Source organism: Eublepharis macularius, chromosome 7 (assembly GCF_028583425.1).
Source record: "Eublepharis macularius isolate TG4126 chromosome 7, MPM_Emac_v1.0, whole genome shotgun sequence".
NCBI classification, from domain to species: Eukaryota; Metazoa; Chordata; class Lepidosauria; order Squamata; family Eublepharidae; genus Eublepharis; species Eublepharis macularius.
Genome location: NC_072796.1, coordinates 45,046,051 through 45,152,178, shown reverse-complemented (window position 1 = coordinate 45,152,178; position 106,128 = coordinate 45,046,051). Strand labels below are relative to the sequence as shown.

At 44.1% G+C, this 106,128-nt stretch overlaps 4 protein-coding genes across 5 annotated transcripts; 2 read left to right on the top strand and 2 right to left on the bottom strand.

The window, feature by feature from the left end:
- Nucleotides 1–19,846: 19,846 nt before the first annotated feature.
- On the bottom strand, nucleotides 19,847–46,068 carry MCUR1 (mitochondrial calcium uniporter regulator 1). The gene is made up of 9 exons (XM_054986004.1): nucleotides 45,641–46,068; nucleotides 37,962–38,081; nucleotides 36,497–36,600; nucleotides 34,609–34,710; nucleotides 32,814–32,855; nucleotides 31,595–31,666; nucleotides 23,727–23,780; nucleotides 22,033–22,147; nucleotides 19,847–21,351 (listed from the first exon to the last, which is right to left on the bottom strand). Exons 1-9 carry the CDS (start codon nucleotides 45,978–45,980, stop codon nucleotides 21,296–21,298), a joined length of 1,005 nt encoding a protein of 334 aa, XP_054841979.1. The 5' UTR covers nucleotides 45,981–46,068; the 3' UTR covers nucleotides 19,847–21,295.
- A 2,207-nt stretch (nucleotides 46,069–48,275) lies between these two features.
- RIPK1 (receptor interacting serine/threonine kinase 1) lies at nucleotides 48,276–64,619 on the top strand. 2 transcript variants are annotated; one of them, XM_054986042.1, is made up of 12 exons: nucleotides 48,276–48,458; nucleotides 50,455–50,657; nucleotides 52,655–52,808; nucleotides 55,061–55,198; nucleotides 57,056–57,284; nucleotides 57,374–57,523; nucleotides 57,959–58,035; nucleotides 58,426–58,516; nucleotides 59,384–60,007; nucleotides 60,738–60,809; nucleotides 62,176–62,316; nucleotides 64,024–64,619. In XM_054986042.1, the coding sequence occupies exons 2-12, from the start codon at nucleotides 50,473–50,475 to the stop codon at nucleotides 64,311–64,313; spliced, it is 2,151 nt and encodes a 716-aa protein (XP_054842017.1). In that variant the 5' UTR covers nucleotides 48,276–48,458; nucleotides 50,455–50,472; the 3' UTR covers nucleotides 64,314–64,619. The 2 variants fall into 2 exon arrangements, with proteins under 2 accessions (XP_054842017.1, XP_054842018.1); XM_054986043.1 differs by lacking the exon at nucleotides 55,061–55,198.
- An 8,628-nt stretch (nucleotides 64,620–73,247) lies between these two features.
- On the top strand, nucleotides 73,248–91,841 carry BPHL (biphenyl hydrolase like). The gene is made up of 7 exons (XM_054985736.1): nucleotides 73,248–73,383; nucleotides 77,732–77,835; nucleotides 81,282–81,448; nucleotides 82,372–82,525; nucleotides 82,884–83,015; nucleotides 89,913–90,036; nucleotides 91,545–91,841. Exons 1-7 carry the CDS (start codon nucleotides 73,271–73,273, stop codon nucleotides 91,630–91,632), a joined length of 882 nt encoding a protein of 293 aa, XP_054841711.1. The 5' UTR covers nucleotides 73,248–73,270; the 3' UTR covers nucleotides 91,633–91,841.
- A 96-nt stretch (nucleotides 91,842–91,937) lies between these two features.
- LOC129333408 (tubulin beta-1 chain) lies at nucleotides 91,938–98,887 on the bottom strand. The gene is made up of 4 exons (XM_054985038.1): nucleotides 98,766–98,887; nucleotides 97,899–98,007; nucleotides 95,194–95,304; nucleotides 91,938–94,112 (listed from the first exon to the last, which is right to left on the bottom strand). Exons 1-4 carry the CDS (start codon nucleotides 98,820–98,822, stop codon nucleotides 93,052–93,054), a joined length of 1,338 nt encoding a protein of 445 aa, XP_054841013.1. The 5' UTR covers nucleotides 98,823–98,887; the 3' UTR covers nucleotides 91,938–93,051.
- Nucleotides 98,888–106,128: the final 7,241 nt, after the last annotated feature.

Sequence of the window (106,128 nt, the reverse complement as noted above, 5' to 3'; positions counted from 1 at the left end):
ACAAGAGTGTGCCAGCTTTGGGCCTACACAGGCCAGAAGCCTTTCTTCTGGCTGGCTCTCACAGTTGTGCTTCACACTCTGGAATGGTGTGGCTTGTTTTTCTGTGTCTGGTCCCCTGCTTGCAAGGATTCCCAACAGGCTCCGTCCTGATCAACTGTGCCAGCCTGTGGGCCACACACAGGTATGGCCTGGGGGACAGGTTGGGCAGACAATGTTTGATGGTGGGGGGGGGGGGGGTTCAGCATTGGTTGTTGTGCTTGCCTTCTTTAAGCTTGATCCACTGTTTTAAGATTAAAACAAGAGTGTGCCAGCTTCGGGCCTACACAGGCCAGAAGCCTTTCTTCTGGCTGGCTCTCACAGTTGTGCTTCACGATCTGGAATGGTGTGGCTTGCTTTTCTGTGTCTGGTCCCCTGCTTGCAAGGATTCCCAACAGGCTCCGTCCTGATCAACTGTGCCAGCCTGTGGGCCACACACAGGTATGCTGCTTTGGCCAAGGTAACCCTTTTTGGTTGCTGGCCTGGCACTCACAGTTGTGCTCCACAATCTGGAATGGTGTGGCTTGCCTTTCTGTGTCTGGTCCCCTGCTTGCAAGGATTCCCAACAGGCTCCGTCCTGATCAACTGTGCCAGCCTGTGGGCCACACACAGGTATGGCCTGGGGGACAGGTTGGGCAGACAATGTTTGATGGTGGGGGGGGGGTTCAGCATTGGTTGTTGTGCTTGCCGTCTTTAAGCTTGATCCACTGTTTTAAGATTAAAACCAGAGTGTGCCAGCTTTGGGCCTACACAGGCCAGAAGCCTTTCTTCTGGCTGGCTCTCACAGTTGTGCTTCACAATCTGGAATGGTGTGGCTTGCTTTTCTGTGTCTGGTCCCCTGCTTGCAAGGATTCCCAACAGGCTCCGTCCTGATCAACTGTGCCAGCCTGTGGGCCACACACAGGTATGGCCTGGGGGACAGGTTGGGCAGACAATGTTTGATGGTGGGGGGGGGGGGTTCAGCATTGGTTGTTGTGCTTGCCTTCTTTAAGCTTGATCCACTGTTTTAAGATTAAAACAAGAGTGTGCCAGCTTTGGGCCTACACAGGCCAGAAGCCTTTCTTCTGGCTGGCTCTCACAGTTGTGCTTCACGATCTGGAATGGTGTGGCTTGCTTTTCTGTGTCTGGTCCCCTGCTTGCAAGGATTCCCAACAGGCTCCGTCCTGATCAACTGTGCCAGCCTGTGGGCCACACACAGGTATGCTGCTTTGGCCAAGGTAACCCTTTTTGGTTGCTGGCCTGGCACTCACAGTTGTGCTCCACAATCTGGAATGGTGTGGCTTGCCTTTCTGTGTCTGGTCCCCTGCTTGCAAGGATTCCCAACAGGCTCCGTCCTGATCAACTGTGCCAGCCTTCGGCCCACACACAGGCCTGCTGCTCCGGCTTTGGTAACCCTTCCCGTTTGCTGGCCTGGCACTCACTGTTTTGCTTCACATTCAGGTTGTTTATCGTTGGTGGACCTCTTCTGGACTGGACTGCACTTGGTGGACATCGGCCTGCAGATCTCTGCGTGGAGGGTCAACATTGCTGGACATCTGCACTGGTGGACTGGTAGGGTTGTTGTTAAATTTGGTTTTTGAGCTTATGTCTGCTGCTGTGCCTACCTGCGAGCATATGCTTTGGCTCTGTCTTTATGGCTTGGGCCGGGGGGGGGGCATTTTCTGGTTGGGCAAGAGGATATTGTTTGGGGGTTAGGGGGGCCAGCATTGATCGCAGTGCCTGCTTTCTTTCATGTTTCATTTTTCAAGTTTGAGTGTGGGGTGGGCATGAACTGCTGTTTCACAGGACTAAAAAATGAGTGTGCCAGCTTCTGGCCTGCACAGGCCAGAAGCTCTGCTGGGTGGATGTGTTTTGTTTTGCTGCTGGTTGGCCCTAGCCTTTAAGGGGGGGGGGCTGACTTGGCTTGTGCAACGGGGCCTTGAATTTTGGGGTTGCGTGTGCGGCGTGTGGTGTTGACTCTGCTAACATTTCCAATTTTCTTGACAGCATCGTGGAGGAGAGGAGGACCAGCTGCAAGACCGCCTGAACATCGCTGGACTGCAGGACTGGTGTTACTGTGAGCGAGTCCGGGTTCACATTTGGGTGGCCTTGGGGGTGGGTTCTTGCTAGCTTGGGAGGGGGGAGGCTCATCTTCAAAACACCACATCCACACCCCACACCGACATACCACAGATACATCGGTCCCGCTAAATAGTGTCTCTTAGGTAGGTAGGCCAGTTGGTAGGTGATCAGTGGATAATTGCCCTCAACATAATTATTAGGGAAACCGAGCCTAGTTTTTTTTAAAAAACTAAATAGGGACTCAGCAGGGAAAGCATTAGTGAGTGAGTGTTAGGTTTGAATTCTATATATATATATATATATATATAAAAATTTGTAATAGCTGTCAATAGGCTTCCCATTAGTGCCCCCATAACTAGGGTTCCACTGCCCATCTCTGGCACCCGTGGTGGTGCCAGGCCGGCCCGGGCATACTAGTGTGTGAGTGTTTAAGGCTTTGTCACCTGTTATAGGGGTTTAGGGCCAGCTCAATTCCAGAGGAATTCAGCTGATTGGCAGGCTCAGGTTCCCTGACATAAATAGGGTTGCTTAAAAAGGCACTTGATTGTTCATCTCCAAGTCACAGAGCCACTAGAAACACAGATTTATAGCAGGTTAGTTAGGTCTTGAAAACAAAGTTGACCTTTGTTTTCTAAATCTTTTCTGATTAGTTAGGGTTGAATTTGGGAGGGGAAAGTATGTCAGAGAGGAAAGCAGAGAGGGGCCCCGGGGGAAAGGCTAGGGAGAAATCTAGAGGGGAGGAGGGGAGGGGGAGGGGGACTGCTGCGGCAGCCCCTCCATCTGAGCGGAGGAGGCCCTCCCCTGCGCTGCTGCCGTTCACCAGCCTGGCTTCTGGTGACAGGAAGAGGGTTCGCAAGACTCTCTTTCCTGAGGCAGCTGCTGGAGGGCCACCCCCAACCCGGGTGCGTGAGGCAGGGGCTGGCACTGGGCAGGGGCCTGCTGCTGAGGCTCCTCCTCCTCCAGTGGTTGCGAGCCAGCTGCTGGAGGAGGGGCAGCATGTGGTGTCTCCTGGGATGGGCGCGGAGCACATGACTTTCCCTGCGCTCCCGCTCACCCCAGGAACCCGGAGGATGTTGGAGGAACTGCCCGTGAGACCCCCCCTGGGGCGGTCCACCCCAGTTTCCTCTGAGGCCAGCAGCAGGCCTCTCGCGGCTGTGCAGGAGGAGAGGACGCGGGAGGAAGAGGCAGAGACTGTGGTGGAAGAGCCCACATCTCTGCCCCTTCAGCCTCGTCCATCCCCACCTGCCCGGCCGAGAGTGGGACACGGTGTGTCCGGCCAGAGCACCTCACAGGAGGTGCCGCAGGGTGGTCCCGAACGCGCTTCTCCTGGGAAGCGTGGGATGCCCTTTTCCTCCGAAATCTGGAAGCACTTCCAGACAACGGAGGATCCCCGAGCAGCCCTGTGCCTGCATTGTAGGCAGCGCGTCAGCCGTGGCAAAGATGTGTGGCATCTCTCCACGTCTGGGATGAGGTACCATATGAAGAGGCACCACCAGGCGGTGCTTCTTCGGGAGGAGGGTTCGAGTGGCGCCGCACGGCCGCCAGCTAGCCAGAAGGAGGCAGGCTCCTCTGGTGCTCTCCCCCCAAGGGTACCTGCAGGAAAGGGACGCCAAGCCTCTCTCCCGGAGATGCTTGGTATGCAGGGCGCTAGTGTGCCCAGAGAGGGGATCCGGAGGGCGAGCAGGCGCATCACGCGCCACATCGTCAACATGATAGCAGTGGATGGGCAACCGTATTCCGTAGTTGAAGACTTCGGCTTCTCAGGGCTGCTCCAAGATTGCTTTCCCTGGTACGCCGTCCCTGCTCGCACGTCGTTGAGCAGATCGGTGGTGCCCTCGTTTTACAGGGCTGCCAGGGATCATGTGAAGGCACAGCTGTCCCGGGTTGCCGGGAGAACTGTGCACTTCACATCGGACATCTGGACCTGCCCAAGTGTGCAGCAAGCGTACCTCTCGCTTACTGCTCACTGGTGGGAACCCGAGTCGGTTCTGGGTGGGGGCCGGGGGGAGGTGCCTAGCACAGCTAGACAGGGAAGGATGCGAGACCGCCAGGCCGGCTACTGCAAGGCCTTGCTTCACGCCGAGGTGCTCGACGTGTCCCACACGGCGGAGAACATCGCTGCCACCTTAAGGAGACAGTTGGACGAGTGGATAGGCCAGGGACCCGCCACCGTGGGATGCATGGTGACGGACGGTGGCAAGAACATGAGGGCAGCGGCGCATCTAGTGAGCCGAGAGAGCGTCTACTGTGCCGCTCACAAGCTTCACCTAGTGGTGAGAGATGCGCTGGGGTTGGGCTCCTCGAAGGAACCCGTGGATACCCGGACCCGTGAACTCCAGTTACTTGTCCAGAAATGTCGGAGGCTCACGGGTCACTTCTCGCGCAGCGTGAAGGCCACGCACGAACTGCGCCAGACACAGGTCAGGACAGGTGTGCCAGAGCACGCTCTGATCACTGACGTCAGCACTCGCTGGAACTCCACCTGCGCCATGCTTGAGCGCTTGGTGGAGCAGCAGGCCGCACTCCACGCGTGGCTCTCCGAGCACCGCGGTGCGAGTCAGGTGGGTGAGTTCAACCGGGAGGATTGGCTCACCATCACCCAGACAGTGGAGGTCCTGAAGCCCTTCAAGGACTTCACTGTGGCGGTCTCGTCAGACACGGCGACCCTCGGTCTGGTCATTCCCCTGGTGCACACGCTCCAGAGGAATCTGGCCACCCTTGCAGACCGGGTCGCGCCCCGTGCTGACCTTGTTCCAGCGGTGCGCGCATTAGTGAGAAGGCTGCAGCAGGGCATAGCTGCCAGGCTAACTCCTCTCACTAAGGAAGAGTCATACATGTTGGCGACCATGTGTGACCCGCGCATAAAGGGCACTTTCGCCGAGCGGGACGGGAACCTCACCCAAGCCAGAGACGGGCTCTGCTCTTGGGTGAGGCGCAGGCAGGCCAAGAGGGGACGCCTGTCGACAGGGGGGACGCAAGAGGGGCCCTGCCGTGCGGGTCCCTCTGACGCCCCCTCTGCGCAGGCCCCCCCCGAGGCCACCACCAGAGTGCTGATGGAGATGGAGATGCTCCGGTGGGCCCTCGTCCCCTCTGGGGTCGTGAGGACCGTGAGAGAGGATCCGGCGGAGGCGATGGTCAGGGACTACCTCGCGGAGCCCTGCGAGTCGCTCTCCACCGATCCGCTCAGCTACTGGGCCAGGAAGGAGTCGGTCTGGCCGGACCTCTCCCTCGAGGCGCAGCGGCTGCTCTCATGCCCTCCGACGAGCGTGGAGAGCGAGCGCGTCTTTTCACATGCGGGCGACATTGTCGGCCCACATCGCACTCGCCTTCTCCCATGGAGAGTCGAGCAGTTGACCTTCCTGAAGGTCAACTCTCGCCTCTTCGATTTCTCAGGACTGGACTTCCAGAGTGACTGAGGTGAGCCCAACTTGTGGCCTGCATCCTCTATGAGTCCAATCCTTTGGAATCGCGCTCTCCCCTGTATAAAACCCTGTATATACAGTTAAAACCGGCCAGTAGAGGGAGGGTGGTTAGGAACCAGTGGCAAAGGGAAAACACCCAGCAATTTGAAAGCCCCCCCCCCAGGGTATTCAAAACATCTCCCATCACTGAGACATACCCTGTGGGACCAAATTTATTATGAGAAATAATGCCCCAGAAACATGGATTGCTACTGGAGGGAGAAACAGGTTAGATAGGGATTGCTTAGGTGTTTTTATCAGATGAACTCCTTGTAAAAAAAAATTGTAGAAGAATTGTTGTACTGTTTTTTGAAAGTTGATGTTCCGTTCATGTAAAAAAAAGGAAAAAAAACCAAAAAAAAATGTTGTGATTATGTTTTTTAAAAGTTGATGTTCTGTTCATGTAAAAAAAAGGAAAAAAAACCAAAAAAAAATGTTGTGATTATGTTTTTTAAAAGTTGATTGAATGTTCATGAAAAAAAAAAAACCCAAAAAAATGTTGTGATTATGTTTTTTAAAAGTTGATGTTCTGTTCATGTAAAAAAAAGGAAAAAAAACCAAAAAAAAATGTTGTGATTATGTTTTTTAAAAGTTGATTGAATGTTCATGTTTAAAAAAAAAAAATTTGATGTTAATGTTGGGTTTGCATGGTTGGGGGATGCGGGTAGAGTGGTGGATGGGCACCGGCCAATGATGATCTCTCACAGATGTTCCCAGGTAAATTCTGAGGCTGGTGTGGGGGTGGGGGGAGACCTCTGCAGAACTGCTCCAGAAATACCATTGTCCAGTGCCTTGGAAGTGCCCAGTTCAGCTTTGTGTGTCTGAACTGAAAGCACAGCCACAGGAAATGACATAGGTTCTGCTGGACCCTGTTGCAGTGGTTCCCCCACCCATTTAGTCATGTTATGGAGGGAGAGTTGTATTAGGCTGGTAGTTATGATCATCTTCTGTTTCCATGCCCTGTTGTGCCCGCTCACTATGTAACCTGCTGTAATGTTCAAAACTTTACTGTTTGTCCATTTCAAAAGAAAAATTGTGTTTAAGATTCTCTGATGTGTAGTTAATTGTGTTGTGTTGTGCTATGAGGGACAATAAGTGTAATATGTTGTGATTTGTTGACCACTTGTAATTTGAAAATGAGAAAATAAAGGTTTTTTAAACTTAATGATTGTGTGTCTGTGTTCCCTTCTTTGATGGGAGGTTGGTTCCCAGCATAGGGAACAATGGGGCAGGCTGGCCAGCCTGTTCCTGGGGTACTGGGTGTGGGGCAGCTGAGGGTGGTTTTGGTTCTGAGAGGGGCTGAGTGGAGGATTTGGGTCTGTGTGTGGCAGCTGGGGTGGGGGAACTGGGTTTGTGTGGGGCTGTAAGGAGTGGACTATGGGGGATGAGAGCACTGGTTGTCCCTTGTGCCCAAGTAGGCCCCTGCTACTGTCCTGGTGTGGGCTTCCATGCCTCTATCAGTTGCTGGCCCTCCTTTGCCATCTTTTTCTGAAATTTTCCTAGGGCTGCCAAACTCCTGGTTGGGCTTGAGTTCAGGTTAGAGAGAGTAGTTCCCTACAGAGAAACTGGCTGCTTCCAAGGGCAATCTCTTTAGAGGGCAAATGCGGACCATGGATTCTGGGGGAGATCCCTACTCAGATTTTCCTTTCCACAAGTCCCACCCCCAAATTGCCAGTAACTTCCAAGGCCAGAGTTTGCCACCCCAGAGAGATCCCGTTCCCACCCTCTTAGCCTTGGCATGAAAGTTGTAGCCCCCATGGAACGCTTCCAGGTTCCTGATTCCAAGCCCAATGACACCAATGTAAGACAATCCAGACCTCCATCAAAAATGGATTTTAAGTAGCAGTGGGATTGGGCTGCATTTCAGTCATTCACATATCTGGTTGTGTTCCCAAACATTTAGCTTATGTTTTTTTAAATCAGCGTATGGCACTTAAGGACACTTTTAAATGGTTCTAAAAACATTTTTTTATTATGAAGTATTTAATGTGGCATTGATCAAGGGCAGGCCTTTTGGCCAAATGAGCAGTATCAGTACAGTAAAATTTAGACAAAGCTCATAGGAGGAAAAAGCATTCACACTGTGAAGTGGGAAGAAAGTTTCAATTTACATGTACCATGGACTCCGAAAAAGACATGTAAGTGGCATCCAGACCAAATCAGGCCTGCTTTCTCCCTTGAAGATATCAATTGATGATAGTGCTTATGAGAAGACAAGGTTCACTAGAAAAGACAATAATGCTAAGAAAAATTGAAGGCAGTAGGGAAAAGAAGAATACCCTAGATGTGGTAGATTGACTTCGGTTTGCAATACATGGACAAGGTTTTTGGGATACTGTGGAGCTCAATATAATTCTAAAGTACACCACAAGTGATTTGAATGCATAAAACATACAGACACATACACATAAAATGTATATACCCCCTCCCCACCAAATTAAAGGTTTATCTTATGCCCCGGTTTTCTCCCCCATGGGAACCTAGAGTGGTTTACACATTGCTGTTCTCCCTTGATTTGTTTCACCCTCATCACAACCAGGCTAACAATAGACAGCTGCTCCATGCCTCACATTGGAGTGACTCCACCGATGGCCTTCTTAGTTGTTGGAGGGGGTGGAGGGGGGGGAGGAAGGAAACAACGCACTCCTGCCCACTCTATCTGGGGCCTAGGTGACCAAATTGCTTGGCCTTGGCAAGGAGCCAGTGGTGGGGCGGCACTGGTTCTGGGGCCCCGTCCAGAACATTTGTCCAGGGCCCCAAAATCACGTAGACTGCCTCTGGAAAACACAACACAATTGTTTACTTAGGCTGAGCCAAGAACATCCATCAAGCCTACAAGGCACAGAATCAGAGTCTGCCAGATTCTAGACCAACTCTCTAGCCATTGCACTACAGTGGATATCTAAAAATTGTTCATACCCCCACCAGCAACTTGAACATTTTTCTCCAAAAGGCACAACTTGGCTGGGTCTCAAAAAGGACTATGATGCATGGGCCTGTCAATGCATACTGGTACTAAGGCTCTGGCCGGGGGGAGGGGGGCATTGTGCCAATGCCACCCTGGCTTTGGAAGGGGACAGTAAAATAGAAGAAATAATCTAGCTTCAGTGCCTCCCCCCCTTCTCTGTCTCTCTCTCTCTCTATAATGTGAGTGAAAACATTACTATACCATCACTGAAGCCTACAGGATACTTAGGGTCTGTTCACACACGCATGATCATTTAATGGCAATGCTCTGGCATGATGATGTCTGTTCTAGGAGGTGATGTGATCATCACACAAGGCTGGGGAGCACGCACAATTCACAGCAGGCAGATTTGGGCCACAAGGGATCCTGCTTTGGCCTGTAGGGCCCAAATCAGCCCACTGCAAAGCACAGGCATACTCTCAGGGCAGCCAGATGACATCAGTGACATCACGGCAGCAGCCCCTGGAGCGTACCTTGAAGGCTCATTCACTGACTTTCCCCCTTCGGGGTGATAGGTGAGAGTGGGGGATCCCCCACCAAGGGGAAACGGATCCCTAATTGTGTCTGAGGTTGTGGAAATCAAATGGGTCATTACCTCCATATTGCTTCTGTCTTTGAGGGACTTACATGCACATTATATTTAACTCCAGATTTCTTGATTGTCAAGGAATGCATGTGGTGGGGGGTGGGGGGAAGGGTGGGAGAAGGGCACCTGAGGGTGAGGGTGGCATTTGGCATGCAAAATGCCACCCCTGGCAAGACAAGCCTCTCCCAGCTGTCAGTGGTAGAGATGAGAGCAGAGCACCCACTTGGGGAGGCCATGAAATGGCCCCCCCAAGTGGGAGCAGGCTGAGCCTTGGTGGGGGGATGGGAGGAAGGGTGGGAGAAGGGCCCCAGAGGGTTGGGGGGGGGATTTTGTTGCTGTGGTTCCCCCCCATTAAGTCATGTTATGGAGGGAGAGTTGTATTAGGCTGGTAGTTATTATGATCATCTTCTGTTTCCATGCCCTGTTGTGCCCGCTCACTATGTGACCTGTTGTAATGTTCAAAACTTTACTGTTTGTCCATTTCAAAAAAAAAATTGTGTTTAAGATTCTCTGATGTGTAGTTAATTGTGTTGTGTTGTGCTATGAGGGACAATAAGTGTAATATGTTGTGATTTGTTGACCACTTGTAATTTGAAAATGAGAAAATAAAGGTTTTTTAAACTTAATGATTGTGTGTCTGTGTTCCCTTCTTTGATGGGAGGTTGGTTCCCAGCATAGGGAACAATGGGGCAGGCTGGCCAGCCTTCTCTGCGGGTGGTGGGGGGGTCAGGGGGGTGGTTGTCTGTGTGCCAGGGCAGGTGCTCTTTCCCAGGGACGATTTGGCACTGCCACCATTGTGGCACCCCTTGTCTGTGCAGAACTGCCCTGGGAAAGAGAGTTTAGGGGTTCCCAAAAGGGGAGGGCAGGCCAGCCTGTTCCTGGGGTTATGGTGGGTGTGGGGCAGGTGGGGGTGGATTTGGGTCTGTGAGGGGCTACTGGGGGGATTTGGGTCTGTGTGTGGCAGCTGGGGTGGGGGAACTGGGTTTGTGTGGGGCTGTGAGGGGTGGACTTTAGGGGCTGAGAGCACCTACTTGGGGAGGCCATGAAATGGCCCCCCCAAGTGGGAGCAGGCTGAGCCTTGGTGGGGGGTGGGAGGAGGGGTGGGAGAAGGGCCCCAGAGGGTTGGGGGGCATTTTGCATGCAAAATGCCACCCCTGGCAACACAAGCCTCCCCCAGCTGTCAGTGGTAGAGATTAGAGCACCTACTTGGGGAGGCCATGAAATGGCCCCCCCAAGTGGGAGCAGGCTGAGCCTTGGTGGGGGGTGGGAGGAGGGGTGGTAGAAGGGCCCCTGAGGGCTGGGGGGCATTTTGCATGCAAAATGCCACCCCTGGCAAAGGAAGCCTGCCTCTTCATTTTTTCCCCATAGGAAATAATGAAGAGAGATCAGCAGCAGCATGCTAACAATATGCTGCTCCTTTGCTTTCTTATGGGGAGGATGGGGGGACCTGCTTTGGGGGGCCATAACATGGCCCCCCAAAGTCCAATCTGTCTGAAACTTGGGTAGTTGTTAGAGAAGGGTTAGAAGAAGGTCCCCACCAATTTTGGGCTTATTTGGTGGGAAAATGCCTCCTCCAGGCGTCCTGAAAGACGGAGGCATTTTCCCAGCAAAAAAACCCGAAAGAATCCCGAAAGAATGCCGAAATAATGCCGAATCCCGAATCCCGAAAGAGATTCTTGTTTCGGCTTTCGGCTAATGACGGTAGAGAATCTTGTTTCGGGTAATCCCGAAACAAGAAAGCCGAAAGTTTTTTCCTTGCACACCCCTAGTCATGAGCCCTTAAAAGAAGCATGTGCTCCTTTGTTCGGTGGTACATTCTAAGCTCATTTTGTAAGCTGGTACCCTATATTTGCAAATATACTCTGTTACAACAGCCCTTGTCTGTCTCATCTCTTTTGCTCAGAAGATTGGAAGGGCAAAGGGAAAGAGCACTTTTTTGTGCAACATTGTTGTTGTTGTTATATGGCATCAGGACCTGTGCAGGGGTATATTCAAGACCTGAAATAGGAGTGTTTCTCAAATTGAAAATAATATAATAATAGAAACAGAGTATTTAGAAGCTGCACCTGTAGTTTTAAGAAACAAATGTCCTCAGTGACTGTTGCTGTGCAACCACAACAGTATTGCCAGCCTTCAAGCTTTAGTTTCTATCAGGAAAAGGAAGGGGGAAGGGCCAGGGCCCTTTCCATGTCTGTCTGGGCCTTTGAGAGAACTGCTTTGGAATATGTAAATTAGTTGCTTGTGTATTTCCAGTTTCAGTTCATGGTGTTTTTATCTTTAAAGGTCTTCACAACCTCAGATCTGCATACTTAAGAGACTTCGTCTAGTTGTACAGGTCTGTAGGACAAATTTGTCCTTTCCAACAATTTTTCCTTCCAGAAGGCCATTTAGATGACAATTTCTGTGAAACAGTCTTTTGGAGAACATCAGAAAAGCACTCACTTCACTGTTCTTTTGCAAACCATACAATACACTTTTTATTTATCAGAATGTTTACTAGAGGCTTCTTTTTCCTTTAAGCAGTTTAAAGTTTTCTAGGAGCTGGGCCTGAGTTCATTCTTTGCATCATATATTATTCTTACCGTTTTTCCATTGTATTTGTCTGTTTGTCATTATTGAACATACCCATTTGTAAGATATTTTGGGCTTTCTTAGGAAAGGTAGAATTAAAATAGTGAAGTCAACAAACACATATGCTGTCAATTAAGGAGTAGGGTTTCCTTCTAGATCCAGCAAATGGCTTCCCATGCAAATGTCAGCACATTTCTTTTGCGGAAAAAAATTAAGCACAGCTCCTGTCTAATTTGGATAGCATGATGAGAACAGAGTGCAAACGTATTTGGGAAGCTTTTAGAGTTCATCGTGATATATTCCCTTACTGCTAAGGGGGAAAAAACTTATGCTGGTCTTTTATACCTGACTAACAGTGCAATCCTAACTTTGCTTTTTGACTACTTTAGGCAGTACGACTATATTGCAACTCAAGATTGGACTGCAAACCTGCTCATTTTTACCAGTCAGGAGCATCAAGGTTCAATTGAAACAGCAGAAAAATTTGTACAGGTGTGAAAGTTAAGCTTTCCCAGACACAAACCATGCAATCAGGATCTTTTCCCTTTCATTTCTCTAATTGACTTAATATAGGCTGTTGCATTAGGCTACCAGCAGTTATAGCTTGGGGGTGGGGGGAGAGAGAGAGAGAGAGAGAAGGAACATACAATTTTATGTTCAATAGTGGTACTCTTTGGTTCAGGTTTTTACATTTATGCAGGGCTTTTTTTCTGGGAAAAGAGGTGGTGGAACTCAGTGGGTTGCCCTTGGAGAAAATGGTCACATGGCTGGTGGCCCCGCCCCCTGATCTCCAGACAGAGAGGAGTTTAGATTGCCCTCCGAGGGAGGGCGATCTAAACTCCCCTCTGTCTGGAGATCAGGGGGCGGAGCCACCGGCCATGTGACCATTTTCAAGAGGTGCCAGAACTCCATTCCACCGCGTTCCGGCTGAAAAAAAGCCCTGCATTTATGGCTCTTGTTCTGGAAGCACAGATGAAACTGCAGTTTCATTGATCACTGCCTACCTATGCTCACATGCAAAATTATTGTAATGGCCCACATCCACATGACTGCTGATAGGTATATAGCAAAAGCCATCAAAAATTACACTTACGCACCTCCAGGCAAAATCACAGTTTCCCTAGATTTATCATGTTACTTTGAAAAGGTTCTGTGTTGTTCTAAAAATCTATATAGCTAATGATATGTGGGGGCCTGCATGTTTCAATACATTTATTGTCAGATGATATTAAGGACAATATTGCTTTCATCCAGAATAAAATGCCACCTGTTTTAGAAATATTACTCTCTCTTTTAACCAGGCTGCAGAGAGATTTTTTATTAAGAGGCTCAAATGAATAGAAGGGAGGTATTTTCCTCTTGAAAATTTGGTGGAGAGAGATGAAACACAGTGTTCTTTTAGGGTTTTTTATGTTCTCAAGAGCATGGTGACAGAAGAAAGCAGAGAGTCAGAGTCCACAGTATTATATTTAACAAAAAAGACAATTTTCTTGAAAACTTTTAGAAATATGTTGCTTGACAAGTTAAAATTTGGCTAAAGGTAATGTGCCATGTGCCAAAATCCTCAAAATATCTACTCCTAGAGAGCGATCCTATGCAGGTCTATTCAAAATTCCACTTAGCTGTATGCAATGGAACTCCCTGAAAAGTGTTCTTAGATTCGCTCTGCTGATTATACATGTCTACATAGAAGTTAGTTAAATGGTAATTAGTTCCTAAGGGATTGCATTTTATCCCACACATCCTCCCAGGAGCTCATGGTGGTTTACATGCTCCTCGTCTGATCCATGTTTCCCTCAGAACAAACCTGTGAGGTAGACTAGGTTGAGAGAGAGCTATCCAAGATCACCTAATGAACTGTACAGCTGAGGGAGGCTTTTGTCCCAACTCTCTCTAATTTAGTCTGACACTCTATTATGCTCACCATTATAACTATCTCCTACTTAAGAATACTTAGGGGTAGGGCTGCCAACTCCAGGTTGGGAAATTCCTGGAGATTTGGGGGCAAAGCCGGTGGAGTTTGGGGAGGGGAGGAAACTCAGAAGGAATGTCATGCCACAGTCTGGAAATTACTTGTAATTCTGGAGAACTTCTGCCCCCACCTGATAACCCTACTTAAGGATCACACAGTTTAAAAAGCTAAAGAATATCTATGTCTGAATAATAACTTCTTTCTTTTCATAATATATCAGGAGATATCTGCTAAAATTGGAAACCTCCTGTTTCCTGCCCAAGAACAACAGCCAGAAACATCCCCACTCCATACCCTGGGAGTTTGAAAACTGAGGTGTGCGTGTGTATTTTTAACATTTTGTTCTGTTTAAATTGGTAAAGATTCAGAACTTACCAGCTTTAACACATTAGGGCCAATATACTGCTTTAAAAAGAATTAAAAGTGTGGGATTTGGCCTCCCTTTACATCAATGTCTTGCCTTTTCAAACTTTAAAAAAAAATTTCCTTTGAATAATGTAGTTTCTCCCATTCCCTACTTTTCCCTCACTATTCCCACTGAAGCAAAGCTGGGAAGAGAGTCTGCTGCAGAGTTCCTGGGTATCATGCAGTTGTTAAAGCATAGGAGACAGTGGCGTGGGGGATTGCTGGCAAGCCTACTTTTGACTCTGGTAAAACAGTGTGTTTGCTGGCAAGAATCTTCTAGTTTGCAGATTGCACAGCCCAGCAATGGAAGTAGGGTGTAATTTTGAATGGGTTGGCCACAGACAAACTGTACAAAACAGGAAACAAGTGTTTTGCAGTTGATCTCTTCAAGACTGATCACTTCTCTATAGGGCAGGCTGTGACTGGAAAGCTGAGCTGTATTGGTGTCAACATAAATTTAATGTTCACGCCTCTCTTGGACCTGGCTTGGAAATCTGTTTTTGCTTTCCTTGCTTGTCCCAGCCAGCCAATAAGATGGCAAGACACGCTTTTAAAAGTCAACCAGCAGCCTGGCCTAGAACAATACTCCCACATCTCAGCCAAGTGCCCCAATTCTTCCATCTCATCACAAAGATTTCAGTGCTAGGGAGAGGATGCAGTGATACCATGAAAAGTGAAAAAAGATGCTAATTTAATTAAAAACACTTTATTTTATCTCCATTTCCAGACTCATTCACTGTTTCTTCCATTAACTTTTTAAAAAAAAACATCCTTGACTGTTCAGTAGACAACACATGTGATCATTGAAGTATAGTGTGTCCTATTAGGATTAAGATGCTTTTGCTGAATAAAATCAGATGCCCATTTAATAGCACATAGCACAGTACATGTATTGATACGAAAAAGAGACTCTGATCAGAAGCCTGCTCTATGCATTCCCATCCCTTTCTGAAGATGGGTGACAGCCAGAGACAAGGCCTTTTCTGGGTGGCACATCGGTTATGGAGTGTCCACACTGGTCCACCTGCTGCCTAATCAGTTAACCTTCAGGTGCCATATTACGTTTACCCAAGAGTATGTTTAAGGGTTCCTGGATGAAGTAGACTATTTGGATCCTGTCCAATTTGGTTTTGTGCCTGGTTAGAGGACTGAACTGAATAGTCCAGGCAAGCCCGCTCTTTTCAGATCTTAAGAAGCAAAGCAAGGTGACCTTCATTAGTAATTGGATGGGAGACCTCCAAAGAAGACCAGGGTGGCTAAGCAAAGACAGGCAATGGCTAACCACATCTTTTTGTCTCTTGCCTTAAAAACCATAGCGGGGTCACCATAAGCCAACTAGCACTTGATGACAATTTCCACCACCACCACCACCCTGGTGGGTGACCAGAATGCATTTATTTTTGACAATGAATTTATGTATTAACATCCCTCTTTTCTCCCCAGCTGGGACTCAAAGCAGCTTAGAACATTATTCTTCCCACCCTCCATTCCACCATAACAACCCCTGTGAGATAGGTCAGACTGAGAGTCTGTGATTGGCCCATGGTCACTCAGTGGCTTCCTTGATAGTAATGAGGATGCGAAGCCAGGTCTCCTAGTCCAACACTGTATCCACTATGCTATGCTGGCTTTCACCCGCGCCAGGAGATGGATGGAGGAGTTCAACCCTGTTGATTCTTCCAGACTTCTCAGCGGCTTTTGATTCCATCAGTTGTGGTATCCTTCTAGACCGCATTCCAGGGTTTGTTTATATTTCTATGCTGTCAAATCTTGCCAAAATTATTCTACAATGGAGTTCAGTTGTGCAATGGCAAGTTTGCAACAGATTATGTCCATAGAGCAGTAAAATAGAAGTATCATGGAAAATGAGCCATACGTGTAAAGTTATAGGAGATATACTCAATTTTTACAGAGAAAAGTTGTATGTATGCTCTGAATATGCATTGATTACGACAAGCACAGATTTGTCCTATTTATACCCAATGGAACCATTGCTAAACCAAATTATGCCTTCTGTCAATTTTGCAGCCAATCTTTTGCTGACAGACTTCAGCCTAGAGTCAGCAGAAGCTATGCCCCCTGGATTCCACACTGTATCTTCTATGAAGAAGAAAGAGATGGGTTTTTGATTAAAATAACTGCATATGCTGTTTAATTTTTACAGGCACCTAAAAACCTACTTGTTTATTGGCTTAGCTAGAACAAACTAGATTATTTTCAAAAATGCAATTTTATGTTGTGGGTATTAATAAAACTAATGGCTTGGCTAAGTAAACCTGTCTGTACCCTGATCAGAGAAAATTTTAACCCATCTAAGAAAGTGTAACTTTATGGGCAAGTTGGGTTGTAAAGAGACTGAAAAGTGGTTAGATAAACGGGAGCCCTACTGTTCTTTTATCCAGTAAGTGGTGACAGCTACTGATTTTTAGAGTGGATTTAGTTCCAGTGGTAAAGCTGGAACAATTATACATTCTAATTCAGTTTACCAACTGACCCTCCTGGAATACAAGGGCAAAAACTCTTCAAATGAAATTAAGGATGTTACACACTGAAGATTATGCCACTAACTACAGTACCCAGAAGATAAAAGTAAACCTATATTCCACACCCATGAAGAGAAAATTCCTGGTATTTATCAGCTGCAAAAACAGAAACGTTAGTGTTGTGTATTCCTGTAGAACATAAATATTTTAAGAAGAGCGACCATGTTATTTCGAAGTCTTTTATTCATGAGCCTGCTGGAAATGTGGGGAGGGCGGAATAAAAAAATAAAAAAAATAAAATGAGTTTATTTCATGCAGAAATGTTTTGATATTTAAAAGCACTTGACCCGTGTACGTCCAGAAACATTTTGACTGAACTATTCAAAATTTGCAACTTATGACTTTTACACGTAAGAAGAAAACAAAGAAACTTGCTTGCAATAATAAAACTAGTTTAATAAGTAAGCTGAGAAAACAATATTTGAGAACATAGGGTAATTTTTGTAAGGGAAAATAATTCTTTAGATCAACAGAGGTAGTCAAATATTGAAAGGAAAAAAGCACATGAATGTGCTTAAATGCCAGTGAGATTTAGGCAGATTTTTCTTTTATTGATACCACACTTGAACTCCAGAACCTTACAGCTTACCTAGGGACTACAGTTCTTTTATCTAGATGCATTTCAATCTGGATTCAGGCCTGGGTTTGGGAAACAACCGCCATCATCCTGCCTGATGACCTTTGCAAGGAAAATGCCAAGGGGATTGCGCTCCTGTTGTTCCATTGCCATTTAACATCTACATGAAGGTGCTGAGCAAGGTCACTGGGACTTTGGAGCCAGTTGCCTCCAATATGAAGGTGATACCAAGTTCTATTTTTCCTTAACAGCTAAGCCAGATGGTTCTGCAAAAACCCTGATCAGGTCCCTAGAGAAGGTCATGGGATGGATGAGAACCAATAAACTGAAGTTCAATCCAGACAAGACTGAGGTACTGTTGGTCAACAGAGAACCTGCTTAGGAACTTGTGCTTACTTTGTGGGCACTGCTGGATTCTGGCCTACAGTTGGATGCTCAAGTTTCCTCCGTGACATACGGAACCTCTAATCAGCTTTACCTGTTATGCCAGCTATGGCTGTTTTTAGAAAAGCATGATATGGTGTTCCATGCTCTGATCACATCCAAGTTAGATTTCTGTAATGCACTGTATGTGACGCTGTCTTTGACAACAGTCCAGAAACTCCAGTTGGTCCAAAACATGGTAACCAGGCTATAACCTGGCATTCATTACAGGAACTATGTAACATTTCCATGCTGAAAAGATCTGTATTGGCTACCCATCTGCTTCCAGGCACAATTCAAAGTGATGGTTCTTACCCTTTAAGGCCCTACATAGGTCAGGGCCAGGTCACCTGAAGGACTGTCACCTCCCATACTGCCCAGTATTCCAGTTAAGATCTGCTGCTCAAGCACTTCTGTGTCCCTGCCTTCAGAGGAAAGACAGGTGACAACTAGGGACAGCATTTTTTAATAATGGCACATCTCCTTTGGAATGCCCCTCCTCTTGAGGCCCATCTGGTGATCACTTTACCAGCTTTTAGGTGCCAGGCCAAACCCTGGATTTTTACCCATGCTTAGGAGTTTGACATTTACACTTTTTCTATGGATAGTTTAATGCTGTTTTTATGTCCCTCATATCTGTGCAGCTGCTTATACTGTTCAATTGTTTATACTGCCCCTCGTATCTGTGCAACTGCTTCTCTCCCTATGTTCTGCCATGGCAGCTTTGCTCATCTGAGCAGGGCCTTCTGCATATACCATGCTGCAGCTAGGAAAAATCAACAGCTGCCTGCACACACACTTCCTCTGTGGTGGCCCCCACTTTCTGGAATGGCCTGCCTAAGGTCAAGAAAGCTCCCCCCTCGTAGCTTTCTGCAAACTACGCAAAACTGAATTATTCAGGAGGGCATTTTACTCAGATTATAGCTCAGAGAGATGCCTTAGTAGGGACAGGAACTACAGACTATGCCACTGGGTATTATCTGCTTATGTAGATATGCTCCTTCTGGGGAGCTTCTACTTTGCTAAACAGGACATGTAAATTAATTACGCTTTGTTTCAGAAAGATTTCATTTCTGTGCTCACCTTAACACGTTTTCAAATTTTTGGCTACCATACTCTATTGTACATGTTCACCGAATGTCCTATTAATTACTATGGTATTTTGCTCAGTGAATGTCCTAGCAGTTGATTATACAGTGTTTCACCTGCATTGTCTAATCCACCTTCAGTTTCAGTGAGAAAGGCAGACTATAAATAAATTATTTAATTGCCAGCCATACAAGTTATAGCATAAGTACAGGACAGCAGTCTATGACACTCAAGAGATTGATGTATACTTAATGATTATTATGTTCATTCTGTATTAAAGTTATAACAAAAGCCTCAGTAAAGTCTTCACAGTCCCAAACATATGTCCCAAATATATTTAATCATAAGTAAAGCCAAGGAGAGGGAATCCAAACAAATCAGTGTTGAGAATTATAATTCAAATTTTAAAAGAACCTTTATGTTTCTGGCTTCCTTGGTATTTTAAACCATTTCCTGTCTTCACTTTTATCCAGCCAAATAATGTCAAGGTAGACTCAGCTTTCCATCCTTCTGAGGTTGATAAAATGAGTACCCAGTTTCCTGGGAGTAAAGTGTAGATGACTGGGGAAGGCAATCGCAAACCACCCCATAACAAGTCTGCCAAGAAAATGTTGTGATGCGACATCCCCCATGGGTCAGTAATGACTTGGTGCTTGCACCTTTTAGTTTACCTCTTATTACTACATTAAAATGACACAAGCAACACCAAGCAATTCAATCTAGAATGGTAAATTTTGTGGCAGTAAAGCAAACCCAAATGAACCTAAGCTAGTGTAGTTCTTTGGCTGCAGGGTCAGCTCTGTTTCCCCTGGCTCTGAGTCTAGTGATGATTTTGCTCCCCTCCCCCCGCCTTTTGACTTAAAAACATTTTTTTTCAGGCAAGTTTATCCAGTTAAGCTTTATTTGATGCTTTTAAAGTCAATCCAGTCATCCTCTTGCTACTTAAACAAGGGAAACACTGCCGGACAAAGCAAGTGGTGTTATGGTTGTTGTGGGTTTTCCAGGCTGTATTGCCGTGGTCTTGGCATTGTAGTTCCTGACGTTTCGCCAGCAGCTGTGGCTGGCATCTTCAGAGGTGTAGCACCAAAAGACAGAGATCTCTCAGTGTCAGACACTGAGAGATCTCTGTCTTTTGGTGCTACACCTCTGAAGATGCCAGCCACAGCTGCTGACGAAACGTCAGGAACTACAATGCCAAGACCACGGCAATACAGCCTGGAAAACCCACAACAACCATCGTTCTCCGGCCGTGAAAGCCTTCGACAATACAAAGTGGTGTTATGATTATACAGTTCCAAAATGGGAGGAGGAGGAATTGGGCATAGGAAAATATTCAACCATGTATACTGCAAAGTCCCATAACAGCATGGCTGAAAAAGGGTACCAAACATTTGTCAGAAGCCCCTAAACCAGCAAAATTATTTTACAGGCCACAGTGGAAGAAGCACATTAGCATGCACATTCTTTACACATATTCACTTCCTAGATGTCCCTACTTGAGTGTTTAGTCCATTCATGAAGAGGTCGCACACTCACACATGCATCTCTGAATCTAGGAAATTATGTGGAATTGAGTTCAATTGAACTAATATTAGGCCTTTTGCTCTAGAAAGATATTCTAACAGCAGTCTCTAATCCTACTACCCAAGTTACTATTTACAAAAATTAGCTTAGATAAGAGTTCGATCTATCAGCTTTATTCTTCAATATTGGCCACTGCTAAAAAATATTATTTAGTATTTGTTTCAACACTTCTGAAGAAAGACTGACATTCTGCTCTTGGGTTCAACTGGAGGCTGACTTACTGGCTTATTTGTTGGACTAGAGGTGGCAAAAAAGTCTTATTTCGGCAAAGTAGTATAAAAAGGTTTCTGTATCTATGCAAAAGGCTAATGCTTCTCACTAAGCATTATTTTTCCATTTTTAGAATTAATGTGTCAGCTGAGATGCAGTTTCAAATTTACTGTTCATTTGGCATTTGCTTATCTACATCTGTAAGCATGATTAAGTGGACGGAAATGTACAACATCAGACACAATGAAAGCAACCAGTATGTCAATATAGAAAGAAAACAAATCTTTACAGTATATTTTGTGAAGAAGGAAGAAATATGTAAGCTGAGATTTAACTTGGAATTTTCTAGTTCTGAAGAAATGGGGTTAAATAAGGGTGACTGTATTTTTTGCTTCACTCTCCCTTCACTTAGTGCTTAATTCTCTCCTTGAATGAATAGTAAGTACTGCAAATATTACAACAGAACTTGGCACATTAACACCCTGGTATATTTTCCTGTAAAATATAATTATACTTGAAATGTCTAAGAAATACTCCTTACCTGACATTTTTGTACTGCAATAGTCAAGAAAGGCCCAAAAACTAAGGGGTGCAAAATATGGCTGATTAACTAGGGCCAAGTTTCTATAAATATTTTGACATTCATATTAGTCTTCAGGCACCTTCTTGGGTTACATTCCACAGTTAACAAATAAAATGGCAGTAACTCTGTTCAAAGTCAGGACTAAATTTCAGCTAAGCAACAATGCATCCTTGTTTTTTCTAAGGCAAGGTAATACGAGTCCTTTAAAAAAAAAACAGATGGTTTGTTATATCCATAAACGGTAAAATCCCAGTGCTACTGTAAGACATGTAAATACAGAGCCTGAAAGACAATAAGGGTAGGGAAGAAAGTACATGCATTGTTAGTCCTTAATCCCTATGAAAATACAAGTCTGACAACCTAGAAATGTTTCAAGATATGGCTTCAATCCTGACTGTAGCTGCTTAGGTGGCCAAGATCATAGTCTAAAAAACTGCAATCTATATTTCCAGCATATAGTTTCAAGGAATTTTGGCCACAAACATTATTATAGGATGATGTGGAAAGATAAGAGTATAAATCTACCACAGACCATCACACTCTACCATTCTATTACAGTTAATCAGAGATGAGAAAATATAGCTAATATTGAGTAACTTTATACAGTGTGTACTTATTCAATTTTTTCCTTGAAAACATGCTAGTTTGTAATGGTGAATATATGTAATGAAACTTATCACAATTTATATCATATAAATAAGCAGTAACATAGGAGATTTATTACATGATGCTATATACACACAGACACAGGCTAGAGACACTGTGTCAGCAAAAGGTGTGAATATCCAAATAATAACGAGTCCTTCTGTTTCAAACCAATGGATAAGCCTCCATCACATAATTAGTAAACCTTGGCAGGCAACCAGAAGTCATATTTGATGCAAAGAATATTACAGTCCACTTATGTCTAGCAGACATTTAAGACAGCTGACTAAGGACATGGCCCATAAAAGACCTCCTTACCTGCTAAATATTTAATGTTGTCAAGTTTGTGTGACTCCAGCATTGTTTTCAGTCCCGCAACTTCTGTATCTATTTTCCTGTCTGTCTGTGTTAAAGCTCGATCTTGCTGTGCATGCTTAAAAAGGAAAAGTAATGTTTCAATACAGTTTAAACATTTCCATTTAAAGGTTAGGGTCATTTTTTAAAAAGAAACACTTGCCAGTCCCTTTACATAGTAGACTTTCCTTGCTGCTACTAACATAAAATTATTATTTGCTCCAATTGCTTTCCTGCAATAATTACTGTTAGGCATTTGCACATTCCAACAGTCTCTCTTCCCCCAGCGATTTCCAAATTGTATTAATTAAATATTCACTCTTGCTGAGAATTATGCTGTAACATGTATGTCTTCCCTAATAATATCTACAGGTAGCTTCCAAAGGAAAAGACAGTTTATTACAATTGCCCAGTGTAGTGGTAAATCATATGAATAAATTGGGCTTTTACCTTTTTGGAACATAATTTAAAGTTTTTCTACACTAAAGGCACTTTTTGCCATTATTGGTTGCCGTTATATGCATGAAGTTTACATTACAGCATATATCTAAGGCTGGGATTCTAAGTATATTTCCAATCAATGTGACATTTGTGACAATGTTACAATCAATGTAACATTTCAGAATAAAAGTGATTAAACACATTTCTAACATATTAAAGCACAATCTTACTACACACAAGTAACGAATCACCAGAAAACGTTTCATTTTGGCATCTTGTCATATACACAAACATTCTTTTCACACAGTTAAAGCACTCATACTACAAACTGGAAATGCCAAAAGTTGCACTGAAATACTAGAGAGCATCTGTAAGTTTGCTACTTCCTGTTCCAAAAGAACTCAGTCTGTAAGAAAGTACCCTCTACAGGTTGAACTGTGGAGTTACAAAGATGGTGTTTTCTAGGCTAGATGTCACTCACAAAAGAAGGAAGATAAAAACTGTGAACACCAACACTGCAGTTAAACCATAGATTAAAATTATGAACACTACTGTGGTTAAATCATAGATCCTAAACCTGCCAAGATGGCTTATACTTTTCTTCATATGGTCCATAGAACACTCCTACTCTAATTAATTATGCACTCTTAAGATATTTTATAGATTTTTAGAATATGCCCTAAGAGACCAATTGGATTAACTTTATCAAATGGACCGAGTACTCAAGAATAGGGTAGTCTCCATCCATATTGCCAACAGAGGTGAGCATCAAGAAAAATATACTTTGGCATCAACAGTACTGCAAGTATAGCATTTGATTTAACAGATGATGCTGTAATAACAACCCGTGAGCTTATATACTGCTCTTCTGGACAGATCAGTGCCACACTCAGAGCAGTTAACAAATTCAGTGTTATTATCACCAGATTTTGTATGTTCATGATTTTTAACTAAAGTAAGTTTTATTCAGAAAAATTGTGATAAGTTTTATTCAGAAAAATCTCATTGTACTTTCAATATTTCCAGAGTTATTCAACGTAAAATCTAAAAGCCTGTTAAGTACTATTTTTTGCATATTTCTGTGTGTGGGTTTTTTAAAAGTTCTATGTGTGGAGATACAAATGCCATTTCAATTAGAAGCAGCTATGCAGATAAACCTGCACAAACAACACAGAGGAGGCTATTATCCTAATCAACCATTAAGTTCTAGTTCTTACCAATTCCACAATTTCTGTTCTCATTTTCAACAGTTTTCTATCATTAAGTGAATACTGAAAAATAAAAATAATGGATTACTTTTTTCCCCCCAAAAAACACTTTCATCCAAGCATTTACCCTTTCCATTAACTAGGAGATTTTGGATTTTGTTTAACTTTCTAATAGAGCTGCAATAGGTTCCAGTTTTAAATGCACTACACCTCAGTGTTCTATGTCAATCATATCAATTCTTCAAATATTACGCTTCATATTTTGGATAATAATCAGCTATGATTTAAAAATTATTTATAAGCCTACAGGGAACTAACCGGCTTGCTTTTTGGACTATGCATGCCAAGAGATTTTGTAGGATGCTGGATGTGTGGACAGTATTTACTATGAATATATCATACAGATTAAGGTACTGTTTTCTATCAAACTTTCAAAGAGTACAACGAGGAGAGGACAGACCATAGCTTTATAAAAATTATGCAATAAAAACAAATGTTAAGTCATTATACTCACTAATAGACAGTTTCATTCAATTAGTTAGTTTTGACTTACTACTAGTTTAAATTGCAATTTTAAATTGTGGCTTTATGTATTTAATATTTATTGTTTTACTTACAATGATGGAATGGGCTTTTAAATGAAAAGTTTACTAAATGCAATACCCAGAGAGTGGAAGAGAAAGGGATAAAAACTGCATAAAGAAAGAATGATTGACAGGCTGCTCCCCCGCCCCTCTGGGATTGGCCAGTGAGAAGGTAACAATTGGTGCTGACAGAATTGTTGACCGATTTGAAGTCTAGAGTCTGACAAGGAGGAACAGACTAATAATCCTCTGTGTGAGGGTGGAGGGAGGAACTAACTGTTTTATAGAAAACTTTTATTTAAGGAACTAAACTGTGAAAGCCAGCACTGATTTATAGAGACAAGATAAAACTGGGAGTGTACTGTAGGCAGAGGAAGTGGGTAGTGAAAGGAGACTCCCCTTCAGTGAAGTGAATACAGTTATGTCTTTTGGAGAAGAATAAATCCTGTCCAGTGTCTAAAAGGAGATTTTGGCTCTCAAGAGAACCTGGGTCTAGTGTAAAGGGGAAAGAGTCCTGTACTGAGGTCAGAACACAAGCTGTAAGGTGAAATCTTTGAAGTAACCGTGAGAATGTAACCTAAGTCTGAAACTACCAACCTCTCACTTTTTAAGATCCATAACTACTGAAACTAAGATTTAAGAAGATTATTGTGCCTAATATTTTTGATGTATTCTGTTCTACAATCAAAGTTTACCTCAGCTTTACTTTCCCTGCCTACCTATATACCAAACCTGCTTGTTTAATAACCTTGTTTCCTTTTGAACTTTACTCAGCCGCTAGTGCCATTTCATTTAACAGGGTTAACATACCTGTAACTTATGTTCATCGAGTTCTTCTGTGCTGACACACATGGGGACTGCGCAGGCGCAGGCCAGCCGCCGGAGAATTTTCTAGAGCTTCCATGGCTCCGAAGGGGCCGTTTGTCGCGCGCCTCAGCGACCGTTTTCCCGCCCAAACGGTCACGTGATCCTCCAGCGACCAACGGCCCCTTCCCTCAGTTCTCCCTTGCCGCCGCTTGACCAACACACTTCAGCCATAACACCTTAAAAACACCAATTTCCGTTACAGCCACCACATCTTTGTGCATTGGAATTCACAGCGGGGTAGGAGGGAGGGTTGTGTGTCAGCACAGAAGAACTCGATGAACATAAGTTACAGGTATGTTAACCCTGTTTTCATCTTCGTTCTTCTGTGCCTCCACACATGGGAGTGTACCAAGCTTCACACAATAAGGAAGGCGGGGGTGAAGTCCAACACAATTTTATTAAGCAAACAAGATCAACAATAAATAGATATGCATATATACATCTATGTAAAAAAAAATACTGTGTAAGGACACATAAATACTCAATATTTACATATATACACACCCCCAGGTACATATATACACACTTTCACTCAAGGGTACCCAACAGGTACGCCAAGAAAGTCATTCCAAAACTCCCTCAGGAAAAAAGGGAGTGTAAGACAGCCTTGGCCACAGATACATCCTGCTCCGCATTGACATCAACGGCGTAATGCCTGACAAAGGTGTCTGCAGAGGACCATGTGGCTGCTTTACAAATGTTAACCAGGGGCACCCCCCTGAGGAGTGCCGAAGAGGATGCTTGGGACCGCGTGGAGTGGGCTCTGACATGAAGCGGGCAAGCCACCCCTGCCAGGGAATAGGCCTTGCTAATGGCCGTCACAATCCACCTAGACAGGGTCTGTGAGGAAGCCCTGTTACCCTTGTCCTTGGCCCCAAAACATACAAACAGGTGAGGACTGGAGCGGAACCCCTTCGTCCTATCCAGGTAATAGGCTAGGGCCCTCTTCAAGTCTAGGGAATGAAGGGCCTTTTCCCCCTTAGAGGAGGGTTGAGGAAAGAATGCAGGCAGTGAGATATCCTGCGAGAGGTGGAAGGCGGACACCACCTTGGGCAGGAACCCAAGGCAGGGACGCAGGACCACCTTGTTGGAATGAAACACAAGAAAGGGAGGGTCAGACCGCAGTGCAGACAGCTCACTGACCCTTCTGGCCGATGTGACGGCCACCAAGAATGCTACCTTGTAGGATAGCATATCCAAGGGGCATGTAGCCATAGGTTCAAATGGAGGCAACATGAGACGTGAGAGCACCAAGGACAGCGACCACTGAGGCACTGGCGCCGACACAGGTGGGTAAAGATTGTACATGCCCTTAAGGAACTGGCGGGATTGTGGGTGAGAAAACACCGTAGCACCCTCAACTCGGGCGTGAGCAGCTGATATCGCTGCCAAGTGTACCTTGAGGGAGGACACCTTCAAGCCCAGGCCACGCAAGTGGCACAAATACTCAAATACAACCCCCAAGGGACTGCTGTCAGGCACCACTCCTCTGGCAAGTGCCCAGAGCTCAAACCTACGCCACTTGGCCGCATAAGCGCGCCTAGTGGATGGCCGACGGGCATTCAGGAGGACCCTCTGTACCTCGTCAGTAAAGCCTACAGGGGAGGAACGATCCGCCAAGCCGTCAGGTGCAGCTTCCTGGGATCGTGGTGGACTAGGCTCCCGTTTAGGAGAAGGTCTTGCCGAGGGGGCAGACTCACATATGTCCGTTGGGACATCCGCAGGAGCTTCGGGAACCAAACCTGCCGTGGCCAGAAGGGGGCCACCAGGATGCAGTCCGTCCCGTCCTCCTCTATCTTGCACAGGACCCTGGGAATCAAGGGGAATGGAGGAAACATGTAGTGCAAGCCCTGCGTCCACGTAAACTGGAAGGCATCCCCAATAGAGAGGGGGTCGCTCCCTGCCCTGGAACAGAACGTGTGGGCCTTGGTGGTCGCCGCAGTGGCGAACACGTCTATCACTGGATGACCCCACATCTGGAAGATCGGCCCAACGCACTCTACGTTCAGTTCCCACTCGTGGTCCAGTAAAGGGACCCTGCTGAGGGCATCTGCCCGGGCATTGTCTGACCCAGCCACGTGTATAGCACGGAGCGACACGCCGTTCTTGATAGCCCACTGCCAAGTGAGTGTGGCTTCCCGGCACAGGGTCATGGACACTGTGCCCCCCTGCTGATTCACGTAGTACATGGCAGTCGTGTTGTCCGTCTGCACCAAGACCTGACGATTTCTCAGCAGTGCTGTAAGAGACACAAGTGCGAAACGAATGGCCCTTAGTTCAAGCACATTGATATGGAGGGTCTTTTCCCTGTCAGACCAGACATCTTGCACAGACACATCACCACAGTAAGCCCCCCATCCCAACAGAGAGGCATCAGTGGTAACCGTGATGTCATGGTGTTGATACCCAAAAGGGGTCCCTTTAAACAAGTTGTCATCAGACAGCCACCAGTCCAAGGAGGAGAGGATGACCCTCGGGATAGAGAATTTGAGGGACGGAGGGTGCAGCAGAGCATCGTACCTCCGCACAAACCAGTTCTGGAGAGGGCGCATACGCAGCCTAGCGAAAGGCACCACAGAGGTGGCCGCTGCCATATGCCCTAGTAAGCACTGGATAGTGCGCACAGACTGGAACCGGTTCCTTTTAAACATGGACACTAGACCCCTTAGGGACCGAGCCCTCTCCAAGGGGAGCAGGGCCTTACCCTCCACAGAGTCTAACAGTGCACCAATGTAGGACACCTTGCAGTTGGGCACCAGTTTGGATTTCTCCAAGTTCACCAGGAGCCCCAGGCGTTGGCAAGTGCTAAGTACCAAGCCAATGTCCTGCACCAGCCTAGACTCTGATTCAGCCACGATGAGCCAGTCATCGAGGTACGGAAAGATGGTACAGCCTTCTTCCCGTAGGAAGGAAACCACAGGGGCCACACATTTAGTGAACACTCGTGGGGCAGTGGACAGGCCAAAGGGGAGCACCTTATACCGGAAAACCCTTTGCCGGTAAACAAAGCTCAGGTATTTCCTGTGCTCCTTCCGTATGCCCACGTGAAAGTATGCGTCTTTTAAGTCAAGAACCGCAAACCAATCTCCCTGTTTCAGCAAGGCGATCACAGCCGCCAACGTAACCATTTTGAATTTGGTCACCTTGAGGTAGGCATTAAGGCCCCTCAGATCTAAAATGGGACGTAAGCCCCCATCCTTCTTGGGGACCAGGAAGAACCTAGAGAAGAACCCCCTTACAGAGTCCTCATAGGGCAATTCTTCCACAGCACCCTTGGCCAAGAGCGACACGATCTCCGCATCCAGCTCGGCCATAGTGTTATTGACAGCTGTCAGGGGTGAACTGCACCTAGGCAGCTCAACAAACTCCAGCCCGTATCCCATTTCAACAATTGTTAAGACCCATGAGTCAGATGTTATTGACTCCCACTCAGAGAGGAGTGGACTCAGTCTGTCCGAAAAGTTCGGGGATACGGCTGGCGTGACCCGTCAGTACTGCCTCCCGGCGCCCTGCTGATCTTTCTGCTGGGCTGGTTGTTGTGCCGGACGAGGCTTGAAGGGCCGACGCCTCCTCTGCTGTTGTGCGGGAGGGTAAGGCCGCTGCTGGTATGCAGGATACTGCTGGTAGCCCGGTCGCTGATGTTGGTATCTGCCCTGGTAGTGGTAAGGGCCGGACCGGGGAGCGTACCGTGGCCTGGAGGAGGGCTTGTCCGCTGGAGCCAGACCCAAAGACCGCGCCGTCTGCCTGTCCTCCTTCTTTTTCTTCAGGGTCTCGTCGGTGGACTTGGAGAACAGCGAGTCCCCTTCAAAGGGCATGCTCTCCACCCTGGAACGCACCTCTTGGGACAGGGCCGTCGACCGCAACCAAGAGTGGCGCCTGAGGACCACCGCCGACGCCATCCCCCTAGCAGCAGTGTCAGCAGCGTGGCTCCCAGCGTTCATTTGCTGTTTAGACAGCCGGACAGCCTCTGTTTGCAGCAGGGACACCACAGCCTTCTGCTCAGGAGGGAGGTCCCGGGTATAGGATGCCAACTTCTCCCAGAGGTACAGCTGGTACCCTGCCATGATGGTCTGGTAGTTGGCAATCCTCAGACCCAGCGAAGCGACGATGTACTGGCGCCTGCCCATGGCATCCAGCTTTTTGCCCTCTTTATCGGCAGGTACCGAGGAGTGACCCGATCGTCGGGGGTTGAACTCCTCTGTGACCAAGGAGGAAGGTGGAGGGTGTTTCACCAACGCCGGCCAGGTGCCCTGCTTGATCTTGTAAAGCTGCTCGATGCGCTTGGATGTTGGAGGCTGATCACAGGGCACCTGCCACACCTTCTCCACAATCTCCTCAATACCCTCGAGCATGGGGAAGCCAACGTAGGCCGGATTATCCCCATAGATACGCTTGAGGAGCTTGTCCTTGGTCTGGGGGACTGCCGAAGAGATGTCCATCTCGAGAGCCTTGGCCATCCTTGCCATCTGGTCGGCGTAGATGCGGAGGTCCTCGAATGGGGAGTCCGCAGATGGCACTAGCTCCTCAGCTGGCGACGGTTCGGACCAGGACTCCGACTGCGCCAAAGCTCCCCACTTCCTCCTCATCGGAACCGAGCTCGGATTCCTGAGCCCGGAGTGGAGGGGGAGCCCACGCAGACCTCGATGTCGAAGGCCTCGGTTCCGACACGGAGAAGCCCGCAGGTGCCCCCTCCCATTGGCAACGGTATGGCGAGGGGAGGTAGGAAGCCTGTCGATGCCGGGACGCAGTGGACCGGACTGATCGGACACTGTCCCCGGAACCATGCCGCTCACGACCGACCGGAGGTGGAGACGGACGGGCAGGCGACGGACGGCTCCGACGAGGAGACGGGCTCGGTTCCAGCCTCGGCGACCGAAGGGGAAGCGATGGTCGGCCCCGACGGCGCGGGCTCGGCTCCGGCCCCGACGAGAACTCTGCGGGCACCGTCTCGAAGGCCATCGGATCCGGCACCGGCACGGAGATGTCTTCTGGCTCCGGGGAGCCCAGATGAGGGGAAGGCGTGTGAGGAAGCACGATGACCTCCTCCTGAGGAGCGGGACGCGGCGACCGATGATGCTTGGTCTTCTTCTTCTTCTTCGCTGGTTCCGAAGAAGACCTCGGAACCGACGCGCTCCTCGCCTTCGAAGGGGACCTCGGCTTCGACCTCTTAGGCTTCATCGGAACCGATCCGGACGTCGGTTCCGACCGGGGACTCGGTACCAGGATCCTCGGTTCCGACGTAGGTCTCGGATCCGACCTGGTAGATGACGCGCTACGGGGCGGCCGCACCGGTCCCTGCGCTGGAGAGGCCGCTCTCGACGCCGAGGTACTCGGGGGACGCGGTTTCGACCCCGACCTCGCGGAGGCCACTGAGCCAGCTCTTGAATGCCGTTCGGCAGAGGGGCTTGGGCCGGCCTTGGAGGAGGGCAACGGAGCGCCTCCGGACATGACCTTCTGCCACAGGGAGGAGTTAAGTCGGGCCTTGCGCTCCTGTCGGGCCTTGCTGGTGAAGCCCTGGCAAATCTTACAGGCCGTCACATTATGGGTCTCCCCCAAACAGAACAGGCACAGTTCATGGCCATCGGTCTTGGCCATTTTAGTGTGGCATTGCAGGCAATGCTTGAAGAGAGCCTTAGAGGCCATCTTCAGGGGCACGCGAAAGGAAGGTCAAAACAGTCCGAGTCAAATTACCGAGTCCACAACAAAGTCCAAAACGAGATCCGAAGAATAGTCGAGGTCACGAAGTCCGAAGTCAAAAGCCAAGCAATCAGTCAGAATAAAGCACGAAGCACAAAAGCACAGAGCAACGAAGCTCACGTTCTCTCCAAGCGGCGGCAAGAAGAGAACTGAGGGAAGGGGCCGTTGGTCGCTGGAGGATCACGTGACCGTTTGGGCGGGAAAACGGTCGCTGAGGCGCGCGACAAACGGCCCCTTCGGAGCCATGGAAGCTCTAGAAAATTCTCCGGCGGCTGGCCTGCGCCTGCGCAGTCCCCATGTGTGGAGGCACAGAAGAACGAAGATGAAAAAGAAGATGAGGTCTCTTGCTTCTTCCCTACCAAAAATTTAGGCTGAGATATAAGCCAAAAACGTATATGTTTTAAAACATGGGACAAAAGGAATTTAAAATTATACCCAGAGACATGCTACCAGAGACTGCCCTGCCCCAGCAAGCAATCTTTACCATTTTGGAGGGGAAATTTGCCTCACTGTGGAAGAGTGAATAGGGCTCATGTCATAGCCACCTTCAGTAAGAAATGTTTTAAATAAATAATCATTGTTTTATACAACTGCTAAATTCAATTGAATGTCCGTATTTATTATAATGGCCACAGATTGTTTCTGATATAAACAAGAAGCTTCACAGGCCACAAATAACACTTTTTGTTTCAGAACAATCTTCATATAGATATAAAGAAATAAACATACCAATTCTTTTACTCTGCTCTTTTCTAGGTTAAAATCTAATTTGCTGTCAGTACGAACTTTGGAAGTTTCATCCTAGAGAAAAATTGCACAGAAATACCAGTATAGAATTTCTATACTCTGTCTTTACATTCAAACTGATAATTTCACATGTAATACTTCTTTTATTATTTGCATTGGGCTACTTTGGAAATTTGAATAGGACAACCCGGGCCCTGCTGCTTTGTGGAGCACTGGAGCAAAATGGAGGGGGGAAATCAGCAGTGCACTAATGTTGTGATGCCATTTCTGGCACCAAACTCTAAAGTAAAACTATAGACTTTGTGACAAATCCCAGAGTGGTGCCATGGCACAATGCCATCAATTCTGGGTCTGCGTTGGAAGTTGCAGTTTTGGCACTCTGACAATAATCAAGTCTCTCTGCCCTTCCCTCACATCTCCCAGTGCTGGCAATCTCATCTGATGCATCTTTCCCCCAACGCTGAAAAGTGCTTTTTTCAATTTTACTCCCCCCACTCCAATCTAGACATCCAAAAATGCTATGTTACTGTCACAGATAGTTTTGAGTACAACATATCTGGGTTATACCCCAAGTTCATCTACAGTGGCATGTATTCTATAACTCCTCTCAGCTGGAACTGAAGCCTTCCTCCAACTGAAGTGGCTCTTTCACAGGAGGAAGAACCACTTCAGTTGGAGGAAGGTGTCAAACTTTAGAAAGCAGAGTGATAGGATACATGCCAGTATGCACATTTCTGGGTTGAATCCTACAAATCATGCATGGAAATCACTGGCAGATGTTTCACACTTCCTCTAGCAACCTCCTGAGGTCTCTGAAAAGTTGATGCTCAGAGCCATAGTGCCACAGGGGTCTGCTGTGAACAGAGGAATCAGATGACACTACCTGCACTTTCTTCCACTGATGTAGCCTCTTGTGTCATTGGAAACTTTGCCAGCAAAGGAACAGATGAGGAAATGTCACCTGACTCCTCCTCTGCACAGCTGATGTTCCAAGGGGGTGGGGGGGGGAGAGGAAAAGACCTAATTCTTCCGTTGTGCGCATGCTATACAGTATCTAAGATATGCCTTTAACACAACTGATGAAATCACCCCAACATTAAAAACCAGCTGCTGTGATTTAGAGAAGCCTAAAATAGCCATAATGCAACTCTTACACAGCACCCATCCCTTCTAAACAGTTCTCATACTCAGAGTAACTTACCATCACTTGCTTTTTTAGCTGCAGAAGTTCAAGTTTTATTTTCTTTGAATTAAAAGAAATATACATGTTAAAGTTTCATAAATTTGGGGTACAAAATTAAACCCACAATACATATACTGAATACAGGATCAAAAATTATCCTTAAATGTGAATGTACACATAGTAAAACCATGTGTGCAATCAAGATTCTCTGCAGGTTTTGCTGCTGCAGCTTGCAATTTTTTTTTATTAAACATTTTTTATTAAAATAAAACAAATATAACAAACAAACAGCTTATAGCTGAACAAGTGATAAAACTATTTTGATACAGGAAGAGAATTAAGAAGAAAGAAGCAAAGTTATGTAGTTCGACCAATCTTTAAGACTACAAAATGAAGCCTCCAGAATGGGTTATTGCTTGAAGTATTTTTGATTTGGGTTACCTATCAACGTATTCAAAGAAAGGTAGCCATTTTCCCACAAAATTAGAGCTTACAGGAAACTATTCTGCTATATAAAGATCATTATGAGTTTTTTCCAGTATAAAATGATTCCAAACTTTTTCAAACCAAGAGTCTACAGAGGGTGCCTTTTCTTTTTTCCATTCTAACGCTATCTCATTCTTTGCCACAACAAAAAATATCGCAATCAGCTCTTTCCTGATCTTTGGGATAGCTAAGTCTTCCCATTGACTTAAACAGCTTGCAAAATTGAGAAATCTGAGATTTTGTAAAAGCAAATACTGCTACATAACTGTAAGAAGAGCCTAAATTATGCAAGAGAACATCATGTACATATGTAACAGCTTTTAAAGGACAATATTCATGGTGTTTATTCATATATTTACTCCATGAGATAATCCCATTACTTTTATTTTCTTCCCCAATTAGCTGTTTTGCTCCAGAAAAGAGTTAATAGGAATGCTTCAGTTATTTTTTTTCAGAAAGTTAACCTCCAACATGGCTAAACTCTCAGTAATACTATTTCACAAAAACACTGGCATGTTCCATACACATGTTCACAGCCTATGTATCTATCAACAAGCAGCTGATTTGCTCAAATATCAACATGCAGCAGGGCAAGAAGAATCAGTCCTATTGACTGCCACTGAAATTTTGCTGCCCTGCTGTCACAGAAAAGCTGGAGAGGTGAGTTCAAGGATTGTGGACACCTTGGTGCTGAAATTCAAATATCAATGAACAACTTTTGTTAAGCTACATTGCATACATGCCAAAGGTTTTTGCATTGCACCTTGCTGACTGATGATCTGAATTAGCTTTGGCATTTTTCAGTGGAGAGCCAATACTTACACTTTCTGTAAACAGTGATGATTTGGAAAGAACAAGCTGTCCACAAGAAATTCAAAACATTGTTTTGTTTCTCCTAAGCTAGACGACAGATGCACTTAACACACTCTACTTGTGCCTGCTGTCTTTAAGTGAAGAGCATGGAGTAATAAATGAACTAGAGGCACCATCCAACTGAAATAGGCCACATCCACACCCACTGAAATCAATAGGACTAAAGCATACACTTCCTTTGTATCATAACTCAAACAGTTGTGAGATTCACAAGGGATCTACATGAACTGGTTTCTATGGCTGTTTTATGTTTGATACAAAAGTCGCAAGCCAAATTTTTGATAATGGCCTACAGGAACTGTGTATGCTAAAACAAAAGCTAATAAACCCTAGCAATAACCTCCATAGTCCTGCCATTTACTTCCCACAATAATTGTGATGGTAGAGAATGAGCCACATTTGGAATAAACGCATGATCCAATGTGTACATAAGTAGTTGTGCAATAAATATTACCTCATTTTCTGACCGGAGTGCAGAAAATTCACTCTTCTCCAAAATGATCATATCTTTTTTCAAAACACCAATGTGAGACATTATCTGCTGAAGAGCTATTTCCTTTCAAAGAAAAAATACTTTAGACCAAGAGCATCAAATCTATTACATATTTTTCTTCATTCTTATATACTCAAGACTTTAATTGTAACGACTATTAAGAAATTTTAAACTGGCTGAGCATTCAGTCTAGCCCAACACAGTATAGTGCCTGTATACAGAGGAATCCCACTGGGCTCAACAGATTCCTGTTTTCCTTCTATGTCACCAACATGTAGTGCACACTTACCAGCAATATGCACAGCACACAGAGAAGGCTAGACAGAGATAAAGGATGTGCTCATGCATCGCGCATTGCCTGAAGTGGCTAGACTAAACTCACTAAGACACCTTCTGTAGAACGTGCACTTTATGAAAATGATAAGAGTAAAGCACAAGATTTCATCTGAAATGTGTTAGTTTCTGTTCACATATGAGCTAGTACTGTTAATATGATTAAACCAATGATTTAAAAAAGTCCTCATGGGAGGTATTAACATACACACTATCCAAACAATATAGATTATTTACTTACTGCTAGTAGTAAGCAGAAAGCATGGTGGATCAGAGAGTGAGTGAGGGTCAAGCCTGTATTAAGAGTACTGCTTTCTTGCAGGATTTTGATTCAACTAGCTGAACTCTGCTTTTTGTACACTAACAGGACAAGGCAGGAAGTTCTTTGAAGAACAATGACAGCTATTAACTAGTGCACCTTCACTATTAGTAGAGCCATGTTTTCCGTGAAACTAAGATCAACATACAGCAGACTATGTAAACCTTTCCAATGCAATGGAATGTCTAGATTAGCAATCCTGAATAAGCATTATTCATACCCAGTATCCGATGAAAAAATTCTCGTAGCAAAGAGTTTTTTTTGTTTGAAAGAGCACACCAACTGTGTTTTACCTATCATACTAGACCCCAAATCATCCAGAATCAATTATGACAAAATCAGCCATTTATGGACCACAACTCAGGCTTTTATTGGTGTAGGCCTGGTCTTTAACTATCTGATTATACCAGGGTCTTCATGGGCATGATGCCCACCAACATCTTTCTTGGCATCCACTACGTGTTAGCAGGTGGAGTCAGATAAGGCTTTTGCCCAGCAGGGCTTCTGATTGACTGAGCAGATGGGGGAAAAAATATTGCATCGACAGAAGCTGCCACCACAGCACAAGGATCTTCACTGCATGAATGAAGGTAAGCTGTGTGTATGCAAGAAAATATTTTTAAATGATATATTATTTTAAAAGGCATTGTGTTAAGCAGAGTTTGTGCCTGAAATGTTGAAGTGTTACTATTAAGAGTTATGCATAACCTTACTTCCTGACATTTTGTGTTTGGCTCTGCCTCCTGTGGCAGCCCTTTTGTGGTTGAGCTCACCATCCTGTCTCAGATTTCCAAAAGTGCCAACAGGCTTTAAAAGGTTGGAGACGCCTGGATTATGGCAGCCAGGAATATACAGTACTTTACCAACCCCTGTCACTAGTCCATATAAATACATTCATCATTCCTCCTAGAAATCTTTCCCTCCACTGACAAGCAGAGCCAATTCTGTTTGTTATCGACAGAAGCTGCCCATCAGACATAAACAATAACAACTTTAACTTGGTAAATAAATGCAAGAATCAAACCAAACAGAACCAATATCAGAAAACTTTTAGAGATCAGGAGACAGTATTTAAATAAAAATGGCTATAAGCTATGTTGCCATTAGCAAAGCAGTTTTTGGCATCTGTTTTGCAAAATATTAATTATATACTAGACTAAAAAACATTAAAGAAAATTCCACTTTTGTATATATAACCTGTTGTACTTTGGTGACCATGTCCTTGTACATCACAGCCAAGTTGCTGTTCATGGTGTTTATTAAAGCAGACACAATCATCTCAGATTGCTGAGTGGTGAATCCTAGAATGATATAAAAGATTGCAAAATTCAGAACCTCCATGCTTGATCATCTGCAACTAATATTGACCAAGACTGATCATCTGCAACTACTATATAACATGGCCAAAACAAGCTGAAAATGGATGACATGTAATATTCACAAAAAACAAAGACTATCTTAGTAAGACTTAATGTAAGTGCTAGCAGATAAGAAATTTTATCTTCTCTATTTTACTCGTATTACACATACCAAGTAGCCTAAATCCTGAGGCAGGGCTCCAGCTTCCCCAGATCTCATGAGGATCTACTTTCCTGCCAAGGCTACATATCTAAACAAATCTAATCCTTAACACTAAGCCAAATAGTTACTGTTGTAAAGTTGGATCATAATGAACTATAACTAATACTTTAAAAAAAATGAAGATGGACAGAAAATTAAAATCAGATTCTTAGAAAGGAAGCATTTTTGAGAAGTTACCAGATACTTGTCTATTCAGAGCTATGGCACATTTTTAAACAAAACAGAAAAAGAAGAGCAACTGGGGCTACATAAATTCGTAATGAATTTTAATTATTATGCAGAAAAAAGGAGGCTTATCCCTTGCACAGACAATGAATCTGATTAGAACAAAAGCCACTGTTGTTGTTTGTTCTGCCATCAAACAGCATGACACATTAGGGTATAAGCTGATAAAGCGATCTGTCCCTTCTCTGACTGCTGTGCCTCATTCCCAGCCACCTTGAGCGCTGTAGCGTGGCTGGAGCTGGAGCTTTTTTAAAGTAATCTTTGTACTGTTGACAACACTTAAACTGTTGATTGATTTTTTGTAATTTTATGCTGTTTTGAAACCCATAATTTATTGTTGTTCGCTGCCCTGAGCCCATCTGCAGGAAGGGCAGGATATAAATATAATAAAACAGATATGAATATAATAAAACGAATAAATACCACAGGCAAAGGGTCGGGGAAAACGGCTGTCATTTGGCTAGCAAAAGCCAAATTTTCCACAGCAGTCATCCAGGCTTTATTGAGATCATTCAGAGCAAAGCAGGTTTGAGAAAGATCAGAGAAAAGCTGGAGAGACTCTGGAAGGTGCACAAATGCACCACAATGCTGTGTGGAAGCAAGAAAAAAAACTGTTTCCCAACAGCAGGGGCAGGATAACTTGGGCAGAAGTCTGCCTTGACAGAATGCATACCATATACTACTTTGAGCTGTATCTAAGAAAGGTGGCCTATAAATGCTTAAACAAGGAAAGCGAGAAAGGGATGGCATCAAGCAGATGTTCTGGGAGACAGTTTAAGTTATAAGAGGCAACAAGAAAGAAATAGAGGCACACTTGTATCATACATAGTTAAGTTCACACACACAAAGAAGTTACCATTTTCTTCCATAAGGCACACAAGGGCATGTGTGTCAAAATAAAGCTTCTTGCTTCCCGATGGGGAAAAACTTGCCTTACTGTTTCCTACTTGGAGGAGCGATGCAGAGATGTTTATATCTAAAAAGGGAGAAATTAGAAATAAACTTAATGCAAAGCCATACATATCGTCCGTACACGTCATATAACACCCAAATCCATCCAAAATTTACAACCCGTAATAATAGCACAATTCTCAATTCTGTCTGCACTTTTGGCTCTAATCATGGAAGGGCAATTTAAACAGTCAGACCCAGTTTTAAACAGCAAAGTTAAATTCTGTACTAAGACAAACCAGGAGTGATGTTTCTCATTTATTTATTTATAGTCCATACCTTTCTCACTGAGATTCAAGGCAGATTACACAGTGTGAATTAATACAGTCAATTTCAAGGACATTTCAATAAACAATGTAACTGAGTAAAACAGGGTTAACATACCTGTAACTTATGTTCATCGAGTTCTTCTGTGCTGACACACATGGGGACTGCGCAGGCGCAGGCCAGCCGCCGGAGAATTTTCTAGAGCTTCCATGGCTCCGAAGGGGCCGTTTGTCGCGCGCCTCAGCGACCGTTTTCCCGCCCAAACGGTCACGTGATCCTCCAGCGACCAACGGCCCCTTCCCTCAGTTCTCCCTTGCCGCCGCTTGACCAACACACTTCAGCCATAACACCTTAAAAACACCAATTTCCGTTACAGCCATCACATTATTGTGCATTGGAGTTCACAGCGGGGTAGGAGGGAGGGTTGTGTGTCAGCACAGAAGAACTCGATGAACATAAGTTACAGGTATGTTAACCCTGTTTTCATCTTCGTTCTTCTGTGCCTCCACACATGGGAGTGTACCAAACTTCACACAATAAGGAAGGCGGGGGTGAAGTCCAACACAATTTTATTGAACAAACAAGAACAACAATAAATAGACATGCATATATACGTCTATGTAAAAATACTGTGTAAGGACACATAAATACTCAATATTTACATATATACACACCCCCAGGTACATATATACACTTTCACTCAAGGGTACCCAACAGGTACGCCAAGAAAGTCATTCCAAAACTCCCTCAGGAAAAAAGGGAGTGTAAGACAGCCTTGGCCACAGATACATCCTGCTCCGCATTGACATCAACGGCGTAATGCCTGACAAAGGTGTCTGCAGAGGACCATGTAGCTGCTTTACAAATGTTAACCAGGGGCACCCCCCTGAGGAGTGCCGAAGAGGATGCTTGGGACCGCGTGGAGTGGGCTCTGACATGAAGCGGGCAAGCCACCCCTGCCAGGGAATAGGCCTTGCTAATGGCCGTCACAATCCACCTAGACAGGGTCTGTGAGGAAGCCCTGTTACCCTTGTCCTTGGCCCCAAAACATACAAACAGGTGAGGACTGGAGCGGAATCCCTTCGTCCTATCCAGGTAATAGGCTAGGGCCCTCTTCAAGTCTAGGGAATGGAGGGCCTTTTCCCCCTTAGAGGAAGGCTGAGGAAAGAATGCAGGCAGTGAGATATCCTGCGAGAGGTGGAAGGCGGACACCACCTTGGGCAGGAACCCGAGGCAGGGACGCAGGACCACCTTGTTGGGATGAAACACAAGAAAGGGAGGGTCAGACCGCAGTGCAGACAGCTCACTGACCCTTCTGGCCGATGTGACGGCCACCAAGAATGCTACCTTGTAGGATAGCATATCCAAGGGGCATGTAGCCATAGGTTCAAATGGAGGCAACATGAGACGTGAGAGCACCAAGGACAGCGACCACTGAGGCACTGGCGCCGACACAGGTGGGTAAAGATTGTACATGCCCTTAAGGAACTGGCGGGAATGTGGGTGAGAAAACACCGTAGCACCCTCAACTCGGGCGTGAGCAGCTGATATCGCTGCCAAGTGTACCTTGAGGGAGGACACCTTCAAGCCCAGGCCACGCAAGTGGCACAAATACTCGAATACAACCCCCAAGGGACTGGTGTCAGGCACCACTCCTCTGGCAAGTGCCCAGAGCTCAAACCTGCGCCACTTGGCCGCATAAGCGCGCCTAGTGGATGACCGACGGGCATTCAGGAGGACCCTCTGTACCTCGTCAGTAAAGCCTACAGGGGAGGAACGATCCGCCAAGCCGTTAGGTGCAGCTTCCTGGGATCGTGGTGGACTAGGCTCCCGTTTAGGAGAAGGTCTTGCCGAGGGGGCAGACTCACATATGTCCGTTGGGACATCCGCAGGAGCTTCGGGAACCAAACCTGCCGTGGCCAGAAGGGGGCCACCAGGATGCAGTCCGTCCCGTCCTCCTCTATCTTGCACAGGACCCTGGGAATCAAGGGGAACGGAGGAAACATGTAGTGCAAGCCCTGCGTCCACGTAAACTGGAAGGCATCCCCAATAGAGAGGGGGTCGCCCCCTGCCCTGGAACAGAACGTGTGGGCCTTGGTGGTCGCCGCAGTGGCGAACACGTCTATCACTGGATGACCCCACATCTGGAAGATCGGCCCAACGCACTCTACGTTCAGTTCCCACTCGTGGTCCAGCAAAGGGACCCTGCTGAGGGCATCTGCCCGGGCATTGTCTGACCCAGCCACGTGTATAGCACGGAGCGACACGCCGTTCTTGATAGCCCACTGCCAAGTGAGTGTGGCTTCCCGGCACAGGGTCATGGACACTGTGCCCCCCTGCTGATTCACGTAGTACATGGCAGTCGTGTTGTCCGTCTGCACCAAGACCTGACGATTTCTCAGCAGTGCTGTAAGAGACACAAGTGCGAAACGAATGGCCCTTAGTTCAAGCACATTGATATGGAGGGTCTTTTCCCTGTCAGACCAGACATCTTGCACAGACACATCACCACAGTAAGCCCCCCATCCCAACAGAGAGGCATCAGTGGTAACCGTGATGTCATGGTGTTGATACCCAAAAGGGGTCCCTCTAAACAAGTTGTCATCAGACAGCCACCAGTCCAAGGAGGAGAGGATGACCCTCGGGATAGAGAATTTGAGGGACGGAGGGTGCAGCAGAGCATCGTACCTCCGCACAAACCAGTTCTGGAGAGGGCGCATACGCAGCCTAGCGAAAGGCACCACAGAGGTGGCCGCTGCCATATGCCCTAGTAAGCACTGGATAGTGCGCACAGACTGGAATCGGTTCCTTTTAAACATGGACACTAGACCCCTTAGGGACCGAGCCCTCTCCAAGGGGAGCAGGGCCTTACCCTCCACAGAGTCTAACAGTGCACCAATGTAGGACACCTTGCAGTTGGGCACCAGCTTGGATTTCTCCAAGTTCACCAGGAGCCCCAGGCGTTGGCAAGTGCTAAGTACCAAGGCAATGTCCTGCACCAGCCTAGACTCCGATTCAGCCACGATGAGCCAGTCATCGAGGTACGGAAAGATGGTACAGCCTTCTTCTCGTAGGAAGGAAACCACAGGGGCCACACATTTAGTGAACACTCGTGGGGCAGTGGACAGGCCAAAGGGGAGCACCTTATACCGGAAAACCCTTTGCCGGTAAACAAAGCTCAGGTATTTCCTGTGCTCCTTCCGTATGCCCACGTGAAAGTATGCGTCTTTTAAGTCAAGAACCGCAAACCAATCTCCCTGTTTCAGCAAGGCGATCACAGCCGCCAACGTAACCATTTTGAATTTGGTCACCTTGAGGAAGGCATTAAGGCCCCTCAGATCTAAAATGGGACGTAAGCCCCCATCCTTCTTAGGGACCAGGAAGAACCTAGAGAAGAAACCCTTTACAGAGTCCTCATAGGGCAATTCTTCCACAGCACCCTTGGCCAAGAGCGACACGATCTCCGCATCCAGCTCGGCCATAGTGTTATTAACAGCTGTCAGGGGTGAACTGCATCTAGGCAGCTCAACGAATTCCAGCCCGTATCCCAGTTCAACAATAGTTAAGACCCATGAGTCAGATGTTATTGACTCCCACTCAGAGAGGAGTGGACTCAGTCTGTCCGAAAAGTCCGGGGATACGGCTGGCGTGACCCGTCAGTACTGCCTCCCGGCGCCCTGCTGATCTTTCTGCTGGGCCGGTAGCTGCGCCGGACGAGGCTTGAAGGGCCGACGCCTCCTCTGCTGTTGTGCGGGAGGGTAAGGCCGCTGCTGGTAGGCAGGATACTGTTGGCAGCCCGGCCGCTGATGTTGGTATCTGCCCTGGTAGTGGTAAGGGCCGGACCGGGGAGCGTACCGTGGCCTGGAGGAGGGCTTGTCCGCTGGAGCCAGACCCAAGGACCGCGCCGTCTGCCTGTCCTCTTTTTTCTTTTTCAGGGTCTCATCGGTCGATTTGGAGAACAGCGAGTCCCCTTCAAAGGGCATGCTCTCCACCCTGGAACGCACCTCCTGGGACAGGGCCGTCGACCGTAACCAAGAGTGGCGCCTGAGGACCACCGCCGAAGCCATTCCCCAAGCAGCAGTGTCGGCAGCGTGGCTCCCGGCATTCATTTGCTGTTTAGACAGCCGGACAGCCTCTGTCTGCAACAGGGAGACGACAGCCTTCTGCTCAGGTGGAAGGTCTCGAGTGTAGGATGCCAACTTCTCCCAGAGGTACAATTGGTACCCTGCCATGATGGTCTGGTAGTTGGCGATCCTCAGACCCAGCGAAGCGACGATGTACTGGCGCCTGCCCATGGCATCCAGCTTCTTGCCCTCTTTATCGGCAGGCACCAAGGAGTGACCCGACCGTCGGGGGTTGAATTCCTCCGTGACCAAGGAGGAAGGTGGAGGGTGTTTCACCAGTGCCGGCCAGGTACCCTGCTTGATCTTGTAGAGCTGCTCAATCCTCTTGGATGTTGGAGGCTGATCACAGGGCACCTGCCATACCTTCTCCACGATTTCCTCAATACCCTCGAGCATTGGAAACCCAACGTACGCCGGATTATCCCCGTAAATACGTTTGAGGAGCTTGTCCTTGGTCTTTGGGGCTGCTGAAGAGATGTCCATCTCGAGAGCCTTGGCCATCCTTGCCATCTGGTCGGCGTAGATGCGGAGGTCCTCGAATGGGGAGTCCGCAGATGGCACTAGCTCCTCAGCTGGCGATGGCTCGGACCAGGACTCCGACTGGTAGCCGCCAAAGCTCTCCACATCCTCATCGGAACCGAGCTGGGATTCCGGGACCTGGAGCGGAGGGGGAGCCCACGCCGACCTCGATGTCGAAGGCCTCGGTTCCGACACGGAGAAGCCCGCAGGTGCCCCCTCCCATTGGCAACGGTATGGCGAGGGGAGGTAGGAAGCCTGTCGATGCCGGGACGCAGTGGACCGGACTGATCGGACACTGTCCCCGGAACCATGCCGCTCACGACCGACCGGAGGTGGAGACGGACGGACAGGCGACGGACGGTTCCGACGAGGAGACGGGCTCGGTTCCAGCCTCGGCGACCGAAGGGGAAGCGATGGTCGGCTCCGACGGCGCGGGCTCGGCTCCGGCCCCGACGAGAATTCCGCGGGCACCGTCTCGAAGGCCATCGGATCCGGCACTGGCACGGAGACGTCTTCTGGCTCCGGGGAGCCCAGATGAGGGGAAGGCGTGTGAGGAAGCACGATGACCTCCTCCTGAGGAGCGGGACGCGGCGACCGGTGATGCTTGGTCTTCTTCTTCTTCTTCGCTGGTTCCGAAGAAGACCTCGGAACCGACGCGCTCCTCGCCTTCGAAGGGGACCTCGGCTTCGACCTCTTCGCCTTGATCGGGATCGAACCGGTCGTCGGTTCCGACCGGGGACTCGGTACCAGGACCCTCGGTTCCGAAGCTGGTCTCGGATCCGACCTGGTAGAAGACGCGCTACGGGGCGGCCGCACCGGTCCCTGCGCTGGAGAGGCCGCTCTCGACGCCGAGGCACTCGGGGGACGCGGTTTCGACCCCGACCTCGCGGAGGCCACTGAGCCAGCTCTGGAATGCCGTTCGGCAGAGGGGCTAGGGCCGGCCTTGGACGGACGTAACGGGGTTCCCTCCGACATGACCTTCTGCCACAGTGAGGAATTAAGCCGGGCCTTGCGATCCTGCCGGGCCTTGCTGGTAAAACCCTGGCAGATCCTACAGGCCGAGACATTGTGGGTCTCCCCCAAGCAAAAAAGGCACAAATCATGGCCATCGGATTTGGCCATTTTAGTGTGGCATTTTAGGCAATGCTTGAAGAGAGCCGTAGAGGCCATCTTCAGGGGCACGCGAAAGAAGGGTCAAAAACAGTCCGAGTCAAATTACCGAGTCCACGTCAAAGTCCAAAGCGAGATCCAAAGAATAGTCGAGGTCACGAAGTCCGAAGTCAAAAGCCAAGCAATCAGTTAGAGTAAAGTACGAAGCACAAAAGCACAGAGCAACGAAGCTCACGTTCTCTCCAAGCGGCGGCAAGAAGAGAACTGAGGGAAGGGGCCGTTGGTCGCTGGAGGATCACGTGACCGTTTGGGCGGGAAAACGGTCGCTGAGGCGCGCGACAAACGGCCCCTTCGGAGCCATGGAAGCTCTAGAAAATTCTCCGGCGGCTGGCCTGCGCCTGCGCAGTCCCCATGTGTGGAGGCACAGAAGAACGAAGATGAACAATGTAATATGGGAGTTTTACAAAAGACTAAAAGTGGGCTTACAAAAATGCAGAATATACAAAAAATTTTTTTTTGAAAACTCTGAATAGATAGCATTATAATCAGATGACTAAATGTACAATTACTACCTCATTCAATTTTCAATCCAACATTACCTTATAATACAATGAGAATTAACTAGCCAAAGCAAAACATTTTAAAGTCTGTGAAAAAAAACTAAGGTTTCTGTGGAAGAGAGTTAATATACAGGTGTGGCGTAGCTTTCAAGGGGCAGGTACAGGACTAAGATCAGGGAAATACATACATACTCTGACCATCAAGTACATACTCAGCTATGTAACTCACTGGATGACTTTAGGTGTTTCATTCTCTTTCAGTCTAAGCTACCTTACATGGTCGTTGTGAAGATAAAATTGAGGGAGAATTATGTATACAAGACTGAGCTTTTTGGAGAAATGGTGAGATAAACGGTAAGAGCCAGCTTGGTGTAACAGCTAATCAGGAGAGCCAGATTTGATTCCCCACTCCTCTGCTCCAAGCCAGCTGGGTGACCCTGGGTCAGTCACAGCTTCTCAGAGCTCTCTCAGCTCCCTCCACCTCATAGGGTGATTGTTGTGGAGATAACGACAACATACTTTGTAAACCACTCTGAGAGATCAGCTGTCCTGAAGGGCGGTATATAAATCAAATGTTAGTTATTGTTGTTACTGTTATTGTTATGATGTTTAAACAAAATGGAAAGGTGTATACTGTGACCAGATACAGTCTACTGAAAAGTTATTCCAGATGGAATTTATTTTGTGGCTACAGTCTAACAAAATATTTCTAGTATGAATTTATAAACTTTGTTACGCTGTCATGTGCCACTGGACTCATTATATTTGAAAAGCAGATACAGCCTAAACACGAACTTCGAAAAGCTGCTCCTTTTTAAACCAGCAAAAGAACGCCAGAAAAACCCCTTAATATATTCTATTGTTTTGCCTTTAAAAAAAAAGTTCCATGAATTTATTGCGAGGAACGTTAGGAAACAGAAGCGCACAGCACTTCCTAAAAACGGGTCTACTTGTATGAACTAGCATAAGGGGCCGACCAGCCCCTTCCCTCCAACTCCTCTCACCTTGCTTTCCGGCGGCGATGCAACGACCCACATTGAGGCTGAGGAAACGGGTCCGCGCCCCGAATGAACCGACGCTCGCGCTGAAAGAGAAGCCGCGCGTCGCTGAGCCTGCGCGGCAGCTGATCTCGAGGCCGGCAGAGGCCGGGCGCGCGCCGCCAGCTCCCCGTGCGCCTCCAACGGCCCGCGTCCAGTCGCCTAGGCAACGGCGCGAGGCAGGCGAGCATACCGCGACGTTACGTGAGGCACCGGTAAGGAAGCCTGGTCGCTCCCGCTGGATAAGGAAAGCCGTCTTTCTTCTGCTTACGACTACCACGGCGGCTGCGGCCTGGCCTCTGACCATCCCGGCTTTGAGGGCAAAGACTGGGCGTAGCTGCTCTGTTTCATAGTTCAAGGAACCATCCTACATTTCTTTTCGCCGTCCAATCTGAGAGCTTGTGGGTTCCGGCACAAACACACTCACCTCTGCGCATGCGCTGACCTGAGAGGCGGACTAAATGACGTTGCCACAAACAGCACGCACGGCCCATGTTTTCTGCCGCCACCGCCGCCCTTTCCTTTGTGTTGATTTTGTGAGACTCGCCGCTTTTTTCAAGGAAAAAATGAAGGGTTCCGGAAGAATCGCTAAACAAGAAAAACCGTTCTCCTTTTTTGCTTTAACATACAAGTGAATAGAGATCTTGACTTACGTTAACAGGAACAGAGGAGACGTGCACGTGATATTTATTTATTCATCATGCATCTGACAACTGGTTCTCAAAAGCTTAAGCTACAATAAAGTTGGTTAGTCTTAAAGGTGCTACTGGACTCTGTTTTCTGTTTTGCGACTACAGACTAACACGGCTAACTTCTCTGGATCTACTTATTTATTGTGATATTTATTTACTTAGTCTCAAGGCAAATAGACTTATAGACTCAAGGCGGATTGCATAGTGGGAATCAGTACAGTCCATTTCAAAGACATTTCAATAAACATGTAATAGGGTATGGTGGTGGAGAGAGCCCTCAAGTCAGAGTTGACTTATGGCGACCCCTAGTGGAGTTTATAAATACAAATTTGCGAAGATTTTAAACCAGCAGAAATCCAACACAGCACTAAAATGCTGAAACAGAGTTTAAGCAGTTCTAATACTGACATATTAAACAGCACAGGAACGACCTGGTGGGATCATACTTAGTCTATAGTCCCTCCCTATCCCTTCACTGATGGATCTCTTTGTGAGATTAGGCTGCAGAAAGAAAGATAAATGTAAGACCTTTGGTCTATAGCGCCATCCTGTCTGCTCTGACTGGCAGTTCTCAGGCGAAAGGCTTTCCCAGCACCTTCTAACTTGGAGGTGCTGGGGTTCAACCTGGGAACCTCTGCACAGTATTTCATTTTTTTCTTTTTTCAATAGGTGGAGCCAAGAAGATGGGCTGGGGGGGGGGGTACTTTGGTTCCTCCCCCCATCTCCTCAGCTCCACCTATTGAAGAAAAAAGAAAATAATGAAATATTTTTTGAAACATTGATATACTTCCCTGGTAAATTTCCATCTTTGGTTGAGCATTCTTTTTGGCACTATCATCTGTGAAAAAGAAGAGAAAATATGACCATGAACTATTATAATTTGAAGAGTCTTTGGATATCAACTGCCAACAATGAATTGTATTCTGTAAAAAAACATATACTTATTATCTTCTATTTATGAATATTGACTTAAATATTTATAAGCATTTATTGGAAATCACTAGTCACTTTGCACTTTAATATAATTCTTTGAATATTTATTGTGCTATTCTGTTTTTGACTTTACCTCCAGCTGTGGATTTACCACCGAGCGGTTGGGTCTAAATCAGGGGTCAGCAAGCTTTTAAAAAAATTTAAGTCAACAATGTCAAAATTCAAAGCAAGAGATCAATACAGTTGATTTTAAAAGTTTATTTGCATAACTAAAACTATACAACAACATAATGGACATGATGAATATTAATCCAAAAAGTTCTGCAGCCCAAAGACGGGGTGTTGTTAATCTTTTTATTAAATGGCATGTACAAGGTCTCACAATAAGTAATAAATATTTATAGGAGCATCCTGTGCCACTGTTTTAGTGCAATGGCATAAGTTTGCACATGGGTTTGTGCTTGGATGACTGGCAACCTTGGACTCTATCATTTCTTTCTGTCAAAGCATCTCTAAGAAGTCCTTTTATATGTATGTGCACACTGTTCAAGTTGCAACCACCTTATGGGAACCCTAGCAAGGGGCTTTCAGCACAACTCCTGAGCAGAGGTATTTTGCCATGGCCTTCCCTGGCCAGAGCAACCCCAGGCCTTGGGTGTTTTCCCAACCACATATGGGATCTGACGCAATCGGACTCTACCATGCAGTTCCACTACCCAAGGAGGAGTCTTTTCAGTCCCATTAAAAAAATCTTTGCCAGCCATTCCCTTCATATACTCCTGGAATATACTTGAAGGTAAGCATTTGATTTGCTTTTTCCAAAAAGAGCCATATTTACTTCCACGCTGAAGCCACAAGTTGCAGACCCTTGAACTAAAAGAAGACGATCACCCTGGCCGATTTGTTCATTTACCGTGGTGGCTCCGCGCTCCTATAAATTCAGGCAGCCTTCCCCTTTTGACAAGCTGCGCCTGGGCCACAGACTGCCTGACTTTGTCAGCGCGTAACTCCGCCCTGGCTAACTTGAGCGAAGAAGGAAGAGATGATCCGGGCACGCTCCATACCGAGAGCCAGTTCCCGGAGGGGAAACGCTGCTTAGGAGACCCCTCGCCTGGCCCCGGGCGCCTACCGGCGGCATTCCCAGACGGGGAAACAAGAAGGTAAAGGAGATTCGGGCCGTTTGCTTCCTGCATGTTTGGAAGGAGCGCATCCCCCCAAAGGTCCCCCTTGAGCTCCCTCGCCCTGGGAAGGCTTGGCCGGGAGGGTTCCGATTCCCGATCATGGGGGTGGATGGATCCATCGATGGGGGATCCCTCAGGTAGATCGTGTCTGAAGGTTCTTCGGGGGACTTCCTTTGTTAAAATTGGGGGGGGGGGTGAAATGGGAGGCGCCCACGAAAACGAAACTAAAATTCGTGTCCACTTCTTACGCTGGGTTTGCGGATCCTTCCCCTTCTTACATGGTACCTCCAAGCTTTTTCAAACGGCACCCTGCCAAATGAGGGCCATCACCACCATATCTCCCCCTCCTCAGCCTAATCCCATGCACTTACTCCCAGGAAAGAGAATGGACTTACTTCTGAGTAGACCTTCTTGGGAGTACTCCCTACGTGTGCAGCCCAATAAGTGACGGACTGTTGCTTTGATCCGGCTTGTTTCCCCTTCGAAGTCCCTGCAGACGGGAGGGAGGGAGAGAGAGAGTCCCTGGGTTTAAGAAGCCAGCCCCTAGAAACTTGTTGCAGTTACTGGATTGTACCGAGTGGGGAAGGCACTATCCCACTTACCCTATAAGCTAACGTGAAGCTAAAAGTTGCGTAAAGGGCTTTGTGTGACTACCAAAACATGAAATAAAAATTATTAATTGTTTAATGTTAATTAATTGCCCAAGCAACCCAATCTTGCCAGATTTTGGAAGCTAAGCAGGGTTGGCCGTGGTTTGTAATTGGATGGGAGACCGCCAATGAAGACCAAGGTTGCAGAGGCAAGCAAAGGCAAACCACCTCTGTTAGTCTCTTGCCTTGAAAACCCCACCGGGGGTTGCCATAAGTCAGCTATGACTTGATGGCACTTTCCACCACAAAATACAAGCCAGTGTTTCATCCAGCAGATTTTGGTGACTTCTTTCATAAATGTTGTTTTTGCATCCTGACTCTCCAAGGCTTGATGGAATAGATTTTGAAATTAATTTTATTGTTCAGCCAAAATAGGAAATGAAAATCAGATTATTGGCTTGAGTAGGTCCCTTAAAAGGAGGCCTGTGAATGCTCCTGTGTGTGTTAGGCACAGTAACAATGCTTTAAAAATATCAAGGGAATTATATACTTGCTAAGAATTGTCATGGGCCAGTGCTCCAAGGGTAAGCAGCAACATAATTGAGTCCGTTATCTTGCTGAAGGCGTTTGTTGCATGAGGCGCCTGATTTCACCAGTATGAATAAAGGACGAATGTATGAAATGGAATTTAAAAAGCATTGTCTACTCTAATTAGTAGCAGCACTCTTATGACTCAGGCAGAGGTCTTTCTCAGGCCTGGTAGCTGATATCCTTAAACGAAAGCTGTCGAGGCTTTAATGTTGGGTGTGTGCATGCAAAATATGTGTTCAAGCCCTTGAGCTAGACGATGAGCGCGGTTTGGCTGCTTGAAACTCACCACAGCATGCGTGATGCAGGCAGATGGAATGGTCAGTTTGTAGCATCTTCCATACAGTGAAACAACTTTTACCGCTTTCCCACTGTGTTACATTTCTAATCAGTTATATGGCATGTTCACATGATGCACAGTATCCCAGGCCATAAAATGGAGAAGTGAAATTGCTCCCGCCAAAAGCAGTGCAGTAGATGCGGCCTGTACCTGGCAGGTATCACTCCTGAAAAAAGGCAGAGGTCTCTGAAATGACTCTGAAGCCTTCTTTTACTTCTGCAAGGGTTACCTGCCAGGTTCTTTAGCTTATGGTGCTCTTCTCCTGACTAAGCTGCCGGTGGGGCAGAAGGGGAGGCCAGGGAGTAATCCAGGTTGAAAGAAATGTGGCTATTGAATGAGACTCGGGTGAAGCTAAAAGACATCACCTTAGAAGCATCCCCCATCCTTTCACCCAACTATGTACAGTAGCAGCAGAATGATGGACCACCATGCCTTATCTCCTGTGCCCATGTTACAGATTGAAGATTTTATCTTTATGAATTGCTGGACTGCCCCACAAGCTGAAAACATGTCATTGGAGGATATCCAGATGAATTCTGCAGACCTTTTAGAAAAAGCACAACTGGATGCAGGTGGATTCGGAATGGTTTCCTTATGCTATCACAAGAGATATGGGCTTGTGGTATTAAAAACGGTGTACACCGGACCAAAGCGCACAGAGTAAGTTGGAGAATGGGTGGGTTTTTCCAAAGAGGAGAGGGAAAACTAGAGGTCAAAACAAGCAAGACACCGCTGGGAGATCCATGATCAAATCTTCCTAGCAAATCTTTCCTAGCCCAGGTACAAGCGTGTGAGTCCCTGGTTCAAATCAGGACTTCACAGGGAGAGGAGGGAAGTGTTAATGCTTTCACCCCCATCCCACTTTTACAAATGGAAACTGGGATCCTTGTTTTGTTATGGTCTTTTAAAGAGAGACGCAAGAAAAAAGCCACTTGACTGTCATTTGTCTTTATAAAAGATGATTGAAGATCTGTGATCATTTATCACATCTAGTTGAACAGAACTGCTTACCGTCAGACTCTTTGTGTTTTCCAATTAGATTTATTCCTCTCTCAACATTCCCATATTTTAGGAATACAGCCAGAGCTGGAAGCTAAGTAAGTTACATCTTAGGGTCTTAGATTATGAGGATACTCTAAATTAAAAAATAAATTACTAAATTGCCATTTGTTTGGTAGTCCTAGGGGGTCTCTTAAACTTGTCATATGGTGGAAACATGTCAAATATGTCATAGATTTGTTAAAGAAATCATGGCCAGCCAGAGGAGGCATCCTGCTGTTTCTCTGCATACTTGTCTGGCCACATTACTTATCAGGCTCTGCTGCACATAAGTAGTTCTGCCATATCTCTCTGCAGTGAGGACTAACTGGATATTACATCTAAAATCCGTAGGTGCTAAGTGTGAGAGTGCTGTGTCCTGAACTTTAATTCAGAAAAAAGACACCTTTGTCCTGAACTAGACATGATAGCAGAAAATCTTTTGCCTTTCTAAAATAGAAATAGTGATCATGGAAAATCTAGTATGGATTGGGGCCATAGCATAAGGAGAAGGGTGGTCTAATCCTTTCCCTTTTTTCTAATTACTCCTGTCACACCCCGATGTGCTATTTGCCCCCGGAAGGTACCATAGAGTAAATAGCAACTCTGTGTGCGTGCGCATGTGCGCAGTTGAAGCACAGAGCAACTTGACTGGAACTAGGAGATACTCCAGTGGATCTGTGTTCTGGAAGGCTGCCAGAGCATGGTCCTGATTCCTCCATATGAAGATAACTTCTTTTTCTTTTTGGGAGGAGGAGGAGGCAGCTGCTATGCTCATCCCTGGACCGTCATCCTTGTGAGGAGGTGGCGGCGGCGGCGGCAGCAGCTGTCGCCACACTTGGGCTACCATCTGCAACAAGATGAGGCAGCAGTGGCCTCCCTTCTTCCCTGCTGGGAGGGTAGTCCACATGTGAGTGTATTAGCCACCATTACCTCCTTGCCAGCTATCATCTCCTCACAAAGAGGTGCAGAGGAGATGGATGGTGGCTGGTAAGAAGGAAGCGGTACCTGCTGCATTTGCACATAAACTTCCCTGTTTGCAAGGAAGAACTGGTGGCCACAAGGAGAGGTTGCTGCTGATTCCTTGCCTTATTGGCCATTGCCTCAGCATCCTCTACCTTAGCCATCACAATTGATTACAAGACCAGGCCAACAGTGATGCATCATGTGACACAAGAAGGGATGGGTCACATGACATGGGCCTGTTTAGCTTCCCAGTCTGCTCCATATTAAAGTAAGTGACTAACTGTCTCCTCCCCTCTCATGCTGCAGCTGCCCCTGTGGCTTCAATTTACACTTAAAAAACACCAGCATCGGAGATCTATATGTGGACTTCCCTCCCACTGACTGATCTAGTTTGATCCTAGAATTTGGGGAATACTACCTTAAGGTCACCAGCTATTTAAAGATCCTTCAGAGTAATATGTTATTAGTGATAATGCTATGGCTTGAACTATGCCAGGTGCCACCACACAAGGGTCTGGCCTGTTCAAATAGCTCAAGAGAACAAGTGAACCTTTCTTCCTGTTTCCTTGAAGATGCTGATCAAGACTCTTATACTTCTATTTCTCCCTTCTTGTTAACCATTATAGTATCTGGTGTGTATGTGTGTTTTTTAGATGTAACACTTCACTTCTAGAAGAAGGCAAAATTATGCAAAAACTGAATCATAACCGTGTGGTGAAGCTACTAGGTGTCATTCTGGAAGATGGTAACTACTCACTCGTGATGGAATATGTGCACAAAGGAAACCTGATGAGAGTTCTAAAGGCAGTGAGTAGAGAGCATGATCAATACCTTGCAGAGAAACCAACTGGTAGTTTTTGAGATAGCAGTTAAACATTTTGTAGATGTCATATTTGTTTTTGCTCTCTGCACTGATTTGGACTTACAATTCCCGAATAGTGACTCTGGGTGCATTTAGAAGTGTAAAACATGTCAGTAAGGAATGTCAGGGACACTGGGTTGGATCGAGCCAGCTTTTCTGCTGGTAACAAAGGGAGGAGACGGTCCTCTTTGACCACCAAAAAAGGTTCCGCCAGGGATCACAGGACCTACATGGACAAAAGCCATTTGGGACTGGGGCTGTAGTAAAGAGGGGAATTATGTGAAGCTGATTGAAAAAGCTGGCTAGATCCAAACCATCGAGTATATGGGCTCAGAAGGTGGGGATGTTGAACCTCAAGCTAGATGAGTTCAGCTACTCATAAGCAGAGCTGGTTGAATATATCTTTGTTTATTTTTTACATATTTGGAGACCTTTCATAGAAGCTTATGTGTAGATTCACCCATATTTCATTTGTTGTTTTCTTCTTTTTTTGCTTTGCACAAATATATATACATACACACAGTTTTCTCGGAACAGCTCTTTTGGCCACAGCCTTGAGCCTAATCCTGCATTAACAAACAAAAACCAAAATACTACTACTACTAGTAGTAGTAGTCGTAGTCGTAGTAGTAGGGGAATCTCAACACACCTATATACTTACCTACATATACGTGTGTGTGTGCTCTTTTTCCAATATCCAAATTTTCAAAGAATTTGAAAAAGCATGGAGATGGAAGGGGTGAAGAAGATTATGAACTATGCAAATTAAACAATATTAAAATGTGTTAAATTTTGTACTTAAGCTTCTGTTCCATCCTATCCAAAAAGGCTTAAAGACCAGACTACATTTAAGAGTGTGGAAACTTTTGGAAAGCAGCTTGTTGTATCCTAGTGAGGAAAAATTAGCTGGAAGAAGCTCTCAAATGCATCTATAGTGCAGTCCTAAGCAAACTTATTTGAAGATTCCTTTGAAGCACTGACTTCAGTTAAAGTAGAATGGTATCAATCTGCTTAGGACTGTAGTCAGTCCCTCTAAAGAAAATGATTCCTAAGACTATCCTTGGCGACGCTCATTGAATAAAGTCCAGTGGCACTTTAAAGATTAACATTTATTTCAATATGAACTTTCGTGAATAATAGGTCAATTCCTCAGATGTGAGACTTAAGAGCCAAGCTACAAGTGACGCCTGACAGGAGTTGGACACATGTCAGTTTCTCTCAATGGTTGATGGGAAGTGTAGATTTGCCCAGCATCTGCCTCCACCCCCCTCTCCTGGAGCCCTGCGGTGTTAGGCTGCAGCCCCAGCAGCACAAGCTCACCCCTCACTGCCCCTGCAGCCGCAGCCATGTCCGGTCCTCATACCACCGCTGTACTTTGGAGGTGGCTGCCGGTGGCTGCGCATGCCTCCCCCCACCCTCTCCTGGAGCCATGCGGTGTCCTGTGCAGCCTGGCAGCAGTGCGAGCTCACCCCTCACTGCCCTCTGAAGCCATGGCCCCATCCTGCTGCCACACCTTGGAGGCGGCCACTGAGGGAGCGTGGGGAGCCACAGCCCCGGCAGCACTCCTGGCTCCTCTTGGCCCAGCAGAGAGAGGGTGAGAGGGAGACAGACGCTGGGCAAGCTTGCTGCCAGCTTCCTGTGCTCCAGGAGAGGGTGGGGAGAGGCAGATGCTGGGTGAGCTCGCTGCTGGCTTCCCACACTCCAGGAGAGGGTGGGGGGAGGCAGACGCTGGGCAAGCTTGCTGCCAGCTGGGTGCAGGAGCCAGGAGCGCTGCCGGAGCCACGGCTTTCTGTGCTGCCTCGGCAGCACCTCTGAAAAGTGGTGGTGGGACAGGGACCAGAAAGGGGCACGGCTGCAGGGGTGGTGTTGAGGGGCAAGGTTGTGTTGCTGGCCTGGCGGCAGCCCAACACCACATGGCTCCAATTGAGGGGTGGAGGCAGACACCAGGTGAGTTCATGCTGCCGCTGGGGCAGCTACAAGTGATGCCTACACTTCCCATCAACTGTTGAGGGAAACTGACACGTGTCCAACTCCTATCAGGCTTCACTTGTAGCTTGGCTCTAAGTCAGAGTAGGTGCTTCTATCCTTTGAACATGCAAAATAGACTGAAAAAAGGAGAGCAGTTTCTTTCACTTATAGCTCTGTACATCTCAGATCAAGTTTTACTATGTAATTTGCTATTTTGGCTTTGTTGCAGACCAAAATTCCCTTGACTGTGAAAGGACGATTCATCTTGGAGATCATTGAAGGAATGCTTTACTTAAGTGAACAGGGCTTAGTGCACAAAGACTTAAAGCCAGAAAATATTCTTGTAGATGAGGACTTTCACATCAAGGTACCACTAGCACAAAACTTCTGGCTTGCTCTATCGAAGGGCGATGTTTTGGTCTTATATATTATATAAGCTAGACTCACATAAGCAGTGATGTCTGAATAACGTATGGAAATGTGTTGTCCTGATTTTTTTGATTTTTTATTATTATTGCGGTCCTTAGACCAGAGTTGTCCTGATTATCTTCAGAAAGCAAAACCATTGGTTTGAGGTAGCAACAAGACACACACGCACACAGCATCTGAGCTAATGCCACAGATGATGATGAACTGTTATCTTCCAATAGAAAAGATTGAACTATCCGTGGCAAATGAGTGATGGAGGCAAATGTGAAAAGAAAATAGGTATGTTATGATGCAAACTTTGCATATACTTAGGAGAGCAAGGATAGGGATCTTGTGGTAAATCTAGCAATAGTGGCCAAGCTTTGCACCGCCTCATCCGCCAAAAGATTGCAAGGAGCAAGGCCCAGGAAAGACCCTTTTCGGTCTGAGTCCCTAGAAAGCTGTTGCCAGTCAGAGTAGACCACACTGAGCTTGGTGGAGTCTAATACATTTATGTTTACCAAAAATACACAATGTCCAGCCTGAATTCATAGACCTGGAGGAGGGTTTCTTTTCTTTTTACTCTTTGGCAAACAGCAGCAACCATGGTCTTATTTTCTGTTCCTCTCATGTAAACTTTTTACCTTGTTCTGTCTCCTGCCTTTTAACATTTAAAAATGGTTGCAGAACACTACTTTCCCTAAGCACTGGAGGAACTAAACAGAAGGTAGAAGAGCAGCGTGCCCCAGAAAAAGAATTGCCTAATGTAGGAGTTTGGGACTATTTTCACTGTAGTTGATCCACAGTCTTATCTGCCACCTGGATTGATTCTGCTGGCATAATGTGGTCGAGCTTCAATCAGCACAAGCAAAAACAAAAACTTCTTTGCATGAAAACCAAACAATATTACACATAGAAAGCTAACGTCTCAGAAAGACTCCCCAACATGCTAGCTTTTTAGAAGACCGGTGTAAGGAGCATACCCACATGCAGGCATTTTCCCCATCTGCAGTCTAAGAGCCAAGCTATAAGAGACATTACACGAGGAGGAGCACGTGAAGGGAGTTGCAATGTTAGCTGGGAAGCTGAGTTTTAAAAGAGATTAGAAGGCTTTGTTAATTTCTCCTCTCTACAGAGCCAGGGAGATGGCTGCTCAGAGGGTTTGTTCATATCCTCTTTGCCTCCCGAAGGCTCTGTCAGTTTCACCTCCCCTTCTAAGAGGTGGAGAGGAAAGTCTTCTGAGCAGCATCTCCCTGGCTCTGTACAGAGGAGAAATTGACAAAGCCTTCCCATCTCTTTTAAAACTCAGCTTCCTGGTTAACATTGCGACTCCCTTCATGTGCTCCTCCTCGTGTAATTCGTCTCTTTAGTTTAGCTCTAAAGTGATACAATCCAGAAATGGTTATGCCATGTGCTTTTTCTTTTTGTTCAAATGAACACACTGTGCATTTTCTTCAGACAACTTAGGCATGCTGCCTGTTTCTTATTACAAGGAACTGGAACTGTTCCCTATTTAATTTCAGAAACACTCATAGAAAAGAAGAGATGCAGTTAAATCAACTTTAGTTTAATCCAATACAAGGGCAGTATTTTCTAATCATGTACTGGTAATGTTATGACAAGTGTAAGAGGATTGTCAGGTGGCAACCCTATTTAGAACTCCATAGTTAATCAAGTGCTGAAACCGATAAAAATAAATACTTTGAGAAATGTTATCATGCTAAGCACATAAGATGCAGATTGTCCTGTTTGATCTCAATTTAGTCCTGCTTCTTTCTCATCCCTGCCCATAACTGTTCTTCAATCGGCTTTGCAGATAGCAGACCTTGGTGTAGCCTGCTTCAAAAACTGGAGCCGGCTGACTAAAGAGGAGACCAGCCGACAGAGGAAACTGAAGTGCAACTCCAAGAGCAATGCAGGCACCCTTTTCTACATGGCTCCGGAGCACCTGCAATCTATTAATATCACACCTGTGGAAAAATCAGACGTTTACAGCTTTGGCATAGTATTATGGGCTATTTTTGCTAACAAAGAACCATATGAGAGTAAGTGTTTTATATTGGTTTGCTAAAGTAGTTGTGCAGAATGTTTTTTGAAGATAATTTTAGCTGTGTTTGATTCCTCCCCTTTCCAGATGCTGCAAATGATGAGCATGTATACTTCTGTGTCATGCAAGGGAACAGGCCACTTATAGAAGAAATCAATGAAAGTTGCCCAGAGAAGATCATTTCTTTAATGGAACATTCTTGGAGTCAAAACCCAGAGGATCGGCCATCCTTTGCAGGTAGGGAAATACCATTTTCCTTAAATAAGTCCAGTTATATTTTTTAAAAAATAGCACAAGAGGAAACCTGTAATGGGTGATAGAAAGCAGCCTAAAATCATACCAAGCATTCCTAAGTGGTGAGTGCTCAGCTGAATAAACAAATACTGCAAAGTGAATGGGAGTGAGATCTATAAAACAGCGCCACTTCAAACTGCAGATAGGGGGATAACATTTCTAAATGCTCTCCTTTATGAAATTTTACCTGCAAGTAGAAAACTAGAGCATCAGGACAAAAGTTCTTGCCTTGCTCTCTTCATGGCTATGCCTCCAATTCCTGCCTTTTAATCTCATGTCACTTTTAAGATTATGGGGGACAGAACATAAGAACATCGTCACATATTGTTTTCATCAAAGACTGCCTGGATTAATTTACAATGCTTTGATTTACCGCAGAAATCAATATGACATACAAGCCATTTTACCACCAACACTTTCAAAAATATGTGGAAGATGATGTGGAAAATATAAAAGTAAGTTAACAAGCAAGTGGTGTGATATGTGGTTCAAATTTTGGTTATTTGTTAAAACACAATTTCCCTACAACACTACCAGCAACAAAACAGCAACGTAAAGCCAAGAACCTTCAGCATCCCTCAAATGCCCTTTTAAACAGAAAAGTTTCACAGTAAAATCCAGTAACATTTTAAAGACTAACATTATTTCAATATGAAATTTTGTGAATAATGGGTCATTTCCTCAGATATGTGACTAAGTCAGAATAGGTGTTTCTGTCCTTGAGCGTGCAAAATCTTTGCTCACAGTCCTTAAGAGTTGTCTTTGATGAACATTCTGAGCCACATACTTACAACAGCCATAGTGTTGGATATGATTTAATCAAGTATTTTTTGTGTGTGTGATAGAAAGTGTACCCTGAACCAAATGAACTTGTCAAAAGGATGCAGTCTCTCCAAGTCGATGCTGTGGCAGAACCGCCAAGTAGCACACGGATAGGTAATCTATTTCATTTTCTTAATAGGTCATTTTTTTTTGTATTCTTCATGATGCATAATTCTCATTACACAATGATTATGCTATCAAGAATAACTTCACATGCCAACCCAAAGAATTTTGATCTTTAAGTGGAAAGAGTACAGTTTTAGTTTGTAGTTCAAAGGACATCATCTCAGAACGGCTTTGGATTGACATACTACTTTCTGATTAAAATCACGACGACTCTATGATAGTGTCAAACCAGTGAGCAAAGTCATCTTGGGTGCAGAATTTCAGCTCTGGGGAAACAACAATAATTTACCTGCAAAGGTAGACTCAAGAGTTCAGGCAATGCCTTGTGAAAGTTTGGTAGCCAGGAATGGAGAATAGGCAGGTACTGAGCAGGATTTTTACTATTAAGGTGTTTCAAAGACCCATAGAGTTGTGCCACCACTGATGATCCATCTGGCTAACCTTTCCCCTGCTGGCCTCCAATAGCAGAGCCTCTCGTTTTGTTCCAGGGATTGCCAAGTAGATCCTGTGCCTTTTCTGGCTGATAATGGTGCCTGTGAACCAATAAGTTCTGTGTGTGCGGGCAGGAGGTTTATGGTTGTTCTTTACTTTTTTCAATCAACTGAGTATTCTAAGACAAGTGTTTTATCTTTATGCCAGGAAATTGTTTAGTCGCTGAATTTTTGTGAGTCAGGATAAACACACAGGAACATGACCTGTAAAAACAAGAGAGAGTGGCAGCAATTTTATGTTGTGCACATAGTCTTGTACCTTTTAGAGTCAGTAAGAAACTCCCTGGCAAACAAAATAGAAAATTTCAGTTACACCTTTGCAAAACTATCAGTTGTGTTAAGCAGCTTACCTGTTCCCCTGCAGATCTGCCCAGTTCTCTACATAGTTCTCAGGATCTTGAAGCCAACACTGTGGATGAAGCCTTGTTTGCACCTTATCCAGAAAATGAGCCTGTAGAGAGCTGTGAAACATCCTTTGAGCCCCATTCTGTGAACCTGGACAGAAAACTACAGGAGGAACTGAACTATCACCTGTACGGCAGCCGAATGGACAAACCAGAAGGCCCTTCTGTGGTATACAGTGTTGAAATGCAAGAGGCAGAAAGGAGAAGGAGGGTTTCTCATGACCCCTTCGTAAAAGCACATGCTACCCCACAGGTACAAGTGTCATACTTGAAAGCTGCAAACCCCAGAACAAACATCAGTCATCATAATGTGATCAACAGTGTTGAAGCCCATTACAAACACCCAAGGCAACAGTCACCAGGTGGAGCACTATCAGAAAGGGAGAATGTGTCATACAATCCTGATAATTTGTATGGGGTGAGACCTGTGGATCTCACATCTGTGAGTGCAGAGGCTATGTATGGATCACATTCAGCTAATATTCTTAACTTCAGTAAACGGCCTGTGCCTGAATCTGGTATGGATCATCGATCAAAGCCTCCAACGCCACATTACATCCCCAAAAGCCAAAACATGGAAACTGGTAAGTGAGCTGTTTGGGGATATATTTTAGGAGGAAAGAGAACACACTCAGCTATAACTATGTGAAAGATGTAAACTGGCTAGATGGCAGTTATAAATGCTGGGTTTGATTCAACCTGAACTTAAATTTCCATCAATTCCCGATTCCTGCTGCAGACCCCCCCCACCCCACCCCTTATATCGTTGTTCAGGATCTCTGCAGTAGGAGGGGAGGGCAGAAAAGTTCAATTCTATCATCGGAAAATTCAGCCTGGATCCAGCCCATTAGCTCTCCTGTCCATTGTGCATAGGGTAACCACACTCAATTAATCCTCAATAGCTAAAATGTAATATCAGTTCAGATTTATAGGAAGTATACTTTAAAGTTACTTGAAACCTGATAGTCTTAAATATATGTAAGTTAATAGAGGCATATGATTTTAATTACTAGCACTCAAAAAAGTTTTTCTTGCTTGCCTGTCGATACCCATCTACCTTTGTCATTTATGAGCTAATAAACAAAACTGATGTTGGTTAATATTCCCTGCTTGGTCCCCTGTGGGAGATTCTTATCCCAGGTGACTAGGTGGGTGGCTCTTCATAAGCCTGAGGCATTATAGAATAGGAGTGAACTATACCTAATTCGTTTGTAAGAAATTTGAATCCTCTCTGCTTTAACTGGTGTATCAACAATGATCCTGTACTGTTAGAAGTTGTGGTGTGAGTATAATACAATGTGTGTAATTGTTTAGGTCCACTGGAGTCTGATCCTTTTATGAAGGCAAACTTTGCGCAGATTTCTCCTACACACAGAAAAAGCACAGGTAATCAGTTGCATTTGTTTTAGGCATCACAAATTAGTTCTGAGTCTACTAGCATTTGCCCTAAAGCTATTCATACAAGTAACCTAAACAGCTTGTAACCTCCAAGCTCTAAAACGGCTTAAATATAGCTAAACTTTATACACACAAGTAATATTAAACAGGGTCTTGGGGTGCTTGTAAAGTTTGACAATGTTTTATTCCAGCATTAGCTTCCATGGACTGGAACCTACTTCTTTGGATGCAGTCAGCTCTTGATTGTATCTTTAGAAGTAGGTTCATGAAAGCTTATGAAGTCTATGGGGAAAAGAGGCGGTGGCATTATTGGATCACAGAATTGTCAGTCAACCATTTTCCCCACAAGCTCAAGCATAGATACAAACCTTGACTGGGGAGGGATCATTATCCCCCGGTATCACCCTGCACTTTCTTAGAATGTTATGCTTGGGGGGGGGGGGCGGGTTGTGCTAACCCTGCAAACAAAGAATGCTTCAGCAATCAGGTTGCCAACCTCTAAGTAGGGGCTAGAGATCTTCCAGAATTCCAACTGATCTCCAGACTACAGAGATCAGTTCTCCTGGAGAAAATTGCAGATTCAGCGAGTGGACTCTGTAATTTTATATCACACTATGGTTCTTCCTCTCCCCAAAATCCACTCCCAAACTCCAAGAATTTACCAACCCAGAGTTGGCAACCTTATTTGACCATGTTCTAAAAATTAAGTGCAATTGTCTAAATGGTGATCATGTACATAATTGATTGGGTGGGAGTGCTTGGTGCAGGATTGGAATTTGGGGAAGATTAAAGTATGAACCTTAATTAAACAGGAAAGTGAGATCAACCCTTTATTCTCCTTCTGTATGGAGAGAATTGAGATCTGGTTTCATAAAATATTCCCAGGTTTTCTTTACGATAAAGCTAGCATTTTTGAGACCTTCTGGAATTTAATGTGGCTTAATATAAACTTTGTGAAGTTGATCTTGAATATATTAATATCCATTGAGCAAGGCCCAAACTGTAGTAGATCTTTAAGTCAAGCAGATGATTCTCACAACCCTTTTAAAATGGTATTTTTGTAGAGGAGCTTTCCTATATTGCTATCTAGAAACTTGTAAAATGGTCCTGTAAATATACCTGACACATCAGTATTTCAAATGTTCACAGATGCCCATTCTGAGGTTTATGCAGGGTAACACACGCCAAAATTACTCCAGATACAAATGTGGAACAATCTGTTCTTTTTGTTATTTCTTCTTCTTTTTTTGTTTTAATTAGTCAGCACCTGATTGTTAAAAGTGTTTACCCCTACTGTCACCACCCCTCGTTTTATGTGAATTTGACATGTCTTTTTTAACTGTCTCATATACAGAAGAATCTGCACAGTTCAACATAGTTAACAGCAGTGGAATTCAAATAGGGCCCTACAACTATTTGGCAATAAATGATCAAAATTTCTATATAGGCAATTATCCAGCAAATACTCACTACACAGATTACCAGAAGCTGTTTGGTAAGCAGAAAAACAATTATTGTTCTTCCCTAATAGGATTATCTTTGTTGAAAGATAATTTTATTTTGTTCTCATAACTCTGTTCAGGAGTGTAATGTATTGCCCACTTTCTTTGTCCCCTGGTTTGTGACATCCATAATGGCTCCTCCTTATAGTTCTCTGAAATGACTTGTATTATACTGCTTCCCTAACTTCCTTGATATTCCCAAATGATTTGCATTGCCACCAAAGGTTCTTGCCTTAGATCTCTTAGTTTAACCCTAAGCACAGGATGGCTTAATTATATTCGGTAGAAAGACAGAATGGTCAGTGTATGGGGTTGGCTGTGAAGTAAAAGGGGATCATTTATTCTAAATAAAACAGAGTTTATTTGGAAGTATATATGCATAATGGCTTCAAGGTGGTCAAAAGCGTAATGGTTTCATTAAGACTCCTAGCTTCCTAGTTGCACGATAAGTACAGGACTTCTAATTTTCTACACAGACTTAAGTCACTAAGATTTATTTCCCTCTGTTTCCTCTTAGGCTAACACCATCCACAAAAAAGAACACACTTTTTCCTTTCGGCCTCCAGCACCTCCCTCTCTTCTCTCTTTGCCTCAGCACAACAAACCCAGTTCACTCTGCCTCCTAGGATTCAGCTACGATTGAATCTCATAACATACTTCACCCACCTATCCAGCTTTTCTCTTCCTTTAGAAGGCTGCCTTTTAAACCATGGCAACATACATTCAAAATCCCTCATTAATTTGCATAAATTAAACACACAAAGTATTTACGCAACAAAAATTAAACACACAAAGTATTTATGCAATTAAACACGCAAAGTATTTACGCAAAAATTAAACACACAAAGTATTTACAAGGATCATAAAATTTTAAGATTGAAAAGAACAGAGGATTTGCTACCAAAGGAATGTATTTCATGCCCAAACATTTCTAGTAGATTAATCTGTAGAAACAGAGGTCATTTAACTTCACAGACTTTTCAGTGAGATTTTGGGAATTTCTCTCTGTGGCTTCATATCGGGTCCCAGGTAATAATGAGATGCCTCCTAAGCTCTGCCACAAGGTAATGGCATCATCATTGTGCACTAGGCTGGAAGAATTGGACACTCAGTCACCTGGCTGTGTGCCCTGTCCTCTCTTTGCCCCAGGACAGCTGGTCTCTTCACAGTCCCAAGTCAGAGAGGGAGCAGCCAGATGGAGCAGCATTGCCTCAGCAATGCTGAGTGATGTAAATTCTATGTTGGTTTGGAACTGAACACACCTAGGTGAGGTGGGACTAGCAAGTGAAGTCCCACACACCTTTTTGTCACATTGTGTGTACTCAAGTCTACCCCCACAGTTTGGCTGCTACTCACAAAGCAGAGTCATATTTCAGTAGGAAGCAATGAACCGCCAGTGTCATTATACCTCAGTCTAAAAAGTACAGGTAGCAAAACAGTGAGTTTCTTAAAAACAAACTATCATGTAGTTGCTAATTATGGAGGGACAAAACTGGGTGGAAGATTGCCGAGGCCCACATTAAAATGTACGCTAGTCTAGTGGGTTGTTTTTTAGGATAGCCTGTGCCACGCTGTGTTCCTCAGTGGCACAGCAGGATACAGACAAATGTGATAATTTGTTCTAACTCTGCCCTGAGAACAAAAGAAATAAATCATTGAAAGACCTAACCACACTCCCCATTTTCTTTTCCTACCTCCAGATAGTACTGCTGCCATTTCTGATGTACACCTGAACGTTGTCAGAGACAGCTTGGCTAAACAGTGGAAACACTGTGCCCGTAAGTTGGGTTTCAGTGACCCCGAGCTGGATGAAATTGACCATGACTACGAACGGGATGGACTCAAAGAAAAAGTTTACCAGATGTTCCAGAGGTGGCAGATGAAGGAAGGCAGCAAAGGGACAACTGTGGGAAAGCTAGCAAAAGCCCTTTTTGCTTGCCGGAGGATCGACCTCCTCAATAGCCTTTTAAAAATAAGCCAGGAATCTTAAATGAGGAACAGGAGGATTCTGCTAACTTGGAAGAAGTTTTCTACAGGAAACATGTTTTGCTTTACAGTATTTTTATAGCCATTATAAATATCCTGCTGCCAGAATAAGACTTCAAGTACCAGCAGAAAAAGGAATGTAGATTTTTGTTAGTCACATTTCTCTTTTAATAGGTGTCACATCTTCCTGAACAATGCTAAGAAATGTAAAGGATTGGAATGTGTATTTTTAGAATGAATTGACAGAGTGTGAATGTATTTGTATAATTTTAATTAAAAAATATAAATGGACGTAAGTCTACATTGACAAGGTGGTTATCAATACTCATTTCTGAGCACTGGCTGCACATATCAAAAGATTAATTGCTTTCCTTCCGTTACATGAACATAATTAGCAGGCTATATAAGAAGAAATAAGGTGACAGGAGAAGAATGGTAGCTTGCTCCCACTAAAGTTTATGTAAATCATATTTGGGTGAAGGGACAGGCATGAAATGATGCACATGATTTCCACACTATTTGGAGATTCTTCTTCTTGTGCATTCATTGTGGCATTTGCAGCAACAGTCCACATGGAGCAGTCTCTTCATGTTTTTCTCCCTATGCTCTGGCACCTGTCATTCCCCCTTTGTGCCAGTGGAGGGCTTTTTGCCGGCTTAAAAAAAAGGTGTAGCTATGTTGCTACAGTGTCACAACACTAAGGCAAAATGGCAACTACTAATTTTTAAAAGCTGGCAAAGAAATAGCAGCAGAGATTGGGAAAACAAAAGGCATCAGGAGAAAGGGAGAGGAAAGGGCACTGGTATGAGTGAGAAGGTTCGGAAATCTGCACCTTTCCATCCAGCCAGGCTGCTTTGACTCTAATTTTTCTCGGGAAACTGGGCAAAGCAAGTTTTGGAAATATTGGAGAAACCACAGAGGGATGATGACGTGCGGAGGCTCTGAAAAAAAATGCCCCAGTTTGAGAGCCAGGGTGAAGCAAAACACATGAGGAACTAGCCCCCAATTGCCCTCCACCTATTGCGAAGAACAGAACTATGTCATGGCCCACACAATTTTCTTACAGATATCAGAGCACACCTGCAAGTGAGCTACTTACCAACAGTTGAAGGAAATGCAGGACTGGGGTTATACTACTAGACAACTTTTTAAAGCAGCACTTCATAGGGAGGTTTTTTTTTTTTTTGCTACTGCAGGAGCACAGAAGGGGGCTTCCTTTGCAAATGTGCTGTGTTACACTGAAATGGCAACAAACAGGACTTTTTCGTGGTGATGCTAACTGAGACTGACTACTGACACCTGGAGGGTCCTGCGCGTGGGGGTGGGGGGTGGGGATTGGTGGAAATCAGTGCAACCAGCACCTTTTAAAAATTGATTTATTTACATTATTTATAGTTCATTTTTCTCACTGAGACTCTGGGTGGATTACACAGTGTAAGTCAATAAATCAATTGCAGAGACATTTCAATAAACAATATAATAGGGTATATAAATGCAAATTTGCAAGGATCTGAAAACAAGCAGAAATCCAATATAGAGTTGAAGAAATGCTGAAATAGAGCACAAGCAAATTCTAAGCCTGGCATATTAAACAATGCAGAAACTACTCAGTAGGATCACATTTACAGCAACAGACAGTACCGAGTAGGATAGTCTATAGACCCTACCCCTTTCCTAATTCATGTTTTTGAGACCACCTTCCTACAGTACAGCTCTCCTATCCAAGTAAAAATCCCTCTTGAATAATTTGGTTTTGCATAGTTTGCAGCAAGCCAGGAGGTGGGAGTTTTCTTGACCTTTTCACATAGGCCATTCCATTAAAAAAAAAAGCACTGGCAACAGGCAAATGAAATTTAGAAAACCCAATGAAACGGGGGCATGAGGAAAAGCCAGGTATGAAACTTCAGCAGAAGTGGGAATGGGAAGCAGCCGAGCAGTAGGCTACAGCCCAGCCCTAGGTACCAAAAGTAGCAACACATGTATGTCAGAAAGTGAGCCATGGATCCAGCAAGAACAAAAATGGAGGGTGGAACAGTGAATGCAAGGGAGGCTGGACAGGAGATTCCATAATCTCAGCTGCACACAGGGCCCAACAAGACGGACGGGGAGGAGGACTTCCGGTTTGGGATTTATGGAGGTCTGACGCAGCTCCAACTGCGGAGCTGACCGGACTGCCGTTTTAACCGGCCGGCGGGGGCAAAATAGCCCGCGGCCGACTGCTCTCAGGCGGAGAGCAGGCAAAGAACGCTCAAGACCTCAGGGCGCGTTGATCTCGGGCGAGGGGGGGCTCTATGCGACGGGCCCCCTCACGACCCTTGAGGTCCCACCCTGTGACAGGTCGGCAAAGATCTCTGCGGCAGTTTCGGGCCCAATGCGGTTGGCATAAGACCTACGTACCCAAGCTTCAACAGGGGAAAGAGGAGTGGAGGAGAAACGAAGATTGAAACAGTGATTACAACCCACGGAAAGTGAATGGGAAGGTAAAGATCACTATCTCCTGATACGGGACAGATTGTTAAAAGTAAAGAAGATTAAAAGTTGATTTTAAAACTGCAACAGGCTAATTATAACGGGGAGAAGACTCGGCAAGAGTCGAAATAGAAAAAAGACTAAGTTTAAAGGAGTTATTAAAGAATCAGGACTATTGTTTTGAATACTTGCCGTTATGGAGCTGTGAGAAAATTCTGCCATCGCGAGAGCTACTGCGGGAAGTCGGGAAACAGGAAGTACGTAATAACAATAGAGTTGCTGGAGAGAAGCGGCCCCTGCCGGAGGGCAGGAAGAAGGGAATCGCCATCTTTGAAAGGGGAAAAGCCGCGGCTTCAGCGGAAGAGGAAGTAACCCATTTTGAATTACAAAAACCATAGAAGAACCATAGAGAAAAGACGCCCGACATTTTGGATTCTTTAAAAGTTTCTTCTTTGCAAAAAGACTGGGACATTTAAATTAAAAAATAAAAAGACGCTTAATTTCATGCCACGGAGTTAAGGAAGAGGGCGGACTCGTGGGAGCGAGCCAAGGCAAGCCCCACGATGTCGAAAAAAGAGTGGCAATCAGCAATAGAGAATCTAGACAAAAAACTCTTAGAAGTGATTAAAGAACTTAAGGACATTAAACCGGAGCTAATCAAAGAGGTTAAACAGACAGTGAAAAGTGAGCTGTCAGAAGTAAAGAAAGGTATGGAAATAATGCAAAATGAACTGCAAGGAACACAGCAGAGAGTTAAAGCAGTAGAAGGCGCGGTGGAGAATTTAACTGATACGCAACAAACAGAGATGAGGCTGATGAAGGGGAGAATGGCGGTTGCGGAAAGCAAACACATGGAGAAGCAGCTAAGATTTCGCGGTTTGCCGGAAGTGGAAGGAAAAACAGCGCAAGAACAGATGACGGAGGTGTTAGCTGAATCTGGGGAAGGAGGAGGAGGAAGTTGTGGCTATCCTGGACGTGGTATATCGTGTAAATTCAAGAATTGCGACCCAGAGGAAACTACCAAGAGATGTGATTGTGCAATTTACGACCCGAAATATGAAAGAGAAGATTGTGACTAAACAGTTTCAAGATCCATTGGAGATTGACGGCAAGACGATTATCATTATGAAGGAAATACCCAGATCGGTGTTATTGGACTGGAAAAAATATAAGGCGCTGATTCAGATTTTGAAGGACATGAAAATCAGGTACAGATGGGAACTACCAGAGGGAGTGTCCTTTGAATTTGGAGGGGCCAAAAGACGCATCAGATCGGAACGAGAGATGGAGCGATTTATAAGAGACAACGAAAAGGACTTACCAGCAACAAGATTATGATTATGGAGTGTAAAGTTATATCTTGGAATGTAAATGGACTTAATTCACCGAACAAGAGAAAAAGCATTTTTCACTGGCTATTAAAACAAAAATGTGATATTGTTTGTTTGCAAGAGACCCATATTCGAAAACAAGATGTAAAGTATTTAAAATTAAAAAAATTGGGCAATGATTTTGCAGCGGCCTCTAATAAGAAAAAAAGAGGAGTAGTGCTTTACATTAAAGAGGAACTGCAGCCAAAGTTTGTAATGAAAGATGTGGAAGCCAGATTTATAGCAGTGGAATGCGTATGGAATTTAAAGAAAGTGCTGGTAGTTGGAATTTATGCACCTAATGGAGCAAAAGAAAGCTTCTTTGAGGACTTAAGGAAGCAACTAGATGAACTTTCATATGATCAGATAATACTTGCTGGAGACTTCAATGGAGTGACGAATCTGGAGTTAGACAAAAAATCATCAACTGCACAAAAGAAAAGAGGATTGCTACCAAAGTTGTTTTTTGAATTGATACAACAGGAAACTAGAAGATGTATGGAGAAGACAAAATCCGAAAAGTAGACAATTTACGTTTTACTCCGCAAGACACTTTACATTATCGAGAATTGATATGATCTGGGCCTCAAAAGACTTAGCGTTATGGACTAAGGAAGTGGAAATAATGCCGATGGTAGGCTCGGATCATAATCCAATAATGTGGAAATTGGGGAGAAGGAGCAAAAGGAAAGGATGGAGAATAAATGAGGACTTACTGCAAGAGGGAGAGAATATGGAGATGCTTAGAAGAGAAACAAAGTTCTTCATACAATACAACATGAATAAAGAAGTACCAACCAACAAGGTTTGGGATACTTACAAGGCGGTAATTAGGGGCATACTAATGGATTTAAATGGAAGAGCCAGAAAAAAGAAAGAGGAGAAGAGACAGGAGATTATGGAGAAAATAAAAGCCAAAGAAACACAGTTAAAGAAGAGACCGGGGAAAAAGAAAATTTATCAGGACATTAAAATACTACAAGAACAGCTAACAGCAATGAACAATAAAGAACTGGAGTGGAATCTTAAAAGACTAAAGCAAAAAGGGTTTGAAGGTGCAAACAAACCCGGGAAATATTTGGCATGGCAATTGAAAAAGAGAAAGGAAAAGAAAATAATAAACAAAATATGTGAAGATGATAAAACGTATTTGGAACAGACATCCATTAGCAGAGCCTTCTATAAATTTTATGCTAAATTGTATAACAAGAAAGAGGTTAATAAAGAATCAATAGCGACATATTTGGAGAAAATGAAGCTCCCAGTAATTTCGGAAGCGTGGAGAGACAGATTGAACAATGAAGTAACGGATGAGGAAATAAAAATGGCAATACAATCAACAAATTTGGGAAAGGCACCAGGGCCAGATGGACTTACAGCTAAATTTTATAAGACAATGGCCAATGAACTGGTACCATTCCTGAAAGAAGTGATCAATGGAGTATTAAAGGATCAACAGATCCCAGATACCTGGAAGGAAGCCAACATTTCACTGATCCCTAAAGAGGGCCAAGATCCGACTAATGTGAAAAATTACAGGCCTATATCTTTACTTAACAATGACTACAAAATCTTTGCGAAGATACTGGCAGAGAGAGTGAAGGGGTGGCTTTCGGAAATTATTGAGGAGGAACAAGCAGGTTTTTTACCTGGCAGGCAAATCAGAGACAATTTAAGGACAGTCATTAATGCTATTGAGTATTATGATAAGCGTTGTGACAAAGAGGTCGGTTTCTTCTTTGTTGATGCAGAGAAAGCGTTTGACAACTTGAACTGGGACTTTATGTTTGCCACTATGGAAAAGCTACAAATGGGAGAAAAATTCATAAGAGCAGTTAAAGAAATTTATAGAGACCAGAATGCAGCAATTGTGGTCAATGACGAGACCACCAAGAAACTGACTATAAGTAAAGGAACAAGACAAGGTTGCCCGTTGTCTCCGTTGCTATTCATTTTGGTACTGGAGATTTTGATGATACAAATACGACAAGATGAAGAAATCCGCGGAATAAAAATAAAGGACTTCTCTTATAAAATTAGAGCATTTGCGGATGACATAATGTTAATTGTGGAAGATCCAATGGAGAATATGCCAAAAGTGATAGAGAAGATTAAAGAGTTTGGAGATCTGGCAGGGTTTTATATCAACAAAAAGAAGTCAAAGATATTATGTAAAAACATGACTAAGCAAAAACAACAACTGTTAATGGAAATAACGGATTGTGAAGTAACAACTAAGGTGAAATATCTGGGAATTGAACTGACTGCAAAGAATATAGATCTATTCAAAAACAATTATGAAAAATTATGGACTCAGATTGAGCAAGATTTGATCAAATGGAATAGATTGAATTTGTCATGGCTGGGAAGGATTGCAGCAGTTAAAATGAATGTGTTACCAAGAGTAATGTTTTTGTTACAGACAATACCAATTATCCGAGACTCTAAGCAGTTTGAAAAATGGCGGAGGAAAATATCAGATTTTGTTTGGGCGGGCAAGAAGCCTCGAGTGAAAATGAAAGTTTTACAAGATGCAAAGCAAAGAGGCGGAATGCAACTACCCAATTTAAGACTTTATTATGACGCAATTTGCCTAGTGTGGCTGAAAGATTGGATGACGTTGAAGAATAAGAAATTATTGGCCCTAGAGGGATACAAAAAAATATTTGGATGGCATGCATACCTATGGTATGACAAAGTAAAAGTGAACTCTATGTTCCTACACCATTATATACGGAAAAGCCTATATGCAACCTGGAAGAAGTATAGAGATTTCCTACAAGAAGGAACCCCCATGTGGGTAGTTCCGTATGAAGTAATAGATCCGAGAGCTGTCTATAATGAGCAACAGTGTTTAACATATAAGGAGATAACCCGAATAGAATCTTCTAAACTTAAAATAAAGACGCAGGACGAGTTATCTCCCAATTACGATTGGTTTCAGTACAGGCAGATCAGAGATCTCTACAATTCGGATTATGCAAAGGGAGGCATAAGAACAGAGAATTCGGAACTAGAGCAGACACTTTTGAAAGAGGATAAGAAGGAAATTTCCAAGGTATACCAAGTACTGTTGAAATGGTATACTGAAGATGAAATAGTCAAAGTACAAATGGTGAAGTGGGCCATAAATTTTAATAAAGAGATAACAATGGAGGCATGGGAATACTTGTGGAAAAACACAATGAAGATTACAACGTGTACTAATATTAAAGAGAACATTTACAAAATGATCTATCGTTGGTACATGACACCAAAGAAGATTGCGCTAGGGAATTTGAACACTTCTAATAAATGCTGGAAATGTAAAAAACATGAGGGCTCTCTATATCATATGTGGTGGACATGTGAGGTAGCCAGGCAGTACTGGGGAGAAATAATAAAAGTAATAAGTGAAATTCTACAATTTCAAATTAATAAGAACCCAGAACTCCTGCTACTGAACTTGGGAATGGAGAGCATTCCAGCCCAACATAGAACACTGTTATTTTACATGACAGCAGCGGCCAGACTTTTGTATGCGCAAAAATGGAAAGTACAAGAAGTGCCAACTATGGAGGATTGGACTTACAAATTGCTGTATATGGCCGAAATGGACAAAATGACAAGAAAATTGAGAAATCTGGACCCAGGACAGTTCAACACAGATTGGGGGAAGCTGAAGCAGTATGTGCTGAAGAAATGGGAGGTGGGAAGAGAACTGTGGCAGTTCGAGAATTACTGAAATATGACGAAATGTAGAGGGGGGTGACTTTACCGGAGGGTAGAGAGAGAAATGAAAATGTCTAAGCAGCTATTTTGTTAGATTGTTATATATAGAAAAACATATAGAATATGGATAGAAAATAATTAACTATAAGGACCGATTAATTAATATGGTTTCTGGTATAAACGTGTAACATGTTAAACTGAATAAGTCTACCTGAAGAAATATATGGATTAAATTGATTGATAACTTTTGATGATAGTTATATAAAGTAATATACGGAATATAAGTCAAATTGGTTGACTTATATAAATGTATGGGTTATATGGTATAAGGCTTATAGAAATATCTGAAACTAGGAAACTATGAAATTATCTTAAAAAGGGACAAATTGTTTGTCTAATGTGGAAGAAGGGACTTAAAGATAAGATAAGGTATAGAGTATTAAAAATAGTTAAAGAATTATTGCTTAGATTAAAGGGAAAAATACAGGTTTGTTAGATAGATGAATTAAAAATGAGTAAGAGAAAAGGGACAAAGGGTTGGAAAACTGTTGGAAGTCAAAAGAAAAGGGGGGAAAGGGTGGGGGTTAGAAATTGGGAAATGGGAATTGATTGTAATATGTAATTATATGATTCTAATTCCAATAAAAATTTTATTAAAAAAAAAAAAGACGGACGGGGAGGAGGACACTAGTGTCTCATGCCAAAGTCTATATGTGCTGTTCAAGAAGGAAAGTATACTTAAGACAAAAATGCCTTTGGGACAGCTGCTGACAATTTAATATGCTATTCCTTGGCTCGGAATGATCCATGACTCGCACTACATTGGCAGAGCCATGAACTATAAAACCCCAATTTCAAATGTCACTTCTGCCATAAAATCTGTGGATGCAGATCAACTATTTAGTCAACTAAGGATAATTTTTTTTTAAATTATGCATGGTATGTTTGAAGTGGATAGAATTTTTCTCCTCTTCCACAATAGGAACACTCGGAGTCATTTTTGAAATGATTTGTAGTAGATTCGGGCAAAGACGCTCTTCTTGGCACAGCACTACTCATTCATAGAGTTTACTGCTCCAAGAAGTGATGCTTGCCGGCTCCCATGGTTTTAAAAGGGGTGGGGGGGGAGAGAGAGAGATCAATCAATGGAAGATACATCTCCGACTATTAGGCACAGCAGCGAAAAGGACCCCACTTTGCTGATGACGAACAACATGGAAATCTGTCCAAGCTCTGCTTAAGGGCTTTCCAGAAACAGCGGACGAGGCTTTTCGTGAAACCCGAAGACGCGCCTTTCCCAAACAGGCATTCGGAACCCCTCGGGATCGCACCCAGTCCTGTGAGGAAAGCGCAGAGGGCGACGGCAGCCCGGAGGCGGAGCCAAAGCAGGCGCCGCAGAGAAGGCAAAACCATGGCTCGTCCCGGAGGCCAGCGGGTGTTGCTCCTGCGGCGCCTCCTCTCCCAGCTCTCCCAGTCAGCCCAGTGGGACACGCTGAGGGCAAGCAAAATTGCCGCTTCCTACAGGTAAGTCCCGACTCGAAGGGGCAGCAGCGAGCGCGGCGCTCGAAATCGCTTACTAGGAGGGCGAGGGTGGCCGACGCAGTGCCGCGCATGCGAAGTTGGCGGCCTGAGAGAATGGGGAGGGGGAATCAGTGGAGAATTGCGTGGGGGGAGGCGCTAGTCGCGCTTGGGGATTGTTTGCGCTGCTTGTGGGTGAGGGCAGGGAAACGGGGGTCTTTCCGATCTCTGAGGGAGACCGCGGGGTCGATTTGATCAAGGTGCCAAAGCCAAAACAGACCAGTTAATTTCCTGGACGCAGAAATACTTCTAAGACTTCTGAGCGTATACTGAGGGATTTGAGTTCATGGCACCTGAAAGAGTCCAGTAGCACCTTTAAGACTAACCAATTTTATTGTAGCATAAGCTTTCGAGAATCACGTTCTCTTCGTCAGATGCATGGAGGACAGAAGGAAACTGGTCAAATATAGAGGAGGAGAGGGGAGGGAGGAGGAGGAGAGGGGGGATGTAAACAACTCCTTTGATATGGAGATGCAGACAGCTCCTTTTGGTGTGGGGATCAGTTTGCTTGTGTAAAGGTTCAAAGGAGTTTGCCGTGTTAGTCTGTAGTAGCAAAATTTTGATTTTGCTACTACAGACTAACACTGCTAACTCCTCTGGATCTATGACCATGGCACCTGAGAAACCAACAAGATTTTCAGGGTCAGAGTTCCCTTCCTCAGATCCAAGGAGTGGAGATCTCTTGAGTTTTTATATCCCAGACAGGAGATGGCGGTGAAGCAAAGAAAGAGAGTCAGGATGTAAAGGAACAATGCGGCTTGATTACAGCAGAAATGAGTATCTGTAACTATCAGAATCCGAGGTCTCTATTCAGCCCCAGGGGCTCCATTGTTCTGAACTTGTAAATGAACTCAACTTCAATGATCATACCTTGTAATCCGCCCTTGAACTTTCTTTGTTTGAGGAATAGGTTATCAGCGGAACGTCCTGGAAGAATAAAATGTTCTCCCACCGTTTTTTGAGTGTTGTGATTTTTGATGTCAGATTTATGTCCATTTATTCTTTTCATTAGAGACTGACCTGTTTAGCGTGTGGAAGGACGTTGCTGGCACTTGATCGCATCTATTACATTGGAAGATGAACAAGTGAATGAACCGGAGATGATGTAACTGGTGTCATTAGATCCAGTTATTGTGTTGTAGTAAATATGGGAAGAGTTGCCATCTTGGTTTGTTACAGACTCTGGTCTCAGAATCGTGTCTGCATTGGGAAGTACATTATTGTGAGCATGAAGTTGTTTAATATTAGGGGCTGTGTGGGAGAGAAGTGTATTGGGAGTTCTGGTTCTGGCTTGATAGCGCAGGACGTTCATACCCTGTGTTCTGCTTATTTTAACTTCTAGAGGCATTTAAACATCATTTTTTCCCTTTTTCTCTCCTTATTCTCTGCCTAATTTTCTTTATTTTGTAGCTCTTATTTCCAAGTAGCTATGTAGACTTGATTTTAGCCCCCCACCACCACCACACACACACATCTATATTAGTAGAGAGGGAATGGAATTTTTTTAAAAAAAATAATTAAAAATCAGGGGTTTGTTAGGACTTCAGAGGGTTATGGTGATTTTTTTGTTTATATTGCTTTCATTCTGACTTATGCCTTCTTAATCGTTTAATTAATGGTATGCACGCTGGTTTATGTTTTAACTATTGTTGTTTAAGGGAAGCTGCTTTGATTTCCTTTGGCTATTTTATTTTATCCTATCTTACTTTACTTGTTATTTAAAGTGAGATTGCTTTTAGGAAAACAGTTTTAGGAGCAGGCTTTGCACACTCTGGAACAACTAGTAAATTATTTACGTTGCTGATATCAGCTCACTTTTACTGGCTAGGTGATTAAGTTTGGATTGGGTTTGCCCCTGCTTGATCGTTTGCTGGCTTCTATATCACTAGCAGACTTTGCACACTCTAGAACAACTCGTAAATTATTTGTGTTGCTGATGTCAGCTTACTTTTACTGGCTAGATGATTAAGTTTGGACTGGGTTCATCCCTGCTTGTTGGTTTGCTAGCTTCTATATCAGCTGTGCAGGCTTTTAACTTGAAAGCGGTTCCCCTAGTACATTACAGTTCAGCTATTTGCATTAAAGCTGTATCCAAAAATATTGATCGGCCCCTTGCTCAGTTTCTAAGAAAACTGTTAAATGTACTGTGTTGTGTCTCAAATGTTGCACTGCAGGCAGCATTTGGCCAAACATCTTTCGAAGCAAAAGTGTGGCTCTCTGCCCTCAAATTGAGATGAACATTGTTTTTTGCTGGGGGCTGCCTTGGAACATGATACTTTCAAATTAGTTTGGATGAAAACTTTGGATAAGAAACTGCCACTAGTTGGTAGGACAACTAAACTTATTTCTGAGAAGGTTAAATCAAAAGCTTTCTCTGTGATTGAAAAGCGCATTCTAGAAATCAACCATGGACGTTTGACAGAGAGAGCTTTTTGTATCTGCTCTCACTTGTCTTTTGGCATTACTCTTCAGAAATCTTTACCTCCGTATATGTATTATTTGACTATTCCACCACACTATTGTAAAGTTTTTAATTTGTGAGATTGAATATTATACTTTCTATGGCCTTAGAAGGAAGATTTTTAAATAGGCTTTAATCTGATAGAATCTGCCCTTGCAGTCTTAAGAGGATTTGACACATGTCCTGCTTGAATGCCATTTGTATGAGAATATCAGGTACTGTTATTATTAAGCCACTTATTACTGATCATTCACCCCCTACACCTGGGAAACACTGTTTATCTGCTTAGAGATAACGATCCTCAGATTACTTTGGCAGTAGCAACATTTGCTTCAGTCCTTCTATCCCTTGAGTCCAAAAGATGATGAACCAAGGACTTCCTGCTGCTGAAGAAATTTTTAATCAATGCACTTCTAATGGAATAAAAGGAGAGGATTTAATTTCATTTCTTTATTTATGGTCACTTAACCAATCATGTAAAAGGGAAGGAAAGAGGAAGAGTATCCTTGTCTAGCATAGGCTGCAAGTTGTTAATGATGGCTTGAACTCGTTTGAACTAAGAGTTGTATGTGACTGCTGGTGGAGTTCTGTTTTTGTTTATTTACATTATTTACATTATTTATTTACATTATCTTATTTATTTACATTATTTATAGTCCACTTTTCTCACTGAGACCCAAGGCAGATTACACAGTGTGAGTTAGAAAAGTCAATTTCAAGGACTTTTCAATAAACGATACTCTATAAATGCAAATTTGCAAAGATTTAAAACCAGCAAAAATCTAATACAGAGTGAAAGAAACAGAGTGAAAACAATTCTAAGACTGATACATTAAACAACATTTAAAAACATAGAACTATCCGGCAGGATCAAACCCCCACAGTTGCACATGGTCCCTATCCCTTTACTAATGCATCCCTCTGAGACCAGTTCCTTACAGTACAGCCCTCCTATCTGAATAAAAAAGTCCTTTTAAATAATTCAGTTTTGCACTGTTTGTGTAAAACCAGGAGAGTGGGAGCTTTCCTGACCTCTTCAGGTAGGCTGTTCCATAAGCTGGGGGCCACCACAGAGAATGCATGTCTACGGGAGCTGTTGATTTTTGCCAATTAGCGGGTTATCCCTTGCTATCATTCTGGCTTTGTTAATCTGTTTTCTTACTACATCAGGTGGGTATTTTAATTCCAGAAATGTCTGTTGTAGATCCTGCAGGTGAGAATCTCTGTCAGAGGGAGTGGAACAGATGCAGCTGTAGCGTAGAGCTTGGTGGATTGTTTGGTGTGTTTAGGATGGTGCCTGGAAGTGTGTAGATATGTTTGCTGGTCAGTATGTTTCCTGTATAAGGTGGTTCTTAAGTTTTCATCATGACTCTCAAAAGCTCATACTCTGAAAATCATTTTGGTCTCTTAGGTGCCGCTGGACTCAAATCTTACCTCAGATAAATACCTGACTTTTACTAACCACAAACCTTCAGAATTATGAGCCCTTAATCCCCAAAGGGCTTTGAGAATCCCTTCTTAGTTATTTTCAGCATCTATGGTTAGCCTTAGGCCTAACTTGTATCCCAAACCATAAAATGGACACAAAATGGAAGTGTGTAGAATTTGGCCTTTTTCTGGTGGAGTAGTTCCCTGCACTACATTTTAAAACTGAAAGGTTGGCTTATGCCTTTAGCTGGAATAACTCCTGAGCTCCTATGTGCTCCCTTCTTACTCCTCTGGAGAGCAGCCAGCTGCCACATACTACTAATAGCTGTACATGCCACTGTGATTTCACTATAATAAACTACAACACTGAATAATTTTCTTCGGTGGGGGGAATGTTTCTTCTAGCACTGCAGTGACCTCAGGTAAAGTTGAAGTGAATGGTATCCACCTGCACTATCAGCAGACAGGAGACGGAAATCATGCTGTTCTGCTTCTTCCTGGAATGTTAGGTTTGGACTTCTTTGAACTTTGTACAGCTTATCATTGATGTTCTTTCTTTTTTTCTTTCTTCCTTGAACCAGAATGCATACAAGAACAGGACTTATTCATACAATTCCCAGAAGTTTCTTACAACATGTCTACTCATTTGAATAGTATTGTAGGGAACTAACTGGGTAGGTCCATCAAAGGCTACTAGCCATTGTGAGTAAAGGTAACTTCCTACAGTTGTCAGCATGAGACTGGTAACCAGCACAAGATTCACTGGTGGGAGGACCGTCCTCACCAGAGAATTACTGACATCACTGTGATGATGTCACTTCTGGCATGCATGGAAGTGACATCATCATGGTGCCACCAATGGCTTCCATTCTCCCTCATTTTTCTCCTGCTACTCAGCTGAGCAGAAGTAACTGTTGCTGATTGGGGGCAGGATATCTCCTGCCGAAGTGGGAGACCTAGCATCACTAGAACCTCCATATTCAGTGCTAGGAAGCAACATCAGGAGAGGACCTTGGGCTCTATTCCCTTTTCATTTGGCCCTCCAGGGCAACTAGCTGGCCACTGTGTGAAACAGAATGCCGGACTAGATGGATCCAGCAAGCCTCTTCTTATGTTCTTAACTCTTCATATTTATTGCTAAATTGTACTTTATATTTATTTGAAATGTAAAGGGATTTTTTTAAGAAATGAAAAAGGGTTGTGAGAGGCATCATTTCCTGGGGTGGACAGAAACATTAAATTTTCTACCGCTGTCTCTGATCAAACAGGTTTCCAGGTTTGGAAATAATTTTTAAAAACTGTACAAATCATGTTTATTTAAGGTAATATTGGGATGATGAGACCACCACAAGCAACAATCTTCCAAACTGCCTTCAAATTTCTATAAAACTATTATTTGTCTTTTTTTCACAGTGCCAGGAATTTAAATATACTACTTTGTTTATTATAGGGTCCATTTTATAGGCACTCATTGATGTCACACACTGTGAAAGCAGTGAATGATTACATGTTAGGCAGCACTACTGCTTAGGAGGCCATTTTAGGAGGCCATCGTTCCATGCTTGTTCATTAAAAGTACTAGACATTAAAAGTACTAGCCGCCTCTCCCAGTGTACAGCATAGAATTGCATTCACAGGACCAATCAGCAGCAGCCTTCATTTGGTATAATTAATTCCTACTACCATAGTATGAATTTTTAATTTTTTTACATTGTATCTCAAACTATTTATTTACTATTACATATAAAAAATGTAAATAAAATAAAAAATAAAATTGTATACCACCCTCCTTTTGTGAAGCTCAGGGTGGTATAAAGGGGTCATCCTTGTTTTTCCTCATCTCGGTGAGGTAGGTTACATTGAGAGATAAGCTAGGTTTCTCTAATCTATGTTACCATGATCCTAGTCTGACACTCTAAACCGCTACATTGCAGTTTTCTAAGACATTAAAAGTGGCCGTGTTTATGATGTTTCTGTGCAAGCTGAGTCCTAATTTTCATACCAATTGCAACAACTTTTGAAATGGCTTTGGATGCGCAGTTACTAGGTCAAATTAAGGCTTTTGAGTGTGGATGGAGAGCTCTGAATCATGTTTACAATGGCTATTTCCATCACTCTCTACTGATGGATATTAAATTTAATAAACGAACACACAAACAGTAGGGATCAAAGATGTCATCTATCACTTGTAAGTAATGAAATTTACTTTTCAGGTGTGTATAATTTGTATGTGTAGTTGGGATGTAAAATTTCTGGAAACACACAGACACAAACAAATGTGGGGAAAATTACACTATTAAAGTTGTAAAACATATTTAGGTTTGATTTTAAAAGAAAGTATTGTGCATATTTCAGTTTTTTCTCACATGTTTCTTTCTGGGAAATATGTCCCCCTCCCCCACAATGGCTTCAAAATTTTCAGAAACTTGACATACCTAGATCCAATGCCAAAAAGGTGTTTGACACTAATGATACTGTTTAAATCAATCTAAATTTTTCCTTAAATCAGAGAATGAATGGATTTCTGTTACTCCCAGCTTCTTGGTACTGTCTTCAATAAATAATATCAAAATAAAATACTTTTTCTTCAATTGTCTTTTAAACAAACTTTTAAAAAACAGGGAAGTAAATTGTCATTTGACTGCGACTTTTTATATGGCCTATTTTCCATTTGTTAAAGATGAATAATTTATAAACATAATCTTCACAATAGATTACATTTTATGCTAATATTAAATCACTTTCAGAGTAGTATAATAATGGGTTAAAACAACCCTGACCTTTAAAGTACTTTATATAAATGACCTTTTAAGAAATGCTTTTGTGACCAAGCAGTAGTTAGAATTACTATGATATGTGGGAAAGCATTTCCCTGATCAAAGGTAGTCACATAGTATTAATTACCCATTGTAAGCCAGTGTTAATTCCCTGTAAGGGAATGCCTGTGACAGTGGCCTGTGGCCACAGTATTGTGTCAGGGCTAGAATTCCTTCAGCTGAGAAGATTCTTTAATGTAATTATTTGGTATTGCCTGTAAAATACCCTGACCTAGATAGCCCAGGTGAGCCTGATCTTGTCAGATCTCAGAAGCTAAGCAGGGTTGGCCTTGGTTAGTAATTGGATGGGAGATCCCCAACGTTGACCAGGGTTTCAGAACCAGGCAATGGCAAACCACCTCTGTTAGTCTCTTGCCATGAAAACCACGCCAGTGGTTGTCATAAGTCAGCTATGACTTGATGGCATTCTCCACCACTTCCTCTTGTAAAACAAAATCAAAAAGAGTCCAGTAGCACCTTTAAGACTAACCAACTTTATTGTAGCATAAGCTTTCGAGAATCACAGTTCTCTTCGTCAGATGCATGGAGGGCAAGAAGAAACTGGTCAGATATATAGGTGGAGAGGGGAGGGCCATTTGGACACAAATTTGACATTTAAAATGGCAACATCCAGAAACCAGTGGGAGAACACTTCAATCTACCAGGACATTCCATCAAGGACTTAAAGGTCACTGTAGTTCAACAGAAACCTTTCAAAAACAAAATCCAACGGGAAGCTGCTGAATTGGAATTCATATGTAAATTTGACTCCGTCAAGCTGGGATTGAATAGAGACTATGAATGGTTATCTCATTATCAGAAGTAACTGACTTCCTTAACAGAAGCAAACTGATCTCCATATCAGAAGCTACTGTTTGCATCTACTCCGCCCTCCCCTCTCCACCTATATATCTGACCAGTTTCTTCTTGCCCTCCATGCATCTGATGAAGAGAACTGTGATTCTCGAAAGCTTATGCTACAGTAAAGTTGGTTAGTCTTAAAGGTGCTACTGGACTCTTTTCTATTTTGCTACTACAGATTAACACGGCTAACTCCTCTGCATCTTGTAAAACAGTGTGTTAATCTTATAGTGTATATAACTATTTACTCAGATACAATTATCTTGCAATATATATAGGAAGTGGCCAGACTGATTTTGGACCACAGTTGAAATCTATGAACAAGCAGCTCTTCACAGTCGTAGCCTGGGACCCTCGGGGATATGGAAAGTCTATCCCTCCAGTTCGAGAATTTCCTCCAAATTTTTTTGAAATAGATGCAAAGGATGCTGTTGACTTGATGCAGGTAAATCTCTTCTGCAATAAAGAACTGATCTTTTGAAACAGGCTTCTGAATGGATATCTTCTTTCTGTGCCTGAAGGGGATAGATCACAAAGTAAGAATTAAATCTGAGTCCAGTAGCACCTTAAAGACAAACAGAATTTTCTAGGATATAAACTTTAATGAGTCAGATGATGAAGTGAGTTTTGATTCACAAAAGCTCATATCCTAGAAAATGTTGTTGCTATTTAGGGTGCTACTAGACTTGAATTTTGTTCTACTATTACAGACTAATGTGGTTTCTCACCTGAAACTTGTTGTGGTAAGAATGGTGGCCAAGTTGCCCTTCCGCCTCTTTTCATATGAATGAGTTTCATTGGCATGTATAGCTTGAATTTGCTATGGTCATTCCTCAAGGACCCAACCAATAACCCTATATTTTTAGCCTTAAAACCTAAGGGGCAGTATTCAACTCTTCCCCACCCCGTCTATATTTCTGAGCCAGCACAAAGTTATGCATATGGTATATGGGAAAGGTATGTGTATGGGATAGGATCCCCACCGTTGTGTCTCACCATTTTCTGGTGTTGGAGGCCTTTTTGTAGTTTCCACACAAGGACACAACAGGCTTGCTGCACCCCAAAGCTGCTTGCATAAGATACTCATACAGCAAAATTAAGGACGAGAACTGTGTTAGTAGGAAAGGATGGATCGTGCAACTATCTGATTTTTATAAATGGTCTTGTCGGGTATGATCTGGAAATAGGAGGCGGGCTACAATCTCAGTAAACTCAGTGGGCACAGTATGGCCAAACTTAAGCACTTTTAAGTCCCTTTGATTTCAGTGGGGAGAACATCGCTCCTGAAGAAACATTTGACTTCAAGTAAAACCATTCAGTGGTTCAATCCGGTTTATTTTTCCGTTCTGTTTTGCTGTCCCAAACAAGACATTGAAGTTTCAGAAGTTCTCTCTGCTAGGATGGAGTGATGGTGGAATAACAGCACTCATTGTTGCAGCAAAATATCCACATCTTATCAACAAAATCGTGGTTTGGGGAGCCAATGCCTCTGTTACAGAAGAGGATGTGAAACTTTATAATGGTAAGTATCAGAAGAATGAAGGCAGTGCATAGCGAAACTCAGATCCTTGGTCGTCTTTTCTAAACAACCAGAAACATTTCAGAAATTGAAGTAACGTGAACTAGAATAATCATGATTTTTCATACACATCGGAAAAGTGTTACTTTTTACTTTGTGTTAATAGACAAATGTGCTGTGAGAAAGAGTATTCCACTGTACTTACAATCTAATGCTCTATCAAAAGTAGACTCATATTTATTACACTATTTAAACAGATCTGCAAAATGTAGAATACTTATTTGATATTAAAATGCTGAGGTGGGCATTTTACAAAACACTGGGAAAGGCATTAATGGGCAGATTCTGTTAATTTACATAGCTATCCGAGATGTTTCCAAATGGAGTGAAAGAGCCAGAAAGCCAATGGAAGAATTATATGGATATGAATACTTTTCAAAGACCTGTGAAGCCTGGGTGGATGGAATCTCTCAATTTATGCACATCACCAATGGTAAGAAATCACACAGCATGCAATTGGGCCAGCAGTGATGGGGTTTTATTTTACTTGTCCAAAAGAGCTTTAACAGTTCAATCCTAAGCGGAATTACCCCAGTCTAAGCCCACTGAAACCAATGGAGTAATTCATTTTAGAATTGCATTGTACATGTTCATCATATTTCCTCCTCATGGAATTGCCAGGGTTTTTTTTTTCCAATAGAGATGAAAGGGCAACAAAATAGCAAATGAAGTTCAATGTAATGATGCATGTTGGGACATTTGTTTAAACTTATTTTTCATTTAACAATATAAATAAAAAGAACAGAAAAACTGCTGTAAATATCCACTTCTCTCCCTCCACCCATTATGTTCCTTGTTCACATCACAAATAAAAGGACAGTTTTAACTTACTTTATATATAAATTGATGAGGTCTGAACTGACTACAACTAAAGGCTTAACCAGATGTAACATTTACTTTATGTGTACATACAGACAGTTATAACTGTTGTGTCTCTCTGGTTAGACTCAGAGAGAGAGAGAGAGAGAGAGAGAGAGAGAGAAGAGGGGTTTAGCAGACTCAGGGGCCAAGATTAGAGGGGAGGGGCAGAGTAGCCAAGTTCTACCAGGATATGTGTGGCAACAGAGGAAACAAAGGCAGTGGACAACAGCCCCAGTAAGTTCACTCTCCTCCATTATTCCATCACTCTCACAGCTTGTGAAGAGAACTCACCTTGGCTATGTTCCTGAAGGAATATCTACTGAGGGCAAAACTAGACAGAGGGAGGGAACCACAACTATAAAATAACTCTTTCTGGTCAAAGAGAGTCGAACGGCCCTAGGGCCAGGAACCACCAACAGGCCCTGAGTTGCAGTTCACAGGGCACGAGGAGGGAGGGGGGTTATACCAGGAAAGGTGGTACCATAGGTTTGAGGATCTCAGACCATTAAGGGCTTTAAAGGTTAAACCCAACATTTTGATTTTAATTCAGAAATCTATTGGAAGCCAGTGCAGCTGCTTCAAAATCAAAGTGATATGAGCTGACCATTGCATGCTGGTCAGTAGTCTGGCAGCTGCATTCTGTACTTGCAGTCTATGTACAGTGTTCATGGGCAGCCCCATGTAGAGTGCATTGCAGTAATCTAAGCTAGATGTTACCAGGGCATGCACTATAGTGGCATGACCTCTCCTGCCTAGGAAAGGTAAGAGTGGCTCACCAGCCAAAACTGGTGCCATAGCTGCCACCTGTTTTTCAACTGGAGGTCCAGGTCCAGGAGCACCCCCCTCAAGCTACAAAGTTGCTCTTTTAGATTAAGAACAACCCCATCCAGAGCAAGAGGTAACCCATTTCTTGGGTCACACCTTACCCACACCAGTAACACTCTATTTTGTACCACTCCCGTCCTATAGTCACTCCGTACCTATCAGTTAGCGTGCTCAATTCAAGGTATTGGTTATTACATACAAAGCTTTTCATGGCCTTGGCCCGGCATACCTACAGAACCGCCTCTCTCCCTATGCCCCTCCACCACAGCTTCACTCATCTGAACAGGGCCTCTTGCAGGTGCCAGCCTGCACATGGGTGAAATCAACAGTAGACCATACATGGGCATTCTTTGTGGTGGCCCCTACCCTATGGAATGGCCTGCCTGAGGAGGTCAGGAAAGCCCCCACTCTCCTAGCTTTCTGCAAACAATGCAAAACCAAATTATTCAAAAAGGATTTTTACTCAGGAGGGAATTATTGTAGGGAGGGGGGGTCTCAGATGCTTCGCTAATGAGTTAGGGATCATAGACTTCACCACTATGTTGCCTTACCTACTACCTGTTGTCTTAAATACGTGCTCCTATGAGCTACTTGTGCTTCATATGGTCTAATGTCAGTTCTAGAATTGATTATATTCTGTTTCAGCAATTCTTCAACTCTGTATTGGAACCTCGCTAATGCTATGTCTTTGTAAAAGACATTAATGCTAATGTCTTTGTAAAATCCTATGACATTGTTTATGGAAATGTCCTTGATACTGATTGTTCTCATCTCACACTATGTAATCCGCCTTGAGTCTCAGTGAGAAAGGCGGACTATAAATAAATAAATAAAAATAAATAAATAAAAAAGCTAGAAACTCAGACATAATGATACATGGATTGTTATGTCATTAAATATAATGATATCAAAAAAAATTGGAAAGCCCTTGTGGCGCATGGGGGAGTGGAAGTAGCCACTGCTGGGGGCATGGGAAAGGGAAACTCTGAAGAAACCTGCTATGTGTAAATGGCATGTGGTGAGAAAGCACTCCCCATCTGTTGTTCAGCTTTGCTTCGTATTCCCTGCCCCCCAGCCCTACACACACACTGTTTTTTTGCATATGAAGATTGGATTGAACGGTAAAGTTTAAAACATGGCATGCTGCCTTAAAGGGGTAAGGAGTGTAAGCCCTGTGAGTAGGAATCTATCACCAGGGGACTGCTTCTCCTGGCCTACCTGCTGCTTCTGACTGTGTTAAGCAGAGCAGACAGTGTGAATCTGACATTGATTCCTGTTTCATCATTTGAAAGTTTATATTCACCAAAAATATTCAATTTACCTGTAATAAATATGAAGCCACACAAATTACCAGCACACAATCTAAAGAAGTAATAGAAATTCAGCCGCAAATGTATCATCATAAGAACATAAAAGCCTGCTAGATCAGATCTAGCCCAGCAGCATCCTGTTTTGCATAGCAGCTGGCCAGTCGCCTCAGAGGGCCAAACAAACAGGGCGTAGAGGTGAGGCCCTCCCTTGCTGCTGTCTCCTAGCACTGGAATTCAGAAGTTTGTTGCTTCTGAATATGGGGGCTCCCAAGTCTCACCTGGGGCCACCCCAGTAACAAGAGGTGCTGTAACATAGTGGTTATGCGAATCAGCACTCGCTGGTTTGAATCCCTCTACTGCCATGAGCTCAGCAGGTGGCCTTGGGTAAGCCACCCCACCTCAGCCCAGCTCCTCAGCTGTATTGTGGGGATAATAATGACGCCGACTTTGTTCACTGCTCTGAGTGGGGCACTGTTCTGTCTAGAGAGTGGTATATAAGCACACCGTTGTTGTTGTAACTATGATTTGAACCCAAAGTATGAAAACTTGGTCAGAAGGGAATCTGGTTAGTAGTGGTGCCATTACAGACATGATGCTACGTTATGGACAAAGCAAACAGTGGGAGGAGGGGAGAAATGCACAAGCCTGCAGCTCATCTCTTAACCATGTTTATGACATTTACAGTGGAAATGAGGTCAAAGAGCCGTCAACAGAATGTTCTCCAGAATTACAGCTATAGTCCAAGTAGGAACTGGAATTTGAAAAGCTCTGAACCCTAAAACAATCTTAGGGCTGCTCAGACCCATACTACTCTTTTAACAGCTTGATGAAAAATCTGGGAGGAAAATGGCATGCTGCCTAATTGCACTGAGGTATTTTTGTTTCCCAGTTCAGTATTACCATCTTAAGTACAAGTTAAGGTTGCTTACTTACACACATCCAGCTTGCAAGTCAATCATTACCAGTTTTAGTTAAAAAGCAATCAACATTCAGAAAAGTTTTCCATTCAAGGACATCCAAAATGCCTTTTCAGTGGCAACTACTTTCCATATGTCAAGGACAGAGAGGCTAACCATGCACTCCTAAGCAGAGAGACATCCTTTTAAGCCCGCTGACTTTGGTGGACTGTGAAACTGTGTAAGTCTGCCTAGGAAGCAAGATCTGGAACACAGCCGCCATTATTCGCTGGTCTTGTTTTAATTTCTTGACTCTCTTTTACAAAAACACCTCTTCAGTGTTGGTGCCCTCCGGGAGCTTCTCACCTATTAGTGTACTGTGATTTTGAAATTTTAATAAGTTTAGCATTCCCCAAAACTCTACATTGTAGTCATAGCATAATTTAAATAAAACCTTGCCAAATCTAATGCTCCTGTTTTGATATATTGAGCTGGAATATCCTTTGATCTCCTCCTTTCGCTGGAGAGTGTTTTATTTATTATTTATTTATGACATTTATAGTCTGCCTTTCTTACTGAGACTCAAGGTGAATTACACAGTTTGAGATTAGTACAATCAGTATCAAGGACATTTCCATAAACAATTTTTGCTGTTCTGACTTTCATACTCCTGTAGTTTTACTACTTGTGTGTAATTTATTTACTTACAAATCAGCATTTAGTTTTTAGCAATAAATTTAGGACTTTGACGTCCACAGACACCACTTAGTGATATCTCAAAAACAAGAGGCGTTCCTGCTCTATACCTTTCAGAGCCCTGTGTAGCAATCTTAAAGAATATAATTATGTAAAGTTTTAAAAATAGCATAATTTATTCAGCTCACAGAATACTGTTTTTCTTGGTGGCTGTTTTGGGTGACCTTGAGTCAGGGTAGTCTTAATGCGCCACCTTGTTAATATTGATTGTGATTCTGTATATTTAGGTTATAGCCCATTCTAAATGCAAAGGCTCAGGGTGGGTAACAAAAGTACCATTATCTCTTTTCAGTAACTTTATTTTTTATCAGGACAACTATAAAAATATTTTAAATTGGAAACAGGATCACACGTCTTCCCCCTTCTGAAAAAAAGTACATCTATCTCAAAACAGCATAAAATTGCATCAAATTCAATTTCCCCAAAGTCTTAAATGAGAAGGGAAAAAAGATTATCAGCTTTTGTTGTTAACCAAAGAGTTGTACTGAATTCTTGGGGCAGGGGGGAGTGGCTACCAGATACTGTAGATTTTGAGGGTGGAAAAGAAATGCCTTGGCTGTGACTGAGCTAGATAGAAGACTGTCATCCAGGAAGTAGGTGTGTACACATACTCAAACTGCTAATCTAAGTTACAATTATTACACTGTATGGAAAATGCCCTCCGTGGAGTTTTGGGATAGGAAAACTGCATTCACTCCCAAAAAAGGAAACAGGAAAGAGGTTCATTGCTTTCAAGTATCCCCCTTTCCGGCAATAGCCATCATAAGTATTTAAGGTTTGGATGTGCAGATGCTTTTAGCAGAGAACAATCAAAGGACCATCTCACACCCTGGCAGGATGTGACACCCAGAAGGGGACAGAGACTGGAGCTGTCAGATGCTAGATTGTTATCTCTTCCTGGGAATAGCAGGGAGAGAACTGCAGGGGGAGGGTAGGTAAACATAGGAAATGCGTCTCCTTGACGTGAGGGGAAAGAGGTCCCTTTTGGTTGGCTCAGTCTGGGGATAACTTACAGGAAGGAGCTCCCAACGCCTGGGCTCCATTTTTTTTAAAATTAGAAGATGCCTTATGCAAATTTAAAGGTGGAAACAAACAGATAACATGACCCAACAATTTAAGATTAAACACAAACCATTATAAACTGTAATATAACAAACACAACTGAAAAACTATTACAGAAAGTTCTTAAAGTTAACTACCACTTGAAAAATCTTAATCTTAGGTTGTAGGTTATATCTCTCTATATATTCAAAAAATGGAAACCATTTCTCATAAAAATTTGTACTATCTGGAAAGTGTTCTGCATTAAAAAGATTGTCATTCACTTTTTCTAAAATGATCCCACCTGAGCTCCATTTTGATGGCCACTATTACCATGTGGAGCTAACCAGCTAAGCAGCCTGAACAGACTCAAGGTAATGAATGACTGATGCAACACTGTTACCTCAAGAGTAAAATAGCCTCCCTTAGCATAATAATAGCCACAGTCTGTTTACAGAAGGGACAGAGAACTGCGTGTATACATTCACTTTGTATTCTTGCGTGATTTGTTTCTGAGCAGAGTATGTGTGTAGACATTTTCTTTGTAATAAATTTCTTATTACTTAGAAAGCTGGAAGTTTGTTCTCCGTAACCACATTAAGGCCCACTCAAATGCATTTCTAAATGGGGAAAGGAGGTGCTTGGTCAGTAATAATTGAGTGAGCTTGGGAGAGTGGCACACCACTGGCTGCTGAGTGTCTTAATCTCTCAGAAGACCTAAAGTGGAATGACGCTTGCAGGTCGGCAGGACCATTCTGGAACACACCCAGAAAGTGCAACCATTTCAGCTCCCTCACAGTGAGGAAGCCAATTGGCACAATCCAGTTAAATGATTGTTACAATGAGGCTTGCTACGAAATCCTTCCCTTCATCCAGCTACATAGCTTTCAGCAACTATGCGATGATGACACCCTCCAATGTTGAAAGCAGGCATCTATATGTAAGCTGACTTATGACCACCCCTGGCAGGGTTTTCATGGCAAGATATTAACAGAGGTGGTTTGCCATTGCCTGCCTCTACAACCCTGGTCTTCATTGGAGGTCTCCCATCCAATTACTAACCAAAGCCAACCCTGCTTAGCTTCTGAGATCTGATGAGATCAGGCTCACCTGGGCTAACCAAGTCAGGGTGTATATTTAAGTAAGAAATAAATACCAACAGCATCAGCGAAAGTAAATTAAATGGTGGGAGGACTAAATTACAAAGAAGGAAATAATGCTTTAAATAACTGAACAAAGAGCTTAAAAGAAGAAAAGCACAATCTTACTAGTAGCTGTTCCAATCAGGGCCCATGGGTTTAGGAGAAATCATAAAGATGCACTTAAATGTAACAAAAATGGCACTTAAGCGGTCATAAGACCACCATATCTACCACATGGGGTCATTCTTCTGTGGCTTCCCCATTGCTGCTGATACATCACAGAGACACTGTCTGATCTGGTAGGGCTAGTCTTATTCTACTTCCATCTGCCTAGATAACATTTAGATTTTAGAATGAAGACTTCAGTTGTTACTCATTATAATACCATTGGTGCACCACAGCCTATGATTTGTATTAGCAAGTAACTCTTCTTGGTTGTAACTTGTAATTTTAGAAAAATCAAGTTAATTTGAAACCTTTAAAACTTCCTCTTCCACAGGTAGTATCTGTCAACATTTACTGCCTCATATTAAATGTCCAACATTAATAATCCATGGAGAGAAAGACCCCCTGGTGCCACGCTTTCACCCTGAGTATCTGCACAAACGTATCAGAGGATCACAGTAAGTTAAATGCTTAATTTCACAATGTTTTAAAACCACTGCAGAGAGGCAATATGCTCTTCATAGCCATTCCTATTTAGCCAGGAATCCATTTTGAGGTCTACTTTCAGGGTCTCTTTTTAGTTGTAATTGGGAAAGAGTAAACCACTGTTGGCTTATGCTTCCTGAATGATCAGTTATAGCTGCTTTCTGAGGTACAATATGTGCCTTCTGGGAAAACTCATATTTGGTATTTGCCTAATAGGTTAACCTGAAGTGCCATTCAAATAGTTCAACCTTTATCCCCGCCCCCTCATTACTAATTTCATTATCAGATATGCAAGAGTATCAGAGAACGTAAGTCTTTAGTACCTTTTCTGCCTTGAGCATAAGTATTAGGGAAGCAAAAGAATAATTTGAAATTTTATACTGCTCGTGTGAAAGTAAAAAATCAGTTTGTGGAGAAAGTTCATCACCCCTAATTGTAACCGAGCAGCCTGCTGTAACTCTGGTGTGCTAATCAGAGTAAGCTGTGTTAAAGAAAGTTTCAGTGTTTTTGCTTGGAGACAGTTTGAATCCACCCAGTTTTTTCACTCCCCCCCCACCCCCAAACACTCCTCCTTGCTGTAGCCTCAATCCTACATGGCTTTCGCCATGCAGATCCCATGATCCTCAGCATAGTGATCCCCAACCCCAGTGCCCCCGGTGGCTTAAGTGGACCTCCCCTATTTAATACCAGCAGAAACTGGTTCCTGCCAATCGTGTAGGTTGGATTCCACAGAATATTTCCACAAGCACAAGGGAAGAGCCAAGCTTACTCTTCACCACCTACCTCTGCTAAATGATTGTACAGTCACAAGACATAACATTAGTGATTTCTTCTGATACAATTTCAAAACTAATTTAAATTCAAAAGATGTTTCTCATACCATTTCTCCATATGCACATTGCTTAGTTAAAATTATATTTGTGTGCTATGTATTGCTACAGCCATTGTGCTACTGCTTGGAGAAGCAGAACTGCACTGAGTTTTCCTTTCGGCTCATACATCACTGGATCCACTCTAGCGAGCTGTTCCCAAGTCTAAGAAAAAGCTCCATAGAACATGCCAGCTTCCAAATCAGCATGCAGATGAGGTCACAGACCTGGTCAAAGCTGCTCTGTTTTTGTACTGAGACACTTTCTGAGCATGCTGCCCCCAGCACTTGGAACAAGGATCTCTGATAACTTTTGTTCCCTCACTTCTGAAGGCCTGGATATATTCACTTACCCTTTTATCAAGTATGAACTTGTAGTTGAAAAGAATTTGTTCTAGGCTACTCCAGACCAGGCATTCCAACCACTATTCAGCAATAATGTCATAATATTTCAAGCAGCTGAACAGAAACCTTGATAGATTGTTGTTGCTGTAGACTACGTCTTCATTGTGACAATGTTGTCAATCATCTGTTTAATTTTGGATCGCACAAAATTTAGTTCACACAACTGTCATGTGCCCCAAGCACTTACTCAACTCTTGTCTTTTTCAGGTTGCATTTCATGCCAGAGGGAAAACACAATCTACACCTACGTTTTGCAGAGGAATTTAACAGAATGGTAGAAAGATTTCTTCTATAGGACACTCACCTAATGTTTAGACATGAGCCTAGTCTTGTTCCTAGTCAGGGTGCCAATATGACTGTGACGTAAGGTTCCAGGAGATTGGGGGAGGGGTATTAAAAGCCTTTGCCTTTTGTTGCCATAGGGCCCAATGAAGTCTTTGTATGCCAACTGGTTTGGCATACATATCTTTGACAAATGAGAATTAAAGTCTGGCATTGACTAAATGGAGCTGCTGTGTTTAAGTACTTCCATGATATGAGCTTCTCACAGGTAGCACACTTGTGTGCCACAAACCTCAAAGAACACACAAAACAGAATAATTCAGAACACATGCCTTTATAGAGTCTTCAACATTAACATCACACAAAATTCATTTGAATGAATTGGAATATGATCGTTACAGAGATCTTGGTGAACTTGCACAGGGCACAAAAAATGCCAACATAAACACAGCCATAGAAAGCATGCGTCATCACGGCCACCTGAATCCTGCCTGCTCTATCAGTATGCCCCCTTCAGGTCTTCAGCCACTTTCCATCTTCCCTTCTTTTCACAAAGCTAGGTCTACTTTTCATTAGGACCACCACCCTTAGAAAGAGAATTCAGACATGATTTTTGAACACAGACCACACTGTTATTTGAAATCAGAAAATCAAGAAATATAACCACTAATGGATGGAAAATAGAACACGCATCACAGCTGGGGAGCAGCTACTTTTTATCAGCTGAAGAGCTGGATTTGCTTTATAAGATCCCCTCTGAAGATGTGCTCCCCGCAGAAGCTGTAGGGGGGAAAAACATCTTTTCATGATGCAAGTGAAGTTGTGGTACTTGCATCATCTGAGGAATCCAAAGCAATTGCCTTTCATTTTAGTATTTGCAATTAAAATGAACACCTAACACATAACTTAGATTGCAAAGATAAACACTTCTACACTGTGCATTGTGGGAACACAAAGGAATGGAAGGCCAAATCACCAAAATAAATGTAATACAGATCTTCTGTAGAGAACCATTATCCTTTCCTCATACTTGCAAAAATTATTTATGGTAGAAGGAGTTGTCTGGAAAACCTATCAAGGATCAAATAAATAATTCTGGGTTTGCCTTTGGATTAGGACCAAGATAGACCATCTTCTCTATAAATAGTTTCAGCAGCTGGTGGAGTATTTTAACTCCATAAACATGCAGGTTACAACCCCACTATCTTGGTTAAAAGACAGCTTTGTTTTATTTGAAGAACTTATTTTACTTGTATGGGATCCATCTTAAACCACTTTGCCAATATTTACAAAGATTTAATTACAACATAGATCAGAGGTCACAAAACTGCTGACTGAGCAACAGTAAAAAAAGCACCAATTAAAAACTGAAGCATGCATCTGTGTAACTGATCAGATCCCTCCTAGACACTTGCACTGAACCTACTCAACCCTAAGCCTCATCCTCCTCTCCTTCCTCTTCAAATTCACCTTGCTCGTCAGCAGTAGCATCTTGATATTGCTGGTATTCAGAGACCAGGTCATTCATATTGCTCTCAGCTTCCGTGAACTCCATTTCATCCATGCCCTCGCCGGTGTACCAGTGCAAGAAGGCCTTGCGCCGGAACATGGCTGTGAACTGCTCAGAGATTCTCTTGAACAACTCCTGGATGGCTGTGCTGTTGCCGATGAATGTGGCAGACATTTTGAGGCCTCGGGGTGGAATGTCACACACGGCCGTCTTCACGTTGTTGGGGATCCATTCCACAAAGTAGCTGCTGTTTTTGTTCTGGACATTGAGCATCTGTTCGTCCACTTCCTTCATGGACATTCTTCCCCGGAAAATGGCAGCCACCGTAAGATAGCGGCCATGGCGCGGGTCGCAGGCGGCCATCATGTTTTTAGAATCAAACATCTGCTGCGTCAGCTCCGGCACCGTCAGGGCACGGTATTGCTGGCTGCCACGGCTAGTGAGGGGAGCAAACCCCGGCATGAAGAAGTGCAGGCGAGGGAAAGGCACCATGTTGACTGCCAGTTTGCGAAGGTCAGCATTCAGTTGGCCAGGAAACCGGAGGCAGGTGGTCACCCCGCTCATGGTGGCAGAGACCAGATGGTTGAGATCCCCATAGGTAGGAGTTGTCAGTTTCAGTGTGCGGAAGCAAATGTCGTACAAAGCCTCATTGTCAATACTGTATGTTTCATCTGTATTCTCCACCAGCTGATGGACAGATAGGGTGGCATTGTATGGTTCAACGACTGTGTCTGAAACCTTGGGAGATGGCATCACACTGAACGTGTTCATGATTCGATCTGGATACTCCTCCCTAATCTTGCTGATGAGGAGTGTTCCCATGCCAGACCCAGTGCCGCCACCCAGAGAGTGGGTCAGCTGGAAGCCCTGCAAGCAGTCGCAGCTCTCCGACTCCTTCCTTACCACGTCCAACACAGAGTCCACTAGCTCAGCTCCCTCTGTATAGTGGCCTTTGGCCCAGTTGTTCCCAGCACCACTCTGGCCTATAGGGAGAAGCAGAAATGCATCACAGTGAGAAGTTTCTCCTTTGTTAGCTCATGGTACTAAACTCTTGTGGTTGAACTAGTGACTCATGAACTTCTTCCCAGACCCAGCCTACGAATTATGATTCTGTTTGCCCTCTAGCAACCAACTTGTCTTGCCTCCACATCATGATATAGCAGTGTTAAAGCACAAGAGTAGACAGGTCCAATCTTGGAAGAAAAATTTCAGTCGGTCCAAAACATCTGAGCCATGACCATGAAGACAAGATTTTAGAAGAGTCAGAGATAGGTCAGCAAGAAGAGATTTTGGGCTGGGCCAGTGAGCATTTGTACTAATGTCACCTTAGCCATATGAACTTGTCTTAAATCAAGATCTATACTGCCTAGTCTAAGTAGCTGCTGCTCCCCAGGGTCTTTTAGAGCTGCTATAGCACAGTGGTTAAGTGGTTCAGTTGAGAATCAGCACTCTACTGGTTCAAATCCCACTATTGCCATGAGCTCTGTAAGTGGCCTCGGGTCAGCCACTCCTCTCAGCCCCAGCTGTATTGTAAGGATAATAACAACATTAACTTGTTCACAGCTCTGAGTGGGGCACTAATCTGTCTAGAAGTGCAGTTGTTGTTGTTATTTCACGTATCTTCGTTCTTTTAATTGGGGATTGAACTTGGGACCTTGAGCCCCCTCTTTCTACTTTGTACGTTTATGCCAATCTGACTCAGTGCTTGCCTACTCCTTCCTTACTTGTAGTTAACATTCACCAGGAGGTTTTGTCAGATGTCTACAGTGGGACAATACCCTGACCTGAATAGTACTTGGATGGGAAACCTCCAAAAAAGACCATGGTTGCACAAGTAGGCAATGGCAAACCTCCTCTGTTGGTCTCTTGCCTTGAAACCCCCAGCCCGCTCTGACTTGACTGCACCACCACCACCACCACCACTACAGCTGAGCAATAGAAATCTTTTTCATTCTAAGCAGCTGCATGTATCGACTACTTGGAATATGTAGGCTTACATTTCTGCACCAGCCATTTACTCAAAGCAAGAACAAAATCTACAGTCATTGAAACAACATTACATACCAAAGACAAAGTTGTCAGGTCTAAAGATTTGGCCAAAAGGTCCAGACCTGACAGAGTCCATTGTGCCGGGTTCCAAATCAACCAGGATTGCACGGGGCACATACTTGTTACCTGCAAGAAGAACAGAAGCTAACTTTACAGACAAAGCAAAACATCTGCTGACACAATCTCAACACTATTTAGAGAAGCGTATTAAATTCCTCTTGATAGAACAGCAAGTTTTTACATTACTTATCTCATGTACAACAAATAGCAGAATGGTAACAGATCTCAGCTGGTAACTGATCTCTTATCCAATGTACTAATTAAAAAAATCACACCATCTCAAAAACAAGTTTCTGCCACCAACTTCAGAATACAGACTTTTATCTTTGGATAAATCTGTGACATCTTTACCAAAAGGTACATTTCCCTAAGCATCGGCAGGTGAACATGTAAACATCAGTGGGAGAGATTTTTCTAAGTAACCTTGTCAATGTCCCCACCGTAAACTGCCAGACCTCTAATTTGGCTATAACAGAAGGAGAGGAAGTGCTTGCCTGAAGGAGTAGGTGGGATTGGATAGTCTGAAAGTTCAACTGAAACTTGGTTGACCCACAAGATTAACAGTGAAGACATTTTATCAAAGGACTTGGAAAAATTTAGATAAAGAAATATTAATGCTACAAGCAGTCTGGTGGGCAATCTCTCAGAGCTATTCTGGGATACTCCAGATGTGAAACAGTGATGGATAAGTCTTTAGGTGAGATTTATATTCATTAGCAGCCCTTGCAAGGATTGTAGCCATAAACTTTTGGCTATCTGTCATAGAGATTCCTATATGATCAAATTAAGTAAGTTACAATCCAAGAAATCAACAGTGTTGGATTTCCTACTCTATCATTACCATTGAAAAATTTAGAGAAGGCCTGGGTATTAGTAAAACAAGGATTTTCAATGTATATTACCAGAATAGGTGTGCTGTGGCATCTTGTATATTTTAAACCTTAGATTTAACTTTCAAGTATGTTAGAAGCGTGAAAATAATTTCAAAATCTTAAACAGTATCAAAACATGGGAGAAATTTTGCATTGTAATGTTTAATAACTATCCATTCCTTGGTCAGTACAAATGAAACCCTTCAAATGTTTAGTTGTGCCCTTTTGGAACAGAAATGACTGTAGACCTGGTGGCATTTTTTAGTTATTCCACATGAATTTCTCCAGTCTTAGCTATGGTACAGGAGCATTCATGTCTGAGCGATATCACTTCTGACATCTAACTGTATATGCATCGCACATATTCCTCGATGGGGAGGGGGGATGTTTCTATCTTGATCAAAACTATAGGATATGTTGCCCTCCCCAGGGCCCATCCTTCTCCCAGTTTTGCTGTGCTAGAACCATTTTTCATGGGGAGCAGTCCATCATACAGGGATATATGAAGTCATTTAGTCAAGACATGAGTTTACCCCTACCAACTATGGATTTGGTATCTGACCGCTTAGAACAGGTACTAGTTTACACAGATACATGCTTCATCCTTTTCGCTACTGAACACCAACTCCATTGCAAAAACATGCAGCAACTGAAACAGAACTTTTAAATAGGAGAAGTCCAACTCCTCATTAAAAGTAGTATATACATGTTGCCCATTAGGTCCAGCCAGGCTAAGAACCACTGAGCCAGTTCTATAATACAATTTTAAAAGTATTGTGGCAAGGAACTGTAGCAACTTCAGTGTGAAAAGGTGCCGAAGATTCTGTTAGTATCAACTCTATCACATGATTCCCAGAATCTTTGAGGAGAGGCCTGGATTGTTAAATTTAGGTCTGGGAAAGGTCCCAATTTTAGGCAACATGGACATGCTTCCAAATGTGTGCTATGGAGAGGAGGAGAAGAGAGACGATGTCAAGAAAATATTGTGTAAAGGTCATGCATCACTGCTGGACTATGGTGGCTACTGTGCAAATATCTGTGAGGCATTTAACAAGCTAAGGAAATCCCTGGGGAGGGCAAAAATCAAGATTCTCTGTTCATCACTTCTTTTGTCACTTTCACTGTGTGAAAGCTCTGCACTGCCTCAGAATAAGCAATGCCTGTATGTTCCTAATCCTAAAGAAATGGATTAAAAATGGACTCCACGTCATCACTCTTCTCATCTATGGTGTCACTCAAGAGCAGAACAAGACCATTAAAGATTGACAGGCCTAGCATTTACCAGCACAAAAAGTGCCATTTTCAACAGGGGAAGAGGCTACAGGCACAGATAGAAAATTTCACATTGTACAGGCATTGGTAAGTCTGCTTTCAATTAGAAAAACTCGGGATCTAAAATAGCTTTCAATATACAGAAATAACAGCAATGTTTTCCAGCTCAACAGCTAGAAGTGTTTCTCCTTAATAAAGGAGAGAATAAATTAATAAAATAAATTAAGCTTAATTTTAAAGGTTTTGAATGCATCCAGTTGGCCAGATGTTTCTTAAAAATCTACACATTTCTGAGCAAACAAGCAAAAATGGCAGAAAAGGCACTGCCTCAGGTGCTATTTGCCTTCTCTCTTCAAGGCCAGACCCACCCAACAGACGACATGGTCCTCATCTGTGAGGGCCCCTCCTTCGTGGGCTGCAACTGCGTCCAGAATTAAGACCCTCTGAAAGAAAGACCTGACTAGTTTCTGCAGGAAAGGGGAAGCCCTCAGAAAAACAAACGAAACGCAGGATTACCAGCAGCCTCGTTGTAGTAGACGTTGATCCTCTCCAGCTGCAGATCGCTGTCGCCGTGGTAGCTGCCGGTGGGGTCGATGCCGTGCTCGTCGCTGATGACCTCCCAGAACTGGAACGGGATTGTGGAGAGCCGTGACCAGCTGCCCTTGAAACGCCGACGCGGCTGACCCAGCGCGGGCTGCCGGTGCCACGCCTCAGCCGCAGTCAGCCGCCATGCCCACCAGCCTACGCGCCAAGGGCACCTTTTCGGAGACGCCGCTCAGAGGCTCCCGGGACAGGCACACCCGCCCCTCCGGGGGCAGCGCTATTGTTCTGGCCCCGCTCAGAGCACGTGGGGACGCGGCCGTCCCTCCGGCCAAAAACCGAGGGGTGGGGGCTCTTATGATCCGCACGCACGCCGCCCTCTTGGGCAGGGCTGCTCCGAGTACAGGTGGCGAGCTCAGCCGAAGGGCGAGGCAGCCGCAGCCTGCCATTAGGATGATAATCGCCGGCTTCCCGCAGCAGCTGCTGAGGGAGTGACTGGGCGGGAACCGAGGCAAGCACGGGAACGAGGCTCATAAAACGATGCCCTCCTCCCAATATGGAGAACGGAGGCCTTTATTGTAAGCGACAAGATGGTGCTGGGCACGGAGGAAGCCGGGGGGGGGGGGACGGGGGGCGGGACGGCGGTGGGATAATAGAGGGGCAGCGTTGGCAGCCATGAGGGGCTTTTGAGGCTAGGCGCAGGGAGCAAAACTGCCACCTGGGCGAGGTGGCAGTCACTGGGCAACTTGCCGCGTGCCGCCTCGCCATCTTTCCCAAGGGATGCTGCTCCATCCCGCCGCCCTGCAACAATGGAGGGACCCCCCCGTCCCCTCCCCTCTTTACCTTAGCTCCGATCTGGTTCCCGCACTGGCCGGCTTGGATGTGCACGATCTCACGCATGGCTGCAACTCCACCGAAAATTTACTCAGCCCTCTGACAGCACGCAGCCCCAATGCCAGCTGCTAGAAAAAGGACGCCGCGCTCCACCCTCCGCTTTTATAGGGAGGTGCGGAGCTCCGCCCCTTCCATTCGTTCCGGGGCGCAGGCTGGCGCCTCTGGAGGGGCGGGGCTAAAGGAGAGCTGCAGCTTCATTGTTTCTTGCGAGAAGGAGGAAGAATTATTTACCCCCCCCCTCCCGTTTTTCAGTCCTCCTTCTTCTTACGGTGAGGGAGAGGTCGTGTTAAAAGAACACCTGTTTTGCATACGGAAGAGCTTCCCTTCAGCTGAAGGACAGCAGGTGACAAGAAAGATCTCCCTCTCTGCCTGACATAAGAGTAGGTGGCATTGAGATGTGACGGGATGTATAAGGTAGCAACATTGTACAGTTTTGCAACAGAGGCTGTTGAGATGCTTGCTTACCTAATAAAGATGTCCTCTACTTTGGCACAAAAGTAGCAGGAATGACATAGCCTAATCCATTGATTGGGACCCTCCAGTGAATCCTGGGGTGGGTTGTGAGCACTGTTGGTTTTTTCTCACGCTGCTTTTTGGAAAGTCCATGCTACTAGTACATATGCACTTTAGAGGAGTAGTGGGATGGGGTGGCTAAGGTTGCTCAGTGGTGGAGTGACCCCCACTATGGTACACCTCCTTGGTTGTCTTTCCCGTTCCTGCCCCTCACAGCCCTGGGACTGACCCCAGTGAGATCAGAAGACTGTATCCCTTCTTCCACCACGTGACTCTGATATAATTTAGGGCTGTCCGCTTTCTTGGTTCCTCCTGTCTGTTGGCCCATGGGTGGCTAGACTATCCTTAGACAGAGCACTAGAGGAAGGAGACTGTTAGCCTGCTCTTGGCAGGGGTTGTAGGGAATGTTGTTGCTGGGGGTTTTTGGGGTGGGGGTATCATACCCTCTCTTATTCTTCTATCTTATTTTCATCTGCTGACTGTCCCCAAATTTCATAGGGTTTTTCTTTTGGTTAGGCTAATACTTTCCCTTTTGCTCTTTGGCAACTAGATTCCAAGGAGTACCCTACTCAGACAGACCATATGCTTGTTGGTCTGGGGTGATTGAAAGTCTGTCTCATCTTTTGTTTCCTTGTGTGCTGGCTGCCAGTGATCGCTTCTGAGGTTTCCCTTGTTTCCATATCTTCCCTGGTAGCTGATCCTGATCCTGGCATTACATTGGCTGTGGCTAAATTTCTGGTGGCAGAGGCATTTTGTACATTTAAAAGATATGTTAATCAAAATGTAAGATCTGTTTCAGAATTATTCTTCTGAGCTTTCTATTTTTCTGTCTGAACTGGGAGAGGTCGGGGATGGCTGGTGTTTCTGCATTTGCCCTTTGTAGTCCGGTATGATCCTTTTTGCTTCTCACATACAAGGCCTGTTGCAGGCTAGTCCTCAACATACTCATTTTAGAAGTAAGGCTTTCAGATTCCCATGGGCTTTATTTCCAGGTAGCTAGCCTTAGGGCTGCAGCCTTATTTGGATCCCTGAATAGGACTCTGGGTCCTTGTGCCCTTGTTCAACCCACAGAGCTGAGTTTCCCAGTTGCAGAGACTCTTCGATCACAATTGTATGTATAGCTGCTTCTTTTGCCTGTGTGGCTCTGCTGTGCTTGCCTTTCACCACTGGCCACATCACAAAGTTTTTTGAATTCCTAATTCCATGTATGTAAGAGCAGAATAATACACATTTTTAGAAGCAAAATGTATTCCTCATCCCAAGGAAACACAATGCACTTTTATGAACATAAGAACAATGCGTGCTAGTGATCACATGTTTTTTTTTTAAAAGCATATTCCACATATAATGTATTGTGCTTGGCTCCTGGGTCAGTTGTCATCATCCAGCACACCTAACTGAAGACACTGAAGATTATATTTAAGAGGTTGTGCACTGGACACAGCAGCCTGATTGGTGTATCATCTTTATTTTTTCGTTATATTTTCAAATTTGCATTGCAAAAGTGCCTTTCTTTCCCTTTGGTACCCAGCTAACTCCCTCCTTACAAACCAAGCAAAAGGAGAAGGGAAGAAAGAGGTGAGAGTGCAAAAGTAAAAGGAGGGTGACTCACAATGGATTCATTCACTCATGGACTTTGTAAGAGGTACTGTGTCAGCAGAAGGAATGGTCCTGATAAGATGCTAAGGAACCTGGCCACCTCTTCCTCTTCTCACTACCACCTTCCTGCCCTGCCTACTTTTGATCTTGCTGAGTGGCCAAAATGACTTGCTCGAGCACAGTGCCTCTTCCAGTGAGGTGGGTCACGGGTTGCCTTTGTGCTTGGGCAAGATGACTGTTGTAATCCTGTGCCATTCAGTCAGTGCTTCAAAGCGGAGAGAATTGCAGCATAACCACAAGATGAAGACATCATATATACCTGCTGGGGGCATGGTTACGTAAGGGAACCTTTGACACAACATGCCTGCACTACACAGTTTTTAAGCAGATGTTCTTTACTAAACTACCTATAGGAAAAGACTATTTCGTAGCTAGAAAACATGCTTGCAGTACAGTGGAGTATATTAATATGTGGACGATGAGGACCTTGTGGTTCTACACAAGGGGAACAACGTTTCTTACACCACCAAGGAGAGGCACAGAAACAGAAGCAGGCCTTGACACCCGAATCCCTTGGGCAGAAAAGTTGCCATCTAAATATCGGGGACTGTTGGTGATCCCTCCAAGGAGTGTTTCATCTCCAGGCAATTTCAACAAACAAAAGTCTAACAAATCATTAAAGCCTAACAGCTCATTAAAAAGAGCACTTAAATGGTTTGTTATTTAACCAGAGGGCACAGCCTCCAAAATACAATTTAAAAAAATCCAGTGTGTGGTGGCAATTTAACAGGGATAGACCCATTTCCAAATTCTACGGTAGGTATCAAGTTAAATGTCATCCAGACCACTGCTTGTAAATAATAAGATCAGGCAACAAAAGCCACCTTAGGCCAGTGAGTTAGAAGAGATGGGATCACAGTCCCAGGAGGGGACTCCATTTTGATCCCAAGGATAGCAATCTACAACTGACACAAATTCCCTTCATAAATGAAGAAGGGGTGTATGTACGTCCTACATTTTACCAACAAATGCCATTTTGTATTTTTAGAAAAGATCCTGACATCTTCCCTCTTGTTAATGATTTTGTTGTGAATATCATGTTTCCCAAACACTGAAAGCATAAGAGTTTGTTCGTAAGAATGCTCTTCTTCCAAGACGAGCACAGCCACTGCCTGCTGTTAGAACCAGGGGAACGTGACTGAGCCAGTGTCACAGAAGCCAGCTGCATATTGCCTAAGACATATGCAACACTGCTTTCCTTCTCAACATGCTTTTGTCATTCCGATTTTTAAAATGTTTTATTTTAACGTTTTACAGTGGGCGGGGGGAAGGAAAACAGGTTTGGAATCAGGCAACAGTAAAGTAGGACTTCCCATATTTCTATACAGAACAGAACAGAAAATGAGTAGTTACAGATGGTCATTCTATACCATGCACCCAGATTGTGGTAAAATTTTCCTTTTTGGGTGGAAGGGCATTATCAAGCTGCTTCAAAGTTTCTGAAAGGTCTGGTTCATGTCTAAAGAAGAATGAGGTGGTGGTAAAATGCTGAATGGACTGTCTCACTTGAGACTAACAGTGCAATCCTATGGAGAGTTACTCCAGTCTAAGGCCATTGACTTCAGTGGGCTTAGACTGGAGTAACTCTCCATAGGATTGCAGTGAATGAGTTGCAAGGGGGAATCACATTTTGAATGTTCCTCCGTATTAACATCTTCCTACAGTTAGTAAACTAGCGCAATAATCAAAAGTGGGAGAGGGAACATAGAAGCTCTCTCTTTGTTGTGCTGGTTTACTATTTATTGGTTTGGAGTTTTTAATGGGAGGAAACAAAGGAAAAATCTACCACTTGCAGGCTCTTGGTTTCCCAACGGAAAAAGTGGGGTATGAGTGTCTACTCCAGGGTGCTTCTTTATAGCAGTTGCTGAGGAGCATTGGTGGGAGCAGGACTTTTTTTCAGCTGGAACGCAGTGGAACGGAGTTCCAGAACCTCTTGAAAATGGTCACATGGCCAGTGGCCCCGCCCCCTGATCTCCAGACAGAAGGGAGTTTAGATTGCGCGGAGGGCAGTCTAAACTCCCCTCTGTCCGGAGATCAGGGGGCAGGGCCACCAGCCATGTGACCATTTTTGCTGAGGGTGATTTAAACTTTAAAAAACTGCACTCTTGTTCCAGCTGACCAAAAGTGATGTCATTGTGCGGTCCTGAGTTCCACCACTGAGTTTCACCACCTCTTTTCCCAGAAAAAAAGGCCTGGGTGGGGGGATGTTGGGGCAGTCATTCTGCTTGTGAGCTTCTTAGAGGTAGCTGGTCTGCCTCTCTGTGTGAGCAAAATGCTGGGCTAGGTCGGCCTTTGGTCTGATCCAGGATGGCTCTTTTTATCTTCTAAAGAAAGTGCTGCGGTCCTTTCTACCATCTCAGAGCTGCCTCATGACCACATCATAGTCCCTCATGAGCAAACCGGGACTGTCAACCCCATAGGCTGAAAATTGCTCAGTTCTGCTGCAAATTTGTATTGCTGATGTTTACTTAAAACTTAACTCTGGTATTTTCAGTAGAGTTGACTTCCAAACAGGGGGCTTTTCCCTTTAAAATATTCACTTGCCCTTTTAAACAAATAAAAAGGAGCTCCAATTCTCTCATGGCCTCTGCTTCAATGTTCATATACATATGCGCTTATCAAACTGACATGATGACCAGGATCCTAAAAACAAAGAAATAAACACACATACTGTCGCTCATGGAACAGTGGACATGCTCTTCAAACAGAAGCCTGCTCCCCTGCACCATGGGAAACTCTTGAAACTGTTAGCTAGTTGTTAGCTTTGTACAACCAGTGAATGGTCTCTAGGTTTTTCCCATTAGATCTGGATTTTACATAATTCTATTTTAACATGTACTTCCTGCCATGTCATGGTCCCTTAACCCCATTCATGTGTGTGGGTGAATATGACTGCATAGGGAAGAATCGCTCAGTGCATTTGAAGGAGCTGTAGGCCTTGCAAGTTTATGCTGGGATAAAATGTTCGTCTTCAAAGTGCCATGAATGCCCTGTTGGTTTTTGCTGCAACAGATTAACATAGCTGGGAATATTTTAAAACTGTGAAGACTTCTAGTGACATTGCATTGAGATCTGCCATTCAAAGACAACAAACTAGTAAATTCCACTTCTTGCACGTGCAAAAAGATATCGCCGCCATCCTCCGGTTCAGAGGAATGTTTTCTATTTGCTAGAGCCGTCTGTGGTGCCCCCGAGGAAGTGTTTAAACGAAATCTGAGTCATCAATAGCCAGCCCCAGGTTGGGCATGGAGCTTTTGGATTATCTTCTCTCCACCAGTCCGGATATAACAATAGCAATAAGAAGAAGGACAACAAAATTTGTGAATGAATATTTAAGACTTTTGGACAGTGTTTGCATAGTTGCCTTCCCCGGAGTTATCACCTTTGCATGTTGAGTGACTTCGATACATGCTGGAAAAGATTGATGCCTGTTATTTTATAACGTATAACTATTATGTAGTGTAATATTTGAATATTGAATTTATATGAACTGTGACCAAACCATATTAATTAGCACTTGAGCACTTTACATGTTGTAATATACCAGGAACCTTTGCTACGTGACTATTTTTTAAGCATGTGTCGTAATGAAGGCATCTGCATCTGAGTTTGTTATAATAAAACTCATCTCCTTGGATCACTGTTTTCTGTGTCTTGGTTAAAGTAAGTGATGGTTATGGGGAAATATAATCTGAACACAGAGTACCTTTAAGAAATTTTTCCTTAACACAAAATAGTATGAGAAGTCACCTTAGGAATGTAGACAGGAATGGAGTATTAAAATCCCTTGTGGACATACCACTGCAAGGTCACATTACGAACCAATGAGCCTTAGTACCATTTAAATTGGATTTAAGAGCATTTAACCCTGTATTGGATTGTGGTTTTTAATTGTGAGCACAAAATCTATCCAAAAAAACTTTTTCAGCACACACAATGCAATCTTAAATTTGTCCATTCATAAGGAAACCCCATTGAGTTTCATAGGACTTCCACCTAGATAAGCCTGCATAGGAATGTGGCCTTAATATTTTGTCCTTAGCCCTGACTACTCAGTGGTGTAAGAATACTCACATTAAAGTGGGTGCATGTACAGCACCCACAATAGTTCCAAGGTGGCAGAAAAAGTGTGGAATGGAAGAGCTGATGCTGCAGTTGCTGCCTTTATTCCACACATGCTGTGCCTTCCCCACTGATCCTGTCAAGTTCAGTGGATGAGAAGCAGAGCAGCACTAGGACGGATATAGCAGCCGGCAGCTTGTAAGCGTTAGGCATTTTGAACATGAGTGGTCATGCTAAGGGTCACAGGATCACCATTTAGCATTTGAGGTGTAGCAAAAAGAAGCAAGCCCTGCAGTTGATGTGCCAGATTAAATCACATCACACAACTGTAGGTGTCAAAAGATAAGGGTTCCTTTGGAGAGGCTTCTTTCATGTGCAGCCCAGGTATTACAGATGAGTTGGGGAGTGGGGTGGGGGGCGGCTGAAAACTACCTTCATCAATGAAATACTACACCTGAAGAGAATTACAGCTTGTGCAGAAAGTACAGCAAACCTCCAGATTCTAGCTTACTGCTTCTGAACAGTACATGCTACAAGGCAAAATGAAACATCCATTATGGTTAAGGAGATTAGCATAAAACTCTCAGGCAGGGTTGGAAAAACCTGTTTTGGAACTTTTAGAGCTGCTTAGATGAACACACAGAAGAAGGGGGCTAGCCTTATTGCAGCCTTTTTTTGCTACCCCAGGCGTCCTTTGAGGCAGCCTCAGTTCTTTCCTCTTGCACCTACCTTATACCCTCTGTGGAATAGGCACACTTTTGTGTATCCCTTGGTCCAGGCAAGCAAAGGTTGGTTGCAGTTATTCAACAGGAAGGGATTGTGCCATCTCTTCCAGGGCCAACTGTTATGATCTCTCATTTAAACTACACATTATATGGACCTTACCAAAGAACATCCCCTATCAAATGCATTGTACCTTCCTTTGTTGACAGGATTAAGATCACTGTGTGTAGCCCCCCTCCACCATTTACCAAGGCAACTGAGGAATCAATTTATTATTTTCTAGTGAAAACAGGCAGTTTCCCAATAACTGAGGCTTAAAACGTGTTATTCTAGCTTCTAGCAGAAAGAACAAAGA

Bases quoted from the DNA above. Each gene is read 5' to 3' on its own strand.
- LOC129333408 (XM_054985038.1), bottom strand. From the start codon at position 98,822: ATGCGTGAGATCGTGCACATCCAAGCCGGCCAGTGCGGGAACCAGATC. The intron at 98,008-98,765 runs GTAAAGAGGGGA...ATCCCGTTCCAG, and splicing joins GGAACCAGATCGGAGCTAAG to TTCTGGGAGGTCATCAGCGA. The intron at 94,113-95,193 runs GTATGTAATGTT...TTCTCCCTATAG, and splicing joins ACCTGACAACTTTGTCTTTG to GCCAGAGTGGTGCTGGGAAC.
- MCUR1 (XM_054986004.1), bottom strand. From the start codon at position 45,980: ATGGTCAGAGGCCAGGCCGCAGCCGCCGTGGTAGTCGTAAGCAGAAGA. The intron at 36,601-37,961 runs GTAACTTCTTTG...ATATCATTCTAG, and splicing joins GTGCCTTATGGAAGAAAATG to GATTCACCACTCAGCAATCT. The intron at 23,781-31,594 runs GTATGTTTATTT...TTTATTTTTCAG, and splicing joins AGAGCAGAGTAAAAGAATTG to TATTCACTTAATGATAGAAA.
- RIPK1 (XM_054986042.1), top strand. From the start codon at position 50,473: ATGAATTGCTGGACTGCCCCACAAGCTGAAAACATGTCATTGGAGGAT. The intron at 57,285-57,373 runs GTAAGTGTTTTA...TCCCCTTTCCAG, and splicing joins TAACAAAGAACCATATGAGA to ATGCTGCAAATGATGAGCAT. The intron at 60,810-62,175 runs GTAATCAGTTGC...TCTCATATACAG, and splicing joins TACACACAGAAAAAGCACAG to AAGAATCTGCACAGTTCAAC.
- BPHL (XM_054985736.1), top strand. From the start codon at position 73,271: ATGGCTCGTCCCGGAGGCCAGCGGGTGTTGCTCCTGCGGCGCCTCCTC. The intron at 77,836-81,281 runs GTTTGGACTTCT...CAATATATATAG, and splicing joins GCTTCTTCCTGGAATGTTAG to GAAGTGGCCAGACTGATTTT. The intron at 82,526-82,883 runs GTAAGTATCAGA...TAATTTACATAG, and splicing joins GGATGTGAAACTTTATAATG to CTATCCGAGATGTTTCCAAA.